At 45.5% G+C, this 126457-nt stretch overlaps 3 protein-coding genes and 1 pseudogene across 5 annotated transcripts; 2 read left to right on the top strand and 2 right to left on the bottom strand.

Annotated features, from left to right (window-relative positions):
* Positions 1–16848: 16848 nt before the first annotated feature.
* LOC101611180 (SH3 domain-binding glutamic acid-rich protein) lies at positions 16849–59794 on the bottom strand. Of its 3 annotated transcripts, none has more exons than XM_045149888.1 (8): positions 59682–59794; positions 46797–46982; positions 42191–42271; positions 32278–32358; positions 31699–31791; positions 24766–24795; positions 20354–20475; positions 16849–17281 (listed from the first exon to the last, which is right to left on the bottom strand). In XM_045149888.1, exons 1-7 carry the CDS (start codon positions 59730–59732, stop codon positions 20386–20388), a joined length of 612 nt encoding a protein of 203 aa, XP_045005823.1. In that variant the 5' UTR covers positions 59733–59794; the 3' UTR covers positions 16849–17281; positions 20354–20385. The 3 variants fall into 3 exon arrangements, with proteins under 3 accessions (XP_045005823.1, XP_045005824.1, XP_045005826.1); XM_045149889.1 differs by lacking the exon at positions 59682–59794 and adding an exon at positions 54427–54558; XM_045149891.1 differs by lacking the exon at positions 24766–24795.
* A 14167-nt stretch (positions 59795–73961) lies between these two features.
* On the top strand, positions 73962–104349 carry Lca5l (lebercilin LCA5 like). Its single transcript, XM_045149206.1, has 7 exons — positions 73962–74286; positions 80901–81415; positions 84133–84270; positions 97918–98002; positions 99384–99475; positions 99610–99727; positions 103631–104349. Exons 1-7 carry the CDS (start codon positions 73962–73964, stop codon positions 104347–104349), a joined length of 1992 nt encoding a protein of 663 aa, XP_045005141.1.
* LOC123460940 lies at positions 90393–97832 on the top strand (annotated as a pseudogene).
* Positions 104350–107486: 3137 nt separating the features above from the next.
* Positions 107487–123210, bottom strand: Get1 (guided entry of tail-anchored proteins factor 1). The gene is made up of 5 exons (XM_004654489.2): positions 123093–123210; positions 115345–115510; positions 113599–113666; positions 111504–111618; positions 107487–109125 (listed from the first exon to the last, which is right to left on the bottom strand). The coding sequence occupies exons 1-5, from the start codon at positions 123192–123194 to the stop codon at positions 109052–109054; spliced, it is 525 nt and encodes a 174-aa protein (XP_004654546.1). The 5' UTR covers positions 123195–123210; the 3' UTR covers positions 107487–109051.
* Between the last annotated feature and the right edge of the window lie 3247 nt (positions 123211–126457).

The raw sequence follows: 126457 nt of genomic DNA, 5'->3' as shown, positions 1-126457 counted from the left end.
ATTCTCTCTCCATCTCCTCTCTCTCTCTCTCTCTTTCTTTCTCTCTCTCTCACTCTTTTCTCTCTCCTTGCAAATAAAATTTTTTAAAGCTTAAAAAAATTCTGTGTTGGACTGAAGAGATGGCTTAGCAGTTAATGTGCTTGCCTGTGAAGCCTAAGGACCCACGTTTGACTCCCCAATACCCATGTAAGCCAGATGCACATGATGTCACATGTATCTGGAGTTTGTTTGCAGAGGCTGTAGACCCTGGCATGCTCATTCTCCTCCCCACCCTTGCAAATAAATAAAATATAAACTCCTGAATCTTTTGTTTGTTTGTTTGTTTGTTTTTCAAGGTAGGGTCTCACTCTAGCTCAGGCTGACCTGAAATTCACTCTATAATCTCTGGGTGTCCTTGAGCTCACAGCGATCCCCCTACCTCTGCCACCCGAGTACTGGGATGAAAGATGTACACCACCATGCCCAGTCTATTTTTTTTTTTTTAATTTGTGATGGGCTGGAGAGGTGGCTCAGCGGTTAAAGAGCTTGCCTGTGAAGCCTAACAACCCAAGTTTGATTTCCCAATGGTACATGCATATGAAGTTCATTTGCAATGGCTGGAGGCTCTGACATGCCCATTCTCTCCTTCTCTCTCTCCCTTTCTCTTCTCTCTGTCTCTCTTTGCTTACAAATAAATAAATAACCTATGATGGAGGAAGTCATGAACCCTAGGGGTGTAACACCTGCTGGTGTCTGACTAAATGAATATATTATGCTCACCAAACTGCCCCTTAAGCACTTCTCTTAATGTTCATACCCATATATTAATGCTACTCTCACTTTTGATTAGAGAAGCTTCTCTTTTCAGATGGTGCTGACCTCTAGGATGATTCAGAAGGCACCATGGTGCTAAGAAGAAGTGACAGAGGAGTTCTCAGCACTGAAATATCTCTACTACACCTTCCAAGGCTCAGGGTCCATTGTGGAAGAGGTGGCAGAAAGAATGTAAGAGCCAAAGAAAGAGTAGGACTCCACATACTTGGGCTGCAAGGTCACTGAGAAATCCTGCTGGAGCTGAGCTGATAACCTCCTCCATGTAGACCAGCTGACAGAAAGCTAGAAGAAGCCATTCTGTATGCACTTCAATGGGAGAGAGAGAAATCACCAGTGAACATACTCAACAGTGGACACTGCAAGCCTTATATTTGGCCAGCCAGGCCAAATGAGCCAATGGTTGCAATAGTGGCACGTCTGTCACGGTGGAAATCAATGCCCTCTAATTCGACTGGAGGCCCGCTCCATAGGAGGGAATACATCCCTGATACTGAAAACCTACAACAGAGGTAGTCCTTAGCCCTAGGGGTGTAACGTCTGCTGCTATCTGACTAAATGTATGTACTATGCTCATCAAACTGCCCAGTAATCACTTCTCTTAATGTTCATACCCATATATTAATGCTACTCTCACTTTTGGTTAGAGAACCTTCTCTTTTCAGATGGCAGTGAGTGACCTTAGGATGACTCAAAAGGCATCATAGTGCTGGGAAGAAGTGACAAAGGAGTACTCAGCACTGAAACATCTCTATCACCCCTTCCAAGGCTCAGGGTCCATTGCGGAAGAGGTGGCAGAAAGAATGTAAGAGCCAAAGGAAGGGTAGGACTCCTTAAAACGTGCTCCCCCCAGACACAAAATGGCCTGGATATTGATGACCTCACAGTGCCTGACACTACCTACACAAGACCATCATAAGAGGAGGAAAAGATCATGACATCAAAATAAAAGATTGACTGATTGAGAGGGGGAGGGGAAATGAAGGAGATCAGAGTTTCAAAGGGGAAAGTGGGGAGGGAGGGCATTACCATGGGCTATTGTCTACAATCATGGAAGTTGTTAATAAAAAAATAATAAATACATTTTTTAAAATAATAACAGATCAAAGCCATAATTTATGTCTTGTAGCCATAAATTCTTTTTCAGATCAGAATTATTTAAGATGAAGGACACTGTGGTAGAACCTCCAACACTTCATCTCTGTTGTTGAGTGGAATGGAGTTAGAACCGCCCACAAGACACACCTCTTGGGTCCACTTGGGAACTTCCAGCTGTGGGTGAGATTTTTCCCTCGCTAGGCCTGGGCCCAGCCGGGTTGAGCACAGGGCAGAGATCCCTAGCCCTTGGGCTTTACCCCTTGAGCTCCCCACCTGACAGGAGCTCCTGGAACTTTCTTTCCTCTCTTTTCTTTTTCCGTGGTTGTCCCAGGGCCCCCATGTGGGATCTCTAGCCACGTGGATGCCTTTCCTTGGCTCTGTATTTCCCTCAGTAAATATAATAATGTAATAATTATCCTTCTCAATCTTCCTTTTTATTCAATTCTTTGACTAAAATTAGAAATAAGCTGGGCAGAGGTAGGAGGATCGCGATGAGTTCGAGGCCACCCTGAGACTCCATAGTGAATTTCAGGTCAGCCTGAGCTAGAATGAGACCCTACCTTGAAAAACCATTAAAAAAATAATAATAAAGATAAATAAAAATTAAATAAATTAGAAAGAAACCTAGGGCTTGGTGTTCAAGGACTTTCCTGGACCCCTAACATCCCATTATAGTTGGCAACTCTGGCGGAACAGTCTTGAGAAGGGAAACTATGATCATTACATTCTAGGAGAAAATGGGGAGCACGTGGTCCAGCTGTGCGCACGACTGGCGTGTTTCCACTGCTTCTCTGCACTTGCAAATCACAATCTCTGGCTACGTTACAGTGTCGGGCTCCACCCTGCTGGACTGGAGCCCTGTTGAAAGACGAGCTATCACCGGGGATGGCACCCGGCAGCCCCTTCTGCAAAGGTGACAGATTTTGGAGGGAGATGCACTTAACTGATCTTCTCAGACCCCCATCCACACTTAAGGCTGAATTCCTCCTGAGCCTGGCAGCTGGCTCTGCAGAGCTGAGGCTTGGAAACCAAAGACCTCTGGCCTGAATGCCTTCTGGGTGGGTTTTTTGTCCCTCCCCCACTCTTTTTCCATTACAAGCCATGGTATTGGTATCATCAGCTGGGTACAGGAAGCGACCATGCTGCGTCTCAGGAAATACACAGACACAGTAGGAAAGACATGCCTGATGATGCTTGCTAACTATTATAATTTTCTGCCAAAGTACTCTGTGACGAATATATCTTTACCATTTATTCAGACAGGTATTATAAAAAGTAAAATGAGCTAGGCCAGGTGGCACAGGCCTATTATCCTAGTGACTTGGGAAGCTGAGGCAGGAGGATCACCAATTCAAGGCTCCGGTGTGATAGCCTGACCCCACATTTTAAAACCACGTGACTTTTAAATTGCTTGGTAAAAAATAAGGACACAATTTTAATTTGAACCATGCCTGATATTTTCGCTTTTGCTTAGGTTTTAAACAAATATGTTGTTTATAGCCAGCTTTTAGTTTCTGAATTAATCCAAACAGCCCAAGAGATCTCCTGAAGTTTTTGTTGGCATTTGATTTATTTCAAGGGTCTTGTTTTGGTTTTTGTCTTTAAAAGTCACATTTGACTAAAGCCTACAATGAGCTAAAATTTTATATACATAGGCCATAATTTGTTACATGATATCACAAATATGACAACTGAGTTTATGTTTATGTCAACTTCAGCCTTCATAGAAGATTATTGAAAACAACAAAATTCTCCCTGAGGTTGTGGCTCGTAATTGGCAAGGTATTTTAAAAGATTGTAATGTCCTGTTACTAAAAAGGAGGAGACACCACCAGCCTGAGCTCCAAACCAGCCTGCCTCAAGACACAAAAAAAATTGCCTTAGTCACTCTTAATAAAAGCATTTCCAACTGTGTTAGAGGTATTGATAAAGATTATGCCCAAAAGAGTTGTCATGTTTTGCCTGTATTCACGGGCTCATAACTTAAAAATGTATTCCATGGTGTTTATTAATAGGAGATATCTCAAATCAATGAGTTATATAAAAATTATAGGTCTATATACAGGTATTATAAGACAAGTCTGGAGCCAGAGATATAGCTTAGAGGTTAAGTGCTTGCCCGTGAAGCTTAAGGACCCCGGTTCGAGGTTCAATTCCCCAGGACTCACGTAAACCAGATGCACAAGGGACACATGCATCTGGAGTTCATTTACAGTGGCTGAAGGCCCTGATGTGCCCATTCTCTCTCTCTCTCTCTCTCTCTCTCTCTCTCTCTCTGTCACTCTCAAATAAATAAATAAAAATAAACAAAAAAAATTTTAAAGACAAGTCTGATTGTCAGGTAGAGATTTCTGATGGCATAAATAATGAGATTCTAAGTTTGTGCTAAGGCTGTTTCTGTACAAATTTCCAATAATAGCATGGTTAATTAACCCTTTCAAGCTAGACTACTTGCTTCTTTGTCATTGGGTAATAACAATCAATTTGGTGTAGTTCTCCTGTCTTATGAGAAAGATGATTAATTACAGGTTGAGATGAGATTATGGAAGGAATCTTTTTTTTTAATTTTTTTTTATTTATTTATTTGAAAGCGACAGACACAGAGAGACAGATAGAGGGAGAGAGAGAGAATGGGCGCACCAGGGCTTCCAGCCTCTGCAAACGAACTCCAGATGCGTGCGCCCCCTTGTGCATCTGGCTAACGTGGGACCTGGGGAACCGAGCCTCAAACCGGGGTCCTTAGGCTTCACAGGCAAGCGCTTAACTGCTAAGCCATCTCTCCAGCCCTGGAAGGAATCTTTTAATGTTGGACATTGAGTTCTTGTTAAAAATGCTTTTATTTTTATTTTTTTTAATTTTTATTTATTTATTTGAGAGCGACAGACACAGAGAGAAAGACAGGTAGAGGGAGAGAGAGAGAATGGGCGCGCCAGGACTTCCAGCCTCTGCAAACGAACTCCACACACATGCGCCCCCTTGTGCGTCTGCTAACGTGGGACCTGGGGAACCGAGCCTCGGACCAGGGTCCTTAGGCTTCACAGGCAAGCGCTTAACCGCTAAGCCATCTCTCCAGCCCGAAAATGCTTTTATTTTTTGAGTGAACTGAGAGGGAATACAGTCAGGGTGACTGGACCCCTGAAGGTAAAAAGGGCAGGAAAGTCTGCACTTGCTAGAAATCAAGATGATCGGACTTCTTATCTCTTGCCTAATTCTCTAGACCTGTTTTTCCATAAACAACCTGAACCCCTCCTGGGAGGGAGGTCTTCCATGGGATTTAAACATTGTGGTTGATCAACTTCAGTCCCCAGAACTTGGCATCAGGACTAGCCTTTTCCTGAGGCAGCCCCTATCCCTAACCAGCCAGCTTGTCCCTCACCTGAGCCAGAGACAGCCCCCCACCATAAGGTTATAAATTCCTTTGCAAGGGGAGGCCGGGCTCTCAGACCACTTGGGAACTCCCAGCTGTGGGTGAGTTTTTCCCTAGGCCCCTGGCCCTGGCCCAGCCCAGTTGAGCCAAGGGGAGGGCCCCCAAGCGCTTACTCCCCACATGGGTTCTTTATCCCCTCCAGCTCCCCACATGGCAGGAGCTCCTTGAACTTTCTTTTTCTCTTCTCTTTTTCTGTGGTTTTGTCCGGCCCTCCGCACGGAATCTCTAGCCATGTGGGTGCCGTTCCTTGACTCTGTGCTTCACCTCAATAAATACAAAAATTTAATAATAAAAAAATAGATACACCTCTTCACTTGTCTAAAGTAAAAGCGTTTCCAGAGAGGTTTCACGGAAGAAGGAAGGCTCACATGAAAGCAGGCCGCACCATCCCGCGGGTTAGGGCTCCAGATTTTTCCCATAGATTCGAGGGAGTTGACCTTGGCCGACTTTGTCCCAAAAGGCCCTTGTGCTTAAACCACAAGCCCTCTTAAGTGCTGAGTCATCTCCCCAGCTCTACAGTGACAAGTTGGAAGGCCTGACAAATCTACACTAGTAATTCACAACGACTTCAGACCTATTAAAATAGTATTTCGGGGAGGTCTGTTAAATATGCTTCATAAAACATTAAAATTCTTGGGCTGGAGAGATGACTCAGCAGGTAAAGTCACTTGCTTGAAAAGCCTGCTGGTCTGGGCTCAAGACTTTAGTACCCATGTAAGGCCAGATGTACAAAGTGGTACAAGCATCTGGAGTTTGTTTGCAATAGCAAGTGACCTTGGTGCACCCATTCTTTCTCTCTCTCATAATTAAATAAATAAAATAGTTTTAGAACATTAAAATTATTTAAATACAGACATACCTGATTTTCTAGAGCAAGTATTTTAGAGACAGCAAACAGTTAAAATTTCCCCAGGAATCTCATGCTGTGGGAAGGAAAAGGTTGAAGCCTTGGTGCCAGCCTGAGGTATCAACCACTATTCAATAGTCTGAAAGCCAAAGGGAAGGGCACCAGGGTCTTTTTCTAGAAAATCTTCTCCTGGAAGGAGCCAGGACCAGTTGCACAATCATGTATGCGTGCATGTATGCAGCATGCATGCATTTATGTTAGAATCATTGGAAGTACAATTTATAGATTATAAATTTATAATTAAATTTAAAATTATAGATTATAGATTATAGATCAAAACCAGCCATCACTTTCATTGTGTAGCTGTTTCCTCCAGACCAAAACATTCCCTGTGGAGGGCTCACGAAACTCGGAAGACTCCTGAGGGCCCCTCAGAGGATATCGAGGTGGTGAACAATTGCTCCTGGAGGAGCCTCTTCCATGGAGTGGCTGCCTGCGAGCCAGTCTAGGAACTGCAGAGACGCAGCTCTCATGACTCATCACTGATGCCAGGGTGGGACTTTCCCATAATGCAGCTGCCTTTCTAAGTGACGTTCCTGCAAGTGACCTCTCATCTATGCCCCATGTAAGTGCCCCCAATAAGCTCACTGGTTGGCTACTGTGGTGTCAATGGGAAATGTCCCCTTGGGCTGATGTGTTTAAACACTTGGTCCCCAGCTGGTGGCGCTGTTCTGTGGAACCTACGGGAGGTGGAACCTCCCTGGAAGAAATGGGTAACTGGGAGGTAGGCCACTTCCTGTTCAGTCTTCTTCCTGATTATACCACCATGTGGCCAGCTCCACCCCCACTCCCACTGCCAGGCCTTCCTCCCCATAAAACTGCCCCTCGTGGCGTGATTGATGGCTAAACAGCCAAGGTGCTTACCTGCAAAGCCTAAGGACACGGGTTCCATTCCCCAGTACCCGCATAAGCTAACTGCACGAGGTGGTGCCTGTGTCTGGATTTCATTTACAGCGGCTGGAGGCCCTGGTGTGCCCATTCTCTCTGCAGCTGCCTCTTTCTCTGTCTCTCTCAAATAAATAAACTATTTGGGCTGGAGCGGTGGCTTAGCAGTTCAGGCACTTGCCTGAGACACCTAAGAAATCAGGTCCAGTACCCACGTAAGCCACCTGCACAAAGGTGGCGCATGCATCTGGAGCTTGTTTGCAACAGCTGGAAGCCCTGACATGCCCATTCTTTCTTCCTCTCTCTCCCTCTCTCCCTCCCTCTCTCTCTCTCTCTCTCTCTCTCTCTCTCTCTCTCTCTCTCTCTCTCTCTCTCTAATAAATAAAATATTTTTAAAAAATAAAACTGCCCCTCCAAACTGTAAGCCAAAAAATTACACCCATTCCTTCCGTAAGTTGCTACCTGTTATTCTGTCCCAGCAATGAGAGAGTAACTAATATATTCTTTGAGCTGGACTGGGATTTGTTCCTTTCAGTCTATCATCCCCTCTCTATCTGGAGTGAGGAAGTGATCATGTACACTTCCCAGGGAAAGAACACAACATCTCCTTACACACATCAAACGCTTGATTCAGTTAGGGGCTGTGTCTGCTCACAACCTCCAGCACAAGTTGAACCAGTTGGGAGTTAAGTAGAGGAATAAACCCTGGGTATTGCCCAGTTCTTTTCATGAGATACTCATAGTTTAACAATCATTTTATATAGTATGCTTTAACTAAATAGCATTTATGTTCGTAGGTACATTACAACCACTATGTTTCTGCATGAATTACCTCTCATTGCTGAGAGAAAATGCCAGACCGAAGCAACCAAGGAAGGAAGGGTTTATTTTTGGCTCACATTTCAAGAGGGTACAGTCCACTGTGGTGGCAAGAGCCAGTCATGTTCAGTCCAAAGTCAGGAAGCAGAAAGAGATAAATGCTGATGCTCAGCTCACTTTCTTCTTAAATATTTTATTTTTATTTATTTATTTGACAGAGAGAGAGAAAATGGGTACGCCAGGGCCTCCAGCCCCTGCAAACGAACTCCAGACGCATGTGCCCCCTTGTGCATCTGGCTAACGTGGGTCCTGGGGAATCCAACCTAGGTCCTTTAGCTGTGCAGGCAAATGCCGTAACCACTGAGCCATTCCTCCAGCCTAACCTTCTTTTTGTACAGTCCAGGGCTCCCAGCCATGGGATGTGTCTCTCAGTTAGGGCAGGTCTTCCCACCTCGATTAACCTAATCTAGAAAACTGCCTCAGACTTGCCCAAAGGTTTGTTTCCACAGTGACTCTAAGTGCCATGAAGTTGACAAGGTGAACCATCACAACGCCCAAATCACAGTATCTTTTCAGACTCTTTGAGTACCTACGGTTCATACTGGCTGCACTTGTCCTCTCTGGCTATGATCATCCTTCTCAATGCCTGGCTACTCCGAGCTTTGGGAAGCTCTTCACAGTGGACCTTCTATTGCTTCTCATACTCCAGACGACCACTCACCAGTCCACATCATCCCAGGACCACCTCCCACACAACCAGGATTAGTCCTGCAGGGCCCAGAGTCTGACGAAATTATTAAAACTAGCCAATCTTAAGCCTGTCTGACCTTCTGTGAAAACGCTGTTTTGGTTTAGATGTGAAGTGTGCCCCCATAGACTCATGTGTTTGAGCCCTTGGTCCTCGGCTGGTGGCGCTATTTGGGAAGTGTGTGGAGCCTTTGGAGGTAAAGCCTTTCTGGAGGAGGAAGTGTGACAGCCCAGCCCCACTTCCTGTTCGCCCTCTGCTTCCTGCCTGCCAGTGGGATCAACTCAGCATCCCCTGCTCCTGCCAAGCCTTCCCCACCTGGGCACAAAGGAAGCAAGACTCCAGCTCTGGACTCTGAGCAACTTAACCTGCACTACCAGCCTGTCCTTGCTGACTCTGTTTCCTCTTTGGCCTGTCCCTGTGCTTCCTCACACGGTCCTTCCTTGGTGTTGGCAGAAGGCGGGATCCAAGCCCCTCTCTGAGGCTTGCTCCTCCCTCTTGGCTCATGGCACAAGTGCAGGAGTGTTCAACTGCTGGCTGCTCTCTGTCCGCCTGTCTTTGTTAGAGGAGCCTGTGGCAGTTACACGGTTGCTGGGCCACACGAGCCCGACCCAACCAAGAACTATGAGGCGCAGAGGGAAAGTTCACCCCACGCACACACAGGAAACTTGAAAATGGACTTCAGCCAAATTGTTTGTGCTACAAGTATGTGTACGAATCATGGTGAAAGAAAACAACAGCTTTCTTTTCAATACTGGAAATGCGATTGGCCTTAGGCTGAGGAAATGACCCAGTGGTTTGCAAAGTGCTTGGAATGCAACCCTGAGGGCCTGGTTCACATCTGTAGTTCCCACTTAACGTGCCAGGCATGAAAGCAAGGTGTGTGCAATCCCGGCGCTGGTGCGGGAGCATCCCTCCGGCTTGCAGGCTATCTTGTCCAGCCCAGTCAGCGTAGTCTGGATTCAGTGTAAGTTTCTGTCTCCAAAAGCAAAGTGGCTGGGCGTTGCCCTTCCCTATCTCTTGGAGCGGCACAATGCCTGGGGGCTGCTATCGTCTAGAATCTCATTCACATTTTCAGCTAGGTTGGACTGTCTGAGGAATCTTGCACACGCCTCTCGGGGGCCTGGCTGGGAATGGCATTGCCTACTCTAACCTAACTCAAGGCTTAACAGCATCACCCCCTATGCCCGTGAGAAGTGACTCATTGGAGCCAAGTTATCACCAGGGAAGGGAAACTTGATACACCCTTTTGTGCAATATCAAATAACTCAAGGGCTTCATAAGAACCCTGAATATGGGAAGTTTCCCTTAAAAGGTATGTCACAGGAAGTAACAGACAATCAGTTCAAAAGATATCATGGAGGTCCAATGTGGATGTGGTGGTTAGCTCTACATCAACTTGGTCATTGACACCCAGACATCTTGTCAAATATTGTTCTAGATGTTTCTGTCAAAGTGTGTTGTATTAACACTGACACCAACAGTCTTTAAGGATAGCAAGGTAGCCTCCACTGTATGGCCAAGACAGCTGGAAACCTTCAGAGAAGAAGGCTGATCCCCCAACGGACAGGGACCTGTGTTAGCAAATGGCCTTGGAACTTGAGCAGCAAAGTCCCATTGTCCTAGGTCTCCAGCCTGCCAGCCACCCTGCAGACTTTGGACTTCCTGCCTCCACAATCACATGAACTAATTCCTTATGAAATCTCTCTTTCAGGGCTGGTGGGATGGCTTAGTGGTTAAGGTGGTTGCCTGCAAAGCCAAAGGACCTCGATTCAATTCCCCAGGACCCACGTTAGCCAGATGCACAAGGTGACACGTGCATCTGGAGTTTGTTTGCAATGGCTGGAGGCCCTGGTGCGCCCATTCTCTCTCTCTCTCTCTCTCCCTCTCCCCATCTTTCTCTCTGTCAAATAAATAAATAAAAGTAAACTATATACTTTTTTAAATCTCTCTTTTAGAAACTAATGGATAGAAGGAGGGGATTTGATGGAAGTGTGGATTTGTGAAGAGAATGTGGGGGAGGGGAAGGAATTATTATGGTTTATTGTCTGTAAGTATGGAAGCTGCCAATTTAAAAAAAAAATCACACAAAAACTTTTCTCTTTCTAGGGCCTGGAGAAGTTGCTTAGTGGTTAAGCGCCTGCCTGTGAAGCCTAAGGACCCCAGTTCAAGGCTCAATTCCCAAAGACCCACGTAAGCCAGATGCACAAAGTGGCGCATGCATCTGGAGATCGTTTGCAGTGGTAGGAGGCCCTGGTGCACTGGTGCACCCTCTCTCTCTCTCTCTCTCTCTCTCTCTCTCTCTCAAATAAATAAATACTTTTTTAAAAATCTCTTTCTAAAGCTGGGCGTGGTGGCGCACGCCTTTAATCCCAGCACTCGGGAGGCAGAGGTAGGAGGATCGCTGTGAGTTCAAGGCCACCCTGAGACTACATAGAGAATTCCAGGTCAGCCTGAGCTAAAGTGAGACCCTACCTCAAAAAACCAAAAAAAAAAAATCTCTTTCTAGATGTGCATTTATAGTTATATGTGTCATATATGTCCTTATACATGTAACCAGAAGTATATATGTGTGCATACAAAGGGTTTATATCATGCTCGCTTCGGCAGCACACATACTAAAATAGGTTTATATATGTGCATATGTAGTATATTTTATAGCATGCACCCATGTGGACATAGATGTGGATGCACACCCTGGTGGTGGTTTCCTTGGAGAACCCTGGCTGATACACAGAGTAAAGAGTAAAGGGGAGTGAAGATGAGCAAAGTGAATAATATGAAGTATAAAAAATGTCACCGAGAATGTGCTCTGCAAGCATGCCTGCCTGCTTCCATGATCGCCTTAATTTAGCACCGGGAATAAAAAAGCTGTTCTCCTGAGAGCGCCTGTGTGGTACGTAGAGACCATCAGCACATCAAGCCGGTGTTTGCCAGATCTCCAGGAGCTCGTGTTCCATCCACACTCAAAGTGGCTCAGACTGACACGGCACACAGCTGAGCAAGAAAGGAGTGTTTGCGACGCCGCATGTCTGGGGGTCACAGAAGATACTTCCAAGAAAAAAAAAAAAGGACATTTCCTAAAATCCTTTGAGAAGTTACTGGATCCAAGCAGGCTGAAGAAGGAATGAAAAGTTCTAGGGGACTGCTCATGGGTGTCCATCCAATAACAAGAAAGCCCCCACCCCACAAAAAATATTGCTGATTATTTAAGGTGAAAACTGTACAGCCATGTTACCTTAACCTGAACATCACCACTAGTTTCAGAGAATTAGCTTCCAGTGGTTGATTTTTACTTTGCCCCAAAATAATTCCAGTACCTTCTGAAGAAACAGAAATGTGTTTCCTTTTCTTAAGAGAGTGTAGGTAACCATTCTGATCTGATTAGTTGATGTCTGGTGTGTAATTAAAAGAAAAAACAAATGTCACTGAGCATGGTGGTCACACACCTTTAATCCCAGCACTCAGGAGGCTGAGGTAGGAGGATCACTGTGAGTTTGAGGCCAGCCTGAGACTACATAGTTAATTTCAGGTCACCCTGGGCTAGAGCAAGACCCTACCTAAAAAAATACAAAAAAAAAGGCCGGTGGGGGGGGGGGAGCCAGGCATGGTGGCACACGCCTTTAATCCCAGCACTCAGGAGGCAGAAGTAGGAGGATTGCTGTGAGTTCGAGGTCACCCTGAGAATACAAAGTAAATTCCAGGTCAGCCTGGGCTAGAGTGAGACCCTACCTAAAAAAATACAAAAAAAAAGGCCGGTGGGGGGGGGGAGCCAGGCATGGTGGCACACGCCTTTAATCCCAGCACTCAGGAGGCAGAAGTAGGAGGATTGCTGTGAGTTCGAGGTCACCCTGAGAATACAAAGTAAATTCCAGGTCAGCCTGGGCTAGAGTGAGACCCTACCTCGAAAAATCAAACAAAAGGGGGGGGGGTGCTGGAGCGATAGCTTAGCAGTTAAGGCACTTGCCTGTGAAGCCTAAGAACTCATGTTCAAATCTCCAGGTTCCATGTAGCCAGACACACAGTGACGCAAGTGCGCAATGTTGCACATGTGCACAAGGGGGCGCATGAGTCGGGAGTTCATTCGCAGCAATCTGAAGGTCCTGGCATACCCATTCTCTCTCTTCCTCTCACTCTCTCACTCTCTATCTCTCTCTTGCGCCCTCAAAAAAAGTCATAATGAAACCCATTATTTTGTATGCTAAATATGCATGTCTTTATGTATTAAATCATGCACACTTCGTCTAAAACAAAGCAGCATAAAGTAAGCAATGTGCTGACTAATGCAGTGATTGCTGTGGAGGTTCTGATTTCTGTTTGCTTTTGTCCTGTCTGGCTGATGCATGCTCTGCGCTCACCCTGACTTCACCCTCAGCGTTCTGCAGTGGATGCGCAGCAGCCAGCCTCTGGGGGCTGCGGCACCAGATCTAGACGCTTGTCTTTGTCGCCACCTGATGGTAGTTTTCTGCTACTGCAGTGCCCTTGCGCGACTCCTCCCCACGTTTGAAATAATTAAGGTTAAATGACTGTAACATACTTTATAAAGATTCTCCAAGATCTTTTGCAGGCAGAACATTTTGTTCTTTCTGTGCCTCCTAGGTAACAATAGAACAAGGACAAGGTGGGTCCTTGCACCCAAGGCTCAGAAGAGAGAGAAAGGAAAGTAAAATGGAGAGGGGTGAACGGATTGCTCAGTGACTCCAAAACACTGCGCTCAGTGTGGTTGACTTTCCCACTTTAAAGAGACAGTTACTTCGAATGCTTGATTATCTTGGGACTGAAAGATCAGAGTTTTCGCCTCCAGTCACATAGAATTATTCCATTTCTCAGGTTCTTTCTTTGCAAAATTATTTTGCTTATTCGCTTGGAACTCTGAGTTACTCTGTTTTGCATATTCACAACGATGCTTAATTTCTAGATGCTTCCCATATAAAGCATGTGGATTTTTCTTGTGGTTTTTTTTTTTTTTTTTTTTTTTGAGGTAGGATTTCACTCTAGCCCAGGCTGACCTGGAATTCACTATGGAGTCTCAGGGTGGCCTCGAACTCATGGTAATCCTCCTACTTCTGCCTCCCGAGTGCTGGGATTAAAGGCGTGTACCACCACGCCCGGCTGTTGGTTTTGTTTTTGAAGTAGGGTCTTACTCTGGTCCAGGCTGACCTGGAATTTACTATACAGTCTCAGGGCGGCCTCGAATTCACGGCGATCCTCCTACTTCTGCCTCCCAAGAGCTGGGATTAAAGACGTGCGCCGCCATGCCTGGCAAGCACGTGGATTTTTAACCACATGTCATTTCGGGGCTTTCCTTTATGGAAGGCTGACATGACAAATGGAAGGAAGGCTGTCCACACTGATCTGAGCAATTTTGCTTGCCACACCTTAAGCAAAGTGAAAAGTGTATAGGCAAAAATTGTCTTCTAGGGTTGAGGAGATGGCTCAGTGGTCAAAGGCGGTTGCTTGCAAAGCCTGACAGCCTGGGTTCAATTCCCTAGTACCCACGTAAAGCCAGATGCCCAAGGTGGTGCATGTGTCTGGAGTTTGTTTCCTGCAGCAGAAGACGTTGGCATGCCCATTCGTCTCCCCTCTCTCCTTGCAAATAAATAAATCTCAAAAATATAAAAATAGGGGCTGGTGAAATGGCTTAGCGATTAAGACGTTTGCCTAAAAAGCCCAAGGATCCCAGTTCACCTCTCCAGGATCCATGTAAGCCAGATGCACAGGGGGTACGATGTGCGTCTGGAGTTCCTTTGCGGTGGCTGGAAGCTCTGGTGTACCCATTTTCTCTCTCCCTCTCTCTCTCTCAAATAAATAAATAAATTTTTTTAATCAGTTCTACAAAATACGTAAAAAAAAAAAAATCCTGTTCTAGAATATAATTATTTGAGCTACAGGAAAACAAGAAAAATTAATGCAGTGTAAGTGGTGAGGCTAGTTATTTTTCCTTCATTATTGACACAAATTCTTATTCTCACTTAGAATTTTGAGACCATGAGTGAAACAGTAAGCCAAGTTCCCTCTGTCCTACGCCTCCACGACACGGCCAGACGCCAGCCCTCGGCACCAGCAAAGAGCTCAAGGCCTGTTCATACATGGGGTTGCTATTTTGTTTAATGCAGTCATTACATGGAAGGTTATTTAATGCAATGAAATAAAACGAGGATTGAGTTTCAGTTATATGAAGTTCCATTTTGCTATGGTCTTTCTTATTTTTCACAATAGGAAAAATGCTTTTAAAAGTCATGTCAATGATTTACAACAAAGCAACCTCAATTCTCTTCAAAATGCCTCTTTGTTGTTGTTGTTGTTGTTGTTGTTACTGGAGTTACAAAAAAAGTACTATATTCCAGAGTTTCTGAGCCCTATATGATTCCTGCAACCGTGCAATACATTTCCAGAAGATACCTGGCTCAGCTGCAGAAAGTTTATGGCCACTCCGAGGGAAGTTGTCACAATGACCTTGAAACAGGGAGGCAGCACGGCAAGGACATGAGCTCTCCAACAAGCCATCAGCGGTACCTTCTGCAAGGAAAACGCAGAGAGGGAGAGCAACAAAAAAATCTTTCCAAAAAAAAAAAAAAAAAAACATATGTGGCTGAGTGATGTGGGCAGGTTGAAAAAAATGGAATGTTAAGGGACACAACAGACCTGGTTAAACACCCTCCTGGGCAGCCCTTGCCTTTAGGCACACATAACGAGCCACCACCCAAGTTGATCTTCCTGACAGATAAAGGAGAAGTTTCAGGAATCGTTATCACAGGCCTTACTGCAAAATGCAGGTGTTTTCTGTTATCTAAGAAATGGGATAACCCCTCTGTGCCAAGTACCATGACCTTCCTGTATCTCTGTGTTTCTAAATACCTTTGTGATTACGGAGCATAGCATGTTTCTTGCCTTAGTTCCGCCTAACTTCGTATTTTAACTTCCATCCTGTTTATACAATGAACACCTCATGATTTTCTCCAGTAAAAGCTGACACTCCCAGCAGTGCAGGGCTACATCCTAAGATCCCGAACTCTGGATGCAGACCTGTTGCGCGAGCTTTCTTCTTTTTCTTTTTTTACCCAATAAAACTTTGCCTCATGGGTTGGAGGAATGGCTTAACAATTACGGCGTTTGCCTGCAAAGCCAAAGGACCCAGATTCGATTCCCCACATTAGCCAGCTGCACAAAGGGACACATGCCTCTGGAGTTCGTTTGCAGTGGCTGGAGGCCCTGGCGTGCCCGTTCCTCTCTCTCTCTCCCCCCCACCGGACCCCATAACAAGGTGGGCTGGGAGATGCTGCCTGGCCCACAGTCATGGGGCTGGAGCAGCTGTTGGGGACTCCGCACTCCTAGCTGTGGAAGACTGAGCCACAGCAGCAGGCTCCGGAGCCAGTCCAAGGCCACATTGTAAAATCAACCGGTGGCTGGAGAGCAGGAAGCAGCTGCGCCTGGCACCTCAGAAAGGAGCACAGGGCACCGAGATGCAAATGTTTCCGTCCTTACCACCATCCCTACGCGGCGGATGGCAGCGGCGCAGTGAGATCAGGCTGCCGCCCCGTGCACACAGCAGAGCACAGAACACAGGAGATGACGTTGCAAGACAGTCGCTGCAATGTGAAAACCTGGACCAAATTATTGGTACAAAAAAATTCCCAGCGGCCAGAGAGATGGCTCAGCAGCTAAGGCACTTGCCTGTAAAGCCTAACAACTTAAGTTCGATTTCCCAATGTCCATGTAAGCACAAGGTGGCGCATGCATCTGCAGTTTGTTTGCAGTAGCTAGAGGCCCTGGCACACCCATTCTCATCCTCTGTCTCCCTCTCCCCCCCCCCCTCTCGTCTCTACTTGCAAATAAATACATAAAATATTTTTTTAAATCCCCAGGCTGGAGGGATTGCTTAGTGTTTAAGGCTCCTATAAAGCCAAAGAACCCAAGCTGGACTCCCCGGGACCCATGTAAGCACAAGGTGGTACATGCTTCTGGAGTTCATTTGCAGTGGCTGGAGGCCCTGGTGCATCCATTCTTTCTATCTGCCTCCCTCCTTCTCTCTGTCTCTCTTTCTCTCTTTCTCATAAATACAATAAATAAATAAATAAATTTTTTAAAACATCTCCCATGCGGCAGACAGTGCATTCGGGTGCCCAGAGGCAGTGGCAATGAGCAGAGACAGCGGAGTTAAGGCTTGCTACCACTCTTTATTTATGCGATTGCTCTCTGGGAAGAACATTGTCAAAGCCAAGGCAGAAACAAGTACCATAAGGCATGTACAAAGAAATACTTCTATCATGAGGAGAAATTTTATTCTACAAGATCATTTCTTCAGAGCATTGATAAGAAGGTCTACTTGTGCAGAAAAAAATATATTTATATTTATATATATAAAGGCAAGACCAAGACTGTCAGGCACATGAAGGTATGCGTACAATGTCTTCACATTTGGTATCATCTTGAAATGATTTAAGTCAATATCCATGTTCACCTAATCACGCTGGACAGTTGAGCTCTCGGTGAACCCCAGGTACGCTGAGGGAAGGGTGCTGATTTCAGAAAGGTGTTTCCTGGAGTTTGTGAGGAGAGAGTGGAAATGTCGTTTCGCAGTTGGGATTTCCTAAGAGAGGGAAGATGTCGGGAAGACGACTGTTAGAGGCAGAAAACGCGTTCACTGTGGTCACTATTCAAAGTACAATGCAGGTGAGCGTGGCCTGTTACTGCAGAACTTCCCACTTGTTGCCAGGGCAAGGAAAGGAAGAGAGGTTTCTCTCGTGGTAACCAAGTCGGGTGTGGGCGTTTGCCTGTGCTAGCCCACACCCCACGCCACCAGCCTCCCAACTGCAGGTTCACAGACAACAAACTGGGCTTGGTTCACAGCTTAGCCCCTGAGTGGGGAATTAGCATGGTACCTGATGAGTGACCCCAGAAGGCAGTACTGAATGGAAAGTTCTGGAGAGGTAGAATTCAGAGTCCTTTTTGCTTCAGAGACTCAAGGCCTGTTTAGATCCTGACTCCAGTTCCAAAATGACATAGGAGAGCCCTCCCACAGCTCCATTCATTTTGTTGTGTTCTCCCTAAACTCATCCTTGCCAATAGAACAGAAGACACCTGAGCGTTTTAAAATGTAAAATCCATGAGCAGAGGCAGGTTTGGGAGTGGGTCTGGAAACTGTGGTTTGCAGACCATCTGATTTGCATCACCATGAAACATTCAGAAGAAGTTAGTTGAATCTAAAGGGGAGTCAAGGGTGACATTCAGGAGCCACCTGGTTCACCTGCACTTTCAGGTATGTAATCACAACAGACTAGTCCAAACTGGATTCCAATCCCAGAACCCATCAGAGAAACTGGCAAAACGTGCGATCCACAGCTGTCCTCCCCCACACACGCCTTCGGAACTGGCCTAAAAGCCAGCCGTGCGCCCCAAGGACTCTCAGCTGGGCCATTTCACATCCGATATTTCTTTTTATAACTACCACATTCTAATTACATGGGTGAATGAGGTTTACAAGCAGCATGAGGGGCAGTGGCCCACACGTGCCAGGGACTCTTGGAGGGCATCTCTGTGGTTGGCTTTGCTCCTAGGGTTAGGGAACTAGAGGGACATTGCATGTCTACCCTTCTTCCTCTAGAATTTCATGGACTGGCCAGCTGCCTTCCCCTCAAAAATGAGTCCCAAGTCAACCGTCAGCAATGAAATCATCACTGAGTGGACCGTCGACAGGCCCGAGTCCAGGGCATGAAAGAAACCAGCTGAGAAATGCATCACATCCTGGACTAGGTTCACCTCAATGTAAACAAGTGCTGACTCGTTAGTGTCCAATAATCCAAGGTGGCAGCCGCTCCCACCAGCTCCACATCGCTCTGCAAGGACACTAAACGTCTCTATATTTGTTTTCTGGTCTTAGGTACACGTGACACTGCGGCTCCTCAGCCAGTATTTGCAGAGCTCTGAGGAGCCGTCTTCCTTCTCGGCGCGAATCCCTCCATCACCTGTCCCTCGCCAGGGCTGTCCTGAAGACCCTCCAAGTGATGGAGTGCTCCCTCCTCATCGCCTTCCCCAGTTGCCCTGACAGCCGCAGCCCAGAACCTGTCTCACATTTTCCTGGATGGCATAATATAGACAGAAAGGAGACTGACGTGATTTTTATTTACATTTTATTCAGTACTGAAGGCAGCAGAGCAAAACCATAAACACTCTGCCCTAGATAGCCTACTTACTGCCTCAGACTCAGTCAGCTCAGTCATGATGATGGTGACGGCGGTGGTGGTGGTGATGATGATACTGATGATAATAACAATAACAATAATATAGCCTCTGCCTAATGTCTGGTGAAATGAGATACTTTTATAGCACAAAAAGAGTGTTAGCCTGCCCAGTAGACTAAATATTTAGACATCCCCTCATGTCCTTAATAGCCCTTAGGATTACATACTATCATTATCTTATTAATATCATTACATGGCACTTACCCAACTCTCAAGAATTACATAACCATTGTTTTACCCCCACAGAAGTGTGCAGATACCACTCAGCAAGAACTAAGGAGCTGGGCATGGTGGCATACTCCTTTAATTCCAGCACTTGAGAGGCAGAGGTAGGAGGATCGCTGTGAGTTCAAGGCCACCCTAAGACTACATAGTGAATTCCAGGTCAGCCTGAGCTAGAATGAGACCCTACCTTAGAAAACCAAAAAAAAAAAAAAAAAAAAAAAAAGCTAAAGACCCCGAAGGCATACCATACTCCACAGTACATCATGTGAATGCTCTGTTAACACACTGTAGATGAAAATGAAACATTATAGCGGGAGAGATGGCTTAGCAGTTAAGGCGTTTGCCTGCGAAGCCTAAGGACCCAAGTTCAATTCTCCAGGTCCCACATAAGCCAGATGCACAAGGTGGTGCATGCATCTGGAGTTCGCTTGCAGTGGGTGGAGGACCTGGCATGCCCATTCTCACTCACTCTCTCTCCCCCCCCCCCCCCCCCCCGGTCTCTAATAAATAAATAATTTTTTTAATCTTTAAAAAAAGAAAGAAAGAAGATGAAACATTAAGCACTTAGGACCACATGCCTGGCAACACTGACGCTGTCTCATGAACCAACAAGTGGCTCAGTGATCCTGAAGGTTAGGAGTGTGTGGCGGCAGCGTGAACCTCGGTCATCACCCGTCAACGCGTGCGCACACTGGTAGGGAGTGGGGACAGAACACCAAGAGCACTGCTCCGGGCCACCTCTTAACAAAGGTCATGGGCCGGAGAGATGGCTCAGCGGTTAAGACGTTTGCCTGCAAAGCCAAAGGATCCCCGGTCAATTCTCCAGGACCCACATAAGCCAGATGCCCAAGAGGGTACATGCATCTGGAGTTCATTTGCAGTGGCTGGAGGCCTTGGTGCTCTCATATTCTCTCTCTCTCTTAAATAAATAAATAAATAAAATATATTAAATAAAGGTAACGTAGAGGATGAAGAGAGTGCCTGCAAACTCTTCTTTTCCCAAAATGTACCCTTTCCCAGAAATCCCACACGCCCTGGGCTATGCAGTGGGAGCAGCAGAGGCCCAGCCTGCAGTGCATGGAGCAGGGCCTTGGCCACAGAAAGAATTGGGTTCCTGCTCTGCTACACGCCACGAGAGATTTCACACCTGCACACAGCAGAAAGCAGGTGTTTCAGCCCCAGAATTCTGTAGCTACCTGGGAAAGTTGAAGAACTGAGCACGATAGGCCTAAGAATCTTCTTCTCCTGCCTCTTCTTCTCCCGCCTCAGCTTCTCCCGCCTCGGCTTCTGCTTCCGCCTCCTCTGTTACCTCTTCCGTCTGGTTTTCACAAAAAAATGCATCATCACTGAGACACAGAAGGGCCAGTGACACAATGGGAAAAGGTGTAAAGTCTCAAAGTAGAGCAGAAGCCCTCCCAATGACACCACACACACACATGCCCACCACACACTGCAGACACACCATGCACACTGCATACCACCATGCACACTGCACACCAACACTCACTGCATACCACCACACTACATACCACCACACACAATGCATGCCACCACACACACTGGCACACTGCATACCCACTACACACACTGGCACACTGCACACTGCCACACACACTGCATACCCACCACACACACTGCATACCACCACACACACCATACCACCACACACTGCATGCCCACCACACACACTGCATGCCCACCACACACACTGGCACACTGCATGCCAACACATGCACTGCATACCACCACACACTGCATACCACCACATACACTGCATGCCACACACACTGCATGCCCACCACATGCACTGCACGCCCACTGTGCTCACGGCATGCCCACCATGCACTGCATACCACCACACACAATGCGTGCCACCACGCACACTGGCACACTGCATATCCACTACACACACTGGTACACTGCACACTGCCACACACACTGCATACCACCATGCACACACTGCATACCACACACTGCATGCCACCACACACTGCATGCCCACTGTACACACTGCGTGCCCACCATGCATTGTGTACCACCACACACACTGCATACCTCCATGCACACACTGCATACCACACACTGCATACCCACCACACACTGCATACCTCCATGCACACACTGCATACCACACACTGCATAACCACCACATACACTGCATACCCACCATGCACACTGGCACACTGCACACCACACACTGCATAACCACCACATACACTGCATACCCACCATGCACACTGGCACACTGCACACCTCCACACTGCATAACCACCACATACACTGCATACCACCATGCACACACTGCATGCCACCACACATACTGCATGCCCACTGCACACACTGCATGCCCACCGTGCATTGCGTACCACCACACACTGCATACCTCCATGCATACACTGCATACCACGCACTGCATACCACACACTGCATACCCACCATGCACACTGGCACACTGCACACCTCCACACACTGCATAACCACCACATACACTGCATACGCACACTGCACACCTCCACACACTGCATAACCACCACATACACTGCATACCCACCATGCACACTGGCACACTGCACATCTCCACACACTGCATAACCACCACATACACTGCATACCACCACATACACTGCATACCACCAACACACCATACCACCACACACACTGCATACCACCACACACACCATTCCACCACACACTGCATGCCCACCACATGCACTACATGCCCACCACACACTGCACACCCACCACGCCCACTGCACACCCACCACGCCCACTGGCACACTGCACACCACCACACTGCATACCCGCACACACTGCATACCCACATGCACACTGCATACCACACACACTGCATACCACCATGCACACACTGCATACCGCCACACACACACATACCCACCACACATGCCACATGTCCACCACACATGCTTCATGCCCACTACACACTCTCTCTATACCACATACTACACTGCATCCACACCACATATAGATACATATATACCACACACACTAACCACCACACTACATGCCATAAAGCAAAGGCTCAGCCTCAGCTGCATCGGCAGCTGCCTGTGGACACTCAGGCTGGGCTGAGCCCACAGGCTCCCTGTCACACACCAACAAAAGTAAGCAGATGCTGCCTGTTCCCCAGGAGTTCACATGTGGGGAGCTTGGTCCTCAGGATAGCAATACTGGTGGGTGAGTTCCTTAGGTCACTAAGGATGTGCCCCCAGAAGGAACTGTGGGGTCCTGGTTTCCCTGTGGCCTCATCTTCCTTGTGTGCATCCAGCCCTGCCAGCCCCGTGCAATGACACCAACAGCAGAGGCCCTCGCCAGGACTCGTCAGGCTGTCTGAACTTTCAGCCTCCAGAACTGTGAGCTAAATAAAACGTTTTTTTTTCTTTTTTAAAAAATATATTTTATTTATTTATTTGAGGGAGAGAAAGAGGCAGTGAGAGTGAGAGAGAGAATGGATGCACAAGGGCCTCTAGCCACTGCAAAGGAACTCGAGATGCATGCGTCCCCTTGAGCATCTGGCTGACATAGGTCCTGGAGAATCGAACTGGGATCCTGTGGCTTTTCAGGCAAACACCTTAATGGCTAAGCCATCCCTCCAGCCCGAAGTTTTTCTTTTCTTTCAGCTAGTCTGCTTCCATCACTTTGTTGCAGTAATGTGATCCAGATTTCTGGAAGCATCCCAGGTGATGCTACCACAGCCCAGCAGATGAGAAGCACCACTCTGACAGACCCTCCCTCCCAGGATCTACTAGAGGCAGGTTCATAACCCTTCCCAAACCATTCATGTTCTCACTAGAAAACCTGGAAGCAGCAGCTCACTATCCAGAGACTACTAAACCCGCATGGAGTCACAGGGACATCCAGCACACATGAGGCAAGCCCTTGCAAAGACTCCGAATCACACGACGTGTCTCCTCAGCAGCCCCTGAAGCCAGTACAGCCTTGCATGGCCCGGGCACTAGCCCCCTCCAGCTCCAGCCCTGACCATTAGGGCCCTTGCTTATCCAGGGACCAGACACAGTAACTGTCTGTCCTCTGGAATGGTTCAAACAAGCCAAAAACATCCTGCAGTGGGGACCAGGGGCGCCCCTCTCCTGACCCCACAAAGCCTGTGCCCAGAGCCCCATTTCCACTGCTCCCCAGAAGGCCCTGCACTGTGTGGCTGTCCCATCCCCTGGTGTGGTGGTTTAACTCGGGTGTCCCCCATAAACTCAGGTGTTCTGAATGCTAGGTTCCCAGCTGAAGGAGATTTGGGAGTTAACACCTCCAGGAGGCAGTGTATTGTTGGGGGCAGGCGTATGGGTGTTATAGCCGGTTTCCCCTTGCCAGTGTTTGGCACACTCTCCTGTTGCTATTGTTCATCTGATGTTGGCCAGGGGGTGATGTCCACCCTCTGCTCATGCCATCATTGTCCAATGCTATGATGGAGCTTCCCCTCGAGCCTGTAAGCCAAAATAAACCTCTTTTTTTCCCCCACAAGCTGCTATTGGTCGGGTGATTTCTACTAGCAATGTGAACCTGACGGCAACAACTGGGCATGAGTATCGATAATACCTTCCCAGGGTCAGGGTTGTAAGTCCATCCCCACGACCACAGGCCAGGAACCCCGCCCTCACCAGTGCGGACAGGAAGCAACCAGAAGCACTCCACTGCTCTCCACGCAGCGGCACGCACCACGTCCTGGTTGGTGCAGTGTGTATGGGAGAGGAACCTCCGACCAATACCCTGGCCCAGCCTGGCCTAACTGGTGAAAAGGGCTTCTCATGGAAAGATCTGAAAGGCCCACCCCCACATCCTGCTTCTCGGTCCTCCCCGCCCCCCAACACACACGGATTATCTTTCATGCATTTCCCTTCTTGGCCACATCACAGGCAGGGTTTCCAGTGGGAAGAACAAGGGGGACATGGGTAGAGCCACAGTGCTGTCACCTAAAAGTTGCTTTGCCCAGGGCTGGAGATGGCTCAGCGGTTAAGGTGCTTGCCTGCAAAGCCTAAGGACTCAGGTCTAATTCCCCAGTACCCATATGAAGCCAGAGGCACAGTACATGCATCGGTAGTTTGTTTGCAGTGTCTAGAGGCATGCCCATTCTCTATCTGCCTCTTTCCCTCTCTCTCTCTCTCTCTAATAAATAAAATTATTATTAAGGGGATGGAGAGATGGCTTAGTGGTTAAAGCACTTGCCTGCAAAGGCAAAGGACCTAGGTCAGGACCCACGTAAGCCAGGTGCACAAGATGGCACAGGTGTCTGGAGTTCATATGCAGAGGCTGAGACCCTGGCACACCCATTCTCTCTCCTTCTCTCTCTCTCTCCTTCTTTCTCCCTCTGTCTGCCTCTTTGTCTCTCTAAAGTAAATAAATAAAAATAGTTTTACATTTAAAAAAAAGACGCATCAGGCATGGTGGCACATGCCTTTAATCCCAGCACTTAGGCAGATGTAGGAGGATTGCCATGAGTTCAAGGCCACCCTGAAACTACATAGTGAATTCCAGGTCAGCCTGGGCTAGAGAAAGACCCTACCTCAAAAAATAATAATAATAATAAAAAGATGCTTTTACCAAGCCAATAAGATGCCATGTAAAGATGGAGACCTACCTCTTCCGTTGCTGTCTCTCCCTCTTCTTCCTTAGGGCCATAAAGAAAAATACAAACTGAGGTAAAATTTAAGTTGAATCCTTAAGTTAAGCAAACTATGGTAAAGTAGAAGCCTGACCTCTACCTATTTCACACATTACATTTCAATCTCTTGGATTATGACCTTAGAGATATTTTTCCATCGCTCACATTCCAGAGAAAATGTACATGTGTAGTTCTGTCTTTATAGCCAAAGCTTACCAAAAGACATGGACCTGTCTAATAAATTCAGATTGCACATGTAAGCAACCTAAAGTTTTCAACAAAAACATGTCTTTTCTGCCTTTATGTCCTTAAAAGTTTTCCTTTGCTTCACCTTTGATCCACTTAATAAAAGTCAAACAAAACCTTTCCCTCCACCACAGCAAGATGACAGAATTCGGAATCATTAGGTATTTAAACACAGTTTCTTAGTTAACACAAGAAATGTGCCAAGTTAAGAAAAGAAAGAAAAAAAAAAAGTACTTCCAGTGAGTTGTTGGCCAGGGAGGTCCCTGATGCCCCAAAACATTATAAGCCATTGCCAAGGCCCTTGGTTTCCCACCAGGAATAGATAGAAAGACCCTATTGCTGAAGACTCCACATACTTGGGCTGCAAGGCCACTGAAAAATCCTGCTGGAACTGAGCTGAAAACCTCCATGTAGACCAGCTGACAGAAAGCTGGAAGAAGCCATTCTGCATGCAGTTCAATGGGAGAGAGAAAAATTACCAGTGAAGATACCCAACAGTGGACACTGCAAGCTTTATATTTGGCCAGCCAGGCCAAATGAGCCAATGGGTGCAATAGTGGCACATCTGTCATGGTGGAAACCAACTGCCCTCTAATTGGACTGCCGGCCTGAGGGAAGGAATACATCTCTGATACTGAAAATCTACAAAAGGGGTAGTCATGAGCCCTAGGGGTATAATGTCTGCTGCTATCTGGCTAAATGTATATACTATGCTCACCAAACTGCCCAGTAAGCACTTCTCTTAATGTTCATACCCATATATCAATGCTACTCTCACTTTTAGTAAAGAACCTTCTCTTTTCAGATGGCAGTGAGTGACCTTGGGATGACTCAGAAGGCATCATGGTGCTGGAAAGAAGTGACATGAGTGCTCAGCACTGCAATATCTCTATCACAACTTCCAAGGCTCAGGGTCCATTGTGGAAGAGGTGACAGAAAGAATGTAAGAGCCAAAGGAAGGGTAGGACTCCTTACAACGTGCTCCTCCAGACACAAAGTGGCCTGGATATTGATGACCTCACAGTGCCTGACACTACCTACACAAGACCATCATTATAGGAGGAAAAGATCATGACATCAGAATAAAAGAGAGACTGATTGAGAGGCGGAGGGGATATGATGGAGAGTGGAGTTTCAAAGGGGAAAGTGGGGGGAGGGAGGGAATTACCATGGGATATTGCTTACAATCATGAAAGTTGTTAATAAAAAATAAATTAATTTTTAAAAAGGGGCTGGAGGGCTGGAGAGATGGCTTAGCAGTTAAGCGCTTGCCTGTGAAGCCAAAGGACCCAGGTTCAATTCCCCAAGATCCACAATAGCCAGATGCACAAGGGGGTACATGAGTCTGGAGTTCGTTTTCAATGGCTGGAGGCCCTGGCTTGCTCTCTCTCACTCTCTCTCTCTCTCTCCATCTTTCTATGTCAAATAAGTAAATAATAAGATATTTAAAGACGCTTGCTTAAAAAAAAACATAATAATGGAACCTAATTCCTTTTTTCTTTCTTTCTCTTTCCTTCCTTCTCTTTCTTCTTTTTTCAAGGTAGGGTCTCACTCTAGTCCAAGCTGACCTGGAATTCATTATGGAGTCTCAGGGTGGCCTCGAACTCATGGCGATCCTCCTACCTCTGCCTCCCGAGTGCTGGGATTAAAGGCATATGCCAACATGACCTGGGGGTGGGGGAGGAACCTAATTCTTTAAAAAAAAAAAAGTAGCAAAACAGCAGGGAAGCTGGCAGAGCTCACACTGCTGGGCACACCTTTGGGCTGGCAATCAGCTCCTCTCCCAGGGACACCTCCTCCAGCCAGGCGGCTGGGAGCCAAGTGACAAGCTTGAATAAAACGCCTGAGTCTATGGGTGATTCACACTCAGACTACCACACTACCCCTTGAGCATCTTTCCTCCCAATTCTCACTTCAGCCCCATGGAATCCCATGCTATTCTCTCACACCACCACCCTTCCAGGAGATGCTCAAAAAGAGTTTTGCAAGGAAGACTCAGATTGAGTTAGGGGCTCTGTTACCTGCTCCCACAATAGTCAATTTTTTTTTAATCTATCTGACTGGTCTGCATGCTCCTTGGGGACAGAATCTGTGTCTTACTTATTTGGGGCTCTGCAGGGTCTTAGCGCTGTTGGGAACCACAGTATAAATGTTTAGACAAAATTACAGAACTGTGTATATGAATGCATATGTCTGGAGTTTGTTCGCAGTGGCAAGAGGCCCTAGCATGGCCATATGGAGTCAGTCTTTCTTTCTCTTTCTTTCTGATTCTGTCTCACAAATAAGTAAAAAGAAAAAAAAATTAGAAAAATATAAGGCTATACATGTCACAATAAATCTGAAAAAAAAAAATCTCTTGTCAACATAAGTATTTGCTAGTCATGAAAGTGAGTCACATATGGGACGTAGAAGACATTGACGCTTCCACCTAGTTTTTTTTTTTTTTTAAAGGCATATGTAACAAAGCATTTTTTTTTAATTTTTATTTATTTATTTATTTGAGAGTGACAGACACAGAGAGAAAGACAGATAGAGGGAGAGAGAGAGAATGGGCGCGCCAGGGCTTCCAGCCTCTGCAAACGAACTCCAGACGCATGCGCCCCTATGTGCATCTGGCTAATGTGGGACCTGGGGAACCAAGCCTCGAACCGGGGTCTTTAGGCTTCACAGGCAAGTGCTTAACCGCTAAGCCATCTCTCCAGCCCTTCCACCTAGTCTTGATAGTGTGTGATTCTGTGAGCTAAGCTTGGAAGTTTTACTTTTAAAATCAAGATATCGCCAGGCATAGTGGTGCACACCTTTAATCCCAGCACTCGGGAGGCAGAGGTAGGAGGACTGCCGTGAATTTGAGGCCACCCTGAGACTCCATAGTGAATTCCAGGTCAGCCTGAGCCAGAGTGAGACCCTACCTCAAAAAAAGAACAAAAGGTGTTAGGTCCCTCTGTAACTGCTACATTAACCTGTAGAGTTTGTGACTTAAAGTTATTTCTGTAAGTCCTCCTGCTCTTCTCCAGGCTAATAGTAATGATGACTCCATTTTTTAAACATTTTTAATATAATTAAATATTAAATTATATTTAAATACAAGTTTTCAAGGTAGGGTCTCACTGTAGCAAGCAGCTCAACCACTAACCCATTTCTCCAGCCCGTTCTTAAAAGTACACAGTTCAGGGCTGGAGAGATGGCTTAGCGTTTAAGCGCTTGCCTGTGAAGCCTACGCACCCCGGTTTGAGGCTCGGTTCCCCAGGTCCCACGTTAGCCAGATGCACAAGGGGGCGCACGGATCTGGAGTTCGTTTGCAGAGGCTGGAAGCCCTGGCGTGCCCATTCTCTCTCTCTCCCTCTATCTGTCTTTCTCTCTGTGTCTGTCCCTCTCAAATAAATAAATAAATAAATAATTTTTTAAAAAATTATATTAAAAAAAGTACACAGTTCATAAGAATACTTGGATTTAAGGAACTCCAGAATATGCACCACTTTGTGCATCTGGCTTTATGTGGGTTCTAAGGAATCAAAACTGTTCTGGCAGACTTTGCAAGGAAGCACCTTTAATCACAGAGCCCCTATTTTTGTTTAATTTTCATGTTTTTTTATTTATTGAGATTTTATGCATGTATATAGTATATTTTGATCCTATTCACTTCCCAATACCTTCTTTCATCCCCCTACCACCTCATGCTGAACCCCTTCTTCCCAACTCATTCCCACATCTACTTTAATATCTTATTTGGAGGTTTGTTTTGGTTTTTGTTTTTTGTGGTTGACCCACTCACTGAGTTCAATTTGGATTACATGCATGCGTACGGGTGGGAGGTATTTACTAAGCATGGACGGCTCACTATTTACCATGAAGAAAGGTCTCCCCTCTCCCCAAGCCAAAAGAAAAAAAAAATACTTTTTGTTTGTTTGTTTTGTTTTTCAAGGTAAGGTCTCATTCTAGGCCAGGCTGACCTGGAATTCACTATGTAGTCTCAGGGTGGCCTTGAACTCACGGCAATCCTCTTACCTCCATATGATAGTTTAGGTGTTGTCAACTTGATCTGTTTAGTAGTCCACGGAAATCCCTTTCGGGTGGGTCTCTGAGGTTGCTTCCAGGAAGGATTAACTGAAGGAGGAAGTCCTTCCCCCAGAGTGAATCCTTCCCACCGAGGGCAGCCCCTCTCAGAGGGGGACTTTATATAAGGAAGCTCTGGGTGAAAAGAACCCCTTCCTCCCTTCTTTTCTTCCTTCTTTCCTTCCTTCCTTCCTTTCTTCCTTCTTTCCTTCCTCCTTCTCTTCCTTCCTCCCTCCCTTCCTTCCTTCCACTTGGCTGCCGGAGCTGCTTGCCACCTTCCAGTGTGGATTGAAGTCCAGTGCAGACTGAAGACCAGCATCAACTGAAGACCCACATGGATCGAAACCAGCAGCTCCTCAGGAAGCTTCCAGGCCTTCAGTGCCGGATTGGGACTAAGGAGGCTTCTGGCCACACGTACTGAGCAGCTACGGGGTTCCTTGATTCTCGGGCCTGCAACTGCTATTGGACTACCGTAAATTGATCCAATAAGGTCCCTTTTTAAAATAATTCATTCTAGCAGTTCTGTTCCTCTAGAGAACCCTGACTAATACATTCTATCTCCTGAGCACTGGGATTAAAGGTGTGTGCCACCATGCCTGGCCTCAAAAAGACTTTTTTTTAAAGAAACTAATCCCCTGGCCAGGCAGCATAGGGCCCAGTGATCCCCTACGGCTCCTCTGAACAGGACACCACGGGGAAGCCTGGGAAGTCTCAGACCTTCCACCGCAGCTATTTTGGGGACCTTGGCCAGGCCTCAGGCCACTGGCATGGCACGGGGCCAGAACCAAGGGCAGGTGTCGGGGGTGGTGAGTGTTGGCGGTGGCAGGTGAGGAGCAAGCCGAGGCCACCAGCATGGCCTGAGAGGCTGGCAGGAGAGAGCCAGAGGGGCCCTGTGCCTCGGACACACAGGCTCTTTGGAACAAGCTCCCATGTCTGCCTTTGGAAAAGGGACTTTCCTCGGTTTTGGAAGAAGTAGATGGGGCAAGACTGTCATCATCTCGCCAAGGGCTGGAGGAGTCTCGGTAGGACACAATGTGACTTTATCTTTTTAGTTAAAATTATTTCTTTTTAATTTACTCTGTTTGTTTTGAGAGAGAGAGAGGCAAATGGGCATGCCAGGGCCTTTAGCCTCTGCCTATGAACTCCAGGCGCATGAGCCACCTATTGCAACTGGCTTACGTGGGCACTGGGGAATTGAACCAGGGTCCTTCAGTTTTGCAGTCAAGCGCCTTAACCGCTAAGCAACCTGTCCAGCCCAACACTATTTTACCTTGATAAGAAGCCAAACACAGGGCTGGAAAGATGGCTTAGTGGTTAAGCGCTTGCCTGTGAAGCCTAAGGACCCTGGTTCGAGGCTCGGTTCCCCAGGTCCCACGTTAGCCAGATGCACAAGGGGGCGCACGCATCTGGAGTTCGTTTGCGGAGGCTGGAGGCCCTGGCGCGCCCATTCTCTCTCTCTCCCTCTATCTGTCTTTCTCTCTGTGTCTGTCACTCTCAAATAAATAAATAAATAATTTTAAAAAAAAAAAAAAAAGAAGAAGCCAAACACAAACCCGAACAAGGCGCCATGTTTCCCACCACTCTGTAACGCTCTCATGGCATGCCCACTGCAAGTCTCCCACAGGGAAACTCCATCCACGAACAGCACCCACGCGTCCCCGGCCTGGCCTTCCAGCCACATGCTCGCAGTTCCTTAAGTGGTCCGCCCGCCCCCACTGTCCTGCTTGGTGCTTCCAGAACCCCACACACCTTGGCGCCCCTCCACAGAAAGAAACTTCTTTAGGATTGGGCTCTCTCTGCCTGGGACTCGCTGGTTCTGCTGGTCTCCTGCATGGACTTGAACTCCACCCTTGGCTCTGTTTCCCTAGACATATGGCTGCAGGAGTGAGCCGCACTCAGGACTGAAGTCAGACCTTTGAACAAGAATGTGAACCTATGGGCTGGGAGAGGAATGGCTTAGCAGCTAACGCATTTGCCTGCAAAGCCAAAAGGACCCAGGTTCGATTCCCCAGGACCTATGTTAGCCAGATGCACAAGGAGGCGCATGCAACTGGAGTTCGTTTGCAGTGGCTGGAGGCCCTGGCGCACCCATGCTCTCTCTCTCTCTTTCTCTCTCCCTCTTTCTCTGTCAAATAAATAAATAAAAATATTTTTTTAAAAAATGTGAGCCGGGCATGGTGGCGAATGCCTTTAATCCCAGCACTCGGGAGGCACAGGTAGGAGGATCGCTGAGTTCAAGGCCACCCTGAGACTACATAGTGAATTCCAGGTTAGACTGGACCAGAGTGAGACCCTACCTAGAAAAACCAAAAAATAAAAAGAATGTGAACCTAACCTACCGCCAGCAACATGGCAGCATTGACTGAAACCTGCACTCACTGGCTCCCACCAGCGAGCTCAGGGTCCTTCCTCTGGCTCCCCCATCGCTCTCTAGCCCTGGACCACAGTGGATAACCCAGGGAGAAAATGCCTGCCTCCTCGGGCTAGGCTCTCAGCCGCTACCTCCTTCCTCGTGCTTCGGGCCCAGAACACTTTATGGAAGCCCAGTACATGAAAACCAGATCGGAATCCAACAAAACTCCCGCGGAAGTAAAGAAAGCAAGCACTCACATTCTTCTCTTGTGTTTCGGGGGGATTGCCAGAGTCCTCATCACCTCCTTTTTGTGCCTCATTTTCTCCACCTTCTTCGGCCTTCTCCGCTCCCTGGTCATAAAAAGAAGCCCAGGGCATCACTGACCCTCGGTAAGCTTTTAAGGAAAAAGCAAGTGACACCTGCCACGGCTGTCTCGTGTAAATCCCGGCATGTAAGTGAAGCCTCCTAGTCACAAGGCCATGTGGCTGTGCGAGCACAGGCTCCCCAGACCCCAAACCCACCCACTGACTGCATGCTGCAGCGACAAGCTGCCCACTTAGGCTTGCAAAGGTGACAGACGCAAGGAGGTGACGAGATAAATAAAGCAGGTAGGAAGACAGACTGGATGGATGGATGGATGATGGATAAATATATGATAGGTAGATAGAAAGACAGATAACAGATTAGATGATAGATAGACAGACAGACAGATAGATGATAGATAATAGGTAAGCAGACACCTACACAGGTAGACAGATAAACAGAGAGAATGGTTACACCCACACATCCTGAAGATCCTGGCATGCAGAAGCCTGGTTCTTGACACCAGCCCTTACCTCCGTGGCGCTGGTGCCCTCCAGCTCCCCCGCTACGTCTCCATTAGGAAGGGAAGTCTCTTCCTCGGGTGACTTCGTCACCTGTCATATAAATCAAGAATAGTTGAGAATTCACAAAGACATCTTACAATTCAATAACTTTTAACCAATCAATCGTATTATACTTGGGCTCAGCCCAGATTTTACTCAGAGCAACACTGGGGTCCACATAGGCAGAACGGTTATTATCACCCACACTGTAGTGACAAGGACAGAAAAACAAAACCTTGTGGACAAACTCGGGTCTCCACACCCCACCTGATACTCTTTTACCTTACAAATGGTTCCCAGCCTTCTGCAACACCAGGTTCTCTTTACAATGAACAAACGGTACACAGGCTCATGCCAACAAACGAAGCCTTACACATCCCCTCCACAGCCCCTCACATACGGCCACGTTTAATAGTCCAGAGATTCCCAACTCCATCCTGGGATGAGAAAGGGCATTACTCTCCTCTTTCTTCTGTGCATTTTGAAATAAAAGTGAGAACCTACTATGCGTCATTTCAGTCTAAAATACCATGAAGTCTCAGGGTGGCTTCAAACTCAGTGATCCTCCCAAGTGCTGGGATGAAAGGCATGCACCACCATGCCCGGCCCCATGGACATTTCTCCATTCTCTTTAACGTCACTTAATATTAAGTATATGGCCGGGCGTGGTGGCACACACCTTTAATCTCAGCACTTGGGAGGCAGAGGTAAGAGGATCGCCATGAGTTTGATGCCTGAGACTACATAGTGAATTCAAGGTCAGCCTAAGCTAGAGTGAGACCCTACCTCAAAAAATATATATATGTATATATATACATATATAAAGTATATAATAATTCACTCAAACATTTTCCAGTTGCTGGAAGTGTATGACTCCACAATAATACAGTGAATAAACAATGAGGGTGATTTTAGGTTCCTTCTCCAAACACTTAGAGCAATTCAGATCCCACAGTAATTTGAGAATGGGCCCTTTTCTTTATCCTTGTTGCCAGGGAAGACAACTATCTTTTGAATGTGCACTGACATGTCCAGGGAAATGGAATTTCACTTGTTATTTCCTTTCCATTTCCCCACTTCCAGAAAGGACAGCATGGTTTTCATGAGTTTTTGTTTGTTTATTCATTTGGTTTTTTTTGTTGCTGTTGTTTTTAACCACATGCATGTGCTGTTCAGGTAATCATTTCCATGTTTGATCATTTCTGACTTACTTTTCTTATATATTTTTTTTCTTATATTTTGTTTTTTGTGTTTGAGATGAGTCTCACTATTGTAGCCCAGCTGACCTGGGACTCACAATCCTCCCATAGGGATAACAGTAATCTCTCACTCTAGCCCAAGCTAACCTGAAATTCACTATGGAGTCTCAGGGTGGGCTTGAACTCACAGCAATTCTTACCTCTGCCTCCCGAGTGCTGGGATTAAAGGCGTGCGCCACCACACCCAGCCTGTTATATAATTTTTGACCTTTCAATATGGACAAAATTTTGTACATTCTTTCTCGAATCTACAGTTCTAGGTCTTCATATTGTTTATTACTATCTAGACTTTTAATCCGGCTAGGCTTTAACTATTCACATGGTTTGCAGTACAGAGCTGACCAAGCTGCAGCTCATGGTAGACTAATTTACCAGCATACGTGAAGATCAAAATACAGACTATTTAAAAAGTGTTCATTAAAGCCGGGCATGGTGGCGCACACCTTTAATCCCAGCACTCGGGAGGCAGAGGGAGGAGGATCACCGTGAGTTCCAGGCCACCCTGAGACTCCATAGTGAATTCCAGGTCAGCCTGAACCAGAGTGAGACCCTACCTCGAAAAACCAAAAAAAAAAAAAAAAAGTGTTAATTACACAAGACCAAATGAACTGGGGAGAAGAGATGCTAGTTTTTGCTTGGAATATTGCTGGCATTATTTTTTATAATATACTTAATTTATTTATTTATTTGAGAGAGAGAAAGAGGCAAAGAGAAAGAATGGACACACCAGGGCATCCAGCCACTGCAAACAAATTCCAGATGTGTGTGCCTCCTTGTGCAACTGGCTAACATGGGTCCTGGGGAATTGAACCAGAGTCCTTTGGTTTTGCAGGCAAACGCCTTAACCACCAAGGCATCTCTCCAGCCCCTGCTGGCATTCTGGAGATTTAGAAAAGTCCTAGATTGTTCCTCCAGCTTTTTATAGATCATAACAATGTCATCAATTATGATTTTGCAAATTGAAATGAACTTATACATAATATTCTCCTGCTTGCAGGGCATGGTGACACACGCCTTTAATCCCAGTACTCAGGAGGCAGAGCTAGGAGGATTGCCGTGAGTTTGACACCATCCTGAGACTGCCAAATGAATTCCAGGTCAGCCCCTGCTAGAGCAAGACCCTACCTCAAAAAAAAACAAAAATAATAATAATAATAATAATCCTCTGCTTGACCTCTTCAGAACTCAAAAATTCTCACTGAATCTGCTTATTGAGTTGGATTATATTTTTTTTACCTTTTATGGCCACATAGTTATTTGCATAGCTCTCATAAAAATCTACCTTCTTGCCAGGGAATAATTGAAAACATTGTTTGTGCATCCAAGGCCTTGCCTGGGATGTCATCTTAGGAGTGATATTCATTGCCTGAGCTGTGACAAGATGCTCTGAAGCACTCAGATGATCTTTATGGTACAAATGCTTCCTTACCAAGCCCTCTGGGAAAACCAGCCTGTCCAAGACATGGAAACATCTACAGCAACAGTACTACATATGATCCTTAATTCCATTTTATAAGCACACATTTTTCTGCATAATTGTCGAGTGTCTATCTTTAGCTTAGGCAAGATTAGATTTCCTTGCCGACATGCCTCCACAATGTTGTTTACGACAACATGATACTGCAACACGTCGTATCATTTCCATCCATCAAGTGTCTGTCTTTCCAAGGATACTTGAAGTACTTTCCCTGTGTGCATGCATAAACACCTGCCAGCCCCAGCAACGCTGACAGTATTGCTAGGAGGTCCTACCTCCGCACGTCACTTGGTGGGTTATATCCATACAAATTCCTTAAGCCCCTGCCACTCCAAGTCCCTCCTCTGGGAGGAGTAGACACTGGGCGACATGGCCTCTAAGATCTCTCTAGACCAGGTTTTATCATCCCATATCTACCCCTCTCCATCACATAAGAAGAATCTCATGACATATGACATCTGACATCACTACACACAAATCAGGGCACGGTCGAAGGACTGAGGTCATAGAAGAGCAGTGGACATCACTGTGTTAACTGAACTAAACCAGACACCGTGAGACATACTTCATGATCTCACTCATATGGGAAATTTTAAAAAACTCAATCTCATGGAAACCAAGAAAATGATGGCTTGCTGAGGCTCAGGGAGGTAGCAGGGAGTGAGGGATGGACACAGGTCGCTCAGTGGGGATAAGGTGCAGTCAGAGACTAGGTTCCAGGGTGCTATAGATGATGGTGAGATGCATGGGACACAGCAGAGGCTGAGAGAGACGCACAGATGGGTGTGGGTCAAGCTCAGAACATATGGCTGTTTTCCTTCACAGGTGAGATGCCTAAACAAATGTGCCCCCACTTAAATCCAATTTGAAGAGTGTTTAATCTTTCCAGAGTGCTTCACTGGCTTTGTATCTGTGATGGTTAATGTGACCTTCCAAGTATGAGTTAGAGTAAGATATTGGCATGAGTCACTTCCATATATGGCAAATAGGTGTTTTCTTTTTTTTTTTTAACTTGTGGTGACCTGAAGGGTAGATAATTTCTACACATGCACTACCCTTAAACACAAGAGCATGAAAAGGACGTTGGTATCATATCTGGTCTGAAACTCTGAAACAATGGCTTCAACTTCTAAGTCAACAACTTATGAGCCTTGTGACCTAGAGCACTCAATTCAAGCTTTTCAGCCTAGTGGTCCACTCATCTGTATGTTTTTTGTTTTTTTTTTTCCCCTTGGCATTTATTAAATGCTGTCACATGCATTACAGAGGGCTCGTGGCTAGAGTGCTACCTGGAGTCTCGCAGAGTCTATTAAGGTTCAGAGGCATCTAGGGATGCTGTTGTTGCTACTGCTGGAGATGATTAGTAAGTTATAGGACATTCTATCATATATGGTAACAATTTTGCATTAAAAATACAAACCTATATAAGGTCTTCCTGGCAGAGATAGATGGGTAGAAAGATGGGTGTAGAGTTGAAAACATAGTAAAAGAGGAATGGAGAAGAGAACATGTGGCCTTTGAAGGACTCAGGAACCAGATGGACGCCACGACAGGCTTCAGAGTCCTAGGTAGGCCTAAGTTTCTGTTTCCCGGCAAGATCTAAGTTTTTTTATCTTCTGGTAAGGGTGAGTTTAACAGTTAGTGGAAACTGACTACGCCATATGTTCCTGTAGTCATAGATAAGTTCAATTCCCCTAGACCCAGCCCGCCAACTTTGCCCACCAAAATCCTAAGCCAACCAGAAGAGTACAAGTGCAGTTACTGTTTAAATCAACCAATCATGTACCCATCCCCTTCTCCTATGTTCATATACCTATAAAAACCCTGCCCTCCCACTACTCGGGGCTCTTGCACGGATCCACTGCACTGGTGAAGTCAAGGGACCGAGCTTAAGCCCGAAATAAAGCTCCTTGCCCATGCACACGTGTCTGGTTCTCCTTGGTGGTCACTGGGGGCATGGAGAACTGGGCATGACAGCCCTACTACCTCCCTGTGATGCCCCAGTTCTTTACACCAAGTACGACACCAGCTTTGATTTGGACAGTCACACACTTGACATTGTCCCACGAGTCTCCAGCACAGAACTCACTAAACAGGAGTACGGTCAGGAATTAACAAAAGAATCTTTATAAACCAGAGCCGCTGGTAATCTGAGATTGGTGGGTCTGGAATAGAACTCAGGTAACTGAACTTTTCTTCTTCTCCTTCTCCTCCTCCTCCTCCTTTTTTGTTGTTGTTTGTTTGTTTGTTTGTTTGTTTTTCTAGGTAGGGTCTCACTGTAGCCCAGGCTATGTAGTCCCAGGATGGAGCTCATGGCGAACCTCCTAAGCTGAGCTTTTAGCTAAACCTGTAAGGCAGAGAATGAAAGACAGAGACTGAGAGACAAGGACTGAGTGACATCGGCCAACACAATGACTCTGAAGAGAAAACTCAGCAAAAGATAAGCAAACTGTCACAAAAGCACTGTTCACAAAAGCAATGTGGAAACGACCCAAACGCCCATGCAATGACGCATGGCTGAGTAAAACGTGGCATTCGTACACAGAGCAAAGTCCCGATGTGCCACAACACGGAGACCCTCGACAGCACTGTGCCTAGTGAATGGCGCCAGTCGCAGAGGAGCATTTACGAAGTGTCCCGTAGAGGTGATCTGTAGAGAAGGCAAATATGTTAGGAGGTTCCACAGGTCTGGGAGTGGCTGGATTAGTGAGTGAGAGGTTGTACTGGCTTCCCTTGGGGTGGTGAAGACATTCTGGAAACAGGTAGTAGTGATGGTTACACAACACAGGGACATAGTGAACAGCTATGGAATTACACACTTGAAACAGATGAGCAGTGGGGTAGGTAAAATACATTCCAATGAAGATGTTTTTTTTTAAAAATAAACAAGCCCGGAGTGTTGGTGCACACCTTTAATTCCAGCACTCGGGAGGCAGAGCTCGAGGCCACCCTGAGACTACATAGTGATTTCCAGGATAGCCAAGGGCTAGAGCAAGACCCTACCTTGAAAAAAAAAAAAGCAAACAAAAATTTGGTATGCACTTAGACATGATGGTTTTCATAGCAAATTTCCTTCATAGCACAATAAAATCATAAACAATTTTTTAAAGCAGATTACTGATCTTAAGATTAAGGACACTAGACATGCTCACCACTGAAAAGCAGAGGAAGGCTGGTACATCAGGGGCACAGCAGAATAAATGGTGTAATCCTCTCAGAGCACAATTTGGAGGCATGTTTCAAATTCATGTGTGCTTCTGTTGATCTCACTCAAATATACCAGGAATTTCTCCTCAGCAAATATCCAGGGAAGCGACTCAGTGGGTAAAAGATCTGCCATGCAGAGTGAGTTCCTGAATTCCTGAATTCTGATTCCCAGAACCCACATAAAAAGCTACATGCTGTGGCAGGCATCTAAAATCCCAGCATGCCTAGGGGAGAAGGGAGGTGGAGTCGAGAGAACTTTCCAGAAGTCCACAGGCCAGCTAGCCTGCAGTGCTAAACAACAAGAGACCCTGCCCCACCTGAGGCAGAAAGCAAGGAAGTTGTCCTCTGACCTCCAGGTGTGCACCATGGAACACAGGTGTTCCCCCCCCCCCCCTCTCTCTCTGTCTCTCTCGCTCTCTCGCTCTCTCTCCCTGTCTCTCACACACACACCAAAAAATAATAATAACACTACTTCCTGATGACGGTCACTACAGTGAGCACTACAGAGCTTTGTATTTTTTTTAATGGTGAATAGGACTGGAGCACTGGCTCAACCATTAAAGGCACTTGCTTGCAAAGCCTGAGGGCCCAGGTTCAACTCCCTAGAAACCATGTAAAGCCAGTTGCACAAAGTGGCACATATGTCTAGAGTTTGTTTGCAGTGGCAAGAGGTCTCTCTCTGCTTGCAAAAAGAAAAAAAAAGAAAGACAGAAAGAAAACTGTAGCATATTAACTTAACAGAACAGTACATAAACCAAATGACCATCATGAGATTATAATCAGATTTATGCTATATTAGAAGCAAAAAATAACAATAGAGAAGTGAGTATCAGTTCTGGTGTATCGATGTAGCAAGGGCATTTGCCAAAAAAAAAAAGATTGTCAGAGACACCTGAAACCCCATAATGCGACAACAGCAGCAATCATAATGAAGAACATTTCAAAGTGCAAGAAGATTCCTGGGATTTGCTGCAAAGAGGGAAAGGGTACATTCTCGCGCCCCCCTCACCTGCAGTACACTGGCATTGCATGTGTGCATGCCAGTGCCCAGCTTTATCTACCAAGCCATCTCCCCAGCCCACCGTTTCCTTTTGTAACAACAAAATAAGATTGCTGCACTCCTCTTCCTAAAACACATACAAACCCCGACCGTTCAGAAGGCAGGACCTTGATTCCATGCCACCCGCGGGCGGCGCACCGGCACCCCCACTTCCCGCCCTCCTTCCCCTCACTTCAGCCACATGGAACCCAAGAAAGTCACGCTCCCGCTTCTGTTTGCTCTCGCGCTCCTCACCTCTCCTTCTCAGCCTTTGCATACAAGCGGCCTGAGTTTCCCCACTAAGAAACGGGCCTGTACACAAAACCCAGTGTGATGCCCAAACTAATGTGATTCATTAAGTAAATCTTAAACCCAATAAAAATGCGAAATTGAAGCTGGGCATGGTGGCGCACACCTTTAATCCCAGTACTCAGAAAGCAGAAGTAGGAGGATCACGAAGAGTTCGAAGCCACCCTGAGACTACATAGTGAATTTCAGGTCAGCCTGGACCAGAGTGAGACCCTACCTCAAAAAACTAAATAAAACAAAATACTAAGTTGAGGACTGGAGAGATGGCTTAGTGGTTAAGGCATTTGCCTGCAAAGCCAAAGGACCCAGGTTCGACCCCCCCAGGATCCACATAAACCAGATGCACAAGGGGTCGCATGTATCTGGAGTTCATTTGCAGTGACTGGCGGCCATGGTGTGCCCATTCTCTCTCTCTCTCTTCCCCCCCCTCCTCTCTCTGCCTAGTACTGTATCTCTTTCTCAAATAAATAAATAAAAATAAAATATTTTTTAAAATACTAACTTACAGCACTTTTTTCAACAGCTAATAAAGGGGTGAGATCTATTGCCTATGAGTTGAACAAAGCCAAAAGGATATTTCATTAAGAGGGAAGCTTCCCCCCCAACACACACATACACACTGTAGAACCTTTAATCAACTACAAGACCTATATATCGCCACTTGAACAAAATATTAGTAGTGCAAGGTGTGTGGCAACTTATGCAACAAGACACTCAGTGGCAGTGCAAAGAATGCAGGCACATGAATTGCAGCACAAACCTTTATCTGTAGGAAATAGATTTTTGCATTACTTCTCCTATAGTGAGAATTAATTTGGATTCAATCATTAAAACAATCTCTTAAAGTGAATCCGGGTATAAACAAATTAATTTGTTAAAAAATTAATGAGTTACACAAGTGTGTGCTTGTGTCTATGAGAGAACATTTTAACTGCAGCAAGGAACGTAGTGATCATTGCCCAGGACAAAGGCGACGTCCACACTGAACAGAGGGCATGGCTTCAGCGTTACCAGCACACACGTTTAACTGGACCTAATCAAAGATGAGGCAATGCTGAGAAACGCACATTGTGCTTGATTCTTGATCTCACTTTTCCCTCTTTTTTTTTTCCCGAGGTTAGGGTCTTGCTCTGGCCCAGGCTGACCTGGAACTCACTATGTAGTCTCAGGCTGGCCTCGAACTCACAGCAATCCTCCCACCTCTGCCTCCCGAGTGCTGGCATTAAAGGCATGCACCATCATGCCCAGCTTCACTTTTCCCTCTTATTAAACCAAAAAAAGCAAAGCTCAATTCATGTTAAGTGGAAATATTAAACTAATAGCAAATATCATTTATGGAGTTAATTTATATCAGCTATAGGAGAAGTCAGTTCATGACAAAAAAATTAATCCATAAATATATGCTACATGTTCATGTTTTATGCACTTCATGAACATATTTGGGATAATTTAAATGGAATGATATTTCTATTTTTTTCTCTTCTTTCTCTTTTTTTTTTTTTTTTTTTTTTTAATTCATGAGGATCAAACTCTGGGTTTCATTCTAAGCCAATGTTCTACCACTAGGCTACATTCCCAGCCCTTACATTTCTTAACTATCATCAAATTTACAAACAAAAAATGAAGACATAGTTAGTCGAGTGTGGTGGCACATGCCTTTAATCCCAGCACTCCGGGAGGCAGAGGTAGGAGAATCACCATGAGTTCGAGGCCACCCTGAGACTACATAGTAAACTCCAGGTCAGCCTGAGCTAGAGTGAAACCCTACCTCGAAAAACAACAAAAAAAAAAATGGGGTTGGTGAGATGGCTCATCAGTTAAAGGTGCTTGCTTGCAAAGCCTGCTGGCCTGGGTTCAATTCCCCAGTATCCATGTAAAGCCAGATGCACAAAGTGGCACATGCATCTGGAGTTCATTTACACACCTGGCATTCCCATTCTCCTATCTCTCTCTCTCTCTCTCTCTCTCTCTCTCTCTCTCGCTCGCTCACTCACTCACTCACAAATAAATACTGTGCTTTTTAAAAGAATATATTAAAATCATGCCAACTAGGCCCACACCTTTAATTCCAGCACTCAAGAGGCTCAGGCAAGAGGATCACTGTGAGTTCAAGGCCAGCCTAGACTACAGAGTAAGTTCCAGGTCAACCTGTAGTACAGTGAGAGACTCTGTTTCAAAATAAAAAAAAAAATAAATTAAATTTAAAAAGCATGTCAATGCTTGCTTCAGTGCCTGGCATGGTGGCTCATGCCTTTAATGCCAGCATTTGGAAAGCTAAGATGATAACTGTGAGTTCAAGGCCAGTCTGGACTACAGAGTAAGTTCTAGATCAGCCTGGACTAGAGTGGCACCATACTTCAAAAAATGAAAGAAAGAGAGAGGGAGGAAGAGAGGAAAGAGAAAGAAAGGCTGAACTGAACCAGAGATGAGCATAGCCCCATAGAAGGAAGACATGCAAACTCATGAGGCATTCCATAAATTTCTCTTAAAATCATGTTAACCTAAACAACATTTATCAGCACTGTTGTTTACTGGTTTCTGTCCTCCTCTTTTACAACTTGCACTGAACCATAACAGGATATCCAAATTTACCTTTGAGCCTGGAGGGGGAGCCAAACCAAGGAACGAATAAATAATATTCTCTTCTTTCGCAGAGAAGAAAGAGTCAAAATCCTTGAAGCAAAAAAGACAAAGAAAGAGAATGTTTAAACCCATTACCCACCTGCGAGCCAGTCCATACTGTACCCAGTCCTTTCACCAATCATTAACAGGAAGCACAAGGGCTTCTTCCACTTGTTCAGTCAAACATGACTGCCCAAATTAAGAAGTTTAGTCGGGGGCTAGAGAGATGGCTTAGAGGTGAAGGCGTTTGCCTGCAAAGCCAAAGGATCCCGGTTCAACTCTCCAGGACCCACGTAAGTCAGATGTACAAGGGGGGGCATGTAACTGAACTTCATCTGCAGTGGCTGGAGGCCCTGGCCCACCTATTGTCTCCCCCCGACTCTCTCTCAAATAAATAAATAAAAATTTAAAAACTATAGAATGATCTGAGACAAGATATGGCAGCAAATAGCAATCTGACGCAGCTGCCCCCCGCCCCCGACACACACACACACACTCAGCCCTTCACAGGGTGGGTCCAACCCCAAACCAACAGCAGTAAGGACATCAATAGCTTTGTTTTTGTTTGTTGTTTTAACTTTTTTATGTTATTTATTTGAGAGAGAGAGCCAAACAGAGAGAGAATGGGCACACCAGGGCCTTCTGCCCGCTGCAGACGAATTCCAGAAACACGCATCACCTTGTGCATCTGCCTGGTGTGGGTCCTCGGAAACCGAACCTAGGGCCTTTGACTTTGCAGACAAGAGCTTTAAGCACTAAAACATCTCTCCAGCCCCGTTTTGTTTGATGAGGTAGGATCTTGCTCTAGCCCAGGCTAACTCAGAATTCACTAGGTAGTTAGTCCCAGGCTGGCCTTGAACTCCCCGTGATCCTCCTACTGTTTTTTATCACTAAAACAGAAAAGAGGCAGGTGGGTGTGTTAGCACACGCCTTTAAGCCCAGCACTCTGGAGGCAGAGGTAGGAGGATCACTGTGAGTTTGAGGCCACCCTAGGACTACATTGTGAATTCCAGGTCAGCCTGGGCTAGAGTGAGACCCTACCTTGAAAAACGTAAGTTATACACACATATGATACATATGATACATATGATAATATATAGGGGCTGGGGACATGGCTCAGCAGGTAAGAGCACTTTCTGCATAAGCATGAGGACCTGATTTCCAACCCCAGCACCCATATAAAAAGCTGGGCATGGACACACATGCCTACAGCCCCAGTCTGGGGTGGGGGATGTAAACTTGACCTTGATGGTCAGCCAGTCCGGCAAAAGAAGAAAAAAAAACAGCAATTCCCAGTTCAATGGAAGAGTTCATCTCAAGGAAACAGGATGGAAGAGCAATTAAAAAAAAAAAAAATCAAGGGCTGGAGGGATGACTTAGTGGGAAAGGCGCTTGCCTGCAAAGTCAAAGGACCCAGGTTCGATTCTCCAGGATCCATGTAAGTCAGATGCACAAGGTGGCACATGCATCTGGAGTTCCTTTGCAGCAGCTGGAGGTCATGGCATGCCCATTTTCTCTTTCTCTCTCTTCCCCTTTCTCTCTCAAATAAATGAATAAAAATAAAATATATTATAAAAAAAGAAAAACATTGAATGTCCTCTGGCTATGCATGGGAAATGAGCATATGCATACACACGTGCACACACCACATAAACTACACACACACACCCCAAAAAAAGAACATAAACTCAGTAATAATGTGCTGAGGGGCTCTTGCCCTGCCCTACTGGATTTGCATCTGTTCTTCCGCATTTCCCTGAGTAGCAGGGACGCGCTTCTGCACTAATGAAGATATGGATGGTCAAGTTCTCTTCGATGGGCTCAAGACCAGGCTGCCCTGGCCCCAGGCAGCCATGGTGGCCCTTACCTAGCTAAGATCTGCAGATTCCAGTTTGTCATCAACAGACGTGCCTGCTGCTTCGAGTGGTAATCCCTGCTGGGCGGGGAACCTGGCCTTGACGTGCCTGGCCTCCTGGCTGCTGTTTTCTTTCTCTGACAGTTGTGTGCCATGGCTCTCGGGAGAATATCTTCATCTTTCTGCACAGCGGCAAATGTTCACACTGGCAGGGCAGGGTGAGACACGGGACTCCCCCTGACATCCAATCCCCTCCCCTCCCAGTACAGAGAAGTCCACTGCTGGTCCCTGAGTCCTTCCCCCTGCTCCACCATCAGGAATGGTACGCAGTTGACCAAGAAGCCGCAGGAATCACTGAGGACACTTGAATGATGGCTACTTTCATAACACACATTCTAATCTCGAGGGAGGGAGATAGCAACTGACTCTCTAAACTCTACTACTTTAAACCTGACCTATCCTCCAGAACTTCTGAATCATCGCCTTTGAAAATGTGAGCCTAGGGCTGGAAAGATGGCTTAGCAGTTAAGGCATTTGTCTACAAAGCCAAAGGATCCCGGTTTGATTCTCCAGGACCCACATAAGCCAGATGCACAAGAGGCGCATGTGTCTAGAGTTTGTTTGCTGTGGTTGGAGGCTCTGGCATGCCCATTCTCCCTCTCCCTCTCTCTCTTTCTCTCTCTCTCTTTTAAATAAATTAAAAAAATATTTTTTTAATGTGAGCCTACAAGATGAATAATAATTTTCATCAACTTTCTGGAAACAAAGACCCCAGCTTCAATGCCGTACTTTTGTTAAGAGCATCTATTAAATAAAGAGAAGCAAATTTAGCAACAATCTCATAAGATAAACTAGTGTTAATGAATTTTCCATCAGTACAATAAAATACCTGAGATAGGGCCAGGCATGGTGGTGCATGTTTTTAATCCCAGAACTCGGGAGGCAGAGGTAGGAGGATCACTGTGCGTTTAAGGCCAGCCTAAGACTACATAGTGAATTCAGAGTGAGATCCTACCTCAAAATAAATTAAGTTCAACAGAAGAGGAGGGAACAGAATGGAAGAGGTGGCCTCCTTCCCTACACCTGGGTCCAGCTTTCACAGGCCCCGCAGAACTGGACCAAGAACTCCCTCCACTTGACACAGATGCCATTCTTTATCTGAAGATGCCTTAGATGACCCCTAATATAATTTCTCCTTCCTATGCACAAAAGGATGTTTGATTTTTTTTTTTAAAGTTTCAACAATCTGCTTTAGTAAGCATAGCCTATTAGCTCCAGGGAAAAGGGGGTTTCATGTTAGAAGAAAGTATTGTTTAAAACGAAACTGAAGCTGGGCGTGGTGGTGCACGCCTTTAATTCCAGCACTCGGGAGGCAGTTAGGAGGATCGCCATGAGTTTAAGGCCACCCTGAGACTACCAAGTGAATTCCAGGTCAGCCTGGGCTAGCAAGACCCTACCTCGAAAAAAAAAAAAATGAAACCCAGGCATGGTGGTGCATGATTTTAATCCCAGCACTTGAAGGCAGACAGAGAAGGGTTGCCATAAATTCAAGGCCAGCCTAAGAATACATAGTGAATTCCAGATTAGCCTCGGCTAGAGCAAGGCCCTTCTTCAAAAATTCAAAAATAAAATAAAAGAGACCAGGCATCAGTATGAACACAGAGCTTGGGGCATATTAGACACTTCAACTGGTATTTACCATGACACTGAAAAAGTAAAATGGCAATAAATTCTTCTTTCAAAGAAAAAAAAAAGGGCTGGAGAGATGGTTTAGCGGTTAAGCGCTTACCTGTGAAGCCTAAGGACCCCGGTTCAAGGCTCGGTTCCCCAGGTCCCACGTTAGCCAGATGCACATGGGGGCGCACGCATCTGGAGTTCGTTTACAGTGGCTGGAAGCCCTGGCGCGCCCACTCTCTCTCTCTCCCTCTATCTGTCTTTTTCTCTGTGTCTGTCACTCTCAAATAAATAAATAAATAAAAATACTTTAAAAGAAAAACAAAAAGAGACCAGGCATATTGGCACTCACACTCAGGGCAGAAGTAGGATCACTGTGAGTTCAAGGCCAGTCTGGAACTACAAAGTGAATTCCAGGTCAGCCTGAGCTAGAGTGAAACCTTACCTCAAAATTAAAAGAAAAAATAAATAAATAATGGTCATTACCTTCAAATGACCAGAAAAACCTTTACACTAGTTAGATGAGTTCAAAACAAACTGTCTTTATAAGACTAAACTTCTGGGGTTGGAGATCTGGCTTAGCAGTTAAGGCACTTATCTACAAAGCCAAAGGACCTTAGTTTGATTCCCCAGGACCCATGTAAGCCAGATGCACAAGATGGTGCATGCGCCTGGAGTTCATTTGCAGTGGCAGGAAAAAGACTAAGCTTCTTGTCAGTCATCACTGTGACAGTAAAATCTCCTCATGCTACATGGGCACACACTTGGCAAGTTGAATATAATTCCTTTCTAAATAGATACATATTTTGTTTGAGCAAGTGACCTCGATTCTTCAAAATTAAACAATCTACAATAACAACAACAACAAAAAAGTCTGCATCATCACATGCTTGTTTCCACCACTTTCTAAATCAGAATTCCTGATTAATGTAAACATTGGATCCATCAGGACCTGATAGGTAATCTACCTGCTTTAAACAATTTCTTATAAATATTCCACAAAAGGTATTTCCACAAAAAGATTTTCCACAAAAACCAAACACTCACCCCACAATACTGCTCTTCATTGAAGATCTGGGGAGGCAGGGGAATTCCATTTTGAGGCTTTTTCTCCCCAGGAACATTCTCTCTCATCCACTTCCTGTTGTCTTCATCTCCGGCTATATCTAACTCCTTAAAGTCGATTTTATTCGCTTCCAGAAAGCCCACCACCTCTTGCTGCTTCTTTCTGATCTGGTTGCGAGCAGAGAGACACCGGTCAGGCTGTTCTGGAAAGACGCTCTGCCACAGCTAACATACATCAAACTTTCTCCGGCTAGGCCACACCATGCGGAGAATTTTGAGTAATCTTCAAATGAGGAAAATAGCAAAGTCACACTTCTCCATTACAAAGGGTCCCCACAGTGGTCATTTCAGTCCTCAGCTTCAATGGCATCAACATTTACATCACTGTCAAGTCGGCATCACTGAAGTAGAGATTCCTCTCTTCAGCCAAAGCGCTGCAGGCCACAACCAGTGCTCCTTCCTCTCCCAGGTTTACCTGCTATAACCCCGCCACACATATGTCTGGAACCGTCATTTCTTTCTAAGACTTTATTTACTTGACAGGAAGAATGGGCGCACCAGGGCCTTTAGCCACTGCCAACAAACTCCAGACACATGAGTCACCATGCGCATCTGGCTTTACATGGGTACTAGGGAATCAAACCTGGGTCCTTGGACTTTGCAGGCAAGCACCTTAGCAGCTAAGCCATCTCTCCTGCCCTGGAATAGTCATGTCTTACACTGCAAACAAACTTCAGATGAATGTACTACATTGTACTCCTGGCTTTACATAGGTAACAGGAAATCAAACCAGGGTTGGCAAGCAAGCGCCTTTAAACCACTGAGCCATCTTCCCAGCCCTGGAATCACCATTTCTTATTAACATGGCCATCTGTAAAGCTCAGAACTCTTTCCCCATAAACAACCCCAATCAATTTGTCTCTCAGAGATTCACTCCTGGAAATGTAGGCTGCCATCTTTATACAAATCACATTCTTCTATAGATCCTGCCCCCCAACCTGTCCATGATCATTCATGCTTGCCTGAAAAACTACTTTTTCCTTTGATGTTTTCAGAGATAACTTTATTGTTCATATAATAACTGTATTTATAATTACTATTCATTTAGGCAGGTTTATTTTAATGAAATATTCAGAAGACAACCTCCTTTATTCTACCATACCCCTGCCCACCTTTCTCAAATGCCATCACCCTGGGAGGCAGGTGGCCCCATCCATGCCGCCTCATCATATTATCTCCATTCCTATCCACCTCGCCTCAGGACTTGGGGTGGGGGTGAAATTGTGTGTGAAAGGATGGGGAAGCTGGAAGGGCTAATCATTCCTTAAACAACAAGTAAATCCAGTGACTGCTGGATACATGATGCTGTGTTAAGGAAAAAGAAATCTGGTGGGGAGGGGGAGGGAGGGAATTACCATGGGATTTTTTTATAATCATGGAAAATGCTAATAAAAATTTTTTTAAAAAAGAAATCTGTTGGACTTGGGTTTATGGCCATATGTTAATGCTATTCTGACATCTGGTTAGAGACGCTTTGCTTCTCAGATGGCGGTCACTACCGGGGTGACTCAAAACGTACCATAGTGCTGAGAAGAAATGACAGTGGAGTGTTCAGTACTAAGTGAGACGTCGGACCATTGCAGAAGAGGGGGCGCAAAGAATGTGAGAACCAAAGGAAGGGGGGGACTGTCTTCCAGACACAAAATGGCCTTGATCTTCATGACCTCACAGTGGCTGATGCTACCTACACAGATCTGCATAATAGGAGGTGGGGGGAAATAATGACATCAGGGCTGGAGAGATGGCTTAGCAGTTAAGCGCTTGCCTGTGAAGCCAAAGGACCGAGGCTTGAAGTTCAATTCCCCAGGACCCATGTAAACCAGATGCACAAGGTGGCACGTGCATCTGGAGTTCATTTGCAGTGGCTGGAGGCCCTGGTGTGCCCATTCTCTCCCTCCCTCCCTCTGTCTCTCTCTCTCTCTCTTTCTCTCTCTCTTTCTCTCTTTCTCTCTCTCTCTCTCCCCCCGTCTTTCTCTCTGTGTCTGTCGCTCTCAAATAAATAAAAATAAACAAAACTTTAAAAAATAATGATGACATCAAAATAAAAGCAGGACTAGTTGGAAAAAAGAAGGGATTTGTTGGAGGACAGATTTGGGAGGGAAAATGGGGGTATTGGGAGGGGATTGTCATGGTTTATTATTTATACTTATGGAAGTTGTCAATAAACAGCTTAAAAATAAGTAAATAAAATACAAAAAAGAAGGCTGAAGAGATGGCTCAGTGGTTAAAAGCACTTGCTTGAAATTTTGACAGTCTGGGTTCATATCCCCAGTACCCACAAAGAATCACAAAGTGGCATAGGCATCTGGAGGTTTTTTAAATTTTTTTGTTCATTTTAATTATTTATTTATTTGAGTGTGACAGAGACAGAGAGAACGAGACAGAGAGAGAGAGAGAGAGAATGGGCACACCAGAGCTTCCAGCCACTGCAAACGAACTCCAGATGCATGTGCTCCTTGTGCATCTGGCTAACGTGGGTCCTGGGGAACCGAGCCTCGAACCGGTTCTTAGGCTTCACAGACAAGCACTTAACCGCTAAGCCATCTTTCCAGTCCTAGAGTTTGTTTTAAGTGGCAAGAGGCCCTGGCATGCCCATTATCTATCTATCTATCTATCTATCATCTTTGTTTCTAAGTAAATATATAAATAAATAAATAAATAGAAATCTGTTGGCCTCTGTCTTCTCTAAGCACCACTTAAACTAGTCTCCTCAGACTGACGGGAACACATCATGGTGCCTGGGCTGGGAGCCTGCTGAGAAGGGCAGGTCTAAGGACTAAGCTGAGAAGTTGGAGAAGAGGACAGGGGAGCACAAAAGCTCTCCTAGCTGGCACTGCCCCCTTTGCCAGACCAAATGTCTTGCCTCTAGGGTGGGTCCTCCCTCCCCCCACAAAGAAGCCCCATCTGGCCCTCCCAAAGTACAGCTCTCTCCACTCGGCCTCTGAGTACTGCTTCAGCCTTCAGAGCTCCTGTCCTCTATGGTCTCCGGGTGATGGGTGTGCACAGCACCTAGAAGTTCCCACCAAGTCACACTCCTGTCTCCACCACTGACTGTCCGTCCTGGTTGGCAGCTTTGCCTGCAGAACCTGAGGGTACCCGGGGGCTGGGACATGGCTTGGAGTGTCTGAGACCTCGGTGGAGGCTGGGAGAGTTCTGTTTTCCAATTCTGTAACATTTAATCACAAGGAAGTTTTGCCCTCTGTCCTGAACTCACCCGGCCACTGCCAGCTGCCCTAATGTGTAGGAGTACTCTGACAGTCACACCTCTTGGTGACATTCACTTGGCAATGCCCCTCGTTTATTGTCCCATACAGTTAGGAGCCTTTCCAACTGAGGTCACTGTACTGTCAGCAAAGCCTGCTAGATGTGAGTCACTGACGACCTTTGTTTCCTAGCTCAGAAGGGTGCTCTCTGAGCAAGAGCTTGGGGCATCAATTCCTCAGCCACAAAATGGTGCCGCAGTGCCCTCCTTGCAAGGCAAACTGGGTAATATGACACATGCACAAAACAGTTCTTTGCGCCACAAATGGTCAGTGGGCTGGGAATGTAACTCAGTGGTAGAGCATTTGTCTGGTATGAGTAAAGCCTTAGGTTCAATTCTCAGTACCACCAAAAAAATAAATAAATAAGTAAAATAATGGAAGAGAGGAAGACCATATGGAAAGATAACCTGCCTTCTCCTATTCTTCAGAGTCCCTAGACCAAATTTCACCAGAACATGGTTAAATGGGTCCCAGCTACTTGGACTAAATTGCTCAGATGGAACTGATAAACCGCAGTGTGGGTCGATGCCTCATGACAAGATGGCAGGCTGCTGTTCCTTGCGCACGTATTTCAATCGCCTGGCAGCAGTCCCAAGGCCCTCGTCCTAGGGAAGCATAAGGCCAAAACCCACTTTTTAAAAAAACCCAATTTAAAAAAAATTAAACACGTGGGCAGTGCAGACCATCCTCCACCCAAACAGCAAGAACAGCTCTGGGGTTTTGTCTTTAAGAAGCTGCTAGGGGACTAGAGAGATGGCTTAGCAGTTAAGGCATTTGCCTGTGAAGGCTAGGGACCCTGGTTCAATTCCCCAGCACCCACGTAAGCCAGCTGCGCAAGGTGATGCATTCGTCTGGAGTTTATTTGCAGCAGCTGGAGGCCCTGGTGTGCCCATTCTCTCCCTCTTCCTCTTTCTTTTTTTTTTTTTTTCTCTCTCTCTCTGCCTCTTTCTCTCTCACAAGCATGCTCTTTCTCAAATAAATACATAAATAAATAAATAAATAAATAAATAAATAAATGTTTTAAAAAAAGAAGAAGAAGCTGTTGGGAGTCTACAGAGATTGCTCAGTGGTTAAGGTGCTTGCTTACTAAGCCTGAGGACCTAGGTTTGACTCCCCAGTACCCACATAAAGCCAAATGCACAAGGTGGCAACTGTGTCTGCAGTTTGCAGTGGCTAGAAGTTCTGGTGCCCCTATTCTCCCTCCCTCCCCCCCCCTCTCTATATATACATGTATGTATGTATGTATGTATGTATGTATGTATAGGTTTTTCAAGGTAGGGTTTTGCTCTAGCCCAGGCTAATCTAGAATTCACTATGTGGTCTCAGGATGGCCTCAAACTCAGTGCAATCCTCCTATCTCTGTTTCCCCAGTGCTGGGATTAAAAGTATGTAAACCACGCCCATCTTATAAATAAAATATTTTTTTAAAAAAAAAGAAGCTGTTGGGGCTGGAGAGATTGCTTAGTGGTTAAGCACTTGCCAGTGAAGCCTAAGGACCCCAGTTCAAGGCTCGATTCCCCAGGACCCACGTTAGCCAGAGGCACAAGGGGGTGCACGCATCTGGAGTTCGTTTACAGTGGCCAGAAGCCCTGGCGCGCCCATTCTCTCTGTCTCTCTACCTCTTTCTCTCTCTGTGTTGCTCTCAAATAAATAAATAAAAATGAACAAAAAATTGTTTTAAAGAGAAGCTGCTGGGTGAAATCCCCATCCATGACAATTCATCAGCCCAGCCCAGACACTGGGGCAGGGTGGGGGTGGACTCTACGTCTTTAAGATGGGGCAGAAATTCTTGCATTTCTGTGGTCCTTCTGGTGGGTAACAATCACAGCCTCAATCTAAACAATATTAGCTGATGATCACAGACTGATTATCATAACAACTGTAATACTAATCAATGGTAGCTAACAAATGTCACACTCATAGCGGCACCCCATAACAAAGACAGAGGCTGGTGACAATAACTGATAATCACACAACCTTCTGAGCCCGGCGGAGCAGCTGGCACCGTGCTGGGCACCCAAGCGTGCTATTTCAGACGCCCTCGTGACCGTGCCGTGAGGTGGGAACTATTCTTGTCCTCATTTCACAGACAAGGAAATTGAGGCTTCACAAGGTGAAATACCGTCCCCAAGGTCACACAGCTACAAGTGTGCAGAAACACTCAGGTGTGGCTTTTCCAAGATGCGGGAATTGCCAGGTGTGGTGGAGCACACTTTTAATCCCAGCACTCAGGAGGCAGAGGTAGGAGGATTGCTGTGAGTTTGAGGCCACCCTGAAACTACATAGTGAGTTCCAGGCCAGCCTGGGCCAGAGTGAGACCCTACCTCAAAAAATAAAAATGAAAATAAAATAGACAAGATGCAGGAATGGAGGACAAGCCTCCCGGTCCTCCGAGGCTGACTGTGCTCCCAGACTTCAAAAATGCAGGGAAGCAAGTAACGCTGAGGAGCCAGCCCATGGAGTTGTCCTTGTTGTCTGAAGATGCCAGCAGCCATGCAGTGCGAACAGAGAGGACTGGAGAATAAGTGGGGAAAGTGTTCCGCATTGAGTGCTAACATACCTAAAGGCTACTACTAAAGCCATCTTCACTTTTTAAAAATATTTTTATCTAAATGTGCTGCGTGTGGTGGCGCACGCCTTTAATCCCAGCACTTGGGATGCAGACGTAGGAGGACTGCCTTGAGTTCGAGGCCACCCAGAGTGAATTCCAGGTCAGCCTGGGCTAGAGTGAGACTCTACCTCAGAAAGAAAGAAAGAGGGGGGGGGAGGGAGGAAGGGAGGGAGAAAGATTATCTAAATAATCCAAAAATTTATTCATGGGATATAGCACAGCCATTTGCCCCTCTCTGGAAACCCAGAGAATGTTCAGGATGGCAATGGGAGCCTTCAGAAAGCTATAGTTGGGACTGGTACCCAGCCAGGGCCTGCTTAGGGGAGCATCTCTGCTGAGTGACTGTCAGAAGAAGAGCTGCAACCTGAGGCCCTCCAGGAAGTGGACATAAAAGGAAACAGGCCCCCTCTCTGGTCTGCTTTCTTCTACAGCCTTGCTAATTCCTGCTAAAACGCTGACCGAAACGTTAGTTCAAACAGATTCTGTATGGGTTCAGCCTCTAGCCTAAACTGACTGATTTCTAAGGAGAAATGAGGGTCTGAATCTCACTTCCTTTCTCCCATCAGACAGGCATATACACCACACAGAATAAAGGGCAGAATTGGAAAGGGGGCACGTCTGAAGAAAGCCAGACAAAGCCATGATGTGGGAATTGGCTTTTCCCTCCCGCTCTGAGGGTGTGAACTCCCTGGAGCATTTAAAGCTGTTTAGCTAGCCTTGGGGTGCTTGCTTCTGTCATGGTGACATCATCTTCCCCAAATAACAGGGGCACACCCACTAACCCACTGCCTTATACTTTCTGTATGGTTACTTACATACAAGGAAATTCGCCCTGAAGTCCTTTTAGCGGTGTCATTCGTCCCACCACAAAGGTGAGGTGTCATTTATTTCCAATTTGAATTAGTCCAAGTGTTGCCAAATGGATGGTAGAAACACACACACTCACACACAAGTTGATGAATAGTGCATTATCAGGGCTGGAGAGATGACAGCGTTAAGGCGCTTGCCTGTGAAGCCTAAGCACCCAGGTTGGATGGCCCAGAACCCACATAGTGTCTGGAGTTTGTTTGCAGTAGCTAGAAGCACTGGAGCGCTCCCCCGCGCGCGCTCTCTCTCTCTCCCTCCCTCCCTCTCTCTCTCTCTAATAAATTAAATAAATAAATAAAAGCCTGGCATGGTGGCACACGCCTTTAATCCCAGCATTCGGGAGGCAGAGGTAGGAGGGTCGCTATAAATTCAAGGCCACCCTGAGGATTACATAGTGAATTCCAGGTCAGCCTGGGCTACAGTGAAACCCTACCTCGAAAATAAATAAATAAATAAATAAATAAATAAATAAATAAATAAATAAGAAAGATACAATAGTGCACTATCAGCAAACACAAGTCCCACGCCTAAAACCAGCATCAAATGCTCCTCCACCCCCAGAATGGGCTTTCACATCCACTCGTCCAGGTAACAGATTTTACACACCTTTCTCAGGACCATGAAAACAAACGCAGACAGCAAAAGGCGTACATACTGGAGGTAGTGAGCAGCAGTTAACTTACACATACACATACACACACACAAAAAGTCAAGACAAAAGCCTGTCTAGAAGGGCTCTTTGCGCTGCTACCTCTGAGTTATCCAAAAAGTACACTACGAAGAACGCCTACAGCATTCCCCAGACACCTACCGCTATGGATCCAGAAGATGTGGCAACAAACACTTTGATAACCATGTCGACAGCAGAGGACTCCCTCCAGCACACCCCGGCGAGGGATCGCGGCCCCGACCCTGAGCGGGAGCGACGCGCACGCGGGGACCAGTGCCAAGCCGCCCGGCGGAGCCCAGCGCCGCGCCCGCCCTGACCCCAGCCGGGGCAGCGGCGGGACAGGGCGGCCTCCTAGACGGCCCCCTCCGCGTGGGACCTGTCGGGGGCAAGTCTGATTGGTTGATAAAAGCAGCCACTGGACCCTTTCCCTTATCACTTTAAAGGCCTGACAACAGTCCCTAAAAGGCCAGGCTGGGAGCTCAAGAGCGCACCAATCAGGGACCCCTGGAGGGACGCCTGGGGAGGTGGGGCCTGCGGAAACTGGGGAGCTGGCCCTGAGAGCCGCCTGAAAGGCACGGAAAATGCCCCCGTGTCCGCAGAAGCCTGGCTTGTCGGAGCCTTTGGGCAAGCAGTGGGAGGGTTGGAACCACCAGGGCCCCTCTTACCTAAGAGCTGCTTCCTTGTCTTAAGTTTTTCTGGCAGATGTAAGAACTCCAGTGAACTGTCTGTCATACAATGGCCGGTGTCCAGCCCTCTCCCTCTACCACCTGTTGGGCCCTGTAATGTCAGTGACATCTCAGGGAAACAGCATGACTGCGTCGGGAAAATTATCTCCCCTGTGTTAACAGCTTTAGGAAAAAAATAACAGATGATCTCTTTATAACAGGCTGTACCCCGTCTTCTGCATACAGGAAACTGAATTGCATTAAGATTCAGAATACAGCCAGGTGTGGTGGCGCTCGCCTTTAATCCCAGCACTCAGGACGCAAAGGTATGAGGATCGCTGTGAGTTCAAGGCCAGCCCGCAACTACATACATAGTGAATTCCAGGTCAGCCTGGGCTAGAATGAGACCATACCTAAAAATAAATAAAAACAGAATACAGGGTTGGAGAAATGGCTCAGCTGCAGTTAAGATGTTTGCCTGCAATGCCTAATAACCTGGGTTTCATTCTCCAGTACCGAGGTAAAGCCAGATGCCCAACATGGCACATGTATGTGTGTTCATTTGCAGCAGCTAGAAGCCCTGGTGTGCCCATTTATATTCCCTTCTCTCTCTCTCCTACCTCCATATCCACCCCCAGCCCAGCACCAGGGAGGCAGAGGTAGGAGGATCGCTGTGAGTTCAAGGCCAGCCTGAGACTACACAGTGAATTCCAAGTCAACCTTAGCTAGAGTGACACCTTACCTCCAAAGACCAAAAGCTTTTTTAAAAAATCAGAATAGGGCTGGAGACATGGCTTAGCGGTTAAGCGCTTGCCTGTGAAGCCTAAGGACCCCGGCTCTCCTCTGGCTCAGATGGGAGTTCTTGAAGAGAACTGGCTTTTTTTTTTTTTTTAATGCAAGAGAGAGAATGAATCAGTGCCTCAGGGCCTCCAGCCACTGTAATCAAACTCCAGATGCGTGCACCACCTTGTGCACATGTGGGATCTGAAGAGATAATCATAGGTCCTTGGGTTACGTGGCAAGCCCTTTACCCACTAAGCCATCTATCTCTCCAACTGACGAAGACAGTCCTGAAGAGAGAAGTCACTATATACAGCTCGAATTTATTCAATACACAAGTCAAAATATAAATTTGAGAGCTGAGCATGGTGGAGCACACCTTTAAGCCCAGCATTCGGAAGGCAGAGGTAGGAGGTTCACTGTGAGTTTGAGGCCAGCCTGAGACTACATAGTGAATTCCAGGTCAGCCTGAGCTAGAGCGAGACCCTGCCTGGTGGGGGGGGGAGGTAAATTTGAGCTTCAACATACAAACTGCTCCAAAGTTCATGCAGATAAACCAAACACTTTCCAAGTTTGTCTCTGGAGCTGTATGCTGTCTTTTAAGGCCCACCAAATACTACGCTTTTTACATTTATTCTTTTCTGTATTTTCAAATTTTCCACAGCACGTATGTACTTTTTTTTTTTTTTTTACAAACACACAAAATATTTTTCATACCTTGAGGTCTGCTACATGGACATGCTCTTTTTCTCTTAAGTATCATTTAAGAAAGTAATAAGCTGTAAACTAAACTGGATTGGAATCCATGTTCTCTTGGAGACTTTATATCCCTGCTCCTACGGAATGACAACTGCCTTCACAATGACATCCCCTCCACCTGCTATCTGCATGGCCTAGGGAGAAATACATAGGCTGAAATAGTACTGATCAAGTCTTTGGAACTGACCATGCATCAGCTCCGCTGCAAGAGCTTTCCATGAGCTCCCTCCTTTAACCTACAACCCTAACTGTGGGTTCCAACTCAGTATAAGGACACAGACCTGGAGATGATGGGAACAGTGAGTGACATATTCAAGACTTAAATCCAATTCAGTTCTCTCAACATGACAACAGAACAGCTCCTAAAATACTACCCTCAAAGTCCTCCTGTTTTCACACTGAATTAGTATGTGTGTGTGTCCATGTGTGAGTGTGGACATGCACATGTGGTCACAGGACAACATCCAACATTGGTCCTTACCTTCCACTGTGTTTTGAGGCAGAGCCTCTTATTCACCCTTGCAGATGCCAGGCCAACTGTGCATGGCTTCCAGAGGATTCTCCTGTCTCCACCTATCCCATCATAGAAGAACCCTGGGACTAGAGACACCCGCTACATCATCTGGCTTTACATGGGTTCTGGGGACCCAAACTTGGGTTCTCATGTTTGAATGGAAAGTGCTTTATTGATCCACTGAGCCATTTCTCCAACCCCCAGAATGAATTATTTTTTTCAAAGTTTATTCTTTCAAAAATGACTGTGGGGCTGGTGAAATGGCTTAGCGGTTAAGGCATTTGCCTGCAAAGTCTAAGGACCCCAGTTTGATTCCCCAGGACCCACATAAGCCAGATGCACAAGGGGCTAAAGGCCCTGGTACACCCATTCTCTCTTTCGGTCTATCTGCCTCCCTCCCCCCCCCCCCTCTCTCTCTCTCTCTCTCTCTCTCTCTCTCTCTCTCTCTCAAATAAATACGTAAGATTTTTTTTTTAAAAAACTTAAAAAAAAAAAAAAACACTGTGAAGGACTAGAAAGATGGCTTAGTGGCTAAGGTGCTTGCCTACAAAGCCTAAGGACCTAGGTTCAACTCCCCAGTATCCACATAATCCAGATGCACGTGATGCTGCATGTGTCTGGAGTTCATTTGCAGTGGCTACAGGCCTGGGTGTGCCCGTTTCTCTTTCTCTCACTCTCTCATAAATAAATAAAAATATTTTTTCAATGTCTATGAAGAGTCATCTTTACCTACATAGAAAGTTTTAGTCAGCCTAGACTACATGAAACTGTATCATAAAAAAACAAAAACAGATCTGGGCGTGGTGGTGCAAGCCTTTAATCCCAGTACTCAGGAGGCAGAGATAGGAAGATCGCCATGAGTTTGAGGCCACCCTGAGAATACAGAGTGACTTCCAGGTCAGCCTAGGCTAGAGTGAGTTCCTGCCTCAAAAAACCAAATTTAAAAAATATAATAATAATACTAATAACAGGTTTGTGGAGATGGCTCAGTGGACAAAATGCTGCTTTGCACGCATGAGTGCCTGAGTTTGCATGCCCAGAACTCACACAAAACCTAGCATGCAAGAACGGAGGTGGAAACCGGACAGTCTCCCAGAAGCATGTGGGCATACAGCAGTAAGCAAAAGAGAGCCTGCCTCAAGCAAGGTGGGAGAAGACCAACACCCAATGTTGTCTTCTGACCTCACCCCCACACGCGTGGCACCCACTCACATACGCAAGCACATATACAAAGACACATCACAGTAAGCAGCACCTGGACCAGTCACAGACCCCATTTTCATACATCAACAGTTCTTCCAAAGGCTGGGTGTGATGGCACATGCCTTTAATACCAGCACTCAGAAGGCTGAGGCAGGAAGATCACCAGGAGCTCAAGGCCAGCCTGGGGCTACAGAGTGAGTTCCAAGTCAGCCTGGGCTAGAGTGAGATCCTGCCTTGAAAAGAACACCCCCCCCTGAAAAAAAAAAAAAAAAAAAAGTTCTTCCAAATCACCTTTCACAAAGAACACCAACGTTAAACATTGCTATAAAGCCAGTTTTGTCCCTTTCATCCCAGCCTCTTGGAAGGCTGGAGAGGATTGCTTGAGCCCAGGAGTTGGAAAGGAAAAAAGGAGAAAGGGAAAAGAGGAAAGGAGAAAAAAGGGAAAGGGGAAGAGGAAGGGGAAGGGGCAAAAGGAAGAAAAGAAAAATGAAAATCTGGACTGAGGAAATGGCTCAGTGCTCAGTGCTTAAAGGTGCCTGCTTGCAAAGCCTGATGAGCCAAGTTCGATTCCTCACAAAAAGCCAGACGCACAAAGTAGTGCATGCATATGGAGTTCCGTTGTAGTAGCAGGAGAGCCTGCCATGCCCATTCATATTTTCATTCTCTCTGTCTCTCATCCTCTGTCCTTGTAAATAGAAACATTTAAGGGCTGGAGAGATGGCTTGGCAGGTAAGGCACTTGCCTGCAAAGCCTAAGGACCCATATTCCACTCTCTAGATCCCATCTAATCCAGACGCACAAGATGACACAAGCGTGCAAGGCTGCGCATGTGCACAAGTGGTGCACATGTCTGGAGCGTGATTGCAGTGGCTGGAGGCCCTGGAGCGCCAATTCTCTCTTGCTCTTGCTCTCCCTCTGTCCCATTAAAAAAAAAAAAAAAAAGCCCAGTCTGTTGGGCTTGCCTCAAAAAAAAATTTTTTTTTAAGAATTAAAATTAGGGAGGGAATTACCATGGGATATATTATATAATCATGGAAAATGTTAATAAAAATTAAAAAAATAAAAAAGAATTAAAATTAGCCAGGTGTGGTGGCGCACGCCTATAACCCCAGCACGCTGGGAGGCAGAGGTGGGAGGATCGCCGTGAGTTCAAGGCCACCCTGAGACTCCATAGTGAGTTCCAGGTCAGCCTGGGCTGCAGCGAGACACTACCTAGAAAAAAAGAAAAAGAGAGAGAGAGAGTGTGAGAAAAAAGAAAGAAGAGAAAGAAATAAAAAAGAGGAAGGAAGGGAGGGAGGGAGGAAGGGAGATTGATTAAGAGACAAGAGTGTTGCTGAGTGGAAGAGGGCTCGCCTAGGATTCCTGAGGCCCTGGGTTTCATCTCCAACGGCGTCCAAAGAGGAAAAATGGCAAATTCCAAAATAGGGACAGTGACCACTGAAGACTGAAGACGTCTACTTGTAACCCTGCCTTACTAACGAAGCGGCGACTACAGTGGAAGCTGCCACTTGTAACATGCATGCCATCGTGTGGGTGACTTTCTTCGACCTCGCCTGTATTCGGGCCGCGGCTAGGTCGCCATCCTCCCGACGCGAGCGCGCATGCGCACGCGCGCGCGCACCTCGCCGCCGCCCCAGGAGGCCGCGCGCGGTTTCCATGGCGACGCCCGCCGTGCTGGCATCCGAGCAGGTAAACGGCTCCGGGCCGTCGCCGTCGTGCCTGCATCCCGGCATCGCGGTCCGGCACGGAGCCGCCTGCTAAACTCTCCCCCCGGTTTCCGGCGTCGCGGGTCCGCCGCTCGGACCTCGCGCCTCGCCCGCAGTCAGCCGGTAACGTAACCGGGGCGCCCGCCGTTTCCCCCCACCCTCCCCGGGGTACGCACACACGCGAGAGCGCGGCTCCGCCGGGCCCGACGTGCGCGCCGCCGTGCCCCGCAGTTCGCATCCGCCCACCTGCTGTTGGCCTTTCGCGGCTGACCCGAGCGCTGCCCAGCCCCGGTGTCCCCCGTCCCCAGCCACCCACCACCACCACCACCCCGCAACTCAGCCTTGAGACTCTGGTTTTGGTTTGGGTTTAATTTTCGAGGTAGGGTCTCACTCTAGCCCAGGCTGACCTGGAATTCACTCTGTAGTCTCAGGGTGGCCTCGAACTCACGGCGATCCTCCTACCTCTGCCTCCCAAGCACTGGGAGTAAAGGCGTGCACCACCACTAAGCCCAACGGCCTTGAGACTCTGTGTCTCCCCCCCCCCCCCCACCATGTCCTCCTGAGTGTTGTAGAAATTCTCTGGAAAGATCACAGCAATGCTACAATGGATGAAAATACAGGAGTTTATTACCTGGGGCGGGGGAGCAAAAAGCTTGAGGTAGCCTTCCAAAGAAGCTTTGGCCTGGAGGAGAGATTTTATTTTTATTTTACAGTTTTCATAGCCAAAGGGAGGAGTTAAGTGAACAAAGATGCGACAATTTGCACATCAGTCATTTTTGTAGTCAGACCACCCTAACAATGAACTCCATTTTACTTTATTTTAGCCAAAAGTGTCTTATTTTTTTTTTAATCGTCCCTTTGGGCCCTTTCTGGACAGTTCCTTTTTTGGGATTTTTCCATTGGCTGACAAGTTTTAGCTCCTCGGCAATTAACTCTTACAGTAACTCAGTGAATCAGCTCAACCTTATTTTCTTCCATAGTGCTTTAAAATTTCCGGACCATTTCGTGAGTTCAGGTTTTCCCTGCTGAACATGACCTTGAACCTGTTTTCTGTCTACACTAATGGATTTCATCCACAGTGCACTGAACAGCCCAGCTAAATGCCAGTGAATCCTAAATGAGTATGCCTAGCCCCACTCCTCTTCCCTCTAAGCCAAACCGTTGGTTTGAGTTCAACACACCTGCTGGGAGCCCTCAACGCTGCTGCTGCCACACTAGAGATCCATCCCGTTTCTGGAAAGCCAGTCCTTCCAGTTGCCCAGGCTTTGTCTACCTTGACTGTCAGCAAACCCTTTCGAAATATGCCCAGAACAGACTCACAGCACTAACCATTTCTCCCAACCTCCGCTGCCACTACCCAGCAGCCAGGTTATTTCAGTAACCTCATAGCTGGGTTTCCCTGCTTAAGCCCTTCCTGGACTGCAGCATGAAGGGTCCTGCTCATTTCCTTTCGTACTTTTTTCTTGTTTTGTTTTGTTTTGTTTTGTTCTGTTTTGTTTTTCGAGGTAAGGTCTCACTCTAGCCCAGGCTGACCTGGAATTCACTAGGTCGTCTCAGGGTGGCCTTGAACTCACGGCAATCCTCCTTCCTCTGCCTCCCAAGTGCTGGGATTAAAGGCGTGCGCCACCACGCCCGGCTTTCCTTTCACATTTCTTATGAGTACATTTTTAAAGGATCGAATGAATTTTATACTTCCCACAGAGAAAAGTAGAGTATTTTCCCACACATTTTGAGAATTTCAAGTTTTAAGCCAAGAAGAACAAACACATCAACATGGTACAATTAACAAGCTAAATTTGAAAGATGTCCTCTTACAGAGCCTTATGTATAAATATGACAGTGCCCTAAATCCCTAGTATAGTGAGAGCTTTAAAACAGACTGTAAGGGGGGGGAATCTAGGGGTCTGGAGAGATAGCTTAGTGTTTAAGGTGTTTGCCTGCAAAGCCAAAGGACCCAGGTTCAATTCCCCAGGACCCATGTAAGCCAGATGTACAAGGGGGCACATGTGTCTTGAGTTCATTTGTGGTGGCTAGAGGCCCTGGCATGCCCATTTTCACTCTGTCTCTCTTTCTTGACCTCTCTCTGCCTCTTTCTCTCTCTAATAAATAAATAAAAATATATTAAAAAATAAAGAATCTAAAGATGCCTTCAAAAAGAGAAAAAGAAGTCACTAATAATTTAAGCTTTGTTCCTTATTCATATGCTTTAATTTTACTTTTTCAAGGTAGGCTCTCACTCTAGCTCAGTCTGGCCTTTAACTCATGATAATCCTCCTTTAGCTTCCTGAATGCTAGTGTTACAGGGGTGATCCTTTCAAAAACAGGAGGGGCGGGACCACCAAAGTAAAATGGAAGCAATGATCACCTTTATTCTAATTGATCATTTTGATAGTAAGTACCCAGGTGCTGATATCGTGGAGTGGCTCGGTGGTCAGCTCCCACCCTCACGGAACCTGTGGCTCCTACACAAACCTGGACCTTTGCCAGTCTTAAGCATCTAACAACTACTTTTTTTCCTCATCAGCTGAAATCTCAGTTCACAAAAGTAGCAATAAGATTGCTGCAATTTGTTGAAGGTCTGAGGAAGTTTCAGGTCCTGAGCTGCCTTGTGCTACCATTTCATAAAGAGTCTTGAAGCTCTCGGCCAGGAAAGCCCTCGGTCTCCAGCTCCCTGCCAAAACTGCAAGCCCTCCATGCATCTGTGCCCCTTCTACTCCTTCGTCCTCCTAAGGCTGCTGTGTCCCCATGCTTTAGATCAAGTCCCAATGCTGGCAGTTGGCCATTTCCTCCTGTATGCTCACCTAGTCCACCTCAGTGGACTCTCAGACACATCCAGAGGGCTGGAGAGATGGCTCAGAGTTAAAGGCACTTGCTTGCAAAGTCTGACGGCCCTGGTTGATTCCCCAATACCCACATAAAGCCAGATGCACAAAGTGGCACATGCATCTAGAATTTGTTCACAACAGCAAGAGGCCCTGATGCACTCACACTCTCCACCCCACCTCTCTCAAATAAATAAAAATAGAGGGAAGGAGAGATGGCTCAGCAGTTAAAGTGCTTGTCTTCAAAGCCTAGTGACGTAGGTTCAGTTCTCCAATACTCACATAAAGCCAGATGCACAACATGGAACATGCATCTAGAGTTCATTTGCAATGGCTAGAGGCCCTGTCACACCCAGAAAAAAAAAGGAAAAGAAATAAATATATGAAAGTAGTTTTTAGGGCAGAAGAGATGGCTTAGCAGTTAAGGCACTTGCCAGCGAAGCCCAAACCCAGGTTTGATTCCCCAGAATCCATGTAAACCAGGTGCACAAGTGGTGCATGCATCTGGAGGTCGTTTGCAGTGGCTAGAAGCTCTGGTATGTCCAATCTCTCCCTCCCTCCCTCTCTTCCTCCCTCTACCTCTGCCTCTTTTTTCTATGAGAGAGAGAGAATGGGCAGGCCAAGAGCTCCAGCCACTGCAATAGAACTGCAGACCCATGCGCCACCTTGTGTATGTGTGCAACCTTGCATTGTGTCACCTTGTACATCTGGCTTATATGGGTACTGGGGAGCTCATGGGTCCTTAGGCTTCACAGGCTAGCACCTTAACCACTAAGCAATCTCTCCAGCCCTCTGTCTCTTTTTTTTTTTTTCAGACTTTAAACGTTTATTTAAAACAGAAAGGCCAAACCACTCCGCCCTCACCCTTTCCAGCATCTGGCTAACAATAAGCTGGTTCTTCAGAAGTGTCGGCACAGGATTAGCACAGGTTATGCTGTAACTCAAAAGCGATACTACCAGAAAGCTTCAAACACCTAGCACTGCATACAGAAGACAAGCAGGACACAACTTACTATAGGAAACCATTCAAAAGCATTCCTGCTGTTTTGCCTTTCACTCTATCCAAAGCTTAAGCCCTCTGTCTCTTAAGCTTTCTTTCAATAAAAAAATTCTTAAAAAATAAAATAAATAAAAATAGTTTTTAAAAATCCAAGTCTCCCATCATAAGAGAAAGAGAAAAAGAAACCTACCTTGGCCCCACATTCCCTTTTATTGTTTAGTTTCCTATCCACAGTTGAAATAATTACTGTTTTCAATACAGCTAACCCTTACCTCTAATTCCTGCTTTGTGTCTATGCTAAAACAACCTCTCACCAGACATTCCCAGGCCTCATGTGCTTGTCCTCTCCATAGCATTTGACATGGTGTCATCCCCTGCCCGTCGTGAAACACTTGTCTTGGCATCTGCAATACTCCCTCCCCGTCTCCTCTGATCTTCCTGTGGTCATTCGGACTTACCCTGCTCTCCCAAGATTCTGCATATTGGAGGTTCCTAAAGTTCAGTATCTCTCTCTCCTGGCCTCCCTAGACTCTGACACTAGTTATACATCCATTCCCAGAGTTTTTTTTGGGGGGGTTAGTTTTTTTTTTTTTTTATTTGAGAGAGAGAGAATATGTGTCAGGGTGCCACTGCAAACAAACTCCAGATCTGACTTACATGGGTACTGGGGAATCAAACCTGGGTGGGAATTGAACCTGAGTCCTTAGGCTTCATAGGCAAATGCCTTAACCACTAAGCCATCTCTCCAGTCCCCCCCATGCCCAGAGATTTAAGAACTAGCCTTGAGCACCGGCTTCATCTCTACAGCATGGCCTTCATTTCTGAGCTAGACCCCTGTGTCCAGATAGCTGAATGATGTCATACTTGAATATCCCTCAGACAAGTCTAAGTCACATGCACAGGCCAAGCAGAGCCTCACTGACCACCAGAACAGGGCCCTCTTCCATTGTAAACTAGGATTCCTCCTTGGCCATTCTCTTCACGCAGTAACTGAGGCAACCCTGGTGATGGACCCTGCACATGTTTCACAGGGCTTCATGTTACCAGCACCTTGGTCCAGCTGCCACCTGTGCCAGTTTTCCATAACAGTGACAAATATCTGAAAGCCAGTTGTGGTGACACATGCCTTTAATCCTAGCACTTGGAAGGCAGAGATAAGAGGATCACTGTAAGTTCAAGACCAGCCTGGGACTAAACTGAGTTACAGATCATCATGGGCTAGGACATACATACATTCGTATGTACATATCCATATATCTGAGATGGTCACCCCATTATAAAGAGAAAAGGTTCATTTGGGCTCAGGGTTTTGGAGGCTTTGGCTCCTGGTTGGTTGACCTTGGTACTTGTGATGAGACCATTCATCGTGGCAGGGAGCACATGAGTTAGCATAGCCACTCGCCTTGTGGGCAGCAAGCAAAGAGAAAGAGGACAGAGTCCTGCCATCTCTGTTGAGGGCATGCCCCCAGTGACCTACAGTCTTTACTAGAGATCTTCGCAGTCCTATATCTCTGTCCTTTAACACACAACAGACACTGTGATTAGTTTATTGCTACCATAAGTTCCCCCAGAGCACACATATTTCTCTTTGTACTCATTTTGCACACTTCACACCATTCCTGGCACATGATAAGAACTCAAATATGCATTGGATGAATGAATGAAAGGAGTATCTTGTGTGTATGAGATATTAACTGTTAGGTGTTCTGGTGAAACTTCATGGAAATGGAATGGAAATGTGGGGCTGGAGAGATGGCTTGCCGGCAAAGCCAAAGGACCCAGGTTTGATTCTCCTGTACCTACATAAAGCCAGATGCATGAAGTAGTGCATGCATCTGGAGTTTGTTTGCAGTGACTGAAGGCCCTGGCATTCTCATTCTCTCTCTCCCTCCCTCTCTTTCTCTCTCTCTCTCTCTCTCTCTCTCTCTCTCTCCCTCTCCCTCTCCCTCTTTCTCTCTCTCAAATAAATAAAATGAAATAATTTTTTAAAAATAAATAGAATGAGGGCTGGAGAGATGGCTTAGCGGTTAAGCGCTTGCCTGTGAAGCCTAAGGACCCCGGTTCGAGGCTCGGTTCCCCAGGTCCCACGTTAGCCAGATGCACAAGGGGGCGCACGCGTCTGGAGTTCGTTTGCAGAGGCTGGAAGCCCTGGCGCGCCCATTCTCTCTCGCTCTCTATCTGCCTTTCTCTCTGTGTCTGAAACTCTCAAATAAATAAATAAAAAATGAATAAATAGAATGAAAATGCTAGTAAAATAAATAAATAAAAAGTAAGCTGGATGTCATGGCACATGCCTTTAATCCCAGCATTTGGGAGACAGAAGCAGGAGGACTGCCATGAGTTTGACGCCACCCTGAAATTAATTCCAAGTCTGCCTGGGCTAGAGCAAAACTCTGCCTCTAAAAATAAAAAAAATAAAATAAAATAAAAAGTTGACACTAAAATCCAGGCTTGGTGTTACATGCACTTAATCCCAGCTCTCCAGAGGCTGAGATAAGAGGATTGCCTGACCTGCAGAGTGAGTTCCAGATCAGTCTGGGCTACAGTGAGACCCTGTCTCAAAATAAATAAATACTAAAAATTAAAAAGTAATGTTGAAGGAGCTACAAATAGGCACCCCTACAACCATTGGATTTGTGGCCCTTCCTAGAAGCCACATGACTTTCCCTCTGAGCCGTGCAGCTCATTGCATGCTTATACCGCCACTAGGTGGGAGTAGAGAGGCACCACTGCTTAGCCATCTGGGAATGAATGCAAGCTTTTTATAGAAAATAAGCAACATTTTCATGTTGTTAAAGCCTGAAATTTCAGACATATAGACAGTTGCATTTAAGATGTATATGCAGGTCCACTTCATCTATGGATTCTAGGCCTGGGCCTTAGGCACTGAGAATCAACTCACCTCTTGCCTTAGTAGGTTGAGCATCCCTTTCCCTGCTCTGCTTCTGGTCTCCCAGCTTCCTTGCCATCACCTCTGCACAAGAGCCAGCCTCCTTGCATCTTACCAGAGTGTTGTTCTCTCTAGCTGGATTTTCCAAAGCAGACAATCCCATCAGCTTCCTGGGCTGGCCACTAGACAGTCCTGAAGTAACACGCTTTCTAGACCATTGAGATACTTTCTCAAAGCATTTGGAATCACCCTCTTTGATTTCTTGAAATTTATAATAGTGCCTTGTATTTGTATTTAAATAACCTGCTTTCAATCTAATGTCAATGAATGATGAAGAGATTGCTCAGTGGTCAAAACACTTCCTCCAGAGCCTAATGACTGGGGTTCAATTCCCCAGGACCCATGTAAGCCAGATGCACATGCACCTGGAGTTCATTTGCAGTGGCTAAAGGCCCTGGTGTGTGTGTGTGTGTCTCTTTCTCTCTCTCTCTCCCTGCAACTCTCTGCTTGCAAATAAAATTTTAAAACAAAAAGAAAGGCTGGGTGTGGTGGCACACACTTTTAGTCCCAGCATTGGGAAGTCAGAGGTAGAAGGATTGCCATGAGTTCAAGGCCGCCCTAAGACTGCGTAGTGAATTCAAGGTCAGTCTGGGCTAGGGTGAAACCCTACCTCAAAAAAAAAAAAAAGAAAGAAAGAAAGAAAGAAAGAAAGAGTTTATTTTGGCTCACAGTCTGAGGATGTAGTCAGTTCATTCTGTGAGGGAAGACATGGCAGCAGGAGGAGCTGGTCACATCACATCCCCAGTGGGGAGAGACGGATACTGCTGCTCAGCTCACTTTCTCCTCTGTTCAGCCCAGTACCCCAGCACGTGAGTGGTGCCACCCACAGGCAGGATAGGTCTTCCCTCCTCAATTAAAACATTTTGCAAAGCACCCTATGCTCAGAGATATGTTTCCATGGTGACTCTAAACCCCATCAAGTTGACAAGACTAAGCATAATAGCTGCAAGTAGCTGATTGTACTTTGACAGATAAAAAGCCCTAGTGTGGGAAGTACACAGTAATCTATAATGCATATGAATAGATCGATGACAGACAGATGCTGGCTCAGAGGTTCTGTTCTTATAGAAACATGTCACTGTGAAAAGGTAACTTTTCCTTTTGTAATATTTAGGGGTTTTTTCTTTTTCTTTTCTTTTCTTTCCTTTTTTTTTTTTTTTTTTTTTTTTTTTTTTTTTTTAGGTAGGATCTTACTGTAGCCCAGGCTGACCTAGAATTCACTGTGTAGTCTCAGGCTGGCTCAAACTCATGGCAATCCTCCTACCTCTTTTCTCTGGAGTGCTGGGATTAAAGACATGTGTCATTATGCCCAGCTATTTTAGATATTTTTGCAGTATTTATTTTTTCTTTAAAAGGAGACTAGAACATGTCAGAGTCCCTACCTTGGAAATTTCCTCAGCACTAGCATGTGAACACCCCTTGCACAGAGCACACAGTTTATCTTCCTGCATCTTAGGGGGGTTAAAGAACAGCAGATAGGCAGTAACTCATTTTAAATTTTTAGCTTTTTTGTGTGTCTTTATTGCAAAATCAGAACTGAAGGCAGAGTGGGATTCTCTCTCTCTTTCATAAATAAAATAAATTTAAAAAATAAAAAACAAATAGGTGGCCATGAGAGTGGGGCAGCCAATGAAATACATTACTTATAAAAGGCAAACAGGGAAATGAAACCTAGGTTTAGCCAACATAAAAATGCTGACAAACCTCTAATTATACATGACTAGGAGTTTTCTGACTGAACAATCAAATAAAACAACTTCATAACTATAATTATTTTCTTATAAAAACCTTCAAGCTCTGCCCACAGAACCAAATTGCAAACTACAATTTGATGCTCAGTGCACGTATTGATGTTTATGCAGGCAAATACTGAGCTTCATGTTTAACACACCTGATAGTCAAGACTGTGGGCTGTAGTCTAGAAGACAGCGCCTCACCACCCTCCCCTCCATTCAGGCACTGCTCAGGCAGAGTTCAAGAACAAACACAGAAAGAGAACTGTTTGGGGAAAGTAAAGCATTACTTGTAAACTCCTACTGTCATTCCTTCTTGTAGTGTAGGGTAGGAATGTTTCCATATGGACATTCTCAAGGCCTTCAGCACATGCCCCAAGTGACTTCTCTCATTCCTCTTTTCTTCCTTTCTTCCTCTCTTTCTCTGTCTCTCTCCATTCCTCCCTCTTTCTATCACCTATTTTCACTAGGTCTAGGAGTCACCTTACTTCCTTAGATAAATAATGAATAGAAGGGAGTGACCTCAACCTATTGAAAGACACCTATGTAAAAACCATAGCTCACACCATACTTAGTGTGAAAGACCAGATGTTTTCGTCCCTATCTCTATAGAGTTTCTATCCAGCGCAGTCAGCCAAGAAAAATAAATCAGCAGCACTCGGAAGGAGAGATAGGAGGATTGCCATGAGTTCAAGGCCACCCTGAGACTCCATAGTAAATTCCAGGTCAGCCTGGGCTAGAGTGAGACCCTACCTGGAAAAAACAAAAACAAAATTATGTAGGTGGCTGGAGAGATGGCTTAGCGGTTAAGGCACTTGCCTGCAAAGACAAAGGACCCAGGCTCAACTCCCCAGGACCCATATAAGCCAGATGCACAAGGGGGTGCATACATCTGGAGTTCGTTTGCAGTGGCTACTAGAGGCCCTGTCACACCATTCTCTCTCTCTCTCTCTCTCTCTCTCTCCCTATTTCGGTATCTACATCTCTCTCTCAAATTAATAAATGAAATATTTTTTTAAGTGATAGAGGGCTGGAGAGATAGCTCAGCAAAGCACTTGCATGCGATGCCTGGGTTCGACTCCCCAGGATCAACACAGGGCCAGATGCCCCACTTGGTGCAGGCATCTGGAGTTTGCAGTAGCAAAAGAGGACTTGCTCACCCGTGTTCTCATTCTCCCTCTCCCTCCTTGCAAGTAAATAAATAAAAATATTTTTAAATTTATACATTTGAGCCATGCGTGGTGGTGCACTCCTTTAATTCCAGCACTCAAGAGGCAGAGGAAGGAGGATCGCTGTGAGTTGGAGGACACCTGAAACTACATAGTGAATTCCAGGTCAGCCTGGGCTACAGTGAGACCCTACCTCAAAAAAGAAATATATATATATATATATATATATATATATATATATATATATATACATACATATATATATATACACATATATATATACATATATATATATATACACACACAAATTTGGGGGCTAGAGAGATTGCTCAATGGTTAAGGCACTTGCTTGCAAAGCCTAACAACTCAAGTTTGATTCCCCAGTACCCACATAAGCCATATGTACAAAATGGCCCATGCATCTGAAGTTCATTAACAATGGATAGAGGCCCTGGCGTACCCATTGTGTGTGTGTTTGTAAATAAAATATTTTTAATATTTTTATTTGTATTTATTTATTTGAGAGAGAGAGAATGGACATGCCATCTGACCACTACAAACAAATTCCAGACGCATGCACCACCTTGTGCATCTGGCTTACATAGGTCCTGGGGAATCAAACCTGAGTCCTTTGACTGTGCAGGCAAGCACCTTAACTGTTAAGCCATCTCTCCAGCCCAAATAAAATATATATTTTTTTAAATTTTAAGTAGGGGTTGGGGATTTAGCTCAGTGTATGAGCCCTGGGTTCAGTCCTCAGCACCAAAAAAAAATTTTTTTAAGTAGCCAGGCATGATGGCACACGCCTTTAATCCCAGCACTGGGAAGGCAGAGGTAGGAGGATCACCATGTAATCAAGGCCACTCTGAGACTAGATAGTGAATTCCAGGTCAGCCTGAGCTAGAGTGAGACTCTACCTTGGAAAAAAAAAAAAAAAAATTTAAGTTATACATTTTTTTCAAAGGGAGGATATCATGTTAAATATTCTTACCACAATAAAATTCATTGAAACAAAAGCTGGGCATGGCCCAGCACTGAGGGGTGTGGAGACAGGAGAATCCCTAGGGTTGGCTGTTCCAGATTCTGTAAGAGACCTTATCTAAAACTAAGGTTGAAGGGTGAAAGGAGAGGACACTCAACGTCCTCCTCTGGCCTCTACATGTGTGTGCCCAGGGCATGTACATGTGCACATACAGGTATACACCTTGTAGCAGACACCTTCAGGTTCGCTGAGATGAACTTCCAGACCAGGCACAGTTATGGAGGAAGGGATATTTATTGAAGCCTACAGATCCAGGGGAAGTTCCATAAATGGCAGAAGAAGCTGGCCTGCCTTCACAGGTCCAAGCAGAGAGAGAGAAGTACAAGCCTCAAGGTCAAAAGCCACTGCACACTTCAGGAACTCCAGCTAGGCACACTTTGCATATCTTTAGATTGAAATCTGAGACCCACCATCACACCTTAAGATCACCCAGTGACATTACCTCCAGCCAGGTGGCTACAGATGCAAACTACAAATAAATAAACAACTGAATATATTGGGGCCATCTATTCAAACCACCACACACCTCATGCACACATATGAAGAGAAAAAAGGAAAATGTTCTACATTATAAAAAGAAAATTAAACTTTCTTTACTCACAGATGACATGATCATCTATGTTGAAAGTCCAATGGGATCTACAAAACAAAAAGCTACTACTACTAAAAAATTAGTTTGGTGAGGTTGTAGGATGCAAGATCTATATGCAATGCTAGTTACTATAAAAAGCATGAACTAGCCGGGCCTGGTGGTGCACGCCTTTAATCCCAGCACTCGGGAGGCAGAGGTAGGAGGATCGCCTTGAGTTCAAGGCCACCCTGAGACTACATAGTGAATTCCAGGTCAGCCTGGGCTAGAGTGAGACCCTACCTTGAAAAAAAATTAATTAATTAATTAAAATAAATAAAAATTAAAAATAAATAAAAAGCCTGAACTTTGGGGTGAATCTGACAAGACTCCTAAGGCTTTTTGCAAACTGAAAACTGTAAAAAAAACATAAGTGAAAGAAGCCCACAAGCTAAAAAGAAGTGCACTGGGTACAAAGACTGGACTTTTCAATGTGGGTGGTTTATCAACTCCTGTTGAGTCTGTCTGCAAATTCAACACAACCCATCTCAATTCCACTAGATCACTTCCTAGGCACTAACAAAACTGTTACTGAGGAATTGCTTGTGGCCATCTTGGATGAGACTGGATCAGATGTGGCTTCTAGTCCTGCCAGGGCAGGCAAGGTGGCATCTCCCTGGGACTCTATCCCTGGCTGGCTGCTTATTAAAAAAAAAAAAAATTAAAGCTGTCTTATTACTAATCTCCTTCACTCCTACCTCAGTCTGCCCCGTGTTGGGATTACAAGAGAGCCATGCTGGTCAAAGGAGGACCAGTAGACACTGGTTAGGTTCACAGTGTCTGGCAGCCATTGTCCTGGCAACTTGGATTTGTCAAGAGGAAGTTAGGGACCTGGTTGTGTGCAGAAGGGGTGGAGAGGGCTCCTGCAGGGTACTGCCAGCCCCCCAGGGTCTCCTGCACCAACAGTAGAGTTGGCAAACAAGGACCTCTGCGTGGGCTGCTGCCCAGCAGGATGTGTTGGGGTTGTGTGGTGTTGCCACCAGCATGCTGTCTGTGTTGTGAAACCGAGTGGCAACTGTCCCAGCCCTGAGCTTCAAAAGGCTGGAACATTCACCTCCCTCTTCAGCTGCATAGCAAGGATCAGCGATGGGGCATTTTTTATGGCCTATACTGGCGCTAGTTGAGCAGAATTGCCAGCATTGCTAGTCAGATCACTTAGCTGAGACCCTTGGTAGTGAATGAGCATGAACCGCTTAGTGAACTTCATCAGCAAAAAGCAGAAACTGGGCTGAGGAAATGGCTTAGTGGTTGAGGCATTTGCCTGCGAAGCCTAAGGACCCCAGTTCAATTCCCCAGGACCCATGTAAGCCAGATGCACAAGGGGGAGCATGTGTTTGGACTGTTTGCAGTGGCTGGAGACCCTGGTGCACCCATTCTCTCTCTCTCTATCTGCCTCTTCCTTTCTCTCTCTCTCATAAAGAAACAAAATACTAAAAATAAATAAATAAATAAATAAATAAATAAATAAATAAATAAATAAAATTGTAATAAAAAAATAAACAAACTGACCACGGGAACCCAGTAGGAAGGGGTATGGCATTCCTGTTGGGAAGGGCTTTATACCAGCTAATATCTCTCTTGCTTTCTTGACAAAACAGGAGGATTGAGAACCGAATGAAAAGAGCATCCCTTTTAAAGACGCGGACAATGCATTGGTTTGTTTCCACCTGCCCCTGAGGTAGGCTGCCCGTGCAAGCGCTTCCAGTGGCTTCCGTGATTCTGCAACCCCAGGAAAAAGTGCCCAACCTCCACTTTCCAACGAAAGTCAGTCTTCTTAGGCGTATGCCTTTGGGGTCCTTCTTGTATGTGACTTTCCATCCCAGTCACATTAAATTCTTGCTGTGGACAACTAAAAGTCAGTGTCCTTTATCAGACATGCCCTAAAAACCCAAAAGTTTTCTCCCTGAAGGACCCTGAGTCCACCTCAAGGTTATTTCACAGCCCCTAACAGGATCACTCCAGCTTTGATGGGTGGTCTAGAGAAGCTGAGACAAAAGGATCACAAGTTGAAGCCAGCCTGGGCTATGTGAGACCCTGTTTCAGAAAGACAGAGAAAGAGAAATTCACTACTTCAAAATTTATCAATGTAGCCAGGCATGGTGGTACACTCCTTTAATCCTAGCACTCGGGAAAGTAAGGCAGAAGGATTACCTTGAGTTCAAGGCCAGCCTGGGCTACAGAGTGAGGCTATGTTAGACCCTGTTTCAAAAAGACAGACAGACAGAGAGAGAGAGAGAATACTTCACTAATTCAAAAATTATCAAAGTAGCCAGGCATGGTGGTATACACCTTTAATCCTACCACTCAGGAGAGTAAAGTAGGATTGTCTTGAGCTACAGACCAGCCTGGGCTACAGAGTGAGTTCCAGGTCAGCCTGGACTAGAGTGAGACTTTGCCTCAAAAAAAAAAAAAAAATTGTCTGGGCTGGAGAGATTGCTTAGCAGTTAAGGCATTTGCCTGCAAAGCCTAAAGACCAGGTTCAATTATTTAGAATCCACATAAGCCAGACGCACATGGTGGCGCATGAACCTGGAGTTCATTTGCAGAGGCTAGAGAACCTGGTGTGACCAGTCTTTCTCTGTCTAATAAATAAATAAAAATATTTATAAATAAAGACATTATGAAAAAATATAATAAAGCATGGGTTTATGTTAATGCCATGGCTATAAACTAAAAACTACTTTTCTTATACTAGGCTGTGGACTATGTCTTTGGCTGATGGGACGAAAACACGCAGAGAGGAGCATTTCCCCAGCCTGGTGGTAGAAAGCGGCGGGAATTCTGCAAAGGGCAGGAGCAAGAGCAGCCTGGATGCAGGCACTCACCGGCCAGGGAGCAGCAAGTCCTCCAATGGGAGCGTGGATTTCAGCAGGTCTCGTTGCGCCTGCAGAAGCTTAACTTCCTATGACTATTCGGAAGACTTTCTCTCGGATGGCTCGGAAACATTCTCTCACCTAAAACACTCAGAGCAATCTGTGGTGAAGGAAAAGAAGAAAAAGTGTAGTACTTCTAAAATCCCCCACCTTACAGGTAAGAGTTGGTATTTCCTGGCCAAGGATGCCTCCCTGGCTGTGTTGACATTGTCAGTGCACTGGGACTCAAAAGTGGTCTGTACTTGGTTACAGGTGTGTGTTTGGTGTGTCCACCCAGAGGTGGACTTTTAAAGAGGGACTCAGGGAATGAGAGACTTCATAATCATCACCAAGTAACAGTAAGGCCTGGCAGATCGCCCTCCCAGAGCCTGCTATGACATGGGTGCATCTTCATTCAACAGGCGCTCCCATCACCGAGCAGCTCAGCTCTTGGGTTTCACTAGCCTCTTGCCTTTCATCTCAGCTGAAGAGCCAAGCTGTGAGCTGCCAGTCTGTAATGTCCTGTCTCAACACCCCAATGCAACAGCCTCCAAGCTTGGCAGGGCATGTTGGCAAAAACACTCTTCTGAAACCAAAATAAAGAAATAATTCAGAGACAGTCTGGCCTAAAGATTTATAATCAGGGCTGAAGAGATGGTTTAGCAGTTAAGCATTTGCCTGTGAAGCCTAAGGACCCCGGTTTGAGGTTCAATTCCCAAGTTCCCATGTAAGCCATATGCACAAAGTGGCACGTGTATCTGGAGTTCATTTGCAGTGGATGGAGGCCCTGGTGCACCCATTTTCTCTCTCTCTCTGTCATTCTCACATAAATAAATAAATAAATTTTTAAAAAAAAGATTTATAATCAAAGATTATAGCCAGGTGTGGTGGCGTACACCTTTAATCCCAGCACTCAGGAGGCAGAGGTAGGAGGATCACCATGAGTTCAAGGCCACCCTAAGAATACAGAGTGAATTATAGGTCAGCCTGGGTTAGAGCGAGACCCTACCTCGAAAAACCAAAGAAAGCAATCTTTTCTGTTTGTTTGGTTGGTTGGTTGGGTTTTTTTGTTTGGGTTTTTTGTTTGTTTCTTTGTTTGTTTGTTTAATTGGAGAGAAAGAGACAGAATGGCCATGCCAGGGCCTCCAGCCACTGCAAACAAACTCCAGGTGCATGGGCCACCATGTGCATCTGGCTTACATGGACACTAGGAAATTGAATTGGTCCTTAGGCTTCACAGACAAATGCCTAAACCACTAGACCATCTCTCCAGCCCTTTCTTTTTAATTTTAATTTTTATTAACAACATATTTCATATGGATACATCATGTGTTGGTACCTCTTTTCCCTCATCCCTGCCCCCATCCCATTGGGGAACCTCCTCAGTGGGGTTGCAGGTATTCTCTATGAAGGTATGCTTTTTTTTTCTTTAAAATATTTTTTGTTCATTTTTTATTTATTTATTTGAGAGTGACAGACACAGGGAGAAAGACAGCTAGAGGGAGAGAGAGAGAATGGGCACGCCAGGGCTTCCAGCCACTGCAAACGAACTCCAGACGCATGCGCCCCCTTGTGCATCTGGCTAACGTGGGACCTGGGGAACCGAGCCTTGAACCGGGGTCCTTAGGCTTCACAGGCAAGTGCTTAACCGCTAAGCCATCTCTCCAGCCCGCTTTTTTTTTTTTTAATGGTAAGGTCTTGCTCTAGCCCAAGCTGACCTGGAATTCACTATGCAGTATAAGGCTGGCCTTGAACTCACAGCAATCCTCCTACCTCTACCTCCCAAGTTCTGGGATTAAAGGTGTGTACCACCATGCCCTGCTTAGGCAGTCTTTTTTTTTTTTTTTTTTTTGAGATAGGGTCTCACTCTAGCTCAGGCTGACCTGGAATTCACTATGTAGTCTCAGGGTAGCCTCAAACTCACAGTGATCCTCCTCCCAAGCTGGGATTAAAAGTGTGCACCATCACGCCCAGCCTTTTTAATAAATATTTTTGTTTTATTTATTTGCAAATGGAGAAAATGGGCATGCCAGGGCCTCTTGGCATTGCAAACACACTCCAGACACATGCACTACTTTGTGCATCTTGTTTTATTTCAGTACAGGGGAATCAAACCTGGGCTGACATGTTTTATAAGCAAGCACCTTCAACCACTGAACCATCTCCCCAGCCCAAGAAAATAGTCTTTTTAAAAAAAACACTTTTATTTTATTTTTTATTTATTTGCAAGCAGAAAGAGAGCATGAGAGAGAGAGGGAATGAGCATACCAAGGGGCCTCTTGCCACAGCAAATGAACTCCAGATGCTTCTACCATTTTGTGCACTTGGCTTTACATGGGTACTGAAGAATTGAACCCAGGGTTTTAAGGCTTTGCAAGCAAGTGCTTTTAACCTCTGAACCATCTCCTCCCAAGACAACAGTCTTTTAAGTTAGCATATCTAAAACTATTTACACAAGAAACAAAGCAAAGTTTTTGAGTTCTGAGCATCTTATAATATGACTTTTTAATATTAACATGTCACTTACTTATCCTATCAATACACATTGGTCCTTTATGAAAAATATCTGCTCCTCAATGCAGAGCAACCTATACTCTCAGCATTTCATAGGAGACTAGAAGGAAGAGTAGAAGGTGTCCTTGCTTGGCTATCCTCTTGTGTGTTAAATACTACAAAATTATTTTCAATAAATCTTGTGTTCAAGATGGGCATGGTAGCACATGCCTTTAATCCCAACACTCAGAGGCAAAGGTAAGACCACTGTGAGTTTGAGGCCAGCCTAGAACTACAGAGTGAGTACCAGGTCAGCCTAGGCTACTACTCACTCTATTTCAAGAAAAAAAAAAAGTGTGCTCATATTGAACTCCCATTTTATATGCCACTGAAAGGACTGGGGAGATTGCTTAGTGGTTAAGGTGCTTGCCTGCAAACCCTAACAATTTGGGTACAATTCCCCAGTACCCACATAAAGCCAGATGCACAAAGTGGCGCATGCAATGCATCTGGAGTTTGTTTGCAGTGGCTGGATGCCCTGGCATGCCTGTTCCCCACCCCCTTTGTTATATATATGCCACTGGAAGCACCTGCCTAGTCAGATGAAGTGAAAACACAACAATTACAGCAGTCAGCCAGCCTTGAGCTGTAAAAGTGTTTCCATGGTTTCTTAGTCTTCTGTTCCCACACTTCATGTCTGCAGGTGTTTCCAAAGTAAGCAGAGGTAATTCTGCCCCAGGACAGTAGAGTTCCAAACCAATGCAAACAGGCTTGTGTTTTATTGACAGTTCAGCCTCTTCTGTGAAGACATTTCCACCCAGCCTTCTGATATATTATGTAGATCTCTGGCCCTTGAGGAATAGCAACTCTGGATTAGAACCCCCACTACGAATTCTGGGTTCACTAAGGAAAAGGACCACCAGGGACTAGTATCAATTCCCATTTTAGAAAGTGGATGAAAGCAGGTTTCAGAAACACATCTCATGGATGAGTAGGGAGGTGAAGCGAGAATTTTTGTTTGATAGGATTTTTACTTTGTAGATCATTAAATCGTTGTAAATAGCAAGTAACATATTTCTGTGGTCTACTTTTCAAAAGTTATCCTCTTTTGTAGAAAAGGTATATTCAGTACTTTTTTTTACTATATATCTTATTTATTAGAAACTGGCTCCCATTGTTGTTGTTGTTGTTTTGTTTGTTTGTTTGTTTGAGGTAGAGACTCACTCTGGCCCAGGCTGTATTCTGTATTTTCAGGGTGGCCTCGAACTCACAGCGATCCTGCTCCCTCTGCCTCCTAAGTGCTGGGATTAAAAGTGTGTGCCACCATACCCGGTTTTTTTTATTTTTTTTAAGGCAAAATACAAACATAGACTTTATGAAATGCTGCTCCATCCCCTTTTTAATTTTTTTTTGCAAGTTTGGGGAGTAGAGGGATCATGGAAGGCAAAACAGAACACTAGGGAAGAGCCTTCAGGCCTGCGTCTCCACCACTGACGTGCTCTGCTGAAGCCCAGCTGACCTCGCGCTGCCGCCCTCCCCTTGTCGTGGCATCGAGCCCCGCGCTCATCCTCCCTGTCGAGCGGTGGCCATGGTGCTCAGCCCTCAGGAACTGTGTTGCACACCTCTGCCCTCCCATCGCTTCAGCAGGGCAGAGGGGCAGGCATAAGCGTCCACTGCCCATGGAGCCCACCACCCTTCATCCTTTGGGTCTCAAAGATCACCTCCTTTCATGAGGACATCACCCCAGAGCTGGAAGACATTAAAGTTGGGGTCAAGTTTAGTGACACTGGCCCTGTCACAGACCGTGCCAGCCCCTGACCACGTCTGTTTTAATCCGACCTGGCCTGCCCAGCCCGGGTCCGGGGCCTCCCTAGCCAGTGCTTGGATCACTAACATGTCTGCCCTCAACCCGACCACAGACACCCCTTTAGCAGCCTTCATGGGCATGCTCCTGAGGCCAGTCTGCTCTGCTGCCGCTCTAACATGCTGCAGAGCCTCCCCCATAGCTCAGACAACCCACAGCGTTGTTCACAGTGGGGAAGTTCGTGTCCTTGATAGTGTCGCTGCAGAGAGAGTCCATCAGGTTTGCTGTTATTGTGTTTCGAGGTAGGGCTCACTCTAGCCCAGGCTGACCTGGCACTTCCTATGTAGTCCCAGGCTGGCTTTGAACTCATGGAGATCCTCCTACCTCTGCCTCTCAAGTGCTGAGATTAAAGGCATGTGCCACCGTGCTCTGCTCCATCAGTTCTTGATGGGATTCTCAGTGCGTGGCAGTTATAGGCTGTGGCTGTCAGTCATGTGCTCCATCCCCGAAAGCATTCTTGGCTTCTAGTGTTCCCTGTTTCCATCATGTGCAGCACCACCTCTGCCACCATGCAGACCACACAGACACATCTTAGATGTGTCCCCATGTGCACTCCAGTGACGTGGCCCCTAGATCCCCTTTTCTCCCCAAGAGAATCAAACATTTTAGTTTAAATCTCCCTTTCTCAGAATGTAGACATACCAATGTTTGCATATTCACACACATTTTTACATCACAGATGCACACATGTATGTATACATAACATACAAATGCACACATCCTTTAGAGCCACAGCCCAGACACATGAACAGTGTGTGACTACTAACAAGTGACATCTCTACATGTCAGGATGTTATTTTTAAAATAATGTTACCTATATTGAACACACCCAAATTCAGTTATATATGCTTGGTACTAAATGTATTAGTTTTAGAGACCTCGTATTTAAAACAGACCCTTTAACATATGCCAACTACTTCATTCAGTGCTGAAAGTAATAAAGGACAAATTGGTTGTGTTGCACTTATTAAAATGGAATACATGGGCTGGAGAGGTGGCTTAGCAGTCAACACAAAAGGACCCAGGTTCAATTCTCCAGGTCCCATGTAAGCCAGATACACATGGTGATACATGTATCTGGAGTTTGTTTGCAGTGGCAAGAGACCCTCATGCATCTATTCTCTCTCTCTCTCTCTTCCCCCTCTAATAAATAAAATAAATCTTTAAAAAATATATAAATAAATAAAATGGAATATATATATATTTATATATATGTACATATGCACAGTTTAATGGTTTGGGTTTTTTAAGGGTCATTTGAATGCAAGAGATCACGCTGGGGAGCTCATGTCACACTTTATCTCATACTGTTGAAAGAGTTACAAGAGATAATCTGTACAAAGCATTCAATTCAGTGTGTTACATAGGGTAGTGTTATAGAAATTCTCTGGAAAGGTTACTGCAAGACCAGAATGAGTGAAAGTAAAGAAGTTTATTACCTATGGGCCAAAAAGCTTGAGGTAGACCTCCAAAGAAGCTTGGGCCCTAGCAGAGATTTTCTTTACATTTTATAGTTTTCATAGCCAAGGAGAGGGGTCAGTGAATAAACAAGATGGGACAATTTGCATTTCTGTAGTCAGGCCACCCTAACAATGAACTCCTTTTTACTTTGTTTTATCATAAACTGTCTTTCCTTCTTTTTATCCCTTTGGGCCCTTTCTGGACAGTTCCTTTTTTGGGATTTTTCCATCTGACAAAGATAAGTTTTAGCTCATCAGCAATTAACTCTTACAGTAGCTCAGTGAATCAGTTCAACTTTTAGCTTCTTTTCTACCACAGTAGCACTTAGAAAATGCCAGCTGTCATACCATCATGGTTTCTAAAAATGTGTGTGTGTGTGTGTGTGTGTGTGTGTGTGTGTGTGTGTGTGTTATACCACAGTCTCTTGCCACTGCAAAGGAACACCAGATGCTTGTGTCACATTTGGGGGCTGGGAAATTGAATGTGGGCTGACAGGCTTTGCAAACAAGGGCCTTTAACTATTGAGTCATCTCCCTAGCCCACTGCCATGGTTTTTAGTACAATTGTTTTGTTTTGTTATGTTTGAGGTAGGATCTCATGCAGATCAGGCTGGTCCTGAACCCCAATCCTCGTATCTCCACCTCCTGAGTGCTTCAATTCTAGGTCTGCACCACCGCCCATGGCAAGGTTTCATAAAACCTTTATAGCAAAAACCTAAGCACAAATCTGAGAGTCTACAAAGACCTGATTTTCATGGGAGAAACCACTTAAAGTCTCCATCCATAAAATAGATACACATAGACCTGATTGTGTTACTGAAACATCTAGATGTAAAAGCTCATTAGATGGTCTTTCTTTTCCTAGTGGCACTTTCATCTGTGTATGTGTGTGTATATGTATGGGGGGGACACATGTGTGCATGTTTACATGTCCTTGTTTATTACAGTAACCAAATGGCTTGTCTGCTTACTCAGGCCAGAAGGAAATCCCCGTTGAAAAAAAGCACAATTGGAATGCATCATTCTTTAACTCTCAAGTCAATATGATTGCCCAGAGAAGAGATGCTATGACCCATCGGATACTCTCAGCAAGACTTCATAAGATTAAAGAGCTGAAAAATGAATTAGCTGACATCCATCGTAAATTGGAAGTCCTTGTCACAGAAAACCAGCTTTTGAAACAACTTCAGGTTAGGCACTTGAAAGCTATAGGAAAACATGTGAACTCACAAAATAATCTGCCTCAGATTACCGTTAAACACCAGAATGAAGTGAAAAATTTAAGACAGCTTCTCAGGAAATCGCAGGAGAAGGAAAGAACTGTATCCAGGAAGCTCAGAGAAACTGACAGTGAGTTACTGAAGACCAAAGATGCCTTGCAGGCCCTGCAGAAACTTTCTGAAGACAAAAATCTTGCAGAAAGGGGTGAGCTGACTCACAAGTTGTCTGCTCTTACAGCAAAAATGGAGGCAAATGACAAAAAAATACAGGTCTGTATTTTAGAGACCTAGAAATTTTAAGGTTCCAATATTCGTAGAGGGAGAGTGCACAGTGACCATGTTGTCCTGGGCTAGCCACAGTGAAGAGCTGTGTGTGTAGTGGAGAAGGGGGGAGGGAAGGCAGGGGCTGCAAGGAGAAACCAAGGACCCTGAGCTGGATGTGGGTCCCTCTGGAAGCCCCTCAGTGGTGAATCACAACAACCCCCTGGGAGCCTGCCACCCTTTGAAATATCCCTGGTTTAGGTGCTGAAAGGCTGCCTCCTGCCGGCCACCTGGGCTCTATTCAGCCCCTTTCTTGGTATGCTCCCTCATCAGTCTGACAGCTTCCCTTACAAAGTTCTTAGTTATTTTAGAAATAGTGCCCAGGAGCTAGAGAGATGGCTCAGTGGCCAAAGGTGCTTGCTTACAAAGCCTGCCGGCCCAGGATTCAATTCCCCAGTGCCCACGTAAAGCCAGACACAGAGTGGCACATGTGTCTGGAGTTTTTTTGCAGCAGCAAGAGGTCCTGGCATGCTGATATATTCTCCCATCCAAGTGCTAACCAGGCCTGTCCCTGCTTAGTTTCCGAAATCAGAAAGATCAGGCACCTTCAGGGTGGTTTGACTGTAAATGCCCATGCATTCTTTCTTTCTCTCTCTCTCTCTTTACCTATCTCTACCACTCTTTCTTCACAAATAAATAATATTTAAAAAGAAAGAAATGGGGGGCCTGAAGAGATGGCTTAGCAGTTAAGGCATTTGTCTGCAAAGCCAAAGGATCCCAGTTCAATTCTCCAGGACCCACGTAAGCCAGATGCACAAGGGGGCACATGCATCTGGAGTTCATTTGCAGTGGCTACATGCCCTGGTGTACCCATTCTCTCTCTTTCTGTCCCCCCCTTTCTCTCTATCAAACAAATAAATAAAATATATATATTTTAAAAAGAAAGTAATGGGGCTGGAGAGATGGCTTAGCACTTAAGGTGCTTGCCTGCAAAGCCTAAGGACCCATGTTCTACTCTCCAGATCCCACAGAAGCCAGACACACAAAGGTGAAGCAAGCACAAGGTCACACATGCCCACTAGGTGGCACAGTGTCTGGAGTTCAAATTCAGTGGTTAAGGCCCTGGTGTGCCAATTCTCTCCCTCTCTCTCTCTCTCTCTCTCTCTCTCTTTCTCTCTCTCTGTAAAATAAAATTGAAGAGCCGGGCATGGTGGTACATGCAGAGATAGGAGGATCACCATGAGTTCGAGGCAACCCTGACACTATATAGTTAATTCCAGGTCAGGCTGGGCCAGAGTGAGACCCTACCTCGAAAAACCAAAAAAAAATTAAAAAATTAAAAAAGAAAGAAATGGCCAGGCATGGTGGCACACACCTTTAACCAACCCCAGCACTTGGGAGGCTAAAATAGGAGGATTGCTGTGAGTTCAAAGCCAGCCTGAGACTGCATAGCAAATTCCAGGCCAGCCCGGGCTAGAGCAAGACATACCTGGAAAAAAGTCTGTACTTTCAAAGAAAATTGCCTTGAATAAGATGAATAAATGAGGAATAGAAAATAATGAGCACCTCAGTCATCACTCTGGTTCACCACAGTCCTATGGAGCCACCTGAGCATAGGTGTGTCACGTAAAAGTAAATGCACAAATGCATTTTACTATATACATATGAGATATATATATATATATATATATATATATATATAGAGAGAGAGAGAGAGAGAGAGAGAGAGAGAGAGGGAGAGAGAAAGAGAGAGAGAGAGAGATAAAATAGTTCATGGCTTTAAACATATAGCATATATATATATATATATATATATATATATATATATATGTACACACACAAACACACACACACACACACATATGTACATATATATACAGTCAAAACCAAAATAAATCCCAGAGCTAACAACCTGTTTGGCTGGCTGTCAGAAACACTTGCTAGTGCAGGAACCTTACCCTGGATGAAGGACGGCATATGGGTTTGATTTTGTTTGTTGGTTGGTTGGTTTTGAGCATTCACTTGAGAGATTTTTGGTGATGGTTTCATGCATTTTCTATATCTTCCACTTTAATGGGGAACTATTAATGTTATACTGAGGAAAATTCCATTTGGAGTTAAAGAAAAGTCATTTTAGCCCAGCCTCCTTGCAAGTAAACACCAAACAATCCTCCAAGCAGCAGGCAGGTGTGGGCATGGACACTCATGGGGCCAAGTCAGTTTTCTCCTTGTCTTACAGCCCAGCTGAGTACACAGGCAGCTTACAACCCTGCTCTGACTTTCCCTCTCTGTCCCCTGGGAATCCCTGAGCCCCATGGTCTGGGCTGTGGCCAGGCCCTGTAGGAAGAGGGGCCTAAAAGTTTTGGAAAGAGCACTTTGTGCAAGGTAGAACAAACAGTTCATCTGGGCAACACTGCTAAGTCTTGCGTTGAGCATCTTCATTGATTTTTCAGGATGTGTACAAAAACAATGTTGTCAGATCCTAGACTATGTGGAGACACTAGGACACTGGGCTTGAAAGATCTGATCTTGACCTGAGCCCTGGGCTGGTTTGTGTTGTTCTGGTCACACTCATCTCTAATAAACATGTCCTCCCCTAGGTCAGGCGTTTGCTAAAATTGTACTGAAACTTTGCACTTGTCACCAATGTCGTTCATTGCATTACAATCGAAGTTTTCATAACGCCAAGCTGACTGCAGAGTGGTTGAAATATACACTGTTTTCAGAGCTTGGAGAAACAGCTGAGGCTGAACAGGCGGGCCTTTGGTCGGCAGCTGGCCACTGAAAACCGGAAGACGGCGGCCGCACAGGCATCCACGAAGATGCTTCAGGAGGAAGTGAGGCACCTGCAGCAGAAGCTTAAGGTATTTCTTCAAAATACATGTAAGAGAAGTTATGGAGTGCCATCCCAAAATCCCAGAGCTGTCTCTATCTGTGATGTCTCCAAACCATCTGACAAAGAATACATTTCTCAAACTGTCTTTCCCACAATCCTGATCAGACAGACCATCTGTACTTGCCAGAGTGAGTTAACAGCCTGGTGACTGTGTAATGTAATTAGGAGAACAAAGCTCCATTGCACTCACAAGACTTCTTCTTTTAATTTTTAAATATATTTTATTTATTTATTTGAGAGAGAAAGAGGTAGAGAGTGAGGGAGAGAGAATGGGTGTGCCAGGGCCTCCAGCCACTGCAAACAAACTCCAGGTCCACGTGCCCCTTGTGCATCTGGTTTACATGGGTCCTGGAAAATCGAACTGGGATCCTTTGCTTTGCAGACAAGTACCTTAACCGCTAAGCCATCTCTCCAGCCCAGGACTTTTTATTATCATTGTTTTTCAAGGTAGGGTCTCACTGTGGCCCAGGCTGACCTAACATTCACTCTGTAGTTCCAGGCTAACCTTGAATTCACAGCAATCCTTCTACCTCTACCTCTCAAGTACTGGGATTAAAGGCATGTGCCACCATGCCTGGTTTATTAACATTTTTATTTCATAACATTGCATTCTATCAATATCGTAATGTAACTTAAGATAGGTTTTAAGGGCTGGAGAAATGGCTCAGCAGTTAAGGCACTTGCCTGCAAAGCCTAAGGACCTGGGCCAATTCTCCTGTACCCATATAAAACAAGATGCATAAGGTGGCACACGTGTCTGGAGTTTGTTTGCAGTGGCTAGAGGCCCTGGTATGCTCATTCATTTTCTCTCTCTCTCTCTCTCTCTCTCTCTCTCTCTCTTTCTCTCTCTCTCTCAAATAAATAAATAAAATAGTTTTAGAATAGTTTTTTTGTTTTGTTTTTGTTTTTTGAGGTAGGGTCTCACTCTAGGCCAGGCTGACCTGGAATCCACTATGTAGTTTCAGGGTGGCCTCAAACTCTTGGCTATCCTCCTACCTCTGCCTCCTGAGTGCTGGGATTAATGCCACATCTGGCATTAAAATACGTTTTAAATTTAACAATTTAGCCAGGTGTGGTGGTGCATGCCTTTAATCCTGGAAAAACGAAAAAATTCGAAAAAAATTAACAATTTACTTACAACATTGTAATATTTAGAATTTTTTTTTTCCTTTTTAGTTTTTTTGAGGTAGGGAACCACTCTAGCCCAAGTTGACCTAGAACTCACTCTGTAACTCCAGGCTGTCAAAAACCTCAAAGCAATCCTCCTACCTCACCTTCCAAGTGCTAAGCTTAAAGGCATGTGTCATCATGCCTAGCTTCAGAATTATTTTTTTAAATATTTTATTTATGATGGGTATGGTGGCACACACCTTTAATCCCAGCACTTAAGATAGGTGCTAAGCTTAAAGGAGGCAGAGATAGGAGGATCACCACAAGTTTGAGGCCACCCTGAGACTATAGTGAATTCCAGGTCAGCCTGAACTAGAGTGAGACCCTACCTCAGAAAACCAAAAAGTTATTTATTTACTTATTTGAGAGAGATAACAAAAAAGAGGCAGACACAGAGAGAGTGAGTATAGGCAGGCTAGGGCCTCCTGCCACTGCAAATGAACTCCAAATGCATGTGCCGCTTTGTGCATCTGGTTTTACATGGGTAATGGTAATCAAATCCTGGGCCAGCTGGCTCAGCAAGCAAGTGCCTTTACTGTTGAGCTACCTCTCCAGCCCCTAAAATGAATTTTAATAACCCATAATAAATTCATTCAAAGTCCCATTTGTGACTGGAGACTTGTGACTAAGCTAGAGCACAATAGAGAAGCACTTGCCAGGCTGGAGAGATGGCTCAGTGGTTAAAACACTTGCCTGAAAAGCCTAACAACCTGGGTTCAATAACCCAGGACCCACTTAAAGCCAGATGTACAAAGTGGTATATGCATCTGGAGTTCATTTGCAGTGGCTGAAGGTCCTGACATACCCATTCTCTCTGTCTCTCTTCTCTCCCTCTCTCTCTCCCTCCCTCTCCTTGGAAATAAATAAAAATATTTTAAAAATTAAAAAAGAGAAGTCCTTGCCTACCATGCACAAAGCCCGCATGCTCTACCATACGAACTACCGTATGTTCCAAGAGACCTTCCCAGTGCACACATGGAGGAGATCAAGGCACAGACAAAATGACACCCGCAAACAACGTGTGTCTGTTGCTGCGTGATTCACACTTGATCCACAGTAGCTAAGGCGTGCAATCAGCATAGCTTCCTAGAAACAGAAGAAGCGGCCGAAAAGATGGGCTGCATATAGACAGTGGGGCATTGCATTAGTCTGCCACAAACATGAGTGGGTCCTGGCATTCGCAGTAATCTCTATGGAACCGGCAGATGTTGTGGGAAGCAAAATGAGCCAGACACAGAAAAACAAGAATTGCATGTTTTCTCTCATATATGGAAAGAGAATGATCTGAAATAAAGAAGAATGATTAGGGGCCTGGAGGGTACATGGGGAAATGGTAGAAAGATGGGTGAAAATGACCAATGCATGATACGTGCACAGGGTGGAAATATCATAGTGAATCCCATGATTTTGTCCAGTCTCTATGGGCCAATGATTACAGCTTAAATTTTTACCTTAATTTTTTTTGTGTGCGTGCATGTGCACGTGTGGAGACCAGAGGGCAACCTCAGGTGCCATCCTGAGGTACACCGTCCACTTCTCTTTAAGACAGATCTCTCATTGGTCTGAATCACCGATTAGGCTAAGTGCTGGCCGGCGAGATCCATCCACCTCCTCTTCCCCAGCACTGTAATTACAGGCACAATCCACCACTCGTGCCATTTACATGGGTACTGGGGCTCAAAGTCAGGTTCTCATCTTTAACGTTGTATTGTTGTTGTTTTGTGTGTGTGTGTTTGTGAATGTGTGTGTGTGTGTGTGTGTGTTGCTGAGTTTTATTAGGGTGGCTTGCATGAGCATGAAAGGAAATTATTTCCAGAGCACATACAACTTGCCAGTGGCCCCTTGGAAGATGCTCATTCTTTTTTTATTTTATTTTATTTTTTCAGTTTTTCAAGGTAGGGTCTCACTCTGTTCCAGGCTGACCTGGAATTAACTATGTAGTCTCAGGGTTGCCTCAAACTCATGGTGATCCTCCTACCTCTGCTTCCTGAGTGCTGGGATTAAAGGCATGCACCACCAAGCCTGGGTCATTCTTTTTTTCTTAAGTTTATTTTTATTTTTATTTATTTATTAGAGAGACAGAGAGGGAGAGAGAGAAAGAAATGGGCATGCCAGTGCCTCCAACCACTGCAAATGAACTCCAGATGCATGCATCACCATGTGTATCTGACTTACATAGGACCTGGAGAACCAAACCTGGGTCCTTAGGACTTCACAGGCAAGTGCCTAAACCACTAAACCATCTCTCCAGCCCATGATCCTCATTATTATTTTTTTTTTTTTTTGGTTTTCTGGAGTCTTAGGGTGGCCTCAAACTCACAGCAATCCTCCTACCTCTGCCTCCCAAGTGCTGGGATTAAAGGCGTGTGCCACCATGCCCAGCTGTGATCCTCATTCTTTTTTTTTTTTAATATATTTTTAAAAAATTTTTTTGTTAATTCTTATTTATTTGAGAGTGACAGAGAGAGAGAAAGAGGCAGAGATAGAGAGAATGGGTGTGCCAGGGCTTCCAGCCACTGTAAATGAACTCCAGATGCATACATCCCCTTGTGCATCTGGCTAACAGGGGTCCTGGGGAATCGAGCCTCGAACCAGGGTCCTTAGGCTTCACAGGCAAGCGCTTAACGGCTAAGCCATCTCTCCAGACCAGTGATCCTCATTCTTTTTTTTTAATTTTTTTGTTCATTTTTATTTATTTATTTGAGAGTGCCAGAGAGAGAAAGAGAAAGAGAGAGAGAGAGAGAGAGAGAGTGAGAATGGGCACGCCAGGGCTTCCAGCCACTGCAAATGAACTCCAGATGCATGTGCCCCCTTGTGCATCTGGCTAACGTGGGTCCTGGAGAATCGAACCTCAAACTGGGGTCCTTAGGCTTCACAGGCAAGCACTTAACTGCTAAGCCATCTCTCCAGCCCTGATCCTCATTCTTGATGGGCAAACTCGTTACTGACTAAAGCTATCTCCCTAGTCCTTAACTAATTTTAAAAAGACCCATAAGGAGCTGGGTGTGCTGGAGAACCACTACAGTCAGCTTAGACATTCTGCAGAAGAGGCGTCAGGGTTCCCTGGCCAGGACTCACAGACCCATAAAGGCACCTTGAACTCTTGCACTTCCTGTACAAACATATGAATGTGAATAGTGCACAGGGCCAACAGAAATGCATTTTTGACAGAAATGCTTCATGGTAAATGAAAAGATACAAATTTCTATATTTAGGGGCTAGAGAGATGGCTGAGTAGTTTAAGGTGCTTGCTTGCAAAACCTTATGGCGTCATGTTTGATTCCCCAGTACTCACGTAAAGCCAGATGCACAAAATGGAGCATGTACCCATAGTTTGTTTTTAGTGGCAAGAGGCCCTGGTGGACCCATCCTCTTCCTTTCTCGATAAATGGATAAATAAATAAAAATATTTTTAAATTCTATAGATATTCAGTAAGATCCAAATCTATTCTTAAAATGAAAAGCAAATGTCCCACTGCACAGTATATTCTCTAGCCCAGGCTGATTCACTGTATTCCCAGGATGGCCTCAAATTCAAAGTGATTCTCTTGCTCCGCCTCCTGAGTGCTGGGATTAAAAGCATGTGCCACCATGCCTGGAGGCACAACGTACACTATGCTATGTGTGTGTAAGAAGCAAGAGGGACTCTGCACCTGTCTCCTTCCCCATCTCCGCTGCTGAGCTACATGCGCCCCGAGGGCCGTCCAAGCCAAAGAATGGAACCAAAAGTTCCAGGAATCCCAATGTGTCCCTCTACCCATGGAAACCTTTCTTGGCAGGGCAGGTGGAAAGCCATTCTAAAATGCTGTATACAGTTCCCTCCCCATTAGCACGATAGTCCAGGATATGCATGCTCAGGTTTCCATGGCCAAAACCTGCTAGCACCCCTGTACTGAATGCTAAAGCAAGCACCGCTTTGCCTCTAGAATGTAAGTTCTAGAAAAGCTAACCATTTTATGTCTTATACACTTATGTACCTCTCAAACTAATCTTATGATTAAAATAAGCACAAAACCTGCACTCTACAATTCAGACATATAAAGGTTATTTTCTATAACTGAACTCCATTTCCACAGATGGAAGGGAGACAGACCTAGGAAAACAGTGGCCATGTGTCCAGCAGGCTTATCTCTACAAGACTTATACATAAAAAGACACATTTAGGGGCTGGAGAGATGGTTTAGTGCTTAAGGAGCTTGCCTGCAAAGCTAAAGAACCAGGTTTGACTCCCCAGTATGTATGTAAGCCAGATGCACAAGGTGGTGCATGCATCTGGAGTCTGTTAGCAGTGGCTAGAGGCCCTGGCTCGCTCGCTCGCTCACTCACTCGCTCGCTCACTCTCACTCTCTCTCTCTCTCTCTCTCTCTCTCTCTCTCTTCCCCCCCTTGCCTATTTCTCTTTCTCTCAAATAAATAAAAAAGAGTAAAATATTTTTTAAAAAGATGTTTAGTATTTAATAAAATCCTTCTTACCCCAAAACACTTTTGTTTTGCCATAATTCAAAATAGCCATATAAGACAGGGGGCACACCAGAAGCAGAGGTACAAGGATTGCTGTGAGTTCAAGGCCAGCCTGAGAGAGAGTGAAACCCTACCTCAAAAAAAAATTTTTAAATGGAATTTCAAATGGGAAAGTGTGGGGGTGGGGAGGGAGGGAATTACCATGGGATATATTTTATAATCATGGAAAATGCTAATAAAAATAAAAAAAATTTAAATAGCCAGATGTAGAGGCACACGCCTTTAATCCCAGCACTTGGGGGGCAGAGGTAGGAAAATTACCATGAGTTCAAGACTACTCTGAGACTGCCGAGTGAATCCAGGTCAGCCTGGACTACAGTGAGACCCTACCTTGAAAAACCAAAACAAAACAAAAATAAAAAGGCTAAAAATAAATAAACCAGCTCTCCAGGCATTCAAGATGTCGAATCAAGGACAAGGTGGGTCCTGTGGTATGAAATTCCTGACTTCCCTGGGTCAATTTCCCTGTGATCAACTGTGCAGACAACACTAGAGATAAAAAAAATCTGTATATCATCTCTGTGAAGAGGACCAAGGGACGCCTGAACACACTTCCTGCTCTTGGTGCAAGTGACATGGTGATGGCCACAGTCAAGAAAGGCAAAACAGACCTAAGAAAGAAAGTCCATCCAGCAGTGGTGATTCCACAGTGAAAATCATACCAAAGAAAAGATGGACTGTTTATTTTGAAGGTAATGCAGGGGTCAGACTAAACAATAAAGGTAAGATGAAAGGTTCCACTATAATAGGACCAGTTGCAAAGAAGTGTGCAGACCTGTGGCCCAGGATTGCATCCATCACCCTCCAGTGTGTCTATAAAATATACCTATTAAAAAGTATTTGCTGCTGGGCGTGGTGGCAGAGGTAGGATGATCACTGTCAGTTCAAGGCCACCCTGAGATTACATAGTGAATTACAGTTCCACCTGGACTAGAGCGAGACCCTACCTCAGGGAAAAAAAAAAAAAAAAAAAGTATTTGCTCAAAAGTAGCATTTGGGGGCTGGAGGTGGAGGGATGGCTTAGCGGTTAAGGCATTTGGCTACAAAGCCAAGGGACCCTAAAGACTCTACCAGCAAACTGTTAAAGCTGATAAACACCTACAGCCATGTAGCAGGATACAAAATAAACACACAGAAATCAGTAGCCTTCCTATATGCTAACAACAAACACACAGAGGATGAAATCAGAGAATTACTCCTATTCACAATTGCGTCAAAAATTAAAAAAAAATAAAGTACCTTGGAATAAACTAACCGAGGAAATGAAGGATCTCTTCAATGAAAACTTTAAAACACTTAAGGGAGAAATTGCAGAACACACTAAGAAATGGAAAGACATCCTTTGTTCTTGGATCAGAAGAACCAATATTGTGAAAATGGCAATCTTACCAAAAGCAATCTATACATTTAATGCAATTCCCATCAAAATTCCAATGGCATTCTTCACAAAAATAGAAAAAAAAATCCAAAAATTCATATGGAAGCACAAAAAACTGGAATATCTACAACAATTTTGAGCAACAAAAATAAGGTTTTAACCTATATTTTAACCTATATTACAGAGCCATAGTAACAAAAACAGCATGGTACTGACACAAAAACAGACAGGTAGATCAATGGAGCAGAATAGAGAACACAGATGTAAGTCCAGGTAGCTATAGCCACCTAACAACTCGACAAAAATGGCAAAAATGGCAAAAATGCCGGGCATGGTGGCACACACCTTTAATCTCACCTTTAATCTAAGCACTCGGGAGGCAGAGGTAAGAGGATCGCTGAGAGTTCGAGGCCACCCTGAGACTACAGAGTGAATTCCAGGTCAGCCTGAGCCAGAGTGAGACCCTACCTCAAAAAAAACAAACAACAACAAAAAAAAGGACAAAAATATTCACTGGAGAAAAAACAGCCTCTTCCACAAATGGTGCTGGGAAAACTGGATATGTATCTGTAGAAGGATGAAAATAGTCTCTTCTCTCTCTCTCCATGCAAAAGAATTAAGTCCAAATGGATTAAAGCCCTTAACATCAGACCTGAAACTCTGAAACTGCTAGAGGAAAATGTAGGGGAAACCCTTCAACATACTGGTCTTGGCAAAGACTTTCTGAATACAACCCCAATTGCTCAGGCAATAAAACCACAAATTAATCACTGGGACCTCATGAAATTACAAAGATTTTGTACTGCAAAGGACACAGTGAATAAAACAAAGAGGCAACCTACAGAATGGGAAAAAAATCTTCGCCAGCTATATATCTGATAGAGGATTAATATCTAGAATATACAAAGAACTCAAAAAGTTAAATTATAAGAAATCAAATAATCCAATCAAAAACTGGGCTATGGAGCTAAATAGAGCATTCTCAAAGGAAGAAATACAAATGGCATATAAGCATCTAAAAAAATGTTCTACATCACTAGTCATCAGGGAAATGTAGATTAAAACTACATTGAGATTCCATCTCCTGTCAGATTGGCTACCATCATGAAAACAAATGATCATAAATTTTGGCGGGGATGTGGAAAAGAGGAACCCTTCTACAATGCTGGTGGGAATGCAATCTGGTCCAGCCATTGTGGAAATCAGTGAGGAGGTTCCTAAAACAGCTAAAGATTGATCTACCATATGACCCAGCTATAGCACTCCTAGGCATATATCCTAAAGACTCATTTCATTTTCTTAGAAGTACGTGCTTAACCATGTTTATTGCTGCTCAATTTATAATATCTGGGAAATGGAACCAGCCTAAATGTCCCTCAACTGATGAGTGGATAATGAAGATGTGGCACATTTATACAATGGAGTTCTACTCAGCGGTAAAGAAAAATGAAGTTATGAAATTTGCAGAAAAATGGATGGATCTGGAAAGGATTATACTAAATGAGGTAACCCAGGCCCAAAAAGCCAAGCGCCACATGTTCTCCCTTATATGTGGATCCCGTGAGAAGGAAAAAAACTCAGTAGCAGAGACCAGTAAGTTTAAAAGGAGATATAAAGGGAAGAGAAAGGTAGGGAGGAGTGTACTTACTAGGTTGGTATTGTATATATGTAAGTAGAATGATTGAGATGGGGAGGTAATATGATGGAGAATGGAATTTCAAAGGGGAAAGTGCGGGGGGGGAGGGTATTACCATGGGATATTATTTATAATCATGGAAAATGTTAATAAAAATTATGAAAAGAAAAAAACATAAAAAATAAAATAAAATAAATATACACAGAATTCAAAAAATTAAATAATAAGAAATCAAACAACCCAATTAAAAAATGGGTTAAGGAACTAAATACAGAGTTCTCAAAAGAAGAAATACAGATGTCATGTAAGCATCTAAAAAACTGTTCTACATCCCTAGTCATCAGGAAAATGCAAATCAAAACTATGTTGATATTCCATCTCACTCCTGTCAGATTGGCTACCATCATGAAAACAAATGACCATAAATGCTCGAAAAAGGGGAACCCTTCTACACTGTTGGTGGGAATGCAATCTGGTCCAGCCATTGTGGAAATCAGTGTGGAGGTTCCTGAGACAGCTAAAACTAGATCTACCATATGACCCAGCTATAACACTCCTAGGCATCTATCCTGAGGACTCATCTCACTACCTTAGAGATACTTGCTCAACAATGTTTATTGCCGCTCAATTCACAATAGCTGGGAAGTGAAACCAGCCTAGATGTCCCTCAACTGGTGAGTGAATAATGAAGATATGGCACATTTAAACAAAGGAGTTCTACTCAGTGGTAAAGAAAAATGAAGTTATGAAATTGGCAGGAAAATAGATGGATCTGGAAAGGATTATACTTAGTGAGGTAACCCAGGCCCAGAAAGCCAAGTGTCACATGTTCTCTCCTATATGTGGATCCTAGCTACAGATGATTGGACTTCTACGTGAGTAGGAAGAAAGCTCAGTAGCAGAGGCCAGTAAGCTAGAAAGGAGATATAAATGGAATAGAAACAGAGGGAGGGGGACTTAATAGGATAGTGTTGTATGTATGTAAGTAGAAGAACAGATTAATGGGGGTAAAAAAGGCCTAAGTTAGGTCAGAGGAAGAGATTGAGTAAAGAAACGGCAGAGGGAGGCTGCCGTCTGGCTAAATGTATATACTATGCTCACCAAACTGTCCAGGAAGCACTTCTCTTAATGTTCATACCCATATATTAATGCTACTCTCACTTTTGGTTAGAGAACCTTCTCTTTTCAGATGGCAGTGACCTTGGGATGACTCAGAAGGCACCATGGTGCTGAGAAGTGACAGAGGAGAGTTCAGCACTGAAACATCTCTATCACACCTTCCAAGGCTCAGGGTCCATTGCAGAAGAGGTGGCAGAAAGGAAGGGTAGGACTCCTTACAACGTGCTCCTCCAGATGCAAAATGGCCTGGATATCCATGACCTCATAGTGTCTGACACTACCTACACAAGACCATCATAATATGAGGAAAAGATCATGACATCAAAATAAAAGAGAGACTGATTGAGAGGGAGAGGGGATATGATGGAGAGTGGAGTTTCAAAGGGGAAAGTGGGGGGAGGGAAGGAATTACCATGGGATATTGTTTACAATCGTGGCAGTTGTCAATAAAAAAAAAAAATAGGGTCTGGAGGGATGGCTTAGTGGTTAAGGCATTCGCCTGCAAAGCCAAAGGATCCAGGTTTGACTCCCCAGGACCCACATTAGCCAGATGCACAAGTGGGTGCACACATCTGGAGTTCATTTGCAGTGGCTAGAGGCCCTGGCGTGCCCATTCTCTCTCGCTCTCTTTCTCTCTTCCTCTCTCACTGTCAAATAAATAAATAAATAAATATGAAGAAATGTTTAAAAAGAAATAGGCTATGGAGGGCCGGGTGTGGTGGCGCACACCTTTAATCCCAGCATTTGGGAGGCAGAGGTGAGAGGATCACCATGAGCTCGAGGCCTCCCAGAGACTGCATAGTGAATTCCAGGTTGGCCTGAGCTAGATTGAGATGCTACCTCAAAAACAAAACAAAAATAATAATAATAAATAATAATAATAGTAGGCTATAGAATTAAATAGAGAGTTCTCAAAAGTAGAAACACAGATGGCATATAAACATCTAAAAAAGTATTCTACATCATTTGCTATCAGGGAAATGCAAATTAAAACTACTTTGAGGAGCCGGGCATGGGTGGAGCATGCCTTTAATCCTAGGAGAGGTAGGAGGAGGTAGAGGTAGGAGGATCGCCATTAATCAAGGCCACCCTGAGACTACATAGTGAATTCCAGGTCAGCCTGGACTATAGTAAGACCCTAACTCGAAAACACAAAAAAACTACTTTGAGGGCTGGCAGGATTGCTTAGTGGTTAAGGCATTTGCCTGCAAAGCCAAAGGACCCAGGTTAGGTTCTCCAGGACTCATGTTAGCCAGATGCACAAGGAGGCACATACATCTGGAGTCCATTTGTAGTAGCTAGAGGCCCTGGCACGCCCATATTCTCTCTCTCCCACCCCCCTTTCCTCTTTCTCTGTCAAATAAATAAGGGCTGGAGAGATGGCCTAGCGGTTAAGCGCTTGCCTGTGAAGCCTAAGGACCCCGATTCGAGGCTCGGTTCCCCAGGTCCCACGTTAGCCAGATGCACAAGGGGGTGCACGCGTCTGGAGTTCGTTTGCAGAGGCTGGAAGCCCTGGCGCGCCCATTCTCTCTCTCTCCCTCTATCTGTCTTTCTCTCTGTGTCTGTCGCTCTCAAATAAATAAATAAATAAATAAAATTTAAAAAATATTTAAAAAAATAAATAAAAATAAATATTTTTTTAAAAAACTACTTTGACGGGGGAGGGAGGATAGTACCATGGAATATTTTTTTATAATCATTGAAGTTGTTAATAGAAATTTGAAGAAAAAAAAAACTACTTTGAGATTCCATCTCCTAAGGACTCGTCTCACACTATCTTAGAGATTCTTGCACATCCATGTTTATTGCTGCTCTATTCACAAAAGCTAGGAAATGGAACCAGCCTAGGTGGCCCTCAACTGATGAATGGATAATAAAGATGTGGTACATTTATACAGTGGAGTTCTAGTCACAGTAAAGAAAAATGAAATTTGCAAGGAATTGGATGGATGTGGAAAGGATTGTACTAAGTGAGGTAACCCAGGCCCAGAAAGCCAAATGCTGCATGTTCTCTTTCAACTGTGGATCCTAGCTACAAATGTTTGGACTTGTGAGTTGGAGTAAAAATCAGTAGCAGAGGCCAGCAAGCTAGAAAAGGGCTATAAGGGAGGGTGGAGAGGGGAGGTCTTAATGGAATGGTATTATATATATGTAAGTAGATGAACAGATTATTAGGAGTGGAATGGTCTAAGTGAGATCAGGGGAAGAGATTGAGTGTAAAACAGGTAAAGGGAGGGTTAATCAAAATTTAGATGGAGCCAGGTATGGTGGCACTCCGGAGACAGAGGTAGGAGGATTGCCATGAGTGTGAGGCTACCCTGAGACTACATAGTGAATCCAGGTCAGCCTGGGCTAGAGTGAAACCCTACCTCAAAAAAAAAAAACATTTGATGGTATGCATAAACCATATGGAAACCTACTTTTTTCTTTCTTTCTCTCACTGTTTACTGAGGTAGCTGCCCTGCAGGCTCCAGGATTCTATCTATCATCCTATCATACAGCTTCACATGGGTTCTGGATCCACTCAGGCCCTCAGGCTTGCACAGTAAGCACTTTACCCACTGAACCATATCCCCAGACGGCCAAGTTTTAATTTTATCTCTCTTTCATTATTCTATATGACATCATACAGTCAGTGGCCACTACAGTAGGAAGTTTGGAAGAACAGTGAAAATGAAGGGAGAGAAAGATGGCTCAGTGGTTGAAGGCACTTTCTTGCTAATCTTGATGGCCCAGGGTTTAATTCCCCAGGACCCATGTAAAGCCAGATGCACAAAGTGTCACATGCATCTGGAGCTCATTTACAGAGGCAGGAGGCCCTGACATGCCCATTCTCTCTCTCTCCCTCCCCCCTTCTCTCTCTCTCTCTCTTTGTCTCAAATAAATAAAATTAAAAAGAACACTGCAAATGAGTTTGGGAAAGGGCTCAGTGGTCAAAGGACTTATCTGCCAAGCCTGAGGGCCCAGGTTTGATTCCCCAGTGCCCAAATAAAGCCAGACACACAAGATGCTCTGGTGTGCCCATTCTCTCAATCTCTCTGTGTCTCATAAATAAAAAAGAACACTTCAAGCTGTGCGTGGTGGAACACACCTTTAATCCCAGCACTCGGGAGGCAGAGGTAGGAGGATTGCTCTGAGTTTGAGGCCACCCTGAGACTACATAGTGAATTCCAGGTCAGCCTGGGCTAGAGTGAGACTCTACCTCGGAAAAAAAAAAAAAAAATTCAAATGCTTATTGGCAAAGCTCTTCAGTAATGTGATCTGTCACATTAATGTGCCATTGTCAGAAAGCTAGTGTTCTTTGGTGCCAGGGATTACATAAAAGATATGGCATATTTCTTTTTTTTCTCAATTTTTTATTAACATTTTCCATGATTATAAAAAATATCCCATGGTGATACCCTCCCTCTCCCCCCAACTTTCCCCTTTGAAATTCCATTCTCCATCATATCCCCTCCCCATCTCAATCATTCTACTTACATATATACAATACCAACCTATTAAATACCCTCCTCCCTTCCTTTCTCTTCCCTTTATATTTCCTTTTTATCTTACTGGCCTCTGCTACTGAGTCTTTTTCCTTCTCATGCAGAAGCCCAATCATCTGTAGCTAGGATCCACATATGAGGGAGAACATGTGGCGCTTGGATTTCTGGGAGACATGGCGTATTTCTATTTCTCCTAGGACCTATAGATTTTATTCATAGTATGTTGGGTTCACTTAAACCTTTTTAAACCAAGGTTAATAAAATCAAGTATGTCCAGGAAAACTGATGTTGTGGTTCTCTTTAGGAGAAGAATCGTGAGCTTGAAATTAAAAACATCTACACTAATCGAATATTTAAAAATTTACATGAAGAAGATGATTACCCAAAAGGTATGTCTAGTCACTTTTACTCAAAATCTGTTTTTAAGTATCTGGTCATACTTTCATATTTTATATAGTCAAAACAGTGGTTATTTTTCAAAATCATTTTGACACGCTGCAGAGACAGCTCAGTGGCTAAGGCACCTGCCTGCAAAGCCTAACAACCTGGGTTCCAGTTCCCTAGTACCCTAGTACCCTAGTACATAAAGCCAGATGCACAAAGTGGTGCATGCATCTGGAGTTTGTTTGTGGTGGCTAGAGGCCTTTGGTGCCCATTCTCATTCTTTCTCTCTCCTCTGTCTCTCTCTGTGCAAATAAATATATAAAACTTGAGAGAAAAAGAGGCAGACAGATAAAGAACAGGTGGGCACTGGGCAATTGAACCTGGGTCCTTAAGCTTTGCTGGCAAGTGCCTTAACTGCTGACCTATCTCTCCAGCCCTAAAAATGTTTTTCAATATTTAAAAAAAAAAAATTTAGGGCTGGGTAGCACTGTGTGATCTCCTCCCAGAATCAGTGCTCACTGCTGCACAGAAGCCACCACAGTCACTTTCAGAGGCAGCGCCTTCCATGTCTGCCTTCCTTGCTCTGCTCTGGCTCATAACCTAGGGAAAACAGCCTGTCTGCAGTGAGGTCACTGAAATGAGAGCCCTTCTTTTAGCGCTCAGGGGCTCCCACGTAGACAGTCACCCTCTGTAACTCAGGGGTTCTGTCACAGCACTGCAGTGGCTCAGCAGTTCAGAATTCCTCCCCTGCTGGAGTGCTTCCTCTGCAGAATACCAAAGCTGTCTTGTCCCAACACTTACCTGCTTTTACTTTTAATACTGTGACTCTCAAAACCTCTGAGGTGGGCTAGAGAGATGGCTTAGTGGTTAAGGCATTTGCCTACAAAGCCAAAGGACCCAGGTTCCATTCCCTACGACCCACTTAAGCCAGCTGCACAAGGGGCACATGCATCTGGAGTTCATTTGCAGTAGCTAGAGACCCTGGCATGCTCATTCTCTCTCTGTCTCTCTCCCTTCTCTCTCTCTCTCTCTCTCTGCTTGCAAATAAATAATTTTTAAAAATAAGAGTAAGATAAAAGTGTGGGGAGGAAGCCCTGTGATGGCACACAACCTTACCCCAGCACTTGCGAGGCAGGAGGAGCGCTGTGTGCTCAAGGGCAGCCTGAGACTACAGAGCGAATTCCAGGTCAGCTTGGGCTAGAGCAACACCCTACCTCAAAAAAAAAAAAAGGTGGGGGCAGACAGGAGGAAATGGGGAAAAGGCAGCTGTTATACATACAGCGAGTACTTATGAATGCCTGGTACCTATGCCTTCATTTCTACATCTCATTGAGTCAGTATGACAAATGTACAGTGTTTCTTATATATCATCTACCCATTTTGTAGTTTCTTCAACAAAATCAGTGCAAGCAGACAGAAAAAGTTTGCCATTGATAAGTATGAGACACCAGGAAACTCAAAAGTCTTGGACAACTAAGGTATGGCTAATTTGAAATCTAAAAACAGCCACTTATCCTATATAAAAAGCATTTGCATTGATTACAACAAAATGCAATTTAAATAATTTGCAACCCCAAATATGAGGTTTTTCTGCTTTTCTCCTAAACTATAGATTAAAAAGACAACAGGAAACCTTGGTAACAAAGAAAAATCAGCTGAAATACACTGTGAGATTGCTCACTATACCAGTAAACTACCAAAGCAAGAGGAGCCTAAGAGAAAATATGAAGGTAATTTACCAGCATTTAGATGATGCTGTCCTGTAAGCCCAGCACAGAGGGGAATGGTTGAGGCAGGAGCATCACAAGTCCAAGGCCAGCCTGGGCCATATACTGAGACCCTATCTCAAGAAAGGTTCTTAGGCAAGGCGTGGTGGCGCACGCCTTTAATTCCAGCACTTGGGGAGGCAGAGGTAGGAGGATAGCCGTGAGTTTGAGGCCTCCCTGAGACTACATAGCGAAATCCAGGTCAGCCTGGACCAGAGTGAAACCCTACCTCGCAAAACTAAACAAAAAACAAGCAAAAAAAAAGGTTCTTAGGTTGGAGAGATGGCTTAGTGTTTAAGGCACTTGTCTGCAAAGCCAAAGAACCCAGGTTCAATTCCCCACAACCCACATAAGCCAGATGCAAAGGGGAGGCACATGCATCTGGTGCATCTGGAGTACATTTACAGTGGCTGGAGGCCCTCGTACATACATTCTATCTCTTCCCCCCTTCGCTCTCCCTCCTCTTCCTCTTTCTCAAATAAATAAATAAAAATAAATTTATTTTTAAAAAAAAAGAGGGAGGCTGGAAAGATGGCTTAGCACTTAAGGTACATGCCTGTGAAGCCTAAGGAGCCACGTTAAATTCTCCAGGTCCCACATAAGCCAGATGCACGTGCATCTGGGGTTAGAGGCCCTGGTACACCTATTCTCTATCTCTCTCTCTCCCTCTCTCTATCTCTAATAAATAAAAATGAATTAAAAAAAAAAGTTTTGCCAGGCTGGAGGGATGGCTTAGCAGTTAAAGCATTTTCCTGCAAAGCCAAAGGACCCTGGTCCAATTCCCCAGGACCCACGTTAGCCAGATGCACAAGGGGGCACACACATCTGGAGTTTGTTTGCAGTGGCTGGAGGCCCTGGCGCACCCATTCTCTATCTCTTTCTCTGTCAAATAAATAAATAAAAATAAATTTTTAAGTTTCACCAGACGGGCATGGTGGCACACTCCTTTAATCCCAACACTCGGGAGACAGAAGTAGGAGGATCACCATGAGTTTGAGGCCACCCTGAGACTATATAGTGAATTCCAGGTTAGCCTGGGCTAGAGTGAGACCCTACTTCGGAAAACCAAAAAATAAATAAATAAGTTTTTCCAGGCATGGTGGTACATGCCTTTAATGCTAGCACTTGGGAGGTAGAGGTAGGAGAATCAGCGTGAGTTCGAGGCCACCTGGAGGCTACATAGTGAATTCCAGGTCAGCCTGGGATAGAACAAGACCCTACTTGAAAAACAAAACAGGAAAAAAAAAAAAAAAAAAACAGGTTCTCATTTGATTTTGGGTTTTGTTTGGTTTGGTTTTGGTTTGTTTTGTTTTGGTTTGGTTTGGTTTAGTTTTTCGAGGTAGGGTCTCACTCTAGCTCAGGCTGACCTGGAATTCACTATGCAGTCTCAGGGTGGCCTTGAACTCACACCGATTCTCCTACCTCTACCTCCCAAATGCTGGGATTAAAGGCATGCGCCACCACACCCAGCACATTTGATTGTTTTTAATCGTGGATTTCCTGTTCACTCACTCATTCTTATAAATAATAATTAAAAAAATAAACCTACCAATTTAGGGCTAGAGAGATGGTTTAGTGGTTAAGGCATTTGCCTGTGAAGCCAAAGGACACAGGTTCAATTCCCCAGGACCCACATAAGTCAGATGCACAAGGTGGTGTATGCGTCTGGAGTTCGTTTACAGCAACTGAAGGCACTGGTACACCCATCACTCTCTCTCTCTCTTTTCTTTCTTTCTTTCTTTTTTTTTTCTTTGTTGTTGTTGTTTTTCAAGGTAGGGTCTCACTCTAGCCCAGGTGACCTGGAATTCACTCTGTATTCTCAGGGTGGCCTTGAACTCACAGCGATCCTCCTTCCTCTGCTGGGATTAAAGGTGTGCACCACCATACCCGGCTTTCTTACTATATTTGGCTCTGGAAATTTTCTATTTGGAGGGCAAAAGAATGTTCTCATTAAAAAAAAAAAATTATTTTATTTTACTTATTTGAGAGAGAGAAGGAAGCAGATAGAGAATAGACATGCCAGGGCCTTCAGCCACTACAAACTCCAGAAGCATGCACTACCTTGTGCATTTGGCTTAGGTGAGTCCTGGGGAATCGAACCTAGGTCCTTTGGCTTTGCAGGCAAGCGCCTTAACTGCTAAGCCATCCCTCCAGCCCAAATGTTCTTCTTGTAACTGACACTAACATTGAACATATTTAAATAGATTTCCAGGCAAATTTTATTTCTGTGTCTATTAAGATCACCTTTTTTTTCTTTTTTTATTTTAGAGAGAGAATTGGCACACCAGAACCTCAGCCACTGAGCTAGTGGGCATGTGCAACCTTGGGCTTGCCTCACCTTTGTGTGTCTGGCTTATGTGGGATCTGGAGAGTCAAACATGGGCCCTTAGGCTTCATAGACAAGCACCTTAACTGCTAAGCCATATCTCAAGCCCCATTTTTTCTTTTGACCCCAGCCAAGAAGGAATTTTTTAGTTTTTTTTTTTTGCAAAGTTTTTAATATTTTATTTTATTTTATTGATTTATTTGCAAGCAAAGAGAGAGAGAGAGAATAGGCACACCAGAGCCTTTAGGTGCTGTAAATGAACTCCAGACACATGTGCCACTTTGTGCATCTGCCTTTATGTGGAGAATCAAACTTGGGTTGTTAAGATTTTTCAGGCAAGCACCTTAACCACTGAGCCATCTCTCCAGTCCTTAACAAAGTTTTTTTAAAATATATTTTATTTATTTATTTATTTGAGAGAGAAAGAGACAAAGAGAGGGACAGAATGGGCCGGCCAAGGCCTCCAGCCACTGCAAACAAACTCCATATCATGCGCCCCCTTGTGCATCTGGCTTACGTGGATCCTGGAGAGTAGAGCCAGGATCCTTTTGGCTTTGCAAGCAAACACCTTAGCTACTAAGCCATCCCTCCAGCCGTGTTTTTTTTTTTTTTAATTGAATAAGGGTTTTAAAATAAGAATGTACCTTTGCTTTAGATTGAAGTAGCAGGTTATTACAGTGTCCACTAAATAACTGATTCACAGCAGGGGAAGTTCTGGGAGTTTTATAATTCTCAAGAACTCTGCATGTTCTGGGAAAGTATCACTTTGAGCGTGTTAACAGAATACACCCCTCTCTGTATCTAGTGCTGTGTGCATATTTTAATTTCTGTTATTTTCATGTGCTTATCAGGAGGTCTAAGGAAATGTGTTCAACATGCCATGTTTGAATAGAAGTCCATTGATGCTTTTGTTTGACTTTTTTTTTGTTTGGTTTGGTTTGGTTTGGTTTTTCGAGGTAGGGTCTCACTCTAACCCAGGCTGACCTGAAATTCACTATGTAGTCTCAGGGTGACCTGGAACTCACTGCATTCCTCCTACCTCTGCCTCCTGAATGCTGGGATTAAAGGCATGCACCACCACACCCAGCTAACTGTGGTTTTTTTGGTTGTTTGTTTTTGTTTCTTGAAGGTAGGGTCTCACTCTAGCCCAGGCTGACCCCGAATTCACTATGTAGTCTCAGGCTGGCCTTGAAGTCACAGAGATCCTCCCACCTGGGCCTGCTGGGTGCTGGGCCTGGTTGTGGCTTTTGTTTGTTGAGCTAGGCTAGATCAAGTCATGCAGGCTGGGCAAGCACTCTACCACTGAGATAAACCTTCAGCCCAGGAATCCACTGATTTCTTTTTATTTTGTTGATTGGCTGGTTAGCTGGTTTTCCTCAAGGTAGGGTCTCACTCTAGCCCAGGCTGACCTGGAACTCATTCTGTAGTCCCCAGCTAGCTTCAAACTCGTGGACATTCCTCCTGCCTCTGCCATCCCGAGCTGGGATGGAAGCCGGCTCCACTGACCGCCAAGCGCACTGAGCTGTCTGTCTTTCCAACAGACTTACCCAGGGGAGAGGAGCACTCCGAAGCCCAGGCACCTCTGCAGAACACTAGACGGCAAAAGGAGAGAAAAGACAGTCAGGAAAGGAACCTCCTAGAGGCCGGGGAGCTGTCTCCGAGAAGGGCCGAGGTCACGGCTCCCGAGCCGCAGAGCTTCCCGGACGCCGAGCCCGGGATGGGACGCAGAGGCCCGGCGGGCGGCGAGGACGACTCCCCTGACAGCAGGCCCGCGGCTGCGGCTCCGGCCCCGGCTCCGGCTCCGGTCCCGGTCCCGGTCCCGGCCCCGGCCCCGGCCCCGGCCCCGACCCGGGGCGCGCCGCGGCCCCCGCGGAAGCACTACCTGTTCTCGGACACCGTGGAGAACCTGCACCAGGGGCTGCCCACGTCCTGCGCGCAGGGCCGGCACCGCGGGGCCGCGGCGACCGGCTACGAGCCCTCCTTCGCCAGGGAGTCCAGGGCCAAGGCCAAGGACGCGGCGTTCCGGGACAAGAAGAACAGCCTGATGGAGGAGCTCTTCGGTTCGGGCTACGTCCTGAGGGCCGACGAGGCCGAGGACCCCGCCGAGCAGGCTGAGGCCGAGGATGCGCCCCGGCCCAAGGCGCAGCTCCCGCCCAGCCAGGCCTCGGCCAGCAACGCCTTCGGGGACTCCAAAGTCACCGTGGTCAACTCCATCCAGCCCTCTTCACCCACAGAAGGAAAAAGAAAAATAATTATTTAAATATAATCGCTAGTCTTCCTACATTCTGTCTGGTTCGATAGACTAGTTCTTGGGTCCTGCCGTCTTATCCTGTCAGATGGGAGATGGTGCGGTGTGTGTTTAGTACGTGACTTTGCATAACTAACATTTTGCTTTATATAGCTACCTAATGTTAAAAAAATCTGTATATTCGTCGATGATAACATTTAAAATACAAGTTTACAACTTTATTCTAAAAGTGAAATATGTCCATTATTTTGGGGGGAAGACTGATTAATTCTAAAGCTAGGGGATTATTCTATGGGACCTCATAACTTGAAGCTATAAACTCCCAAACCAAGTCGTACCATAGCTCAGTTATGTGGGAGCAATACTGAGAAAATAAAACCAATAGACGCAAGCAAATGAAATATCTCAAGGGATGCTACCGTTGGTCCTATGAAAATAATGTCAGTTCTGTTGTTCAGCTAAGCTGAGTATCCAGTTAACTGGCCTTCATGCCTGAGCTTGCTCATGCGCACTCCCAAGTGTTCAGTGTTTCTTGTTGAGCACCGTTTTGTTGATTCTGCTCTGAAAACCACTGCATCCTCCAGCTGACCACTCACAGACATGTGCCACCACACCAGGCTCAGAAACAACTTTTTTATTATTATTTATTTGAGAGAAAGAGAGAGAGACAGAGGGAGAGTATGGGCATGCCAGGACCTCCAGCCACTGCAAATGAACTCCAGATGCATGCACCACCTTGTGCAACTGGCTTACGTGGGTCCTGGAGAATCAAACCAGGATTCTTTGGCTTTGCAAATGACTTAACCACTAGGCCATCTCTCCAGCCCCCAGAAACAACTTTTGATAACTGATAATTGGTATTTGACAAAATGGCCCCAGAGGCTCTTGTGTTGAATACTTGGTCCCCAGCTGGTGGCAATTTGGAAGGTTGTGGAGCCTTCAGATGGGCTCTACTGAAGAAGGCATGTCACTGGGGCAGGCCTGGGGACTTTATAGTCCAGCCCCTTGTACTTAAGCTAGCTCCCTTGGACTACTTCCTTCCTGTTGATATGGAGATGTGAGTCACCTTTCCTGCTCAGGCCTGCAAGGCTCTCCCTGCCACGAAGAAACTTCCCCTCAATCTGCAAGCTGAAATATGCCCTTTCCTCCCATACACTGCCTCTGATTGTTAGATACACTCTCTGGAAGAGCCACCTATGAGCCTAATGGAAAACTGTGATGTTTGCAGTTAAATATTTCTTGGCATTAAAGACATGGTGGGCAGGGTTCCAAAAAGCCTGAGCTGAACAGTCTCTGGACCCAAAGGCACTTATACCATTACTAGAAAGAAATCACATATATATTTGTGAGAGGGAGGTATAGAGAGAATGGGTGCCCCAGGGCTTCCTGTCACCCACTGCATGTAACACTTTGTGCATCTGGCTTTCTAAGGGTTCTGAGAGACTGAACCTAGGCCAGCAGGCTTTACAATTAAGCGCCTTTTGCTGCTGAGCCATCTCTCTAGCCCTCAGAAAACCTCTCATTACAGAACAGCAGAATGTAGAAACACTGGCAAGTGAAGCACACCACAGCAGACACAGTGAACACGGCAGTCGCACAGCCACTACTGAAGATGTGCAGACACAGACGGAGAAAAAGAGAATCATTGCCGGTGGTCAGGGGCCTTCGTAAAATGGGTCCAAGGCCTGGCTTGCAGGGGACCATTCAGCCCTCCCCAGTCACACAAGCTGAATAAGTGTGAGAAAAGCCACGCAAAGTGAGGGGCCTCGGACAGCAGGTGCCACACATCCTGCCCCGTGTGATGGCAGCACTGGTATAGGAGCCCGTACAAAGGTGGTCACGACTGCATGCACAGGCTCCCCACTGGGATCTTACATGCGTGACGAGCCGCTATGGAGAGCACTTTGGATGCAATTTAAACCAGATGCCTGTTCTCACAGACAGCTATGACACATTTGTTTTTCAAGGTAGGGTCTCACTATGGCCCAGGCTGATCTGGAACTCACTGCGTAATCATAGGCTGGTCTCAATTCACAGCAACCTTCCTATCTCTGCCTCCCAAATACTGAAATAAAGGTGTGTGCCACCACACCTGGCTATGAATTTTTTTTTTTTTATGAGAGCAAGAATTGGCATGTTAGGACCTGTAGCCACTGCACTTGAACCCCAGACACGTACACCACCTTGTGTGCATATGTGGCCTTGCAGGTTTGCATCATCTTGTGTGTCAGGCTCATGTGGGAATCTGCAGAGTTGAACGTGGGTCCTTAGATGTCACAGGCAAATGCTTTACCAGCTAAGCCATCTTTTGAGTCCTATAAGACATTTTTCAATGCACTGTCATAAACATCTACTTTTTCAAGTATATATAAAGTATCTTTTTAATTTTTATTAATCTTCAAGGAGAAAAAGCGAGTGAGAAAGAAAATATTTGGGCACACCAGGGCCTCTAGCTGCTGCAAATAAACTCCAGATACATGTCCCACTTTGTGCCTCTGGCTTTATGTGGGTATTGGGGAATCAAACTCATGTCAATAGGCTTTGCAAGCAACCACCTGATTGCTGAGCCATCTCTCCAGCCCTACAGAAATTTAACTTTTACTACATGCCTTTAATCCCAGCACTCGCGAGGCAGAGGTAGGAGGATCACTGTGAGTTCGAGGCCAATCTGAGTCTACACAGTGAATTCCAGGTCAGCCTGAGCTAGAATGAGACCCTACCTCAAAAAAACAAAAACAAAAACAAAACAACTTTTATTAGCTATAGCATGATATACACCATATGTGGAAAACAGAAGCACCGAGGTGAGCCCTGGCAACTCCAGTCCCGTGGAATCACAGCAAGTGGAGCTTTTGTGCTCTCCAAAGTTAGACTGGAAAAGAAAGAAATGAGAAAGCTGGCTTTATTTATTTATTTTTTTTTTGGGGGGGGGGTTTCAAGGTAGGGTCTCACTCTAGCCCCAGGCTGACCTGGAGTCTCAGGGTGGCCTCGAATTCACGGCGATCCTCCTACCTCTGCCTCCCAAACACTGGAATTAAAGGCGTGCGCCACCACAGTGCACATGGCCTCTCTTGGGAGGACCCAAGAAACTGGTGAACAGTGAAAACTTTGGGAGACTCTAACAAGAACAGGCTCAGAAACTCACTTTCTACTATCCCCCCTTTTTAATTTATTTTATTTCTGGTTTTTCGGGGTATACAGTGAGGAGAAGCCCGAAGGGTATGTCACACCTTCTCAATCTTATGCATGTGGACTCTGCGCTCCAGCCTCAGCAAGGTCTGTCCTTTCCTTTCCTGCAGAGGTCTGAAAGCACACACCTAAGACAGAAGGGTCTGCGCAGGGATATGCTATTCTCACTGGGGATTCAAGTGGAGCCCAGGGACAACATGCCACTCCAGCCTGCAGCAAACTAAAAAAGGAACGCGGAGCAAGTTCTCTGAGAGCTGAAGGCTATGGAGGAAACCAGAGATTCTGCAGCTCCACTGGGCCAGCTCCGAAGTCCTCAGGCGGGCTTCTCATCCACAATGTCTCCTGCAGGGGAGGATGCCAGAAGCTGGCATCCAGGTCCTCCAATGCTATGTGACACACATTTTAAAAAGTCTTAAAAGCACATGCACCAACATTAACAAACACATACACTACTGTAACCTTGGCGCTGGCTAAGTCAGGTTGGAGCTCAAGCCTGCTCTGGTGGATTTGGGGTCTTCAATAAACCAAAATGCCAAAGAAACGGCCTTTTCACAGTACAATTAGTCAAAATAATTACTAATTAGTCACTAACTAGCTATTCATTAGATCACTAGGAAACACGAGAATATAGATATGATCTTTCTAACCCTAGTGCTAGAATAATATGTGGCTTTTCTGGGCTGTGGTTCCCTGGAGCTAAGAGCCAAAGCCCCCAGCCACCTGTCAGTGAGGACTGCCCACAGCAGATGGGGCTGGAAGGATGACGGCCTCGGAAGCATTATGACACTTTCACTAGAAGAAGCGCTTCAGAACTATACTTGATAGGTCAAACAGATGTCCCTTCGGATTAACACAATCAGCCCCTACTTCACTGTTTTAACTTTATTTCATCCTATAGAACATAAATACTAAATGTTTTAAAAATACATGTCATTTGAAGTGTCTTAAAAAAAAACAATTCAAGCATAAAACAGTGTATTATGGTCTCATGGATACATTTATAAAATACTGTAACAAAAAATTAAGAGGTTCCAATAAGTAGTACTGTTTTAACATACTTCATACATGAGGCACAAAAGCCTGTCCAACAAGTGAGGTCACAGAAGGGAAAAGCACAAGCAGTGTCTGGCTGCCCAAGATTAAAGGCAAAGATTCAAATTCAGTAGTGGGATTCAAGTTAAGTTACTTTCTACAATGGACTTACAGCAGCACTGTTTTTTAAGCACAAATATTGGAAAGTTCTGACATTCCAGCTCATCACAGGACCAAAATATGCTGAAAGCACAAGTTACAAGTACCAGCAACTAGACGATACATAGTGGTCCACTCTTCTTACACATCTGGAACCAGGTTGGTTGTACACACACGTCATAAACGGACCCTTGTGGCTCAACAGCGAGTATTGAAAATCATGATTCTTACAAGAATCTCATATAAAGTCCAAAACAAACATATTCAACAACCAAAGAAAACCTGTGTACTTCTGTGTCTGGTTTTTAAAGCTAACCCAAGTATTCACGTCCCTTCAGCTGAAAGGGTGGAGAAGAAGGGCCACCACTTTGTTACAGACAAGAATCCAACAGGTAATGCCAACGCCACCTGCAAGAAAGCAATTCAGTGTAAGAGAGCCGCCAACAGTGCTGCCTGCTGCCTTTTACTGACACGAGGGAAGATTTCAAGTCTGAGTGCTGACGCCAGACTTTCTACAGGCCAGTTACTGTTTCCTACGCAGGATCGTCTGAACAATGGACACTGGTCTTTCATGGCAGAGGTATGACTCTGTAACAGATTGTAAGAACACCATGGACCACTGCTTCTTTTTCCTTTCACAAAATACTATAAACAGGGGCTGGAGAAATGGTTCAGCGGTTAAGGCACTTGCCTGCAAAGCCAAAGGATTGAGGTTTGATTCCCCAGGACCCACATAAAGCCAGATGCACATGGTGGCGCATGCATCTGAAGATCCTTTGCAATAGCTGGAGGCCCTGGCATGCCCATTATCTTTCTGTCTCTCTGCCTCTCTCTCCCACTCTCTCTCAAATAAATAAATAAATAAATAATGTAAAAAAGCCAGGTTTAGCGCATGTTTTTAATCCCAGCACTTGGAAGGCAGAGGTAGGAGGATCGCTGTGAGTTCAAGGCTAGCCTGAGACTACATGGGGAATTCCAGATCAGCCTGGGCTAGAGCAATACCCTACCTCAAAAAAACAAAGAAGGCTGGAGAGATTGCTCAGTGGTTAAGGCACTAATGACCCAAGTTTGATTCCCCAGTACCCATATAAAGCCAGAAGCACACAGTGGCACATGCATCTGGAGTTCATTTGCAATGGCTAGAGGCCCTAGCACGCCCATTCTCTCTGTCTCATCTATATCTCTCTGCTTGCAAATAAATAATTTTTTAAAAAATTTTATGTATGTATGTATTTATTTGAGAGAGAGGTAGAGAGAAGGGGAGAGAAAAATGGGCACGCCAGGGCATACAGCCACTGCAAACGAACTCCAGATGCTTGCACCACCTTGTGCATCTGGCTTACATGGGAGCTGGGGAATTGAAACTGGGTCCTTTGGCTTTGCAGGCAAATGCCTTAACCATTAAGCCATCTCTCCAGCCCAAATAAAGTTTTAAAAAAGAGAACCCCCCAACGGGCATGGTGGCACATGCGTTTAATCCCAGCACTCAGGAGACAGAAGTAGGAGGATCGCTGTGAGTTTGAAGCCACCCTGAGAATACAGAGTGAATTCAAGGTCAGCCTGGGCTAAAATAAGACCCTATCTTGAAAAAAAAAAAAAAAAAAAGACGCCCCCCCCCCCAATAAAAGGCCCCATGAGCTGGCCTGAAGATCCACATGGGTATGTTCCTATGGGACCAGCCTGGCTGAGAAGGGCAAGGGCATCTACCTTGGCTTGGCTATTTTTCTTCCTGCTTTCCTTCTATTTACATTGTGCTTTAGGAGTAAGTACAATCTCACTTTGACGATGAGGAAGAGTAATCTCTGACCTCTGAGTCTTTCACTATTTCGTAATCATTTCAGGTCTGTTATCTGAAGGAGCTTCTATGTCCCACATGTGTGGGGAACTGCCACAGCTTTTTCCTAGACACCAAGTTTGCCTAAATAAACCTCACAAATTATGACTTCTCCCTAAATAAGAACCAGTAATTCATAATTTTTAAAAGACTGGAAAAATGTATTTCACATTTAGAGGGTTTACCTATAACTAATGTGCTTTTTAAAAAATATTTTTTATTTATTTAAGAGAGAGAAAGTGGCAGATAGAGAGAGAATGGGGCACACCAGGGCTTCTAGCCACTGCAAACAATCTCCAGATGTATGTGCCACCTTGTACATCTGGCTTACTTGGGTACTGGGGAATTGAACCTGGGTCCTTAGACTTTGCAGGCAAGTGCCTTAACCACTAAGCCATCACTCCAGCCCAACTAATGTGGTTTTTAAAAGTGGTTCCTGGGCTGGAGAAGATGGCTTAGCAGTTAAAGCATTTGCCTGCAAAGCCAAAGGACCCCAGTTCAATTCCTCAGAACCCACATAAGCCAGATGCACAAGGGGCACATGCATCTGGAGTTCATTTGCCATGGCTAAAGGCCCTGGTGTGCCCATTCTCTCTATCATTCACTCTCTACCTCTTTCTCTCCTTCTCTCTCTAATAAATAAATTAGAGAATATATTTCAGAAATAAAAGAGCTAACAGGAGTACATAATGAAGAGTGGGCAACAGCAGAACGGGAAAAGAAAGGATGCAGGAATTGCTCACTTAAACACGGTGCTGTCAGTGAAGCAGAACCTGTGGACCGCAGCTCTCCACCTGAGCAGTCCGGTGACCTGGGACAGGTTGGGTGGCTTCTCTACACCTCGGGTAACACTGAGGCACAAAGCGCAGCTAGTGGTGGATTGTGAGGTTGGACCATCAAACACCTCTACAGAAGCCCCTCCACAGGCTCTGTGTCTCCAGAGAATGCTCACCTGTTACTCTGGTAGGAAAAGCCAGCAGGCGGTCTAACGGGGTAATCCACTTACTTGGCACAACGGCCACAGGGACGGAATAGTACTTCCAAATGAGCGAGATCATTAAGGCTGCCTGGAAAAACACTTGTGTGAGTGAAAGCTGCATGTTAGTCACACAATCACCACAGAAAAGGAACAAAGACAGCAGCATATAAAACCCTTAACGTCCTGTGCTGAACTTGACATAGAATGTCTAACTGAAGATTAGCTCACATGGATATCTGAAACATACTGTTGACAAGTGGTGAGCTCCTTATGGGAACTGGCTTTTGATAGCTTTAATCTGAGTTCTATATATATAGTATTGAAATTAGCAGCAATTGTAGCTGAGAGGCGGAGGCAGAGGCAGAGGTAGGAAGATCGCCATGAGTTCGAGACCACCCTGAGACTATACAGTGTGCTGCAAGTCAGCCTGGAATAGAGTGAGACCCTACCTCAAAAAAACAAAGGGGGGGGCTAGAACAAGACCCTACCTCAAAAAAAAAAAACACACACACACAAATAAGTAAATAAATAAATTAGCAGCAATAAACCAAGTCTTTCTATAATAGGATTCATATTGGGCATGGTGGCATGCCATCAATCCCAGCACTTGGGAGGCTGAGATAGTTGGAATGCGATGAATTTGAGGCCACCCTGAAACTAGAGTGAATTCCAGGTCAGCATGGGCTAGAGCAAAACCCTACCTTGGGAAAAAAAAAGATAATAGGATTCTTTTCTCACCATCTATCTCCTTTGAATAACTGAACTACATGCTAAAAATATTAGTAACAAAAGCAAACATGACTCTAAAATCCCCAAGGATGAGTTACTCCTCCCATACACACAATAGTGAACTGTGCAGAGAGGGCCCCCTCTCTCTAAGTTCCATGTTAGGCAATCCTTCCAGCTTCCAGGCCCTGTAGGGCCTAGAACACACCACTCAAGCAAGCAGCCCAAACAGCAGGCACCTGACCCAGTCCCTTGCCTCTGTGAAATCTATCCTGTAGCAAATGTCAATGCCTCAGACTAAGTCGCTTAAAGGTCCTTCAAGCCTGTCTCCTCTTTCTTTCTTTCAAATAAATTAATAAGGAGGTCAATGCCTTATCCACTAGGCTACTGGGGCTTCTCAAATAAATTAATTAAAAACCAAATCATGTTAAGGAGAGACGGCTAAGATGTTAAAGGTGCTTGCTTACAAAGCCTGACAGTCTGGGTTTGATTCCTAGTATGCACAAGGTAGTACATGCATCTGGAGTTCATTTGTAATGGCAGGAGGCCCTGGCACATCCATACTCATTCTCTGCCTGCCTCTTTCTTTCTCTCTTTCAAATAATTAAGCAAATAAATAACTTTTTTAGTAAATAAATAATTTTTTAAAATGGGGGGGGTTGGAGAGATGGCTCAGCAGTGAAGGCGCTTGCCTGCAAAGACTAACAGCCTTAACAACCTGGATTCAATTCCTCAGTAACCATATAAAGCCAGTTGCACAAAGTAGCACATACATCTGGGATTTGTTTGCAGCAGCTGGAGGCCCTGGTGTGCCCATTCTATCGGTCTCCCTCCTCCCTCCTCCCTGCTTCCTTCCCTTCCCCCTCCCTCCGTCCCTCTCCCTCTCCCTGCATAGTGGCAAATGCCTTTAATCCCAGCACTCAGGAGGCAGAGGTGAAAGTATCACCATGAGAAAACATAGTGAATTCCAGGTCAGCCTTGGGCTCAAAAAAAACACCAAAAAAAAAAAAAGAAAGAAAGAAAGCCAGGCATGGTGGTGCACGCCTTTAATCCTAGCACTTTGGGAGGTAGAGATAGGAGGATCGCCATGAGTTTGAGGCCACCCTGAGACTACATAGTGAATTCCAGGTCAGCCTGAGCTAGAGTGAGACCCTACCTCAAAACACAAAACAAAACAAAACACCACCAAAGGTTTCCTTCCAGTCTAACTTGGAGATTCACAGCTGTCTGAGTCACACACTGGAAGGATGACAGACCAGCTTGAAGTGGAAGAGGCCCTGGCTTCTAAAGGCTAGTCCATTACCAACTGGAACGGCCCCAGGTGATGCCACAGAACACTTACTTGCAATATGTAAAAAGCAACACTTATAACCCATTTTATCTTGGCCAACTGAGCTGTTCGAGTTTTCACTGAAAAGAAAAACAGAAACATGTCAATCTTGAAAAACTGAGACAGTACCTAAATACACAGAAATGTTATGTTCCTTTATACAACATTTTTTCATTATAAATGAAACACTCCGTATATAAAATAGAATAGGGGCTGGAGAGATGGCTTAGCAGTTAGGGTGCTTGCCTGCAAAACCTAAGGACCCAGGTTTGATTCCCTAGTACCCATGTACGCCAGATGCACATGGTGGCACATGCATCTGGAGTTCGCTTGCAATGGCTAACATAAACATTCTATCTGCCTCTTTCTCTCCCTCTCAAATAAATAAATTGAAATTAAAATAAAACAGAATAGAATCTGTGGTGGTTTGAATCAGGTGTTCCCCATAAACTCATGATGCTCAGTTCCCAGATGGCAATTTGAAAGATGAAGATGTTTTGGGGGCGGCTTAGGGTGTTGCAGCAGCTCCCCCTTGTCTTTAGATGCTGCTGTCCACGTGCTGTGGCAGAGGTGACGTCCAGCCTCCATTCATGCCATGTCCCTGCCATGATGCAGCCTGCCTTCGAGGTTGCAAGCCAAATAACTAACTTTACTCCCACCAGCTACTTTTGGTCAGATTTATCCCAGCAACATGAAGGCTACTGCAACAGCATAAAATCACACACATGTATGAAAATGACATGAAAAACACTACTTTGGGGCTAGAGAGATGGCTTAGTGGTTAAGGTGCTTGCCTGCAAAGCCAAAGAACCCAGATTTGATTCCCCAGGACCCTCGTAAGCCAGATACACAAGGTGGAGCATGCATCTGGAATTTGTAAGCAGAGCTGGAGGCCCTGGCACAACCCTTCACTATCCCCCAAAAGAAAGAAAGGCAGGCATTACTTTGCTAACTTAAAAAATAATTAGGGGGCTGAAGAGATGGCTCAGCAGTTAAAAGGTGCTTGGCTGCCAAGCCTAATGGTTCAGGTTAAATTCCCACTAGCCACATAAAGTCAGACCACATAAAGTGCTGCATGCATCTTGAGTTTGTTTGCAGCAGCAGGAGACCCGGACATGCACTCATCCAGTGAGTTAAATCCCCAATCCCACAAATAAAAATACTTTTAAAAAGAACTCAGGCCAGGTGTGGTGGCATACTCTTGGGAGTATGCACTTGGGAGGCAGAATTAGGACTGTTCTAAATTCGCGGTCACCATGAGACTACATAGTGAATTCCAGGTAAGCCTGGACTAGAGTAAGACCATACCTTAAAAAAAAAACAAAAAAAACTCAAAACTAACAATAGAGGACTGGAGAGACAGCTCAGTGCATGCCACCCTGCACGCAGCACCCTCGCCATGGAAGCTGCGTCCAGATGTCTCATCATGTAATGACACAGCTCACGTTCTTCTCAAGAGCAGAAGCTATTGTGAGATATTTCCCTGGGCTTCTCTAAGCAACGTGCTGACCTTGAAACCTAAGACCTCAGAAGACAAGTCAGCTCTGAAGAAAGCCTATGAGGGTCTCTCAGGTTTTTGGGTCTAGAAAGGAAAGGTTTGCCAGCAAGTAAGGTCACAATTATTGCAAAGTTTCTCCTAGACAGCGCAGAAGTCTCTCTGAACCTGCAGGACTTCTAAGAAGCACAGCCTGTGCTACACGTGCACATGAAGCCTCCTGCACTGATGCCCTAACGACACAGGCTACAGTGATGCAGCACCGTGAGTTTTGAGCTTGTCCGTCATCTTGTTGATCTTCCTTTCCAGCCTGGCATATCTGGCAAACTCGTCCATCATGTTGACGGTGGACAGCTCCTGCTTCATGTCCTGGATCTCTGCCCGCATCTGCGACTCCTGTTCCGCATCCTTCTGTAGCACCCTGGACACCTGCGGGAGATAGCTGAGTCAGTTCTTCCACATGCAGAGAGTAGGTTCCCTCAGCTCCCCCAGCAGAGGGGCCTGTGCACCCTCACCGAGAAGCACTGTGCCCTGACCCTCTGTGATCCAGCCAGCTGCAGGCGCAAGCCCCAGTCAGGACTTTGAACATGTCCAGGTACTTAGGTGGTTCAGGGCCTTGCCAGATGTCCTACATAAGTACCCTGTTGCAAGCAGGTAGAAACCTGACCCTGCCAATCAAACTCATTAAGCCCCTTCTAAACCCCTTTAATCTGACGGCCGCGTAAACATCACAGGCTGCTCCAGCATTCTGAGTTCCCAGGTGAAGTGCTCTGCGCTCGCCCCAGCTTTCCAAGGCTCTGGGAAGTCTCCTGTCTGAGCTCTGGGTTGCCTTTCCTTTCCCAGCGTCCTGCTGCTATGTCTCTCAAGCTGCCCATGATCTGCAATGGCCAGGCTCTGTGCCATTTTCCTGAACACCCTAGTAAGTTGCCATGGCGGGGGGGGGGGGGTGTCACAGCCAAACACTAGGATACAGGATCACCAAGACAAGGTAGCCAGACACCAGGTCAGAATCTGAGCAAGGTAAAGAACGGCAGTGCGAGTCAGGAAACAGGAACTCATCAAACACAGTCTCAAACTCCAAAGCAGACACCTGTACTCTGCACTAGTGGCCTTGGTGACAGTGGTGCAAGGTTAGGTACAAAGGCCTCGTCACAGGGGAGACAACATTCTCAGTCAGAAATCAACGTCAAGGAGCTGGAAAGATGGCTCAGTGGTTAAGGGGTTAAGATTGCTTGCCTGCAAAGCTTAAGGACTGGAGTTCAATTTCCCAGTACCCATGTAATGCCATATGCACAAGGTGGCACATTTGTCTGGAATTCATCTGCAGTGGCTAGACACCCTGACACACCCATTCATATTCCCTCCCCTCCCCTCCCTCCCTCTCTCTCTCTTTCTCTCTCTCTCTCAAATGTATTTTTAAAAATTAAGCAGGGAATGATGACGCACACCTCTAACCCCAGCACTCAGAGACACAGGTAGGAGGATCACTGGGAGTCAAAGCCACCCTGACATTACAGAGTGAATTCTTCATCAGCTTGGGCTAGAACAAGACCCTACCTCAAAAAGGAAAAATTTAAAAAAAAAGGAAGAAAGAAAGAAAAAGTACTGAAGAGGGCTGGAGAGATGGCTTAACGGTTAAGGCATTTGCCTGCAAATCCAAAGGATATTGGTTTGACTCTCCAGGACCCACATAAGCCAGATGTACAAGGGGGGAGCAAGCATCTAGAGTTTGTTTGCAGTGGCTGGAGGCCCTGGCGCGCCCATTTTCTCTCTCTCTCTAATAAATAAAAAATATATATTTTAAGAAAGAGAAAGGAAGGTAGGTAAGGAGGTAGGTGAGCGCTCTGGTTTCTAGAGACTAAGGGAGAAATCCAGACACAAATGTTTGTAAAGAAGTGCCCTTCCAGGGCCTGACAAGCCAAGCAGGTCCCTGCGTGGCCGGGTGACTATGTTAACTATGTTAGCTCATCATGCCAGAAGGAACAAGGCCTTTCTCTGTCAGAAAACCCAAGGTGACCGTGGCCACCAGGTGGCAGCCGCCCACTGTCAAAGACAAGTCTAGATCCCAGGACTGTGAGGTCCTAAAAAAGAGTAAATAAGGGCAGGGCCAGACCAGGGCAACAACCTCCAGCAGTGGAAGAGCTATGCCAGGGGATAAGACACAATGAGAGGTGCCCATGCCAAACACAGACATGTCCTGCGAATCACTGCCCAGTATTTAGAAATCCCTCCACACTGAAGAAAACGACACATAAAGATTCCTAGCTGGGCCACTGGGTAAAGCAGAAGCCTGGACAGGCCTGCAGGACTGCAGTGTTGTTACACTGCACTTGGCTGGCTGTAATGCGGACAAGCATGGGGTTCATACACCAAGCACAATGAGCTCAGGGGGCTCAGGCTGACAACTTACTTTCAAATGGTTCAGGAAACAAAATTAGTTTTTGTACTGTAGGCATAAGTTTTGTGTGTGCATGTTGGTGTTGAAATTTTAGTTTTTTAAATTATTTATTAATTTATTTGAGAGAGAAAGAGGCACAGAAAGGCAGGGAGAGATTATAGATAGAATGGGTGTGCCAGTGCCTCTAGACACTGCAAATTCCAGATACATGCACCACCTTGTGCATCTGGCTTACGTGGATCCTAGGGAATCAAACTTGGGTTCTTAGGCTTTGCAGGTAAATGCCTTAACCACTAAGCCATTTTCTCTAGTCCAGTTTTTTTTTTTTTTTTTAAGAGATGAAAAGTGATGCCAAGCGTGGTGGTGCACACCTTTAATCCCAGCACTTGGGAGGCAGGGGTAGGAGGATCACCAAGAGTTCAAGACCACCCTGAGACTACACAGTGAATTACAGCGTCAGCCTGGGCTAGAGCAAGACCCTACCTCAGAAAAACAAAAACAAAAACAAAAAGCGGGAATGTATAAATGCTGCTTAAAATTAAATCAAGAAAGCCAGGCATGGTGGTACATGCCATTAATCCCAGCACTCAGAAGGCAGAGGTAGGAGGATCACCATGAGTTTGAGGCTACCCTGAGACTACATAGAGAATTTCAGGTCAGCCTGAGCTAAAGTGAGACCCTACCTCGAAAAAAAAAAGAACAAGGGCCAGATGTGGTAGTGCACGCCTTTAATCCCAGCAGAGGCAGGATGAAGGATAACTAGGAGTTCAAGGCCAGCCTGGGACTACAAAGTGAGTTCCAGGTCAGCCTGGGCTAGAGTGAGACTCCACCTTGGGGAAGAAGAAAAAAAAAGAAGAGAAAACAGACCTGATGGGTGCCTGTCATGTCAGAGCTAAGAGAGGCTGAGGCAGGAGAAGCAAGAGCATAAAGCCAGTTGGGGCTACACTGCAACTTCCAGACCAGCATGTGATAGGACTCTGTCTCAAAATGAAAAATAAAAATAAAAAAGCACTTGATTTTGGGCTGGAGGGATGGCTTAGCGGTTATGGTGTTTGCCTGCAAAGCCAAAGGACCCAGTTTCGATTCCCCAGGACTCATGTTAGCCAGATGCACAAGGCGGTACATGCATCTAGACTTTGTCTGCAGTGGCTGGAGGCCCTGGCGTGCCCTTTCTCCCTCCCTCCCTCCCTCCCTCCCTCCCTCCCTCCCTCCCTCCCTCCCTCCCGCCCTCCCTCTCCCCCTCTCCCTCTGTCAAATAAATAAATGAAATATTTTTTAAAAAGCACTTGTTTTCAAGTGCCTAAGTAAAGGTCCATCCCTCTTAGCATGGTGGGTTCTTTTTAAGCAGTTTTATAGGAATCTGACTGAGCAATGACATGCAATCTGAAAAGAAGGCTGAATGACTCAGGCAGGGGAGAAATCAGAAGGAAAAGACTGAAGCAAGGCTTCCTTGTCCACAACCTGGGTTCACCTCTGAGGACCCCTCCACCATCCCTTACACTGACAGCAAGGGCCAGATACAGCTGAAAAATAACTGGTGGCATGATATGTACAGCCTAGATCCTCTCTCCTGAGAGTCTGCCAGGAAGCATGCCAATGGCCAGCTCAAGCCCAGTCACCAGCCAGCATGTCCCTGAATGCTGGAGACAGACTTTCATCTCATCTCACAAAGGAACCAAGGCCCCTGCAGAGCTCTACCCTGAACAGGATGCCTGCCTCTGTGGACAGGGCCAGGGCATCCAGCCAGGACGGGACAGAGGAAGTCCAGGCTGAAGCAACTCTCCTCCTGGAATGCTGGTTCCCTATTGTACACACATCCCAAAAGGAAGGGCCCTGCTGGGCAAGCATTCATCTTGTCAGCCCTTCAACACGCTTTTCAGCCAAGGCTCCAGCAGGTCCTGTAGAAATGACTGGGTCACTCTAACACATGGAGGCCTTCCACTCACTTTGTCCCTCAAATCAGTGGCCATGGTGAGGCAGACTCTAGCCATTGTGGGGAGCAGATTTTTGGCCCCAACAACTTCTATAAACCCTCACTGAAAAGCCAGTAACCAAAGTTCTGAACAGGAATTATGGGAGCTGTGCTCTGCTATGGTGACTGTACTATCTTCTGAGCCTAACAACTCCAAGTGTCACATAGCGCCAAAGGGAAGTGGGGTTACGCTAAGTGATTTGAGGGTAGAGAGGCTACATAGGATGTGGGTACAGGTCCAGGACTCTTCCCTCTAAATGACAGCCATCCATGCAGGGCAAAGCCCCGTGCATGTGTGACTGCAGCAACAATCCTCTGTGACAATGGACGAGGTACAAAGCAGGAGTCTGGAGAAAGGTCATAAAAAAATTGGTGTCAGCTACCTACACAAGACCATCATAATAGGAGGAAAAGACAATGACATCAAAATAAAAGAGAGACTGATTGAGAGGGGGAGGAGATATGATAGGGAATGGAGTTTCAAAGGGGGAGGGAGAGCATTACCATGAGATATTGGTTACAATCATGGAAGTTGTTAATAAATTGGTGTCAGGGGCTGGAGGAATGGCTTAGCGCTTAAGGTGTTTGCCTGCAAAGCCAAAGGACCCAGGTTCAATTCCCCAGGACCCACATAAGCCAGATGCATAAGGAGACGCATGCATTTGGAGTGCATGCATATGGAGTTCGTTTGCAGTGGCTGGAGGCACTAGTGTGCCCATTCTCTTTCTCTCTCTCTCTCTACCCCCCTCCTTCCCTCCCTCTTTCTCTCTGCCAACTAGATAAATATATATATATATATGTATGTATGTATGTATGTATGTATATTTATTTATTTATTTATTTATTTATTTATTTTAAAGTTGCTGTCAGACTGAAATGACTACAGGATTTACAGCCACTGCCATAATTCCCCCAACCAGCCCCCCCCCCCACACACACACACACACTTAACTCCATCTGCCACTGAGAAAGTGAACAACTGAGGAAGGAGGCCAACCCCAAACCGGCCTCCTTAGCACTGAGATCAGTTTGCTTAGCGCCAATGAAACAAAGCACAGTGAGCGTTCTCAGGAGAATGGAGGTGACTTAGAGAGCACACCCACAAAGCCACGCCTGCAAGGGTTAGCATCCAGAACACGGACCGAACAAGCACACAGATGAGAGGGCTAGGCAGGTCTCCAAGGAGACACAGTTGAAGGCGCGGAGTAAAACAGGCAGCTTCTCTCTCCTACCAGCCACTCACAGCACAAAGTGCTTCTGTGACCCCCAGTGTGTGAGATTTCTCTTCAAGCCACTCAACAGCTAGAACCAGCGAGGCATCCTCCCCACTTTCTGATGCTGTCCACCTGCAGACAGCACTGGAGCCCACATGTTAAGGACTCAGTTCCACAGACAAGCCCCCACTTCAAGCATCAGTCACAGGTTATAGGCTCTGGAATTTGATAGACCAGCTACTACAGATTAGGGTCTATTAATTTGCTAAGCCAGCTCACAAAACTCAGGGAAGCATTTGTGTTCACTGGCTTATATATTACAAGGAGACACCTGTGAGGACGTGAGGATGTCTATAAGAGATCTGTTGCAGTCAGCTTCTCATTGCTAGGCAAATACCCAAGCAGAAGCAGTTGATGGGAGGAAAGGGTTTATTTCAAGCTTGCAGAATCCGGGAGAGGCAGCATCAGCAGTGGAAGAAGGCGGCTCAGCCCCACAGATCATGCCCCAGAGACCTCACCAAACAGCCAGCACACACTTCAAAAAAAGCACCAACCAGCCTGGCGTGGTGGCGCACACCTTTAATCCCAGCACCCGAGAGACAGAGGTAGGAATATCGCTGTGAATTTGAACCCATCCTCAGACTACATAGTGAATTCCAGGTCAGCCTGAGCTACAGTGAAACCTTACCTCAAAAAAAAAAAAAGAAGTTTACAACCTAATGCTAATATACTGAATGGGGAGTATCCAATATATCTGTTAGATTCTTCTGGATTTTCTGTTGTAGATTCCTTTCTCCCATATGTGGGACAAGGTCCCTTCCAGGGCTTGGGAGCTTCTACCCAGCTGAGCATGTGAGACTGACAGGAAGAGAACAAGGACTCATCCACATGCCGGGAGAGCAGAGGCCAAGGCCAAGTCTCATGGGACTGGAAGGTACAATGGCTCAGTAGTGACGATGCAAAAGACAGCTCTTGCTTCAAAGAGAAATAGGAGGTAGTTTATTCTGGAGCCAAGTATGAGTAACCATGGCCCCGGAACAGAGAATTAGGTTACCCCAAACTCTATGTTCCAACGTGTTAACAGTTTCATGAAGTTCTTACAGTTACATAACAAAAGACAGTCATAAACTGAGACACTTTCCAAATACACTGGCTGAAGCATCAGTACATGGGCTGGGAAAATCTCCACAACAGGCTTCAGATGCTATCTGATGACATTCTTAGCCCCTGGGGTTGGTGGAAGCTGGGGGGTCTGTTCTTACATCCCAAAAAGGCTCACACCTAATCAACTGAAAGTCACCAGGATGTTAGGACAAACCCAGAGGTGGGTTAAAGACAGCCCAAAGTAATTTCGCTCAAATCCTGCAACATTCCATCTTTACAGGATTTCTACCCATCCATTCAGCCTTATTTGAGGCAGATGCAACGTTTTCTGGGAACTTCAGTTCACAGTAGAGACTTGCCTAGCAGGTATAAGCAAGTTTGATCCCAACACCACCCCTCAAAAAGTCTTTTCAGCAATGCAATACTAAAGGCCTACGCAGGAAATTGTCTTAAATACCGAGTGGCACCAGGAAAGATTCTAAACGGGACACAGTGGCTAAAAGGAATCCTCTATACTTCAGGACCAGACGGGTAAGGTCTTAGGTCAGAGTTTTGCACAAAACAGGCACTCGATGAATGCTGGCAGAATAAAACATAAAGACGCCTTAATGTTTCATCATGACTGATTTATATTAGGAGAGAAAAAAGGAGAATTGTCTCCAACCTCAATTCTTGGCCTGAACCAGTCATTTGCTCCACTGTGGGCATAAAAAGGATGCTAGGCCTGGGGACCTACAGGCTCCCTGAGTACACACACACCCCCGTTCCATCACTTCCAATTTACAACCAAATCACTACTCATGCGCAGACAGGATGGCAGAACCAGACGGATCACAAAACAAAGACGTGGGTGGCTAATACCGTAACTAGCAAATTCTGAGCAGGACTGTAGCTATGCGAGGGAAAGGAAGATGTGTGTGTTGGGGGCGGGGGGGGGGTGGAGGACGGCATTTCCCACATGCAGGATCCGGGACAGCGGGGCTCGGGAAGGCAATCAGGCAGAGCCCAGCTCATCACCAGGGACGCCGAGTGCGCGCGCGCGCAGAAGCTCGGACGCGACGGAACCAGCGAGGCGGGCGGCGGGGTCCGGGGAGCGCCCGCAGGGTGACCCGCCGCCCGCACCGGAAGTCTCCGGCCACGTGAACGCCCGGCCCAGCGTAGCCAGGTGTCCCCACGCCTCCAGAATGCAAAACAACGGGATTTGGAGGCAGAGCCTCGCAACTTTCGAGAAACTAGGGGCTATATTATTAAAAAAAAAAAAAAAAAAAGTTAGAAATTCTGCACTAGAGAACAGACCGGACGCGGCCCCGAGGGGCCACTTACAAAGGAGGAGAAGGACGGGAGGAGGATCCGGAGGACGTTGCACCCGAACACGAAGCTGAGCACCAGCAGCCACGCCCAGCGGTCGGCCTCGGCGGCGCTCATGCCGCGCGCTCCCCGCGGCGCCCGCACCGCACCGCACCGCACCGCACCGCACTGCACCGCTACGGCGGCTCCAAGGGGACCGCGAGACGCCCGCGCCTGCGCGCCGAGGCCCTGGGGCTCGCGGAGCACGCTCACTCGTCTGCGCATGCGCCGCGCTGGCCGGTCGCGGGGCCGGAGTCCGGCTCTGGGAGAAGCGGAGACTGTGGCGCGTAGTCTCGCCCTTTCGCCTTCCCGGCTTCCGTAAGCCCGGTGGTACCCGTCCCTCTCCCCACGGTGAACGGGTTTTCAAACCTGTGGTGGGGCTAACCGCCTGCTCCGTTGTGTCGTGTTAGAAGACCATTTGTGTCTACTACTTAGTGATTCACCTTCACTCCTAAATAAATTTATTGTTCAAGTATTTATTTATTTGCAAGCAGAGAGAGAGAGAGAGACAGACTGGGGCATGCCAGGGCCTCCAGCCGCTGCAAAAGAACTTCAAATGCGTGTGCCACTTTGTGTATCTGGCTTTATGTGGGTACCGGGGAATCGAATCCAGGTCATTAGGCTTTGCAGGCAATCGCCTTAACGGCTGAGCCATCTGTCCAGCCCTAACTTTATTTAGAATAACCCTCTGCATAAATACAAAGCTATTTTATTTGACAGGTAACTGAAAGGGAAATGTTTCCTAGGTAGTTACATATAAAACGTCTTGTTTACATTTCAAAAACAAGTAAGTTTAAGCGAGGTATAAAATTGTATACCTAAACAGGGTGTGATGGCCCACGCCTCTAATTCCAGCATTCCCAAGGCTAAGGTAGGACTGTTACTGACTTTGAAGCTAGTCTGGGCTAACCATTAACAATGCCAAGATGTTATCCTGCCCTGCCCCACCCTGTTTTGAGGATTACTTTAACGTTATGAAGATAATTTAATTTTAGACTTACAACATTTTTCTTTTCTTTTTTTCAAGATAGGGTCTCACTCTAGCCCAGGCTGACCTCACAGCGATCCTCCTACCTCTGCCTCCTGAGTGCTGGGATTGAAGATGTACACCACCACACCCAGCAAAGCTATAAAATTTATTTGGTCCTTGTGATTAGGAATATACATGTATGTATGTACATATATATAATGTATATACTCTATATTACTGATATGGTAATGATAACTTATAAGTGAGTACTCATATAAATTAAAAAATAGTAAATCAGCCGGACATGGTGGCACTCGCCTTTAATCCCAGCACTTGGGAGGCAGAGGTAGGAGGATTGCCATGAGTTTGAGGCCACCCTGATACTGTGAATTCCAGGTCAGCCTAGGGTAGAGCAAGACCCTACCTCAGAAAAAAAAAGTAACTTATCTTAAACCTTTCTAAGTTTATTCAAAGCCGGGCGTGGTGGTACATGCCTTTAATTCCAGTACTCAGGGGGCAGAGGTAGGAAGATCACCAAGAATTCGAGGCCACCCTGAGACTACATAGTTAATTCCAGGTCAGCCTGGGCCAGAGTGAGACCCTGCCTGTCCCATGGGATAACGAAGATATGGCACATTTATACAATGGAGTTCTACTCAGCGGCAAAGAAAAATGAAGTTATGAAATTTGCAGGAAAATGGATGGATCTGGAAAGGATTATACTCAGTGAGGTAACCCAGGCCCAGAAAGCCAAGCGTTGCATATCTGGATCCTAGCTACAGATGACTGGGCTTTGGTGTGAGAAGGAAAAGACTCAGTAGCAGAGGTCAGTAAGCTAGAAAAGAGAAAGGAAGGGAGGAGGGTACTTAATAGGATGGTATTGTATACATGTAAGTAGAAGAATAGATTAATGGGGTGAAAAGGCCCAAAATGAGATCTGGGGAAGAAATTGAGTAAAGGAAAGGTGCAGGTACAGCTAATCAAAATCTAAGGATATATGGGCTAGAGAGATGGCTTAGCGGTTAAGCACTTGCCGGTGAAGCCTAAGTACCAGGGTTTGAGGCTCCATTCCCCAGGACCCATGTTAGCCATATGTACAAGGGGGCACATGTGTCTGGAGTTCGATTTCAGTGGCTAGAAGCCCTGGCGTGCCCATTCTCTCCCTCTCTCTCTCTCTCTCTCTCTCTCTCTCTCTCTCTCTCTCTCTCTCTCTCTGCCTCTTTCTCTGTCTGTCACTTTCAAATAAATAAATAAACATAAAACAAAAAAAATAAAAAAAAAATCTAAGAGGATATAAATAAAACATATGTAATCCCACTTTTTTGGACAATGGAACACTCAGGAGACATAGATTGTTGCTAGAAAATTTTCAGTGCCAGGGATGTGAAACCTTCCTGTGAGTTGTTGGCTAGGGAGATCCCTGATGACCCCAAAACATTATAGGCCATTGCCGAGGCCCTTGGTTTCCCACCAGGAATATACGTAAGACTCTATTGCTGAAGACTCCATATACTTGGGCTGCAAGGCCACTGAGAAATCCTGCTGGAACTGAGCTGATAACCTCCTCCATGTGGACCAGCTGACAGAAAGCTGGAAGAATCCATTCTGTATGCAGTTCAATGGGAGAAAGAGAAATCAACAGTGAAGATACTTATCAGTGGACACTGCAAGTCTTATAATTGGCCAGCCAGGCCAAATGAGCCAATGGGTGCAATAGTGGCACATCTGTTATGGGGGAAACCAACTGCCCTCTAATTGGACTGGAGGCCCACTCCATGGGAAGGGAATACATCCTTGATACTGAAAACCTAAAATAGGGGTAGTCATGAGCCCTAGGGATGTAACGTCTGCTGTTGTCTGGCCAAATGTATATACTATGCTTATCAAAATGCCCAGTAAGCCGGGCATGGTGGTGCATGCCTTTAATCCCAGCACTCGGGAGGCAGAGGTAGGAGGATCGCCATGAGTTCAAGGCCATCCTGAGACTACATAGTTAATTCCAGGTCAGCCTGGACCAGAGTGAGACCCTACCTCGAAAAACCAAAAACAAAAAAAAAAAACCCAGTAAGCACTTTTGTTAATGTTCACACCCTTATATTAATGCTACTCTCACTTTTGGTTGAGAATCTTCTCTTTTCAGATGGCAGTGACCTTGGGACGACTCAGAATGTATCATGGTGATGGAAAGAAATGACCACAGTGCTCAGTACTGCAATATCTGTATCATACCTGCCAAGGCTTAGGGTCTAATGTGGAAGAGGTGGTGGAAAGAATGTAAGAGCCAAAGGAAGGGCAGGACTCCATACAACATGCTCCCTCCAGACACAAAATGGCCTGGATATCCATAGCCTCACAGTGCCGGACACTACCT

The sequence above is a fragment of the Jaculus jaculus genome, chromosome 5, assembly GCF_020740685.1.
Source record: "Jaculus jaculus isolate mJacJac1 chromosome 5, mJacJac1.mat.Y.cur, whole genome shotgun sequence".
NCBI classification, from domain to species: domain Eukaryota; kingdom Metazoa; phylum Chordata; class Mammalia; order Rodentia; family Dipodidae; genus Jaculus; species Jaculus jaculus.
This window is presented reverse-complemented; position numbering and strand designations above follow the sequence as displayed.

Bases quoted from the DNA above. Each gene is read 5' to 3' on its own strand.
- Get1 (XM_004654489.2), bottom strand. From the start codon at position 123,194: ATGAGCGCCGCCGAGGCCGACCGCTGGGCGTGGCTGCTGGTGCTCAGC. The intron at 115,511-123,092 runs GTAAGTGGCCCC...TATCTCCCGCAG, and splicing joins TCCCGTCCTTCTCCTCCTTT to GTGTCCAGGGTGCTACAGAA. The intron at 109,126-111,503 runs GTGAGCATTCTC...GCTTTCTTGCAG, and splicing joins TTTTCCTACCAGAGTAACAG to GTGGCGTTGGCATTACCTGT.
- Lca5l (XM_045149206.1), top strand. From the start codon at position 73,962: ATGTCTTTGGCTGATGGGACGAAAACACGCAGAGAGGAGCATTTCCCC. The intron at 74,287-80,900 runs GTAAGAGTTGGT...CTGCTTACTCAG, and splicing joins TAAAATCCCCCACCTTACAG to GCCAGAAGGAAATCCCCGTT. The intron at 84,271-97,917 runs GTATTTCTTCAA...GGTTCTCTTTAG, and splicing joins ACCTGCAGCAGAAGCTTAAG to GAGAAGAATCGTGAGCTTGA.
- LOC101611180 (XM_045149888.1), bottom strand. From the start codon at position 59,732: ATGGCATGCATGTTACAAGTGGCAGCTTCCACTGTAGTCGCCGCTTCG. The intron at 46,983-59,681 runs GTAAGGCAGGGT...GCTCGCAACCAG, and splicing joins CTGTAGTCGCCGCTTCGTTA to ATCAGAAAGAAGCAGCAAGA. The intron at 24,796-31,698 runs GTGAGTGCTTGC...TATGGCCCTAAG, and splicing joins CCGAAACACAAGAGAAGAAT to GAAGAAGAGGGAGAGACAGC.